Genomic DNA, 143,865 nt, shown 5'->3' on the forward strand with positions numbered 1-143,865 from the left:
ATTTTTTTAAGGTTTCATGGTGGACAAGAGCTTTCTCTTAATCACGATGGGTTTCCTCCTACAGGGAGTAGAAATGGTTGGAAGGACTAATGACGCGTCAATGATCACAACTTGTCGTTAAATAGAATATACATGAAAAGCAAATAACAAAAACCTTTAAACAGAAAAATACACATAATAGAAGCCATCGACATGAACATACACTATCAGGTTGATTTGCATTATTGTGCCATTATTACCTCAAAGATTATAGATATCAAGTCTTATTGTAAGTATACTAATCAACATTGGGACTCTACTGGTTTCCTATAAAAGCAAACCTCATCATTACACCTTTATTACACTGCTGTTCGTATATCGTTTTCACAGTTGCCTATAAAATAAAAATCCAAATTAATTTTGCAAAACTTTTGAGGATGGATGTGACTTAAAGGCTACATTCAACATATTAAGCAAGATGTTTAAAACAGATATAGCAACAAATTACCACCAAAAAAGAAGTCAATTTCAATGAAACATGTCAAATCAAATTTTATTTCTTTCCTCCAAGTCCATCTCGCTTGTCAAGTCCAATTAGCAATTTGGAGGTGTGACAGGAAGTCTTAAGTCTTGCTTACTTTTAGAATAAAAAGATTTAGTAGTACCAAAGGCAAAGATTATATATTCTAAAAGGCTAAAGTGATGTACAGATACAAAACAATCAATCCATAATTTCTTACCAGCCCATGTTCATATTCAAGTAGACACTGAACCAGAACAGCTAAATATAATCAGGTAATGTTTTAATCAACTTTTGGATCATCATAGAACATACTATCCGGGTCAAGTTAGGCAGGCACAAATGAAAAGGCATATATACGCACACTATGTTATTTATATATGAGCCACGTGCGAGATACATGTTAAGGCGTTGAGCTACACCATATCTCACCTGGATTGGTTTTAAGAAGCCATATGCCGATACTTGCCCTGACATCATCTTTAAAAAACCATATACAGTCCATATGGGGTGGCGCACTGGTGCAACCTGGAAACTAACAACAACCTGCTTTGTTGCATTTTTAAGAGTCAAAGATAAATGTTACCACTTTTGAGTAACATCTTGCAATTGCAAAAGGAAAGAAACCCATTTTGAGGCTTTAGCCAGTTAAGAGACTATCTACACACAGTAGACTTATAGAAAAGCTTTTTAGTAGGCACTAACATGCTCATATCCTAAAACCTCACTTTATCAAACCAGAAGTGTCCATATGCTTACGGGAAAATAACGCAGCAGTCACTCATGGCGGAGATTTTAACATTCCAATTTACCGTTTATTGCAGTTACTCATGTAATCGTGTTATTTGTACACCTTTTTCGCAAAAATGTCATGTCAACTCCGAAAACAACATATCTCAACGGAATAATACTCATAAGTCATAACTAACCAAAACCGACATGTTTCGCTCAAGTCAACACGTAAAAACGCATGGCGAATTTCGTTGACCAACTTCAGTGAATAGTACAATTTTTAAAATCAAATAAGCTTTTGCCAGATCTACGGGTAAGCAGGTGAATTCCACCAAAACACCTTTACACTTGCGTCTTCACTTTTAAACCCAACAAAAAAATGCATTTCCAGATAATAGCACGCACCACTGAAAGATCATGCATGTGCCTCACAGACTCAACATATTTGTGCTATACGTTGTTGTTGACATGTGAGACGAGTGGTTGATCTTTTGGTCAAGCGTACTGCAATGATTGGAGACGAGATTTTTGTTGTTTGGTTAGGAATTGAAAGACAGACACCATGACATGGGTGGTGAGACATGACTCTTGAAAGTGTGCGTATCTTGTAAAAGCGCCTAGCAAGGTATTAACTTAAAGTGATCAAAATCAAATGTGCCAAATAAAAAAAAAAGCTTAATAGGAACCTAGGCTAAACGGTTGGAATGTAACCTGTATTACGTATGATACGACATCCTAAATTGTCTTAAATATTCTAATAATAGTATCTTGTATATATTTGAATGAATTCGGTTTATTAAATAAAAAGTGAAAAAAAAATAATCCAGCCCAAACCATTTTGATTGTAATAAAAAGAATCCCCTTTTGAACCAAACCAAATTGGACATGTTACTAACCCACCTTTATGACATTTCTATGCCTTGATGGAATACACCAGGTAAGTTTAGAACTAAGCTTTAGAAAAGAGTAATGATAAATCGTCCTAAAATAACCTCCTAATAATCCTCCTAACAACAAAATCACTACTACACATGACAAAATCTAATGTCCACATGGCTGTTACTATTTGATAAATGGTAAAGAGGACTTAGATTCTTGGACTCCTTTTAATCAGTACTACCAACAAGGCAACAAGGGATTCCACCTGAATCTTTATAATAAAACTTGATAGAGGTATCCACTTTTTCACTTTTGCAACATCCTAAATCCTATGAAGTCATGTTTGAGTAGCTTCTAACTTACGTATTAGTAAATTAGTAAATGTGTATTGTGCTAAATTCAATAGTCTAGCCACTTTTGAAAAACAGACTACTAATGGTTTAAGTGAGAAGCTTCTTTTCAATAAAAAAGTAAATCACTAAGATTGACAAGTATTTGTGTTAAGATTTTCATTCTAGAGATATGGTTGGAAAGATGGTGGGGTAAAAGATGATCTTCTAAAAATCACTTTTTCTTTTACAAACTTTCAAAAAGAGAAACCACCTACCGCGCTATCCCCCACCCGCCCCGGTTCACGTTCCCACCAAGTCTCTTTTGTTCTTAGAAAAGCAGAAATGAACTACCGGTTCAGCCAACAACCTTTGTTGTAAATTTCTTCCTCCAGACCCTAAGTGAGGGTAACACTCTAAACAAGATAATCATTGTGTGGCAAAATAGGCAGAATGTACGGCTCAGACCCTTAGATAATGAGTCAAAAACGGGCTCAGTACAGTTCATATCTAAGTACAGTTCAAAACAGACCATGTCAGACTAAGTTGACCTACAAACACTTGTTTGAATTTTATTATGCTTTTTAATAAATACTAATTGTGTTATATATGAGTACGAAAATACTCTACGTCAATGAATAAAACAATTCCGGATGCATTGATGATAGACTTTTGGCAACTTCCAACTTATATGACGTATTCCCCTTATACTTACTTATTAGGTTTAAGTTATTCGACTCATTAGAGACCCAACACAACACAATTAGACCCATTTACAAGTATAAGGGACAATATTGACATTTCTAGTTATATCCCTCATCCCAAGGAGCGAGGACCCCGCTACAGTAGTAAGCCATCACACAGTAAGAGCTTAAGACATTGAGGAAGGCTGTAGCTTAATTCATTGATTAGAGTACTCCCTGTACACAATAGTTATATACTTATATCTGCAAAAAATGTCATCCTAACAATTTAAACCTTTGTATTAAGAACTTTAAATCCACGCTTTATAAGATATAATGTTAATCATATATAATATTTTAATAGCCATAATGATTTTTTTTTATGTTTTTTAGAACAGCTAGTCATAATGATTTTCCATTGGAATCAAGGGGACCGCAAAAGTCGGCTATAGTTTTTACTTTATTTACGATTTGGTATTTGGTTAATGAAAGATCTTTTCCTTTAACAATGCTCGCGGGTATCCTTAATCAATATAACATGCATTTTTTAATATGATAAAGATTGGAATAATCAGAAATTCAGAAAAGCCTTGGGGCACATAATCAAGAACAGTTTAAGGGGTAAATGATGAAGTATTCTATCTTGCTTGTGTACTTCATTTCAATCAACAAAAATTGGCCAAATAAGAGCCATAAACAGGATGAAAAAGGACTGGGTATATCTTACTTCCACCTCAGTGACTGCCTTATCCCAGTGTAGATGAGTCCTAATGATCGTCCAATCAAGCAAACCAAAAAGAAAGAGACAGCATCACTAACTTTGGCAACAAGCGTCCTTACAAAAGGCATTGTAATATCAGCCATTTCAAGGTATAGACTGAAGTAGTACCTCCTGCAGCATATAAATATTCATTACTGATGTTAGACTTTCACTGGTTGAGGTGCAGCTTACATGTACTAAGGTATCAAGTATCAACTGAGTACTATAAATGACTTGGACAGATTTGAGTCTGCTTGTTACTGACACTATTAAAGATAACGTTACAAAACCTAATTCATGCCTATAAGCATAGCAACTAACTATCCAAATCCACCAACTACGTTCGGCAGAAACCAGTAATACTGCATGGACCAAAAACTGACAGCTTTATGTCATTAACCTAACTGAATTTGGTAAACATATAGCATTTATTAGGTTCTGGTCTACATGTTTTCCTTTATAAGAATCCATATTTGTTTCAGATTACGTACGAAAATATTCAAAAAATTTTGGAAAGAGATAGGTAAACTGATGATTAAAAGTGCAAATATTTGGGGAAGTTCATGAGTTCAATTCCAATCAATACCTTCCACAATCAACACTAATACTATATAAGAAGCAGCAATTCGGTCTACTTTGTGTTAGAGAAGAATTTCAGAGAGAGGGAAATGTGAATTATCACACACAATATTCATTTCATATCTCCAAATGTAAAATACATCAGATATATATATATATATATATATCGACTAACTAGTTTGAGCTAGGCACAATTGACCCCCCCAACTAATAAAAGCTACATGAGACCCCCTATATTATTCAAAGTATTACCTACACCCCCTCTATTGATTTACTACGTAACACTTTGCGTATGAGCCAAACTCAGTTTTGTATTATTTTTAATTGGGTCAGAAAAGTAAAATCAGGAAAAGAAAAAAAAAGTTTAAAAGAAAAATGGGGCAAATGGGTGGAATAGACTGACAGTTGTGAGAGTGTTTCTAATGCATCACTTCTTTTATAGATTATTCTTGTGATGATATTGGCTAACCATATGTCACACATACATTATTATTGTGATACAGAAGCAATCTACAAGCATGTACTTGTGGATCCAGCTAACTTGTGTCGACCATACCAGTAAATTACCCAACTTAACCCCCCACCCCAAATAATGCATAAACCATAAAGTGCAACATTCATGAGAAGCTGGTAGGGAAAGAAAGATGTGTGTAACAGTAGAGCATACCACCCCACTAGGCCCCTTAATTCTTTGGTTCGCTTGACAGGTACACAAACATTGGTAATTACAGCAGCACTTAGAGGAGACTCCAAGCGTCTAGACTTCCCTACGCTAATATTCTTCAACCAACCAAACGTTTCAGACTTTTCCTTGCTAGATTCTGGAATAGGTCGACTCTGGAGTATACGAAGGTCAAATCGATCCTCATACATGGATGCAACCGTGTCCATATTCTGAACAAACCATTGGTTCAGTGAGATCTGGAAATAAATAAAGTTAGTTCCACATCATAGATGAATGACAAAAGCTACAGTGATTTCCCTTCGCACATTTTTTTCCAAATCATAAATGCCTTGTAGAAACTATGAAACTTGAAAAGACATTTGACATCCTACAACTGTTTTCTAGTTTATAATAACAAATCCTAGACAATGCCAATGCACTTCATAGGGAGAATAATCTAGCCTTTGTGGTGAGCTGAAATGTTTTGATAGTTTGCATTTGTACCTCATTACGTAATCTCTGAAGTGCTCGGGTCGACAAGGCGCACAAATTTAAACCCAGACTGTTCATTTCATTTGACATGTCACTGTCTACAGAAATTAGCTCCAAATAAACACTTGCAATCCCATCAGCCAATGTGATGACCAGATCTTCCAGCACAGAAACCCCCCGAGAAGCAAAGAAGTCATTATTATAACAACATTCCTGACTGTGATCGCAGAGACATGCTTTAGATGGCAATGATGTGATGTTTTATTAATCATAGTTACTCTAGTGAATAGCTAAAGAACATAGTATGTAATACTGACGTAATGTCTCAAGCTGTCACCTAACATACCTAAGAGAACCAAATCTAAGAATGTAAACTAGCTCGGTATATAGATCCTCCTTGCCCGATTTTTTAACGTTTTGTAGAACAGAGTCGTCTCCTTTTAATTTGTCAAACAGAGGAGGGAATTCCTGATTAATGGGAAAAACGTTGTTAGAAACTGACATCTGCGTCTTGTGTTTTCTTCTTGAACTAAAGAGCTTGAAAAAAAACTAGAGCATGCCATTTTAGTTTTGCATTCAAAATTTTGTTTATTTCCCTTGATGTACCTTAATGGGTCTCTTATTTCTCAACAAAAGCTCTTCTTTCAGCCAATCAGTGCATATAGACAAAGACGATCTCTGTAGGATTTCAGAAAAAACCTTCTGCAAATTTTTCAAGTCAGCAGTAGAAGTGCTCCTAGAGATATTGTTCACCTGTAATCAAGTTATTGAGCTTTTTAGTGATTATGATTTATGAGAAGAGAAAATGTGAATTATGTCGCAAATTTTATAAGGTAACAAGTTTTGATCAAGAATTTGACGTTGACTATAGTGTTACGGATCGAAACCATTGCAAGGTATGGGACTTGTCCCACATCGGTTGTATGAGAAACCAATGTGGGGTTTATATACCAAATGGGCTCTCTCACCCATTAGGCTAGTCTTTTGGGTTGTGTTCTCTCATTTGGTATGTAACAATGGTATCAGAGCCAACTCGGAGTGGTGGCCTATGGAGTGGTGGCTTGGACCCAAAAGGAAAAGGGTGCCAACCGTGACCAACATAGCCGTGACCAACGAGGACGTCGGTCTCTAAGGGGGGACGATTGTTACGGATCGAAACCATTGCAAGGTATGGGACTTGTCCCACATCGGTTGTATGGGAAACCAATGTGGGGTTTATATACCAAATGGGCTCTCTCACCCAAAAGACTAGCCTAATGGGTGAGAGAGCCCATTTGGTATATAAACCCCACATTGGTTTCCCATACAACCGATGTGGGACAAGTCCCATACCTTGCAATGGTTTCGATCTGTAACATATAGCCTTGTGCAATAGCATATTGAGTTTTGGTCATTGGGAGCACATCAATATATTGGCATCTAGAATATTAACCATCTTATAATCTTCCATCCACCGGAATAAGATTATCACATTATCTTTTCTTTTCTTTTCTTTTTCTGGTAGTCATGGTGTCCAACTGATCTGCAGGGTCCGAGTTCACCACCATACAAACTCAAACAGGGCCGACAAAGCTCTTCCAGAGGAAGTATGCCCACACAAGGTTTGAGCCTTAGACCTCTAATTTCCCAAACTTTAACACAACCTACCACTTTGACAATCCTGGATGGTTACCAATCATAATCTTCTAGCATCAAAATAATTAGACAATTGACTTATTGACCCTAAACTCTTAAATCTTACTTAGTCAATGTACATAGCCTGCTGACCTTTAAGGATACAATGTCCGGTCTTTGGTCAAATGGGTAGCCATTTAAATCATTTTAACCAGCCAAAATCACTGAAACCACTAGATTAAAATAAAAATCATCTTTGAGATAGGTGAGAGATGCTCAAAGTTTTGACCTTTGACTATCAGATAGAGAATATCAAGAATTCTCAGCTTATTTGTTGTAACTGGATGGCCATTTATCGAGTAAGCATTTTAATAAACAGAATAGAAGAAAGGAAGAAGGAAAAAAGATGTAATGTGACAGAGAAGGTGATATAATAGACTGGTAGAAGACAAAAGAAAAATAGGAAGAATGAAAAGAAAAAAAAAAACTACAAAACAAACCAACATTTATAAAAAGAGAGCCTGCCTCATTTTTAAGCCACTGAAAGGAAGCCCACATCAACCGAAATCTGGGACCCTCTGCAATCGCAAATAGACTTGAAGGTTGCTTAGCAGTTTGTCCCGATCCCGTAAATTCATTTTCAAGTTTGGTCCCGTTTTCAATAGCATTTATGGAATCACTAAGTTTGCGTTTCACGGTATCCCATGAGAACTCTAAGGTGGCCTCGTTTTCCTTTTCATTCTTCATGGCACTGAACTTTTTGAAAGGAGAGACAACAGAAATAATGTATATCAGAAATACCACTCGCATGGATAGGTAAAATTCATATCTTACTAGATAATACTTTTTTCCGTGTACCTTGCTTACCTACCAGAAACGGAATTTCCGTCAGAAGCCACATTGTCGCTCACTTTGTTGCTTCCAGAAACTGTAAAGGGCCCGTCAGCAGGTACAACTCCAGCCATGTGTGTAAGAAAAATACTTGCCATGAGAAGCACTTGATCAGTTACAGGAATCCATGCAGAAGAATCACCAGCTGTACTTATAAGAGTTCCCAAACAATAACACTTCATCCGTTTCACCTTCTGATAATCATTTGATTTTAAGTTTGTGAAGCAGAAGTCACCAGCCTTGTAGACGTGTTTTGTAGATCTACCCCAGCCAGCATAGCAGTTCCTATTGATAAATATTACTCATAAGTATCTAAAAAAATCGAGAAAACGTCATATGGGTGTTGAGTTGTGTAGACTGGTTGTTGCCAAAATCGTCTAACCGCTGCCAGGAAACAGGAGTCCAAGGATATCCGTCTCAGGTATAGACCCACACCCACCCTTTGCCCACATAATATATAACCTGTGTAATGTCCTAATATGTATGGGCTGTGGACTATGTCAATCACAAAGATCAGCTGAACCACATTAAATCATTAATCGTGCCTGTTTTTCTACACTAGCTTATATCCTGTGTGTTTCTCAAGCTTTTGTAAAATCACATATCTATAAATTATAACTTCATGTGTGTCAGTTCCTAACATCGGGAAACTTAGCCTAATTTGACATATAGTGGTTCCATTCGTTGTTATAAAGTTGTCGTGTGTCTATTACTTTCCGAAAACGACAATGTTAAGTCAGCATAAACACATTTTAAAGATCTAAAACATCGTAAACTCGCAATATGTGCAAATAATTGTTGTATATAATGTAGTAATGAAAGTTTAAGTAAAGCGTGAAACCTGCGATTTTGAGGACATAAGCTAAGCTCAGTGATCGAATTGCCATGGACCGGAAACTTAATAAACGGCCGAACAGCAACGTATTCGGCCATCCGGCTGCTTTCCTGCCACAAAAAATAACAAACACCAAAATATTTATAATAAATACAAATAATGACTGAAATTTTGTCAACTGTGAACTGAAATTGGATGTAAAAATGTAAGATGTGTAGAGTCAGTAATGTATATATGCAATGTGATTACCAGGTGAAATGAGAGGATGTGCGCCAAATGTGTATGAATATGAGCCCTAGTATAAATTGGGAAAATTGATAAGTGTAGGAGGAGGACGGTCAAAATGAGGAGGATTGGATATGTGCGAACCTGGCTGTTGCTTTTTGAGTTTTTGGGAAGCCCAACTTTCTCTCTCCACGACTCCACATGTTTTTACTGCTCTCTCCCTCTCAATAAACCAAATATCACATGTTTTATATCTTTTTACGGCAAATACCCAAACGATTATTAACAAATTGTTTTTCTGTTTTAATAATATATATAAACTCAGTCTATTTATTATTTATGATGTTAATTATTAATTGAAACCAAAAATTTTATTTACAAAAACGAAATATTTTTCATTAACACCTTTGATTAACAACCATCATGAAATTTGTCATTAAAAATGATCACCCAAAATCTAAGAAAAAAAGTATTGTAGTTGAATAACAATAACAATAAAGCAAAGAAAAGATAAATCTTACTGTAATTAAGTTGTGCCACAACTAATAAATTAAGAAAAATAAAAAAGACATGCAATAGAACACATGAAATATAACAAATCGGTTAACTTGCATATTGAAAGTGGTGAATAACAAAATTAAAGAAAAAACCTAAGAATTTTATATAATTGTGTCGATGGGCATTAGGAAGCATATTTGTATAGAAATAAACAATATATTTACCACAAGTAATGTGTATATTTTTGGAAAAATATTTTTTATAAATAAACAATATATTTACCACAAGTAATGTGTGTATTTTTGGAAAAAAATCAAAAAAAAAATTTAATATTTTTTATAAATATATATAAATGAAAATATAAATAAATATATTGTAAAAAAATATGGGGATGCCACCTAGGATAAATCCTATGTGGCAATATTTAAGGGTAGCTTTATAATAAGGAGGATGTCTTAGAATGCTTAGATAATTACTGTTTTAATTAAATTAGATAGATATATAGATAATATATATATATATAAATTTAAAATATATGTATAATTATATTATATTATTTAATGAAAATCTATTAGTGTGAAAAAAATATGGAGGTGCCACATAGGATAAATCCTATGTGGCATGTTTAGAGATAATTTTAATTTGAGGTGAATGACTTTTAAAAAGTCAGGATAACTATTGTTTTATTATGTATATTGATATATAATATATAATGTATAATATAATAAACATAAATGGGAGAGACATTAAAAGTCTTCGGTCTTTCCAAGTAAGAGTAGCAAGCTTAGCTCTTGATTTGATCTAAAGAAAACTTAACGCTTGGACCTCGTTGAACACACCAGTCCTATTCGCTGTCTTTCGAATAGTAACCGATTCCTTGACAGCCAAACGGTCCAAATGGTCGTAAAAATAACACCATGTATAAGTTTACGCCAACGTGTTGTCCCTCTCTAAACACTGTGGGCTTCCAACAAATCTCGAACCCTAAGTGGAAAGTTGGGTGGAAAACGAAACCAGTGGGCAATATCATGCCAGATCCCTTGTGTAAAAATACATGAAACAAACAGATGGTCTGAAGTCTCATCAAACTTGTTCTATTTTCAAAACGTTCAGGTCCTTTGGTGCATCTTTTGAGTGGTTGTGCTATTGGGTTTGATAATTTGATCCATTAAGTTGTGATTTTTATACGTGACACATTTACATTTAATATGAACTCGACCTTTTAGTCTGTTGTAACACAAGAAGTTTTTTTTTTTTTTTAAATAATGGGTCTCTAATTACCCATGAGGAAACCCGTTACCCCACAGTTAATAAATAAATGGGGGCCTGTCGGGTCCGGGTATGGGACGGAGATTTTTAATCGGGACCGGGTTCGGGATTATCTAAACCCGACCCGTTGTCATCCCTACTCCCTTCATAAGGCTTTGGCCTATTGTATGGTTAGAGTTCTCAATCTTTTCTTCTTTGATCTGTTCATTATTTACTTAACTAATGATAGGCTAAAATATCTATATTTACATAATAAAGTATAATACAATTAATATTTATACATTGGATAACACTAGTAATGTGAGGGTTCATATTTAGTCTTCTTGTGAAACTTTACAACCACGTTAAAGATGAGTAATCATGTTAATTATATAAGCAAAAGCTTATAAGTCTAAATTGGGGATGATGATCGCTCAAAACTTCAAGACTCGTTCGTTCCGCTCAACTATATTCACAAGTTTAGGAGTTGGAAATAAGCCTTGCATGTGTAACATCCCGAACTTTCTAGTTAACGGTTGACTTTACTCGTTAAGTCAAAATTCCGTGTCTATTAAGTCTTTAGATGATTCAATGCGTCTATATGTTTAATATGCTTTAAATGCAAGGCTTTAATGCCTTAATGATTGATGTGTATAAGTGTTTAAAGGTATATTTAAATGCCTTTAGAGGTTCTTAAAGTGTTTAATGTGTTGTAAGTGTTCCCTATAGGTGTTTTGAGCTTAATATGAGTCGTTTGAAAGCTTATGGACTACTTTTGACATAGGGTTAAACTCAAAAACGGGTTAAGGGTCTTGTAACCTATCATTTGACTCATAACACAGAGATTATACTCTTCCTTTGAAGCCCTAGCTGTCCCCTTGGTTCCATAGCATTCTATTTTTCGATTTCATCGTCGTTTGGGTGATTCGATGGTGTTTTGATCAAGTTTTGCATCCCCTTTTCTATCTCCAGGTAATTGATGTTAGCCACATTGATTTTATGCATAATAAGTCCTTTCAACCCATTGATTTCTGGTTTTAGGGTTTGGGTTGGATTCAATTACGTTTATAATCGATTTTAGGGCATTACGGGTTTTAAATCGATTGTATAAAGTTGGTATATGATTCAAGGATTAATTGGTGTTTTCAATGAGTGATTTTGGTCTTATTTTAAGTGTATTTGATGTTCATAAGACCTGGAGTTGTGTTAAAGTCGTTTGGGATGTGTTTGGTTAGGTTTTGGAGTTGTTTTTCACGTCTGGTCGTCGTAACTCCCGTTACGGTTGTGTAACTCCCGTTAGCTGGGTAATTGCGATAACACCTCCACGGTAACTCCCGTTACAAATATTCGTAACTCCTGTTAGGGACTGATTTATGTTAACATTTTTAAACGACCATAACTTTTGAACCGTAACTCCGTTTTTGACAAATAAGCTATCCACGGAATCGTGAGAGAGTCTACTTTCTAATGTTAATGTTTTTTAAAGTTGAGGATGATGTCAAGTTTACAGAAAAGTTAATTTAGTTAGTGATTTCCATGTTCCGTCGAGATATGTAAGCTTTAAAGTATTAAACGAACCTCCGATGCATCAAGTCTTGTCATGGGTGATATTTATAGGTATCTAGGCTTGAGTCATGACCATAAATAGTGGGTAATTGATAGCTTATTATGTCGTTTAATGATTATAGGTAGTCGAGAATACTTGCAAAGCTCGATAACTTACGTTATCATTTGTTGTGTGCTTCTACGAGGTAAGATACACTACTTTGACACGCTGAGGGTTCAACAAAAACATAGTTTTTATATAATAACTTCCCCTAATGATATCTTGGTTGCTTATGGGTATTCGGGATTATACGGGAGGTGATATGGGCTATGTATATGCATATTGAAGCCTGAAATGCTACCCCAAAGATATGTGACGTTATGATATTATATGAAATGTTTTGAGTTATTATGAAATGATATATGATATGAGATGATAAATGATATGCAATGTTGTAATGATATACGATATGCAATGGTATATGATGATGTACGTGATGTAACAATGTATGCGATGTAATGATATGCTATGAAATGTTATGTAACATCTTGAGATGAATTGAAATGTGTTATATGTTGATGATATGTGAAATGTGCATGATTACATGGCTCGATCATCTAGTTCACTAGACTTATTAAGTTGCCATGACACGTGCACGTTTAAGGGCCCAAACGTAAAAGATGATATGTGATGATGTTTAGGTAACGTGGACACCTAAACTATATGTGATGAAAACCGAGCTCGTATATGATATGAAAGGGTTAAGCTTAACCCGTACTTGCCCTTGCCCGGTGAGTGCGTATATGGTTGCTTGGGTGGCTCCTTGCAACGTAATTACGTGGTTTGAGGATCTTCGGGTGGAGTGATTACCCACCAATGTCTTTGAACATACGGACTACTCCTGGATTGGCTTGCCATTCCTTAACGACACTGATGGACCGCTGAAAAGCTTATCCATCCAGTCGGGTGTGAGGTTCCATGTTAGGTCTTATGACCGCCTACACACAAACTTACACCTTATATGTGATGAGTGACTTATGTCATGCCTAATGTAAGTGCCTTATGTCACACTATACGATGATGCTTATATGTTATATGTAAAGTAAAAGATGATTATGCACAGTTAGGTGATTCAACCTATGATGATGATGTTTGATGCGGTGATATGTTATGGATGATGTGATGCATTGATATGATATGTGCCTTGATGTAATTATGACTTTTATGTAATGTTTTAAATGGACAAATGTATTATAAACTTTGTGTTATCTTACTTAGCTAATTCGTTAGCTAACACTTGCTCTTTTAAAATGTGTTGTTCCCTCAGGTCCAACATTAGTGAGCAGGTAGATGTGAGAAGACGTGAGGCATGGGTAGATGATCTTGAAGTTGGCTATAGTTTACCCATAGTGGCTGCTCGCTTTAGACATCTGCCTTACGTTTAGATAAAAAAAGAATTGTATTGATAATGTAGTCGGTTGTTTGATGTTGGGCAACCGATGGGTTTCCATTTAGACTTATTTTTATGATATGGCTAGTAACACCATTTATGAATAAACCAAACAGATTTTGCTGGTTTGGACTTTTAAAGTTTACTTCCGCTTTCTTTTAACGCCGTTAGGCAAAAGTTTTTGGAAATCCATGTTTTTAAACGACTAGTGTTACAGCATGTCTACATTTGTTTAAGTCCATTTTATGCCCAATAAATAAAATATAATAATAGATATGGGTAGGAATTGTCAGGTCTAAGAATGACATTTTGACAAAGAGTTTAACTAAAGATTCAACTTTTTCCACGTAAAGTATATACATTTGTGTTAAACTCAACATTGTCATACTTTTGTCCTCATAATATTTAGGGCACGTACAAACATTTATACTTAACAATTGTCGTATTTATTGTCCAATATATCAAAGACTTTAATTTTGTTTATCATTATCAAATTTAATTCGTTCTTGAATAATTGTTATAAAAAATCTAATCCACATATAAACAAATTAATCGTGTAGTTTTTTTATTGTTATATACGACACTTAATAAACTTTGTTACAAACAAATAATAATAATAATAATAATAATAATAATAATAATAATAGTTTTTATGAAAGTTACAAGTGACAATTTCCACACAAAATCTGATAATATGACACCACATTAAACAATGTTTGTATAATTTAAAATATTCATGTTATTTTACTGTCATGATAAAAATTTATGTCTTAGAAGGTTTAAATGTTTGTATAATTTAAAATTTCTTTTCAGCCAAATTCAAGGAACCCCTGACTTCCAGGTAGAGCTGGCATATCGTGTCCAACATGACACGATAAGACACGAACATGATAGGGTTAAACACGAACACGACACGATAGCTAATCGTGTCAGTTTTTCCAAACACGAACACGACACGATTTTTAACAGGTTACACGATAAGGGACTTGTTAAGAGACCTGTTAAGGGACTTGTTAAAAGTTACACGATAAGGGACCTGTTAAGGGACCTGATAACGTATCTTATTGTGTTTTAACGTGTCTTATCGTGTCTTAAGGTGTCCTTAACGTGTCTTTAACGGGTCTTTAACGTGTCTTAACATGTCCGTATATATACTACTTATCTTATCGTGTCTTATCGTGTTTTAACAGGTCCGGACCTGTTAAGACACGAAACACGTTAAGGCCAAACACAAAACACGAAAAAACCAGGTCGTGTGTGTCGTGCTAACAGGTCCGTGTCGGAACTTGCCTGCTCTACTTCTAGGCCAACTCTTACTTGTCATCATCTTTCTCGGTTAACTATAGATGAGGCCTATTCATTGATCCAGCCCTTTGACAAAGCTGAGATCAGGTTGGCACTTTGGGATTGCGAGGTGGATAAAGCCCTGGGCCCGGATGGGTTTAATTTTACTTTTCTAAAACGTTGCTGGTCATGGCTTGAAAATGATTTATATTGCGTTTTTCATGAGTTCCACCGCACAGGAAAATTATCACCAGGTTGTACCTCTTTATTCATTTCGCTTATTTCTAAGGTGAAGGACCCGATGAACCTTTCCCAGTTCCAACCAATGAATCTATTTGGGATGTCTTAATAAAATTGTCTCAAAAGTTCTGGCTTTGAGGTTAAAACGGGTTATTCAATCTGTTATCTCCAATGAGCAGTCGGCGTATCTCTCCAAAAGGAAGTCGGCGTATCTCTCCAAAAGGAATATTGTGGACGGACCACTCGTTTTAAATGAATTGATCTCATGGCTGAAAAAGTCCAAAAGGAAAGGGGTGGTGTTCAAAGTAGATCTAGAGGTTGTACCTCGTCTTTCTTGACTCTATAATGTCACCCAAACCCAGACCAACAAAGTCGAGTTTCGGGTTTTCCCATCAGATACGGGTTTTCCCTTAAAAGGGAGTGTTTTTTCGATGCCCACATAATAATTGGTAAAATAAGCTTTTGAACAAAATCATCATCAACTTTTTGAACAAAAGCATTTTCATATCAAGTAATAAATTAAAATTTAGAAAAAACTTTGCATTAGAGGAAATAGCTTTTTATAAGTTAAAGTTAGTAAATTAGTGAGAGTTAAAGTTAGTAAATTAGTGAGATGAGAAATTAAAAAAACTTTAAAAGGCTTTTTGGAAGCCCTAATATTACATATGTATATAAAATCTTCTAACAACCTAACAGGTGTAAATAATATTACTATAAAGCAATATAGATGATATACACCAAATACAAAGGAGTTGTTAAAATGTAAGATGAAATTATTAATCCAATAATATTACATAAGAGGGAAAAATACGTTAAGAAAAATAAATCGGAAAATTTTAAGCTTGCTCATACAACAACATCTTAAACATAGAACAAAAGATTTTTAAATTAGTTATGAAAAATGGACGTTGTCTATCAAGGTAAAACCTATTTTATTATTTAGTTATGTTAAAGTACGGTTTTACAACATTTATTTATTCGGGTAGACAGTTTTAATATGATGATGTTGAATATATGTTGATATGATATTTGTACTTTGGGTTTTTATAACATTCAAATAATTAAGACTCTTGAAGTCACTTTTTCTTTTGAACGACATTCTGTTCTACTCCTATTGTTAAATTACACGTATATCTGGAAACTAGGACTCTAAAAAAACCCCATATTAATCCACCCTCACAAATGTGCAAAGTGGGACTCGAACCCAGGTGGATCATCTCAAGGTCAAAGACTTTAACAATGGGGCACCAACCCCAAGTCACTTATCTTAGGGTTGCTTATCCTATTCATAGTTCAAATCTTCGGAGGAAATATATTCGAATTTTCATGTTAATTTCATCCTTGGGATTTAACTCATCTTTACTCTTTTATAAAGCAAAAGCCTATTTTTATTTTTAGAAAGTTCTGTCTTTGAATTACCGAAATTGCCCTTGGACATTTTATGCTTTTAATGAATTAATTTACACTTCAACCCTTATCTTTTAAAAATATTTTCACTCTAACCTTTACATCAACCTACAATCCTATACGATTTGACACCGCCACCACCACTAATAATACCATCACCGACACCACAAAACTGCCGTCCCCGCTAACACCGCCGCATTGCGCGGGTACTATGCTCGTTTGAGTTACTTAGACGTTTGAAGTTTATAAAAAGAAATGTAAATGCATAAATACAATTGTTCGTTACTACAAGATAAAGAGAAAAATATGAGTGAAGAAAACACATGGGGTGGTGGCGCAGTTGGCTAGCGCGTAGGTCTCATAGCTTTCTGAGTAATCCTGAGGTCGAGAGTTCGAGCTTCTCTCACCCCACCAATCCTTTTTCTCTTACTTACACTCTTTTTGTCAACTTTCTCACCAATAAACCCTACATACAATATTCTCTCTCATACGAGTATTTTGCTTTCTTATTTTCTTTCTCCAAAACCCTAACTTCCCCAAATTCGCCATTCCTCATGGGCAAGCAAAGCAAAAGTAAGCATCTTTTTTTTTTTCTTTTCTACATACTCAATAAATTTTCTATATAACGATTGATAATTATTTTTAGCTTTAAAATACAATATGTATTTTATTATAATCATTAGTATTCTTATTTCGATGCTACTTAATTTGGATATGCAGAGAGTAAGAACAAGAGAGTGACACTGAAACATAAAACTAAAGTACTTAAGAAAATTAAATTGCACCATATAAAGAAAGCCAAAGAGGCTAGGAAGGTTGTTGTGAACAAAAAACCCAAACTTGACAAAGATGCGCCTATCGATAATGACCAGCCGTTGAGTGAAGAGGAGCTCAAGGCTCTCGAGGCTAAACGCGCCAAGGCCCGTGAAACGTTTGAGCAGAAAAAGGCTGCCACGAAAGAAATGGTATGGAAAAGTATTAATTTTGAGTCAACATTGTTGGTTGTTGTTCATGTATATATTTATATTTTTGTTTGGTAGTATATATGTTTTAATGAAGTAATTGATGTACTTTGATGTGGTATCTAGACCGTTGATGTATGTGATTTGTGTTGATTTTCACAAAAAGGTATGGAAAGGTTGAGAAACCCGTAACTCCATGTACCCTTTGGGCACCGAGGACCAAAAGTTCTCATAGTGGCCCCGCAAAGCATTTGCAGAGGGGGAATAGATGCTAGTTGATCTAAGACCAACCAGCATGATTCTTGTTGATTTAAATGCTACTGCTAGAGACTTACTTACACATTTGATGTCTGTTCAGGTTAGAAAGAGGAAATTGGGGGAATTGGATGATGATGACGACAATGATGATATCACGAATCTGTCTGAGCAAGTTTTTGCTAAACAGAAGGCTTTTGGAGAGGATAATGTTGATGGTGATGATTTTACAGTGATGAGTAAGACACGGGGTAAGTTAACATATACATATTCTGAATATAATCATTTGCTTTGTTGTTGAAAAAACAAGGATTTTGTTAGAAGTTTTCTAAAAGTGGCGTTGACTGCACAGACAATTCAGAGAGGTCTTTTTACAAGGAGTTGGCGAAAGTTATTGAAACATCTGATGTTATCTTGGAAGTGCTTGATGCTCGGGATCCAATTGGTACCCGTTGTGGTGATATGGAGAAGATGGTTATGAGAGCTGGTCCAGAAAAGCATCTTGTTTTGCTCTTAAATAAAATTGGTAATATATACATTTATATAATATAATTTTCTGCTTTTGGAAGTAGAAACTTCACCAGTTCTTAACTTCTTATTTGGTATGTAACTGGAAAAAATGATTCAAGAGGTAGTTGTGTTACATTACTAATTGCATGTAAAAGTTAGCTGTTAAAGCCTAAAACTCTGGATCTATGTAGCTAAGTAGTCAAGGACGAAATTTCGGTGTTTCGGTCAAGGACCGAAATTTGAAAATTTTTGAAATTTCGGTGGGATTTCGGGTATTTTTTTATTATGCAATATCTATACGATAATTAATACTTACTACTTAGTCTAGATATGAAAAGTCAAGCTTGAAAATGTCAACATTTGATAGATTAGTGATAATACTTGCAAAAATTAGTGTTTCTTACTTTCTTATGTATGTTGTTTATAAGTTTGAACCAAATTTTTTTTTAATAAAAAGTAAAAAACTGAAAGCTGGTATACCACCAAAATTTGGACCGAAATTTGACCGATTTCGGTTAATTTCATTGAAAATCTAGGTACCGAAATTTGGACGGAAATCTGTACCGGTATACCAGTGGAGGACCGAAAACCGAAATACCACTGGTATAAATTTCGGTATTGAGATTTTCGTTGAAAAATACCGAAATCGTTCAAATTTCGATCCAAATTTCGGTGGTATACCAGTTTTCTAGGTTTTTTTTTTACTATGTATTAAAACTTTTTTTTTTTTTGTCCAAACTCAAAAACAACACAAGAAACATTAATTTTTACAAGTACTAACACTAATCTATCAAATATTGACACTTTTAAGTTCGACTTTTGATATATAGATCCAGTAAGAAGTATTAGTTATTATATATTTATAGATATAGCATAATAATAATAATATGCCGAAATTCCATCGAAATTTCGAAAATTTCAAATTTTGGTTTTAGCGGTGTGATTCGGTCCTTAACTACTCCGCCCTGGATAGAACTCTGTATACAGTGAAAAAATGTAATGTATAGTGTAAATATAAAACTTAGATGTTAGATCTGATATATTCCTGGTCTACAAAATTTGTCTATGGGAGTAGGAAATATGTCCACTGACTTTATAAATTACTATCTATAACTATTACTAATTTGAGTTTGGATATCAGATTTGGTTCCTCGTGAAGCTGCTGAAAAGTGGCTCAAATATCTTAGAGAGGAGTTGCCAGCGGTTGCTTTTAAGTGTAGTACTCAAGAGCAGAGGTCTAATCTAGGGTGGAAGTCCTCCAAGACTGCAAAGAAGACGAGCAATCTTTTGCAAACAAGTGACTGTCTCGGAGCCGAAACTCTTATTAAGTTGCTTAAAAATTATTCAAGAAGTCATGAGGTATCTCTAGCTATATTTCAATATTTTAATTCTTTTTCTTATATCACAATAAATGGTATTTGAATCCAATATGAGTAATCCATATCAGCTTTAAAAGCATGCTGGCTTGCGTATGAATATGTTTGTAACCAAAAGCATTTGATATCTTGATATATTAATGTGTCATTACTATTAATTTTAATACGAAGAATACGATGGTGTAAAATCAAGGATTTATATTCAGTTTAGTAGAGCATGTTTCAGCTAATCAAACTTAAGATATATACATAGATAATCACACTAATTTTTAACACGGGTTTATTCACCACTTTTCGTCTATCTCTCGATAAATAATTTAAGTATGCTGACTGAATATTTGACTCGAATTCAATTCTTGTGACACCCTTTGTTCTTTTTATTCAGACAAGCTTTTGTGCATTCTTGATCTAGATTGCTTAATCTGGCTTATCATATCACTAATTTTACTTAACATTGTGCTGTTTTGTTCAGCTTAAAAGATCGATTACTGTGGGCGTAGTAGGCCTGCCGAATGTAGGCAAGAGCAGTCTTATTAATAGTTTGAAAAGATCTCATGTTGCCAATGTTGGTGCTACTCCGGGGCTGACAAGAACCATGCAAGAAGTTCAGTTAGATAAAAATGTTAAACTGTTGGATTGCCCTGGTGTTGTGATGCTAAAATCTGGAGATAATGATGCTGCTGTTGCACTTAGAAATTGTAAAAGAATTGAGAAGCTGGAGGATCCAGTTGGCCCAGGTATCTAACTTTATATACGCGTGTTTTACGTAGAAGATTATTATAATATGTATGGGATTTTCTGCAAAATTATAGCAACGAGAACCTACCGATAACAATAAAATACGAAGTTGGGTAATATCTATGTTTATCAGGTCTGTATTGGAAAAGTATTCAGGACTTTTGATGACACTAATTCGTTCTTGTGACACTAGTTTTTTGCATATTATTCAATGCTATGCTATAAACAAAGTATAGAATTCATATTTAATCTGTTAAATATAATAACTATATTTGTATCTCTATTTGAATGGTTTATTGGGGATTGCAGTGAAGGAGATTCTCAAGTTATGCCCTGCACAAATGTTGATAACACTATACAAAATTCCTAGCTTCGATTCGGTTGATGACTTTCTTTTTAAGGTAGCTACCCTTAGAGGTAAGCTCAAAAAGGGAGGTATCGTTGACATCAATGCTGCTGCTAGGATCGTATTGCATGATTGGAATGAAGGTTCGTATCAGCAATTAGCATACTATATTTCTTTAATTCCGCTGTACACATAAAGAAGGTGGACATTAAAGGTGGAAATTGAAACCCGTTTCCTTATGAATGTGCGTATCTGTGTTATGCCTTATTGCTAATCAATCAAACAGAAATAATTAAAGGATTGCTTAAAACTTACCGGTTAAATTGGTTAAAAAGTCGTGATAGTGTATTTTTAGGCATAGTCGCCTAGTCAGTCGCATAGAACCTCTTAAGTTATAATAATCTAACAAGGGTAAATTCCCTTTTACCCAAAAAACCCTCTTAGTTAATTATTATCATTGTTGTTGTTGTTGTTGTTGTTCTTATTATTATTATTATTGCTAATTTTTATATTTAATTAAAATTTTTGGACAAAAAGTGTTTAGGATTGACCCAACTCTACCTATAACAAATAGTTTCCTGTTTTGACACAAACCCAGTTGCGCCCACCCGTCTCTTTTACTACCTATATTTTTAACCATATCAAGGTAAAAAACTAAAGCAATAGAAAGTAGTAAGTAGAAGATTTTTCAATTAACGAATTAGGCTCAATCAGGCTCTAAATTCGCCAATGACAAGTATGCTCATCTGCAGCCATCTTTTGCAGGTAAAATTCCATATTACACAATGCCTCCAATTAGGAACGAAGGAGAGGTCATGGAGGCAAGTATCGTTTCTGAACTTGGGAAGGAGTTCAATGTGGACGAAGTATATGGTACCGATACTTCAATTATTGGCAGCCTAAAATCTGTTGACGATTTTAACTCTGTTACAGTCACGCTCGATAACCGTGTTGCCTTTGATGAGACAATGTTCGAGGTTTGTTATTTATTACACAATTTGATAGTGATATAATAATTTCTGTGTAGCATGGTTTTTCATTGCAAACAAGAGGTGGCAATTTTGACTAAGTGGTTCAGATTTGTGTCATGTTATATCTTTAATGGGTCAAATGGGTTAAGATAGTGGGTTTAATTAAAGAGTTAAGCGGGCAGAAGGTCTTCATAGGTGTATTCAAATGTATAGAACCTCCTAAGATGCTATATTAGCAAGTGTTAGGTTATTTCTTTGATGGCACAGGCTTTAAACTTTAAAGAGTATTCAACCTATTATTTATAAATAAAATCCAAAAAAACTGTTTGTGAGTCACCCCAACCCGAACTTTTTTGACCCGCACTACATGCCTTACCAATTTGATAATTTGACCTTTTACCTGCCCTACCCAATTTGCCACCTCTTGTGCAATCATTGATTTGTGTGTAACTATAGCATCTTTACACTTTGACTACTAAATGGCCCCCGCTTTTTAAGTTTTTTTCTCTGCCTTTTGTTTTGTTTGTGGTCTGTGTTGCCAAGCTAATGGTTTTCTTTGAAATGGAAATGGCATAACAGTTTTTTTAGAAGTCAATCAGTGATTTAATGTCATTTATCATCTGTATTGTTTTTAAGTTTTTGTAACACCATATTACTCAGTAGAATTAGTTATTATTGCGGGCTTTTCAAAAATATAGCAATTGTTGTTGACACTCTCTTTGGTAGTTACCAACAACTTTTGAATTGTTGAGTTCTATTGCTTTGGAAATCGACTTCTTAACTACATAAACTCTCATTTCTACAGAATGATAAACAACCACAAAACCCAAAACCGGTAGAAAGTATCAACAACAGAGACGAAGATGAAGCCATGGCAGAAGATGATGTTTCAGGTGAGGCTAAGATCAAGAATTCAAGTATAAGACAGAATGAAAAGTTATATGCTGCCGAAGGTGTATTAAATACGAAGTTAAGGAAAGCAGAGAAGAAGAGAAGGAAAAAGGCAAACAAATTAGCTTCCATGGACGAAGTTCAGTCCATGGATGGTGATTATGACTCCAAGGCTGATAATGATAATATTAAGAACGATTCAGCTATGGACGATGCGGAGGGAGACGATGATAATTCATTTAAAGATGTTATGAACAACAGATTTGCGTTGATCGGTGAGGCCGAGTAAAATTTTGCAATCCCCCCCCCCCCCCTTTTTTTTTTTCATTTTTAATATCTGGTTCACGCCAACAGTTTTGAGATGTTTTACATGTTTAGCTGTTTTGCTATTATCAAATATGATACGAGTATAATTTATTACTTTGTACCAATATGAGATAATCACGATTCACGAAAGTGGCAAAACCACTCCCACTTGATTGATAGCTCTAAATAAGTGAATTCCGGTCTCTAAATCTTCACAAAAGAAATGCGACATAGCTTTAACAATAAAACAGTAGCTATGCAAAAGTTTATAAACTATAAAATAATACGAGTAAGCATTTTAAAGTATATAAACCAGAATAGAACTTGATCATAAGTTTAAAACTTTATATGAAGGTCCAACCGCCTCAAATTGTCAAATTTACATCACTATTTATACATGCATATTATTTATGGCTGGAAAGTTTAGTAAGAGCTAAATCCGAGCTTTTATAAGCTTAAGGCGCCTTAAGCTTGAGTCTGATGGGACAAGCTTGTCTTTTAGCTCAAAGCTCGAATCTGATGGGACAAGCTTGTGGGGCTCAGCTCAAAGTAAGCTTGAGTTGCTCACGTAGGTCGACTTGATTGTTATTTGGCTTTATTTGTTTGTTGAGAACACTTATTTATGGGGTTTTATTGTTTACATTGACTTAAAAGGCTATTATTTTTCGTTCTAGTTTTTGTCAGAAGAAGTGGAAGTATTGTGTGATGTAGTCCTTCAGAGTACTGTACATTGTAGAGTGAAGAAGGATGTGCGGTCCTTTATATTTTATTGTTTTGTCGATCAAATTTCCTCTTTTTTAAGATGTCATAGAATCAAATTTATGTTACTTTATGTCGTTGCTTTAATCCTACTTTGTGATTATGATCCTTAGAGTCACGGCTTCTATTACAAGATGATAAATTAACATAGGTTACGTGTACGTGGACAATTAATGATGTTGATTTTGTGCTCCCGATCACTTATCTTCTCAGATATCTTTGCACATTTTGGTAGCTATTTTTTAATTTTTTTTTGTTAATGGATTATTATCACACATATCATTTTCGCCTTTCTAGAGTTTAAAGTGATTTTTGCTACACGAAATCAGTTCTTTCTAGTTACCATAATTGCTTCTTTCATTTTGGCAAAAATGGCCATAAATCTTGTAAGTATGACAAAAGAACCATCATTGTGTGTGTGTTTAAAATCAACCCATTCTTACAAAAAGTGGTTCCTAGTTTTCTTTTTCTTCATATATTAACAAAAATAATAAATTACGGTTTCACAATAGATGTCAAATATGTTAGTCTAAAAAGTCTTTCATTTGGATTTTCAAGTGAATTAGTAGTGTTTACACAATGTGGTTTGGTCGATGATGGATCAAACTGGTGGGCGATCTTTGGTCTACATTGAAAAATGGATGAATAATATATAAAGATAAATAAATATTTTAATTTTCAACATCATACTAATTTTAAAAGACCCCATTGTTAAAGGTCGTGTATCATGCCCGGTCTAACTCTATCTAATCTGAATTCTTTCTAGAAAGGTAGAAACTCAATTCAAGCAATATAATAGTTGGTCAACTTGACCTATTATTTGTTATGTTGGTACATTCAGCCACCAAATGATAGCAGCCTTTTTTTCAATTATATTTTAATGTTTCAACTTAACTCTTAAATTATGTTGGATTTTCACCCATCAAATGATAGCGATATTCTAATATTTAAATTTCGTTTGCAAGCTAACTTTTACATGTTCAAGTTCATTAATATATCACCGTCTAATATTTGATGTTATCTGTTAAATATGAATTTTACCAAGAATTAACTTTTAGATAGTATCATCTTAAACCCGTAGAAGACGGTATTGAGAGTTACTTACTTACTTTTATAGTATCATCTTAAACATAAAAATAAAATATTTAGATAATTATCAATTATCCTTAAATTCCTTAATCATTAAGGACAAAGCGTGATTTTCTTTCTGTCTTGAATTTTGGAGAAAAAAATATTCCATCTTTCAACAATTAATTTTTTTTTTTGCAAAAATAATGTATATTATTATAAGTGGCAAACTAACAAGATACTATTTGCGCGAAGAATACAATTACAAGACTAGTCAAGAATAATTACACAAGTCAACTAGACTCAAGAATTTTTTTGAAACATTAACTACGAGTACCATACACGAGAAAAATTCTCAACCAACGAAGGCCAAACTATCGGTTTTCACTTTGTAGTGTTTTTATGTAGTCCCAACCATGCCTCGAGGACTCGACTCGACCCGACCTGTAAAGACAAATGAACTCCAAAAACGACCTCATCTAATAAACATAGGTTTTACTCTCCATACACTCCAATCAAAGTGATGTTTCAACAATATTTTAGTATTACTTATTATGTATTTTCCTCATTGTTTTTAACTTGAGTATACTATACGTATAATTATTTCGAGCTCGACTTGATCAAAACCCAAATTGATTTCGAGTTTGTACAACTCACGAAAAGTTGTAAACCTCATCACTGTTTACCTTAAAAAACGCAAAAAAATAAAAATAAAAAATAAAAATGAATGTGGATGTGAAAATTCAAAACACGGACACCGCGTGGCATTTCCGTAATTTCCCGGAATCTACTCAACCACAGCGTCAACAAAAACCCCCCTTCTTTTTCTTTCATCCAAATCCAATTTTTTTTCCCCACTTTCTCTCTCTAAAACCCCCCCTTCAAATCTCTCTCTCATTAACATTCTCACCGTCACGCACCCTCCGTTCCATTAAATCTCAACAACACGCGCCGCCGCCGCCGTAGTGTTTTACAGTGACCGGAAAACGAAATCATTAGCTAACAATGGGACAACAGTCGTTGATCTACAGTTTTGTAGCTAGAGGAACTGTGGTTTTAGCTGAATATACGGAATTCACCGGTAATTTCACTTTAATTGCTGGTCAATGTCTCCAGAAGCTTCCGGCGACTAACAACAAGTTCACGTACAACTGCGATGGCCATACGTTTAACTACCTTGTTGAAGAAGGATTCAGTGAGTCCGATCTGATCTATTTTTATCATCATTTATGATTCAATATATATACATATATTTGTATATGTATATTTCATTATGTTATTCTTATACGTACTTATATTTTGTTACTTGATGCCTAGTTAAATTTACATCTATGCTTATGTATGTGTTATATATGTATGTGTGTGTGTGTGTGATTTTGCGTGTTTATATATATATATATATATATATATATATATATATATATATATATATTTACACACGTGCTGGATCTCATTTTAATTTTTTAAAGTGATCATGCTAGTTGGAAATAATAATATAATGAGCTGGAAACTTAGTTTATTTGATTGTTTATATCATTATATATGTTGTCATATAGTATATCGATGCTGTTTTGGATACCTATATATTCTTACCGGATCAATAGGTTTTATAAATGACCTCCAAGGTGGCCTTGTGGTTCTCATCCTGAACCTCTCTACAAGAGGTCTTAGGTTCGAATCACGTTAGGTACAAAACTAGAGGTGGACAAGGACAGGTTCGGAAATAGGTCATGTACAAGTGAGTAAAAAAGATTCGCCTTCCCCGGGTAACCTGAATGGGGAAAACTTGCTCCGTTCAACAGTTTATTGATAGGTTTAGTTAGTGATTTATGTATATCGATGCTTATATGTGCTTGTTTTGAATTGTGTTTCATGATTATTTTTGTAGACTATGATGATCCTGTTGGTTTAATTTGATCGTTGCTATAAAAATTATATAACTAATGGCAATGAGTATTTAACTAGTGTTACGGATTAAGTTTGGATCTTAGGTGCATGTGTGGCAGTTACTTCGGTTAAACTCTGAATCTGAATCTAGCACGTACATAGTTTCTTAGCTAGCTAGCTTTAAATGTAAGGTTTCATAGCATGTGCTCCCTGAAGATATTAATTGTGAATCATAATGTCTAGATTTGGTTAATCTTAGAGGTAAAGGTTAACACTTGTCTTTATTTGCAGACAATGAAACTTAAGCCTAAAGATAAACATTAATATTGGCCGGATAGTATTTTGTTTCATCCATGATAGTCTGAGGAAGTGGGCCCCTCGTCTTTAATATTTATGGTAAATGTCATTTGAGCAGAGAAATGATACTTAGGCCCGAAGATAGACCTTTTAATAGAATAGGCCGACACTATCTGTCATTCATGATAGTACGAGGCAGTGAGCCCTCTTTTCTAGAGTTTATAGATAGATGACTAGTATCATTTGATCTATCTTTAGGAACTATCTTGTTTGTTTTTAAACATTTGAGCTTTATCTGTTGTAAGAAATTACAGCTTTCTAACTTTTAGTTCCCTGTACGCTGTGAAAGTGATGCTATATTTTTTTCAAAGCATTTTCATTTGCAGGCAATGCCAATTAGCCAAATGCTGTTATGTAATTTATTTGTAAGGTATATGATGTATAACATCTAGAAGATATTTGTACTGCTGTAACTTACTATCTTGTATTGGCAATAAGTTTCTGAATTTTGAGTTGGCTAGTGTTTGTTTTTAATGATGATTGTTTTAGTGTTCTAGAACATTTTTTTTTTAATAACGGCTAATACCTTATTTGACACTTCCTTAATGACTTTTTCTGTGTGTAATAGTCATGCTGTAACCTGTGTGATTATAAATGTATAAAACAGCCATTTGTCGGCTTCAAAGCTTCATATTAACAGAGCTGTTATGAGACATATGTAATTGCTTATTGATAAGTGCATCGTTATTGTAGTTTGAGCCTATATGTATTGGAAATTGATGTACTTGTTCAGTAAGTGAGCTATTTTTGATAGTTTGATAGCTTAACAATATAAGTATATAGATATGGTGGAAGTGTGGATCCTTATATCTTGTTATTTTTTTAAGTTATTTGCAGTCACATTCAATAGTAAATGGCTTTATCATATAGTTCAAAAGCATTATATATGGTGGAAGTGTGGATCCTTATATCTTGTTATTTTTTTAAGTTATTTGCAGTCACATTCAATAGTAAATGGCTTTATCATATAGTTCAAAAGCATTATATACTGTTATTCCTTGTGCATATATAAACCTGTAAGTGTTAACCACTTGATGCCTGGTTTAGTGGAATCACTTGACTAAGAGTATGTGCTTGAGGGATGAGAGCATTGGATATATCAGACTTCAGATATATTTGAATGGGTCTTATGTCATGGGCATGTTTATTTGAAGAGCAAGTGATGTATCTTTCTTGTTTTACTTACATATCTGGGATCTGCACTTTTGAAGTTTTAATTAACCTTGCAGCTAATTTCTTTGGACATACATTATCTCTTCTTTGTGTTCGTTGTTTGACTTATGTTCTAAGATTCGAGCAATCTTCTTGATTCTCTCCATCTCAATTTAACTAACATCATCTTCTCTGTGTATGAAGCATACTGTGTTGTTGCGGTTGAATCCGTTGGTAGACAGATTCCCATTGCTTTTCTTGAGCGCATCAAGGAGGACTTTACCAAGAAATATGGTGGTGGGAAAGCTGCAACAGCTACTGCCAACAGTCTCAACAAAGAATTTGGGTATACTTGTACTCCCATTTTGCATTTTCTTTTACATACGTATAGTATTAGACTTTTAGTTATATTTACTCTTTTTTTTATATTATCAGCTCCAAGCTGAAGGAACAGATGCAGTATTGTGTGGATCATCCAGAAGAGATCAGTAAGCTTTCAAAGGTGAAAGCTCAGGTTTCAGAAGTCAAAGGGGTCATGATGGAAAACATTGAGAAGGTAAGGCTTGATAGTTACATCTGTCAAATGATTTGAAACGCACATTCCTTTATGCACTTGGCATGTCAAATTTATATAGGACATGAAGTTGTTGTACCATTTTGTAAGTTATTGTTTGAGTATGTATTGTAGGTTCTTGATCGTGGCGAGAAGATTGAGATTCTGGTGAATAAAACAGAGAACCTTCGCGATCAGGTTAGCCGTTAGTATATTCATACTTGTTTCTCTAAAAATGAAGAAATCCACATGCTTGTGCTTATAGCATAGACACTCATTTTTCCCAAAAGTTGTTGTCCGTATAAAGCAATAAGTTTCATTTTTTTAAAAAAAGTGATGTACTTAAAGATTATCTTTACACCAAGAATATCTATCTATAAATGGAATTGCATGTTTATCTAAATATGAAGAAAAATCACATGGTTGCACATGCGAACACGCTTTCCCCTCAAATTGTGCATACAGTAATAATCTAAAGCAGTGACTTTCAACTTATAGATGCATATTTTCTTTTTTAACACTTCTTCTACCAAAATCTTGTTTGAGACCGATGTACCATTTAAAATACATCCGTGTCTAATTTATTTCTCTAAGGCAAGGCAACTCATAATCTGTACTTGTATATCTTGTCTTTAAAATAAACTGCACTTTTTTATAGATTAGGTACAAAAGATCCATTTGTTAGAACCTGTATGCATTTTTTTTCCCTTTTTCTTTTAGGATGTCATGTTGCATAAATGAAAAATGAATTATTTTCAAGTTCTCTTTCTTTGTCAAGTTTGAAAGGGAGGTGATATTAATGCATTCTTTTTTGATATATATCTACCACTGTATACAACATATATATAACAGATAGTACAAGTTAGTATTACATGATTGTGGTGGAAATATCAAAATACATGGTACGAATATCACTTCCCATTTTTAAAATAGCTCTTTCCAATTAGGTGGTAGTTGGTGGGATGAAATATGTATTATTTGTGTCATGATCAGTTTAAACACATCTGTAGTTTGAAGAATGCAACTTAACACAAACAAGTAAATCACAAAACTCAACACGATAAACACAACAAACACTGTTCCAATTTGAGTCGGATGACATCTAATATAGAACATAAGCTGTAAAAAGAGTGAAACTCGTTTGCTTTGTGTGATAGTAATGCGGGAACGCATTGGATTAAGATGGTTTTGATGGTATGTTGCAGGCACAAGATTTTAGGACACAGGGGACTCAGATGAGAAGGAAGATGTGGTTGCAAAATATGAAGATAAAGTTGATCGTCCTGGGAATCATTATCGCCTTGATTCTGATCATAGTTCTATCTGTTTGTGGCGGCTTCAACTGTGGCAAGTGATGCTTGTTCATGAATTAGAAAACACTGTTCCTACGATGATTGGTTATTTCATTATATTTTTTTCTTTACTAATATATTTCTTCTTTTTGTCTGGATGGAATTTTTCATGAATTATAATATTTTGAGATGTTTGTATAGCTTGTAGCTGTATGTACTTTTTGGTATACATATCAGGAACACTTTTGAATTTTGATTGCTGTTTGGTCAAATTGCATTTTTTCTTTGCTGAGAATAGTTGTGGTCTTGTGGATAGTGTGCGTATGCAAGTTAGTGGTATCATTGTTAGTTCCAAGTTTTGTCTATATATGCACAAAAGTAATCTTTTTGCTCATTCTTGATGACTCTAACTTTATGATATTAAATGAAGAGTGATTTAGGATTAATACATGTAAGTATGTAACTTTGACCTTAAACAAAGTGGCTTCTGAAAATACACAATCTGTGTTCAAGTTCAATTGTTCAAAGCAGCATTATGTTAGGTGATGTGTGTCCCTTTGTTACAAAACCAAAAGTAGATTTGTTGAATAGTGTGAGCATGAGCTACTTTGATAAAATTGAACAACTCATTATATTGCATTCGTCAAATCAATAAAGCAAAATCTTTAACCGTTTAACACTAGAAACTTTAAAGCATTTTCACACACACAGCTGCTGATGGCATTATTAAAGCCAGTTTTACAATCTTGTAGTCAACGGCTTTCACTGCCAACGCCAAGACCACCAATATGACAAAACAAATAGCTGGGTGGGTGTACAAATGTAATGTTGTGACTACTATGATACATCAATTTCGATGTTGTCTATCAACCTCACCTTCCCAAACCATGCAGCAACACATATAACTACCCCACTCTTAATCTGTTCAACTGATTCTAGACTTTCTTGATCCACAATCTGCACTCCAAACACGAAAGATAACTCCATGATTCATCAAATGCCATCAGTCCAACATAACCACAAGAAGCATAGAATTACACTGAACAAAGTACTGTGTGCAGCTTCTTAAGCAAATTAAGAGATAAGCAGGGCCTTACAATATCAAGTAAATGCATAAAGACATCATATTAAACTTAAAAGAACATGATCAAAATAAATTAAGGGTTTCATACTACACTGTTTTGGTACAATTAAATTTTTTGCATGACAACTTTTTCATGGCCGACAAGAAAAATATACCTTGATGTTAAGAAAAAGTGAAAAACTGATTGAGAAACATCTAGTAATCTAATAAATGAACTGATTGAGAATTTGTAAAGTATTCAGTTTGACAACTAAAATGTACTTAAAGGAGTTAGGCACATATAATATCTTGGTCGTATCCTTATGCCCTAAGCAACTAATACCGATGGGGATTGTTAATACATCAATCCATGAAACTTAGTGTCAATTCATAGGTTTATTTTGTGTTTACAAAATTTAGATGCATTGGTTTTATCACATGAAGGTACTCTCAATGTCTCACCTCAACATAATCAATTTTGCCACCTGCTGCTTCTATACTTTCAATCACTGATCTTCTCAATTCACTGCAAATACTTTTGCCATTTTTGGCAGCCAATTTGGCTTCGAATAAAGACCTGCTTATTGACAATGCCTGCAATGTTTCGAAGAAATTCGTTTAACAATTCATAAATCACATTACAAGTTTAAATGATTATACAACCACAATACAAACTAGTGCAAAATACAACAAACTAATTAGAGATATTTGTAAACAAATATGGTTCTTTAAGGAAAGATCAACCTATAAAACTTTATTCAATTACTGTAATTGTTTTTTTGTTGGAAATAAACTTTCATTCTTGTAAATAAGACAGAAGACGTGACCATTTGAAAGAATTGGCATCCTTGGGCAAATCTGGAATAGTTATGCGAAGAAAGAACCATCATGCTACACAAATCTTTTTTCCAAAACTGAACATTCTTACATAGTGTGGCGTTTCTTTTACATACTAAAGTTATTTTTGGTTCTAATGAATAAGCCAGATATGACAGTTCAATGAGTCTTTAAATCGGCCTTTCCAGTCGACAACAATAAATTTGGTACCTAGTTATCTCCAGTTTCATGCTTCATTTCTCATGTAGCGTCAACTAGCTAGGGCCTACCGGTCCTATTCATTCAGGAACCATCTATAGTCTTGCACTCATTTATAGAAATTTTATTCTGATCAAGTGAGTTTCATTTCATCTTTTTTGTAGAATCCAATATAAGGACCCATCTTTCAATTTCTTATGGGGACCAGATAATAGAAATATTATACGACTGAAAATGAATTGGACCCACAAACCTGTTCCCTCTCTTGTGGTGAAAGATGCACGTTGCGAGAGCTCATTGCCAAGCCATCTTCATCTCGCATCAACTCGGAACCAATCACTTTAACACCAAAATCAAGATCTCGAACCTACTAGCACATTGTTCATAATGAGATCACTTTTTTGGTCATATATCCATCCATAACAACGATCAGATTTGTCTAATCAAATTGAGGCATGACTTCTAAAATCATCTTCATACCATGGTTGACATCACACACATATAAGTGATCAACTTTTTCGGAATCATATCCTATTGTTTTTTGCAAATAAATAACTGTTCTCCAAATAAATGAATCAGAAAGGAAAATTTGGATCAGAGCATGTATATGAGAAAGTCACTCACACTGAAACCTCATATCTAACAACAAGTTATCGCATAATATAATCATAATTCACAACAATTTGAGCTTCAAACAAACGAAAATCAGAAAGAAATTCAATAAGTTAGTAGTCCACCCACACTCAACAACACATTTCTAAACACAATCTAAACCAAAGTATCAACATAATTAACAACCAAACCTTCAAACATACAATGATACAAATAAGGAAATCAAAAAACCCGAAAACTAACTTACCATTCGTTGAATAACTCGCCACTGCTGGTAATCTTTCTTCCCAAAAATCGCAACATCAGGTTCAACAATATTAAACAACTTAGCAACAATAGTAGCCACACCTCTAAAAAACACAGGCCTACTCATCCCACACATACCCTTTTCAAGAGTTTCAACTCTAATCCAAGTTTCATGCTTTACACCTTCACCTTCCAAAAAAGACACAATCTTTCCATCTTTTTCACTATTTTTAACCACCCCTTTTTCACTTTCACCATAATCATACAAATTTCTTGGACTAAAAACAACATCAACACCACCAAATGACTTCAATTTTTCGATATCGCCTAAAATATCAGATGGGTATGTTGAAAGATCTTCAGTTTGTGAAAACTGACCTGGGTTTACATAGATTGAGACTACTATGTGTTGTGTGTGTTTTTGGGCTTGTTTGATTAAAGAAAGATGGCCTTGATGAAGATAGCCCATTGTTGGTACAAACCCAATTGTTTTTCCTTGTGATCTTATGTTTCTTGACCAATTTCTCATTTCTTGTTTGTTTGTTATGATTTGTGGTTCTTGGTTTGACATTTTGTTGATTAGGGAATTAGGGATTTGGTGTCAGATGATAATGGCGGCGGTGACAATGTGAGGGAAGTTAAATTCGGTTGAAAATGGCGGGCGGTGTGATATTCATTTGATGTTTGATGGGTTCGGATTTTGTTACAAGTTCATTCCCTTTCTTTTTTCTTTTCACTAGCCCGGTGTCCGCACATTACGGCGGTTTTATGGTGATCGCATATGAAACATGAAAGAAAAACAAAAAAAAAGACACCGATGGGGATTTGATTCTGGCGTCGGCGGCATCAGAAAGACACCGGTGAGTTTTTTGTTTGCGTGGATATGTATTTCTAGGATGTGTGGTTTTTTTTTTTGCGTGAAAGGGTAAGTTTGAAACTTTAAAAATAAAGTAGGGATATTTTGGGAACAAAATTAATGCCTGAATTTCTTAAACTCAGTCATTTTTATAAGGAAATATGGGATTATAGATATGCACAATTTTTGGTTTTCTCCTATGGTGTACTTTTTTTTTTTTTTTTTTCATATGCACAATTTTTGGTGTTCTCCTATGTTGTACAGTAATAAAATAAAACTCTTATGTTTGAAATAGGAGGATTTGAACAAAAAATTATCAGTTCGTGGGATAGATTCAAAAATTGACGAGTATTTAAACAGCTTTGAGTTTCCGATAACATAAAATTTTTATTCAAAATTTACAACCACATTTGACATTCTTGTGAACATTAATATATCACAAAAATTGTTAACATATCTTTACCAAAGTCGTATAAACTTACTAGCCTTGTACCCGTAAGATGCAGTGAGACATTAGAAAAAAACGTTGGTTAAGTAGTGGTACCGTGTTATTACGTGAATGTATGATTCAACTCAAGTGTTTCTTAGTCCGGCTGAAAGTGCAAACCGCCGTTGTAATTTTAGAGCGAGCTTTTTTTTTATGTTGTGTAACACCCGTCATTTTAAAAACCTGGATTTCAAAAACTTTGTCAAACGGCGTTTAAAAAGTAGCGGAAAAGGATCACTTTAAAACTGCTCCATCCGTAACCGGATGATACCTTTATAAAATGGTGTTACTGACGTGCATCATCAAAACAATATAATGAAATCCAAATTATGGCACCAACATAAATGCCATCATTAATACGTGTTCATAAATCATGAACGAAAGTAGCCAAGACATAAGGCTAAAAGGGGAAGTCTAAGCATTCAACAAACTATGTTAGTCTTCTTTATTGCATCTACCAATCTAACCGAGCTAATCCTTTCCTAGCTCAAACCTGCTTATCCTGAAGGACACAACATTTTCATAAAAGCAAGTGTTAGCTAATAAAATTAGCTAAGTAAGATACACACATTTAAATAAAACGTTCTTCATTTTACTTTCATAAAACTTCGTCATATCTTACTTATCAAAACATGATCATATTACACTTCATTCACAACTATCATAGATCAACCCATACTTCCCTTTTCCCACATTGCATCACATTTCATTTCATATCAACATATACATCATATTATCATATACCCACATCTTAATGAGTATCTTATATCATATCAACATAGACTTACCACTTAAACGTAACTTCATATCATATCTTGGCATATCACGCATAAACTTGTCACACGTATTCATATTAGCACATATTCTCACGTCACATGGTGGTCTCACAAAGTAAAGCACATATACTTCTTCCACACATATCTTATTATCATCTTAATCAGCTTAAACGACTTCATCTTACGTCGTACATATCACACATAAACATATCGCACATATATGCATAGCACATGTAGGACATATACTCCTAATTGTGCCTATGCATCGTTCTTATCACACGTCTCAACACATCTTATTAAATCCCACGTCACCTTGTAATCCCACGTCTTAAATTACATGTACATCTTTCTCACATATTCACATATCTATCTTAATCGACTTATCACACGTCTCAACACATCTTATTAAATCCCACGTCACCTTGTAATCCCACGTCTTAAATTACATGTACATCTTTCTCACATATTCATATATCTATCTTAATCGACTTATTCTCACGTCTTACATCTTTACATATTACGCACTAGCTTTACAACTAGCATGATTTCCCATGTCTTACGCACTAGCATTACAACTAGCACGATTTCCCACGTCTTACGCACTAGCATTACATCTAGCACGATTTCTCACGTCTTACGCACTAGCATTACAACTAGTACGGGTTAAGCTTAACACTTCCCACGTCAATCTCACGTATTTAGCTATAGCATTTCCCCCGTATTTATCTTTCTTACTTTTACGAACTAACACTAAGGCTAGAACGATTTTCCACATTTCACACTTTACTTTAACATTAGGTATATTCATTACCTATGTAATCCCACATCTACTTTAACGTTTAACCCCACTAACGTGCACAACTCATAGCAATTCCCACGTGTATCTAGTGAACTAGACATGTCATACTTAAGTCCCACATACAAACCATCACATATAAACATTAAGGCATATCAACGACATTATCAACAATACATATCTTAAACATATCATAGCAACGTCATTATAAGCATCATACTTCATATGCACATATATACTTCTACTTTAAACGTCATCATATCAACATAAATCATTTCAACATGCATATATTACCACATAACCTCCCGCATAACCCGGAAAACCCAACACACATAAGATAATCCGATTAAGAGGTTATTTATAGAAAACCACATTTTGTTGTGCCTCCAGCGTGACAAAGTTATGTATCTTACCTCGTTGAAGAGCGCAATAAATGATAACGTAAGTTATCGAGCTTTGCATGTATTCCGACTACCTATAACCATTAAGCGACATAATTAGCTAATGAAATATCCACTTACTTATGGTCATAACTCAGGTATAGATACCTATAAATATGACCCATGACAAAACTTGATGCATCGGAGGTTCGATTAATGCTTTAGAGCTTACATAACTCGACGAAACTCGACATTCATTCACTAAACTAACCTTTCTAAAAACTTGACATCATCATCATCTTTTAAAATAACTATCATTAGAAAGTAGACTCTCTCACGATTCCGTGGATAGCTTATTTGTCAAAAACAGAGTTACGGTTCAAAAGTTATGGTCGTTTAGAAATGTTAACAAAATCAATCCCTAACGGGAGTTATGAATATTTGTAACGAGAGTTACAGTGGAGGTGTTATCGCAATTACCCAGCTAACGGGAGTTACACAACCGTAACGGGAGTCACGACGACCAGACGTGAAAAACAAGTCCAAAACCTAACCAAACACATCCCAAACGACTTTAACACATCTCCAGGTCTTATGGACATCAAATACACTTAAAATAAGACCTTAATGACTCATTGAAAACACCAATTGATCCCTGAATCAATTGCATAAATGAATCCCTCTTTTTGATCATCAAAACGACCCGAAACCACAACGTTTGATTCAAAAACACGAGTGAACACACATGGATCTAATTAAACACCTGGGATTCACTTATTTACATATAAACAACATTATTAAACATTAAAGTTTGCATCTTGACATAGTTAATCAACTCTATTAATGATTTTTCTCACGAAAACGCCATTTTTAACCGAAAACATCAACTTCCAACAACCCCAACCCTCATGGTCGAATCTACAGGGACAAAACCTACTTTAAAACTTAATCAACAATCAATTGATGATATCATACCTGTAGGGTTAATCAACGGATTGAAAACCAAGCAAAAACCCTTCCGAAATCCCCCGAAATCGACGATAACTTGAAGATTTAACTTAGTTTTTGTGTGAAATACTTTTCTAGGGTTTTGATATGTTTCTCCAGCCTTTAGGTCGTCCAATAGGACATATATATACTGGGGAAACTTTAAAAACTTTACATCTAGGCCCTCGTACTTCGTTAAAACTCGTTTCGGCCTTTTACGACTCGTTTAACGCAACCGTGAACACTTAACAACTCTTATATCTTACCGGGAACACTAATTGACTTCATAAAGCATTATCAACATTAATTTCATTACTTTAAATCACTTTAACACATATCTCATGTTAATCATTTAATTAACATAAGCACATATAAAGCACATAGTTTTCAATGGTCGCTGACGGAAAGTTAACGGTCAACGTCAAAAAGTTTTTTTCATTTTTGGTTTCTTCAAGTAGGTTCAACGCATTTAGACTACAATAACGAACTATATCAACACAACAATTGAAGCCCCCTAGAGCGGTCAGCGCCATGTGACATCTGTCACCAAAACTGGTAATTTATTATAGTCTCTAACTTACATTCCAAATTTCTTGACTAGTCAATATGCCTATATAGTATAACAAGCATAGAAATGTGGTGATCATTTCCAATATGGGATTTCTATTACTTGAATTTCAATAGTTTAGGATTGAGATATTTGATCTTCCTAAATGTAGATGACTATAACTATCCCCGTAATTTCTAGACTTGTAGTTGTTAGTCATATTTATTTCTAGACATTGATAAATTAGTATACGCTATTTAGTAGTGAACGAAATCAATAATTATAAAAATAATATATAATTAGTATAAATAGTAAGATGGTAATAGTAATAGTAAAATATCATATGTTTAGTAAAAAATTTTAGTCATATATATATTACAACAATTTATGGTGAACAAGGAATTTTAATTCCATTAGAATTCTTATGATGCATTAAGTCTAATCATAAACTAACTAAAACACTTATCTCCATATATATATATATATATATATATATATATATATATATATAATAACTATACCCTAAACAAAACAAAAAATAAAAAATAAAAAAAATATACAAACTCTTTGATTTCTCCTGCCGTCGAACAACACCAACAAAGCTCCATCACAAAACACAAAAGAATCTTGATCACTTTGTCAAAGAATTTTGGTGAGTTTAAATCATTTGCATTATTATTATAAAGATCTCCTATATAAGTTTATAGTTTAGATTCTTATAGATTATATTTTCTTTATTATTTTGTAAGGTACCTTAAGAAGATCATCAATCTTGGGGTAAAATCACTTGTCTTCTCTTTTCATATATATTAGTCTTTTTAATTATTAATATATATATAAGCATATATTTTTTTATTTTTTTATTAATTTTTATTTATAAGTAACCTATTTGATGAGTATATATTATGGCAAATTTATAATAATGAATGAAAGGGTTTTTTAGGGTTAAATCAAAAGCTTGAAGTATAAATCATATTAATGTTAAAAGTTTAAGTATTTAATGAAGCATAATAATTAATGTAATAAAAGAAATCCAATTATGAAGGCATGAAAATCATAATAACAGATTTAATTAGGTGTTGGAAAGATTTGAAAGTTTATATATAAATATTAGTTGTAGTAGTCTTTAAAACAGTAAGTTTGGGTTATTTCAGAATCTGGACAGATTCGTTTTGTTAACTTTGAAAGGTCGTATCTTGGTCATGGGAGATGGTTAAGTCACGTTTTTGGTGTCTAAAATTAAGTTCAGGAAGTCTACCTTCTGGTGGAAGCGGTTTCGTGTCAAAATATGAAGTTTAAGGTTGTCAAACGAATTTTATAACAAAACTGCGCAAAGCTGAGTTTTCCGAACAGATTTTGGTCGACTTCAAATAGTCATATCTTGGTCGATTTTATGAACTGGACAATTATTTTTCTCCAGAAATTTTTTTGAGATGTTAACATTGTACAGTAAAAAAATTGGATTTTTTTGAATCTTCAAAGGCCCTTAACTTTTATAAAACTTTTCTGTGTGCGAACAGTGATTTTTCTGACTAGTCTGTAATCATTGAATTTTTAAAAATAGTTAACGTGCCAAATAAATTATGTAAAAATTCATGTAAGTATATAACACTCTAAGGTAACAGTAGTTAAGATTTGGAATCTTGAATCATTCGTTTCATCCTAATAAAAAATAGATAAAATTACCAAAAATTTCAGTTAATATGAACTTGTAGAATTTAATCTTAAATCAGTAAAACAAATATTATATATTAAGTTATGTGACTTGTAACTTAATAATATATGACAAATCAGTTTTGAATATTTTGAAAGTAGCCATATGTGTATTTCATCAAATACGGGTTATAATGGACGGTTCTTGACCATGTCCATAATTGTAACTTGTTCATATTTATATGTTGTGTAGATTCTAGCGACCTTGTTGGATTTGCATAACTACTTGCTTGTTGAGGTGAGTTTCGTGGCCCCTTTTTATTTTATTTCTTTGGGGGAAAATGATACTCAAAACACTTTTTATTTCTTTACTAGCTGTGCCAAAACTAGTTTGTTTATTGGACATATACGTGTACTTATGAAATGTGTATGTTAGCTTGCTTGTGTTGATTTCTATGATGCAATAGATGTCTGTTGATATCTATTGAAGACTATTGGATAACTATCGACCAACTTTATACTCCAGCTGGTAGTTGTTGGTATTTAATGTGTGATTGAGTTGTTGGCAGGAGTGATGAGGATTTTGTTGTTGGATAACTATGATGGCATTGATCATTATTTAGTATGCTACTACATGTTTATATTTACGCTATTGTCCAAAACTTGATATATCATGCACAGCAAACTCATTTGTATTCCTTTAAACCTACGAACTCACCAACATTATGTTGACATTTTCGAGCATTCATTTTCAGGTAATAACAATGCTTAAGAAGATTGAGCTTATGGACTTTAGGAAGACCAATAAAGAGATCCTTCATGGACTCCTAGATTGCATGTGAAACGTTGAACGCTATTTGCAATTATTACTTCTTTGCTATTTGAGGCGTGCTGCCTAGACTTTCCGTTTATGGAATTTACATTTATTTGAATTCCATTTAGTATGACTCTATTATAAAGTCCATGTGCCATTGCTATATCTTTTAGTCATATCCTACGATTCCGCCTAAGGTGGGGTGTGACACGCCACGTGGCACGTGACACTGTTCATTGGCCTCGCCTTTAATGAGATTACAATTACAATATAATATATGACAATTATAAAACAAAAGTATGGATTGGTGGAGTGGTTTGTGTGCTAGGCTTTGGGGGTGGAGGTTGGCAGTTCGACCCCCCCCCCCCTAACACAATTCTTTTACTTTTTTTTTTGTTTTCTTATATTTTTGATTAATGCCAAGGCTAATGAATAGTGACTCTTTTGTCTTTTTCTTCATTCTTAATATAAATATAATATATGACAATTATAAAACAAAAGTATGGATTGGTGGAGTGGTTTGTGTGTTAGGCTTTGGGGGTGGAGGTTGGCAGTTTGAAACTCTCCCCTTCCCCCATAACACAATTCTTTTACTTTTTTTTTTTTATTTTCTTATATATTGAGGTTTTATAAAATTATCCCTTTGTTTTTATCCTATTTATTTTTCACCCCCTCTTTTTTTTTTCTCTTGCATTTTTTTGGTTTTTATCATTTCATGTTTTTTAAGTTTTATTATATATATTTCGTTTATATATTTTTGTGTTTTTGTAATGTTTTTACATTTAACAATTGCATCATATTTGTAACTTTTCATTTTGTGTTTTATATTTTCTTTTTTACTTTTTTAACCATTTCTTTTGTCTTTTCTATTTTTACCACTTGGTTTTCTTATATATTTTTTTTATGTTCTTTTTGTTTTTCTTTTGTTTATTGGTGCTTATTATATATTTTTTTCGTCTTTTTTGTATTTTTCCTATTATGTATCATTTCGGGTTTTTTGTCCTAACATTTGTTTTTCCATATACCTTTCTCACATTTGGCTTTTGTATTTTTTTCTTAAACTCGAAAATGTGGGATTCTAAAATATAATATGAACGCTAGCGTTTTCAATATTTCATATGTCATTAAACACACATTCTCACCATCAACTACATTTCTTACACGCCAAAGACATCCAGCTATGTGGCAAAACATGTCACTGTCGCCGCCCAACGGGCACGTATTGGTTTTTAGTTAAGCGGTTATGGATTCAATCTTAATAAACTACCTTAACGTAATTGTATTAGTAAACTAAACGTAATCGCAATAATTGAAGCGCGACCCAAATTTCCTAGTTCCGTATTAAATAGAAGAGACAACATTCCGCACATGAATAGTTTTCTATCCTCATAACTTCTAGTTTATAAAATTAACGTTTTGCATTCAATCGACTTTGATTCCATAAATTTAAACTCCATATAAAAACTAGCCCCAAACAAAACAAAACAAACCCAAACAATAACTTACGTTGGTATATATTTGAATATCTAGTATGCAGGGACAGAAGGAATGGGGTGACTAGGGGGTGTCTGGTCACCCCTAATAAGCCCAACAAGTATGATTTCCTAGTAGCCCAAAATCAAATATCCAGTCTAATATGTATATGGATCCCTGCCAACTCTCTATGATTTACATATAGTTTATTAACAATATGATACGAGTATATGATATAATAATATCCAGACTAAATTTTACCAAGTAAAATAAGATAAGGGTAAACGATAGCTAAACGTGGCATCAAGCGCATCATCACATGTTAAAACCAAAACTCAAATTCCATACGTGTCTTACATTCTCAAGCAAGTACTTTAATATTGTTGGTAAAAAAGTAATTCAATAATATTCTATTATCATCTTTTAACAATCTACCCTTTATTAAATTTGATTTAGTTTATCAATATAATCTTTTGATGCTGCTTTCATTAGTTTATGTGATCAAGATTTTCTTATATAATATACTTTAATTATTTAATTGAGTTTTTTTTATCAATAAATATAAAGTATACCATAGATATTTAGAAGTTACCAAATTAGGAGTATAAGTTCATAAGTAAATGCATCTAAAATAAAATTAAAGGCGCCAGAAAACAGAGATAAGCATATTTTTCAAAGTTACTAACCCGTTTCGATTCTGTCCAAATCTCGTTACCGGAAAATGGTATCGAATGAGAAATGGGAATGGTACGAGTACCAATTTTTGTGAGAATTTTGAGATCGCTACCAATGACACCGGGATCGCTACGGAAAGATACTAGTATCACGCTCAACCCTCTTAGAAAACTTTTCGGTCCCCACCAACTCAATTTCCTGGCTCCGCCCCTGCTAGTATGGATTGACCTCATTAGACTATTAGAGGGAAATCTATTACCTTCATTAGCACATTAAGCCGAAGCTTAATCACTATTATGAATCTGAAGTGAAATCTTGATCACTACATGTCCTTATAGTTTATGTGTGCTTTGTAGTTTGATCGTTGAGCTAATTAAAGGCATGCAATATCCACCCAGGTGGCCATGTCTTTACAAGTATTTCATATTGTGGCCACTTCATTTAATATGTCAATATTATTGACCAATTCTTTCATTGATCACAAGAAATAAATGAACAATATGTTAGTGACTACCGACTATCTCATATAAAACATGACTAAAAAAAGGATTTTTGCAATTGTATAACACATCTAGATCTCTCATTACATTACTAAGTATTTGTCGGTTACCATAGCCGAAATGGCTTGTTGATATGGCCATGTTTTGGTTGCAATTAGTATGTGCTTTTGCAATATGTGTGCTAGCTACACATGTTGTGGCCGATCACGAATTCACGATGATCATTATGTGTATGCTTCATCATTTCCACCAAGTTATGTTTACAAGTCACCAACAGTCCATCACTACTAATGAAATAACTGCCTTCTCCATACAGCCTTACTATTATAAGTTGCCACGCTCACCTTCTCAATCATCACCCCAAAATATGTCAATAAGTCACCACCACTTCGGTCAACTTCACCTCCTCCTTACATTTACAAAGTCCCCACCACCGTCATCACCTTCACTGCCTCCTCTTAATATATGTCTACAATTCACTTCCAGCGCCAGCGCCATCGCCATCCCCTCCTCTTAATATATGCCTCCTCTTAAAATATGTCTACTCACAAGTCTCCACCATTCCCATCTCAAATTCTCAATCACTGTCGCCACCATATGTATACAAATTCCTACCACTACCACCATCCTGGCATCCTTATAATAGCCAAGTACTAAATTAAAATGTTTGAACTATGTATACTTAACTTAAAACATATTTATGTTTGATCGAATGACGAATTGATTTATGACAGGAAAATGATAAGAATTAAATAGCCAAAAGAAACTGAATATTATCTATACTATCTATATACTATATTATAAAGCAGATTTTCTCTAGATTTTCAACATTGAACTTGAAATTTTCAATATTTGATTTTAAGTACTTTCCCAAAATGCCCCTCCTATCTATTTTATATTTATCTAAAATAACTATAATACCCTTTCTCTCTCTTCAAATCTCAACCAATCATCTTTTTTCTCTCTCCTCCATAAATCATTTATTCCTCCAATTCATTCAAAATCTTTTATCTCAAAAACCGTACATCGATAAATTATAAAAATTGTATGGGTGTTCTTAAAATCTCATGCTCTTTCATTAGAGATGTCATTCGATATACTTTCGACAAATTTTTAAATCCGAGGGCGAAGCCCGTACGGCTAAGGCATTTGACTATCATACTCTATGACATATCAACTCCTATAACCTATCATACTCTATGAACTATATATCACTCCACCATCTCACCGCCGCAACGCGCAGGTACTTGCTCTCGTTATAATAAATTACATTAAAGCTGTTGCGTGAGTAGCCATGCGTTATTGTGTAGTTGACGATCCTTTAAATAAACAAATGTTTTTACCAATTCATTTTTTTTTTGAAAAGTAAGTATTGCATTCACACTCACCCCAGCAAAACATCGGCGGTATTATCGTACAAGATTTTTACAAGAAGTTAAAATTACACCAATTACCCCAAGTAATACTTCTATGCTTCGATCTATTTTTTTTATCATAATAAACCTAACGATTTGATGTTTTGAATGACTTCCGTTGCATTAACCGAAATATTGTTGAAAATAATGTCATTCCTAGCCTTCCAAATCATCCAACAACTAATAATGATGATGCCTTTCAAAGCTTTTTTCTCGAGCTTGCTTTTACCAATTCATTTGATGCTTTAAACTTTAGTTTAAGAGATTTTTGACATTTTAAAGGTATGCATTCGAGAAGACTTTACTAGATATACTAAAACACATGCACGCACACACGCGCGCACACACACATAAAATGCCTATTAAAATGTATCAAAACATTATCAATTGTATAAAAAGAAATTTAACAAACACTACTTACGATGCATCGTGTATGTCCTTTTTCATTCCTTCCTTGAAAATCTTGGAAGTACACATACAAATAAAAGCCCAGCTAGCCAGGAAATCAATCAGCTGAGTCATTCACCCTAATTTTCCACACTAGTAAAAAATCTCTTAAAACTTGTCAACCGCCACCAGTCATGCGTCCATAGAAAGAGAACTCTTTGGATCTTTAATAGAAAACGCAAAAAACTTGCCACTTGGGTTGATTGGATTTGTAAGCCACATTCCACTTCTATGATTGTATGATTGTTTATATACGTCTAAAAACTTGCTAGCATTGATACAAAATACCGTTAAAGATGATGATGATAATAATAACTAATAATAATAATAAAGGGTTTAACTTCTTTTTTGAAACTTCATTTCGAGTTGCCTACAACCATTTACGCTAGATGTTAACCTAAAGGAATTTACTTCCAATGCTAAAACTATTTAAACATCAAAGAGATGTAGAAAGATTGAAATAACGCAGAGTTAAAACAAAAGCCCACGATTATGGGAAGCAACCGCATATATATATAGCAATAGAGGAAATGAACCAGCTGCAGTTTACTGTCTCTGTGGATCACCTCCATCCCTAGACCGGCCACCCATCCTTCCCATACCTCTTCCATTGAATCTGCCACCTCCACCACCCCTACTGCTGCCTCCTCTCACATACCCGTCTCCTGCTTGGTCATAAACATCAGCAAATTAACACGCATGGCACTATATTTGGAAAAAGGGTCAAAATAAGTACAGGACACATTAGGTAAAAATACTTGTACCAGCCAGGTTGGATTCGGTGACCCAAAATACTTATCTCATACATTTTTTAACAAACGATGTAGATATGTTCACAAAAGTAAGAATATATTTATGATAAATTGAATTAATAACCCATGATTTGGAAAGTATTATACAGTAAACAACTCTTCGGGCTTTTACCCCTCAAAAAAACGCACTTTGGGCAAAACTTTTGGCCCCTTTTCTTTTCCAAACCAAACCTTTGACCTGTTGGAGTCAAAACACTAAATGAATTGACCCATTAATTAGTCAATTGGTCAAAATACCACCTCTAAATGACACCATTGCAATAGCATATGCTTTATGTTGGTAAAATAAAGCATTTACATAATAAATATATAAAAAAGGGAAAAATGTGAAGATAGAAGACGATTCCTTTTTTAAAAACCTACCGCGATAGCCTGCATTTCCCCCACGAACACCACCTTGACCACGATTCGGATAACCATTGTTATCTGTTGAAAACAGAAGCATAGTGAAACCAGAGTTATACAACATCAAACTGCAAAAGTTTAAGTAATTTGATAGTTACCATAATCTCTACCACCTTGATAATTTCCATATTCAGCACCATCTTGATAGTTACCATACCCCCTGCCACCTCGATTGTTCCCATATCCCCTGCCACCTTGATAGTTACCATATCCACTGCCCCCATGATAGTTTCTCTGCCCATCTCCATGGTAGTTTCTCTGCCCACCGCCTTGATAGTTTCTCTGCCCACCACCTTGGTAGTTTCTGTACCCATCCCCTTGGTAGTTTCTGTTCCCATTCCCTTGATAGTTTCTGTATCCATCTCCTTGGTAGTTTCTGTACCCATCCCCTTGATTCCCATATCCACCCCTGTTCCAGCCACGGCCTCTCCCACCTTGAACATGACCCCTATTTCCATGATAATTTCCACCATATGGCTCTAAAAGACAGATAATACTATTAAATCAACAAGAAGCAAAAATAATAGAATCGGGCTTTTTACATAATAATATATTTGTGCTAGTGCACCTTCATTTACAGCATTGTATCCTTGTTGTGCCTGTCTGGGTTGTTGCTGTCGCTGATAGTTGTTGTACTGAGGTCTTGATCGTTCTACAAAGAGCGGAGGTTGGTACCTGAGCCATGAAGGATGCTTATATCAATAATAGTAGAGATTGGCACATTGTTGAACAAGTGAAAACAGTTTGCAAACGGTATTCATGTGGCCGCTGCGTTAGCGAGTCAAACACAAAGAATGGTTCAAATAACAGGTGAAATGGGTTCAAATTTAATCATCCAAAGAAGAACTTTAATGCATAAACCAACCCAATCATTCTATTTGCAGATAAAAGATTATTATTATTTAGTGAGACTTTTGTAATCACCTTTGAAATTGCCTTCAATAAATAAATGGACGGAATACTCCACGCACGGGCAAGCCGTCAAGATGGATTTTGACTAGCTTTTAAGTTTTAAAAACACAAAAAAGGTTGACCATCACCCAACCCAGCCACTTTGCAATCTCTAGCCAAAAAAGGAGGGCCAGGAAGCTCATCATCTTACATATTTCTGTTTAACTGATTAGTGATTAGAAGGGAGCCACTAACAAAATAAAATGAAACTCACCCTGGTGAATCCTTGTTTAGTTCCTTAGTTGACAAGGTAATTGATATCATTGATACTTGGCGAGTCATCTCCACACTGTAAAAGCAAAACATCATTAACAGCTATTTTTATACAGACATTACTGGACATGTAAAAGCCAAGCCATGATGTGTATAGAGAATTTAGCACTTACGGCAGAAGGCCCTCCTCAATAGGTTCCCATACATCAGTTATGCTTATTGAGCTGATCTGAGTATCTTGATGCAATCGAGGGATGTTTCTCTGTTTGAAATTAGAGTATATTACTACTTTGGCAAATGAAAAAGTAAGGAAGAGCTATAAGAATACCAAGTCAAGTATTTTGATTATCAAACCTTAATGATTTCGGCAATGGCTACTGTCTTGCTGATAGCTTGCCCCATTGCTTTCAAGACAATTTCTTTACCACGTCTCTCCTGTAACACTCACAGTTAGATTGTACTTGTAGCCGAGAAGACCCAAGCATGGTACTTACAGATGCACAAAGACAAAGTTTCATAAGAACTAAGCCGGATATACTAAATATGAGAGATGAGAAAGAGAAGTGTTACAGGTTAACCTCAAGTCAAACCGAAATCCTTTGTACCTTTATAAAAAAGAACTGTCCCTAGCAATGTAATGCAGGTTACCATAAACAATAACTCTAAACTAAGATCATGAATTCCAAATGCAAAGTAAACAAACAACAATCAAGAAAGCACTGGCTGCTAATCACGCACTTGTGATCATACACACAGTAGGATCTTTGATGATCAACTAGAAAGGTCAATACATGATACAATAAGATTTTGACATACATAATCAGTAAAGAGAAACGCTAAATCAAATCACAAAATGAAACAGCAAGTTAAGCATAAAATATATACATTTACATGTTATCGTAACACAAATAAGAATGTGTAAACGGATAAATCATAGATGGCTAAACAATAAGAAAGGTCGGCAAAAACATGACCCCAGTAAAAACCACAAACGGTAACTATTACTATATTACAAAATAAAGTCTTACCAGTTACCATACCAAACTACATTGCGCGAAAAAAGTTTGTTGCAGCAGTAGTAGTATTTAATGAGCATAGAGAGTGTTTGGAATTGCTTAACTTTTCAGCTTATTGTTTGTTTTTTTAAGCAGATAAGCAATAACAAACACTCTATCAGATACTGCTTATTTTACAAGGAATAAGCACTTTGTTATAAGCTGGTTTATTCTTTTCAGCAGGAAAAAACTTATAAATAAGCAATTTCAAACACCTCCATAATACAAACAAGAATAAAATGCATCATGTTCTAAAACTACACTTATAACCAAACAAAAAGACACACACACACACACACAAATATATACATATACATATACATACATACAACATACATACATATATATATATACAAGACTCGCAGAATCAAAACGGTTCACTGGCCCGAAACCACGGCGTCACAAGGACATGATGTGATAGACAATGTTTTCAACACTCAAATAACATTATCCTTACAATAAATCAAGCAATCGTTCATATACAGATCTAAACTAATAATAATATTAACAAATCAAACAAGAATACAAATATATATATAACAGTAACCTAAATCACATTACACATTACACAATCACATTACATATATATATATATATATATATATATATATTTTAAAAAACACAATAATGAAAAATGTATATAAAAAATAAAAATAATAACAGTTATATATATATATATATATATATAGAGAGAGAGAGAGAGAGAAAGGGAGACCTGAAGAAGAAGGGTGGTGGCGTAAGTGATGTAGTTACGAACAAGGCCTTGAGACGTGATTCTCATTTCGTTTTCATTCATCGCCATTTCTTCCTTTTTCTGCTCGACTTTCGTGTACCGATCCATCGCCTCCTTCTTCTTCAAAAACCCTAAATTGTTGTTGATATTGTTACTACAACTAAAACCTCTTTTATTTTCTGTTTTTATTATATAAGAGAAAAAAAAGGAGAAAGAAAGATGGACAGGCTAAAACCCAGTGGTTTTTTGCTTTGTTTATCTAAGTGAAAATTCGGGTCGGTTAGTATTTTATGCCCATTTTTACGGGGCTGACCCGATTTTTACTTGCTTTACGCGCCTCAGATGGGGAGTCAAGTCTACGTGGCGGTATCATTGGTTGGGATATAGAATGATGGTGGGACCCACTCAAATATTTGGTACCCTTCTCTAGGAGCAATGGAGAATTTATTTTATTTGAATATTGGAAAAAGTTTTGTTTCCATATCATAGGACAAGATACCATTTTTGGTTTATATTTTATTTTTATCACATGGTTTTACTTTATGTTTATTTTTTATTTTTTTTAAAAGACAAACCATTGGTAACGAGAAAAAATCTATGTTTGAACTCGAAATCTGTGTGATTATCTTCTATATTTCTTGTTAAATAATTGCATAATGTATATTAGTATCGGATTACTTTTGTGATGCTTATTATGAAACCACTTATTACGGTACTCAGAAGTCGGAATGCTAGAGAAAAAACATGATTATTGAGTTTTGCCCGTATGAACAACGTTTCGTGCAATTGGTGTCGGTGGGGTGGGGAAAAGCTGGGGCATTGGCTTACCAGATTAATCTCCACCTATTTCGACCGTTATGAGCGAACAATAGATATAAAAATATTACAACGATTACAAACTAATGGGTCCCTTTTTAACAGATTCAGACTTAACTTTTTTAAACAGATATTACCACATCCAACAGTTTGTACATATGTTTCAGCAAAAATAAATTCTTTCTACAATATCAAACTTTATCTTTTTATCTTCAATGTATTCCTTAACCGGCTTTATATAAGTTTCAAAATTTTGAGTTTTAAACAAACATTGCTACAACCAAATCTCAAATCTATTTACATAATACGCACACACATGTTGTAAATATGGATAGTAGGAAAATAACCCGCACCCCAAAACGCGGTAAGTCTTTTGGTTCCACGATCATCCGTTGTTTTTCAACCCAACCCCTCTCCCACCGCGGCAAATCAATCCAACCATGTGAATCAATTCAACCAGCTCCATTTGACTCGTCTAATGATTCGTATGCACCCGTATTCGAGGATGACTTCTTTGAGATGGATATCGGGCTTGCTTCATATGCGCACCAACCTCAACCCGGGTTTGCTTCATATGCGCAACCCGGATTTGTTTCATATGCGCATCAACCTCAGTGCGGGTTTGCTTCATATGCGCACCAACATCAAGGTGAGCAAGTGGGTTTCGAAATTCACGAAGAACAACAAGACGAAGATGAACCAATACCATAGACCCAAAAATTATCAAAAAGGGAAAAAGAGAAGTTCGCGGTTGGGGCAAAGACGAAGAAGCAGCGGATTTATGTTTCTGAAGATCCATATTGCGGGAACCAGCAACCGGGCCACTCATTTTGGAAACAAGTCGTATTTGCATATATTTACAAATTACAACTTCCATATCACATAAGTACGCGATACTTTTTATGTGAGACTCGAGTTATGTAACTTGCTTCTCTTATTTGCACTCTTGGGAGAATAGTTTCTGATGGTAAAATAGTGATGAGAAACATGTGAAGATCGGATATACAAATCTCCCCCATATCCCCTTAACCATTAAACTTGTTCATATAAAAAAGCCTCGAATGAAATTTTGCTTGAATACGTAAAAAACAAGTCAGTTTTCACGAACAATTTGTGTAAGAAAATGCTCATTACCTCATAACTGATTCTACTAAAGGGTGTTTGGTATAATGGGTGTTTGGTATAATGGAATGGAAAGGGGAGAAAGGAAATGGGAAAGACTTCCCTTGTTTGTTTGCGACGAATAAAAGGAATGAGAAAGGAGAAAGAGAAATCAATTCCACTCTCTACAAATTGTATAGAATGGAAAAAAAAAAATTTTATTTTTAAGATGTTATATGTAATAAATGTATTATTATTTAAAATTTTATTTTTTTATATATATTCATTCTCTGTGGGTACCAAACAACAAAATCCATTCTCTTTCCAAATACTCATTCTCTTTCTTACTATTTCCATTGTCTATTACATTTCCATTCTCTATAATTCTCTCCTACCAAACCACCCCAAGATCCTTGTTTACTTATCAAATTCCTTGATCATCAATGACCATTCAAAACCAAAAAACCAGCAAGAAGTGTAACATTTAAATCCAACCCAAATGCGTTACACTTGCTTATTTTCTACCCAGACTGTCTCATTCCCGATAATGACACACACAATGGACATACAAAATAGATTCAAAAAAACATCCTGAATTCCTGACAAAACCAAATGTAGCAAAATAATGAAGAATAAAACAGTACGATATTAAGAAATTACAAATGTTTCTAAGGTCTTTTTAGAATGGCATACAAAGGATAGTGGAGGTTTGAACTACAGCCAAATCCAAGATGGGTTTTAAAAAGTGCCCCATCCTTAACATATTAATTAGAGACATCTAACATTCGATATGATCACCGCAGTAAACTTAAGGTCAATCATTCTGGATCTGGAGAGCCACCAGGAACCAGCTGCATCAAGACAACAAAACAATGGTGGACTAAGAAGAGATTTTTAAAAAACAGAGAATTAACAGCTGATTTGTGTTGGTCCTGCAAGAGCTATGGAGATATAGTTTAACCAAGAAGCATGTATTCTAAATCTGGTGCTTGCTATAGGTGAAAAAATGGCGGCTTGTTAACATGTCAAAATAAGCCAGGCGATTGAATTGAGTTGCTAACATTTCTCTTTTCTTTTTTCAAGTTAAATTTTTAATAAACAATAGTTAAACACACTGCTTAATCTTCCTCACACCCACTTGACCCGTGACATTAAAATAAAGCCCAAATCAACCAATTTTCACTTAAACAGATACTTACAATTGCTATGTTATTTCCATTGAGCAAAATCTGGTCAAGCTTTGTAATCCGACGTCCCTCGGGTGTGATCTCACTGCAAACAAGAGACGCCATTGAGCATTAAAGTGACTAATGTATAATTTACACATAAAAAATGAGCAGCAGAAACAGGGGAGAGTGGAAAATTGGAAATAGTAAACTGTCCGCATATGGCATATGGGTCATTGCAAAGATCATTGTATCAGAGATTCAGCAGGATATCATGCACAAAACAGCATGATTCCATAACAAGAATTTGCTATTCAAACAGAAAAGTGCCGGCGACAAAATTGTAACTTAACTATATAAAAACTAACCACAAATCCACAATAAGGTTTCATGAATTAGTCCAAATATCCTACCAATCTTGGACTCACAATGCCTTAGTGAAGAGTAAAATATGACATTATGACTATAACCAATTCCATATCTAATGATAAGTAAGATAATTCAGCTTATATAAGGGCCTGCAAAATTAATAATAACCCATGATCCTGATATGCGATAAGCAATCAGAACCTATTTGATTAAATAGACTAGAAAATGTTGAAGTGTTTTCCTCCAGCTAGTTTATCACATGAACATACGCATTCATTAACTTTCTCTCTTTATTGATATTGAAGCAGTTTGGTTTCTTGACTTCTCCCATCACAGAAATTTGTTAAACAACAAAAAAGTGCCGGCAACAAATTGTCACTTTCACTTAACTATAAAAAGTAACCACAATATAGTAACTCTACTTCTAGCTTATTGCTTCACATATTGAGTAGCAGGACGATAAGAGTACAAGGACGAACAACTAAGGTTTCAGGAATTAGTCCAAAAATCCTACAAATCTTGGACTCACGATGCCCTAGTGAAGAGTACATATGACAATAATGACTATTACCAATTCCATATCTAGTTATAAGTAAAATATATCAGCTATATAAGGGCCTGCAAAACTAATAATAACCCCTGATCCTAATATGGGATAAAGCAATCAGAACCTATTTGATTAAATTGACTAGACAAACTTAAGGTGCTTTCCTCCAGCTAGTTTATCACATGAACATATGCATTCATTAAGTTTGCTCCCTTTATCAGTATAAAAGCAGTTTGTGAACAAAGGATAAAGAATTTAGGTTTCTTAGCTGATTAAGACAGGTGAAGGCTTTTATGTTCAGGTAGCTAAATTGCCATCTAAAACTTTGGAAAAAATAACTTTTAAAAACATATAAGTAACAAACCAATAATCAATTACGATGGTTTTGAGCATTGGAAGTCCGTTGATACTTCAAACATTACCAAAAGACTTAAAAGACCTCAATCATATTGTTACAAAGATTTCAGGTGCTGGCAAAAATACTCTCTCGTTTGAACGATAGACCATCATAGACAATTGTGAAGTTGTTTAAAACAGCTCTCTTTGATATAATTATAAATTACATATTATAAATATATGGCACATCACTATTTGGAATGAGCACATTCACCAGAAGAATAAACATTTAATCTGTTCTCAAAATGCCAAAAGTCAGTCACAGTGCAAAGAGAAGTTCGAATACAGCAAAAACTTCCATGTTTATTATAGGGTTAACAGCGAAAATGATTAAACCAATTTAACGAATACTTAACATAATCCAAACTGGCTTTCTAGTGATGTGATGCTTAGCGTCTTTGGTTAAAAGAAAATTCTGTCATGTAGCTAAGCAAAGAAGCTCGCAAGAAAGTTGAACGAAAGACTACCAAGGAAAATAAAGCATAAGTAACACTAATCATAAAAGCTACACCACCCACTCCCAACCCACCACCACCACCAGCCGAATATTTCCAGGCTCTACAGCCGGTAAAAACTTGAACTTTTTTAATTTATTTATAAAAAAACTAGACTACACAAAACTCTCCATCAACGCGACATTGCAGGAGCACTATACTACCTTATAATAATCCATAAATCACAAGTTAGAAAATTACATAACTCACCTATAGTGAAAAATGTGTATCACAACTATTGCTAAAACGTGAAACACCCCCCTCGGAAAAAAAAAGCCCTAATCTGAACAACTTTGGGTTATATTCATTCAACAATCTCTACCAATAATGTGTATGTATAAGCAATACATAAAACATATACATACACTTAGCTTATATTTAATGATAGTAATAAAGCATGAATAAACGAAAAAAGAGTAAAAGAGGGAGGAGAAATACTGACTATTCGGTGACGTCTTCAAGAACCATATTGACATAAACATCAAAACCTTTGAGGGTTCCAACAAGTTCCTTATCTCCTTTCATTATCACCCATATTTTTGACCCTATGCATCTATCTATCAGCTCTGCATCATCCAGTTTACATATATACATACAAATCAGATATAAAAAAATAAAAATAAAAATCTAAGTTATTGTGAGCTGTTTCTATTAATAATGATAATAATAATAATAAAAAATATAAATTAGGGTTTAGAAGTGAGAACGAATACCTGAGGGAAGAAGCTGTGAAGGATTGTTAGCCATTGATTTGCCTCTTCACTAGAATTGGAATACCCTTCTCTGCGTGTGTGTGTGTGTTTTGTGTGTGCGCGCAAATTAAGGGCTTTTTTTACAATCAGTGACTACAGTCCAAGTGCAAAATAAGGGCTTTTTCCCTAATGAGTCCAATTGCAAATTTTTTATTTTTTATTTTTTTTCCTCATTTTTTAATAATTACTACTTACATTATCCAGAGAAAATAAATATGTTTGGTTTCATGGTTGGTTTAAAAACAAACAACCTTTAACTTAGTTCTTTTAGTGGTTGGCATACCGTACGTGCAAGACTTCACTATTATATGGTTAGGTTTTTTTATGTCGTATACCGACTAAATGTTTAGAAAAAAAAAAAGTCGGGTTCGAGGCAGGTAATGTCAAACCCAAATGTAAACCCGATAAGGATAAGTGTTTTTCAAGAATAATTACCAAACTTGTCTGAATAACAAATAATACTATATGTGGAGACGGAGCCATAAGTTTTTCCGCGAGGGGGCAGTTTTAAAAATTGTTTGTCATACTTATAAAAGTCGTATTTGAGAATGTAAGAAAAAAATGACCCTCAAAAGAATTTCGTTTCCCACGCCGAATGTAACACTCATATTTAAAAATGTCAGCTTATTTTGAAAAAAAAAAGATCGCACGCGTCCGACAAGGTCTTGTTTAATGAAAACATATTCAATCATAATACAAGAAAGCCAAAAAATATATCTAATATTTAATAATTAGCTTGTATATACATCTTTCATACATGACTATTATCATTATTATAATTAGTTCTTTGTAATAAATATATATAATAGTTTGAAGGAAAATAATTTTTTCGCAAACGTCGACGTACTATACGTTTACATAATCAAACAAAAATAAACTTTTTCTTTAACCTTTCTTCATTCTTTCGATTAAAAACTAAAACAACTCAAGTTTTTTTATTCCGCTTATGAAGAGATTTATCTCAACATTAATGTTTCGATAACCTATGACTTTCAAAAAATAAGCTTATAACAACGGATGTAACATTTCTATGTATTTCCTATTTATTATTCCTTATTTTTAGAAAAACAAATTACAGATATAACATTTAAATTTTGAAAAAATACATTCTACCAAAATTGGAGCGGGGGCAGCTGACCCCACTGCCCCCATAGTAGCTCCGTCCATGACTATATGCTTTTGATGTTTTGAAAAATGGATGTACAAGTTGTGGAATATAGATACAAAATTAGTTGATATTAATGTGAAACATTGTATTTACAGAGGTGAAATATATATTCAAAATTAATCACTTATAAGTATATAGATATAGTTATGGATATCGGGTCGGATCGGGTCAAGGTAGACATACCCGAATCCCTGCCCCGAACCAGTTTGGATATTCTTGCCAAGTATCAGGTCGGGTTTTTTTTTCATCCCCAATTACCAGTTAAACACATGCAAAACATGTAATTAAGGACAACAAGGTCTTCTTTTAATTTCTTTCGTCTAAGACCACTCCCAAGTCCTAACATGGGTGTTATGGGTGTGTCTACTTTTTAATAGGTTTAACAAGCCAAATTAACGGTTGTTAAGTTTTAAACCAGACAGCGATTAGAGATGATTAATGAAAAATTTGTGCAAATCAAGGGACCATCCATGTAATTTAGGCTTAAGGAGAAAACTTCACAAATTACAAAAATAAATATGGTCAGCATCTCGTTGTCTAGGGTACGTACAAGGCTTCACCATTATACGGTGAGGTTATCCTGATGTCGCATACCGACTGAATGTTCGGGAAAAAAAATACATTTTTATATATCAAACTTGCCTTTAAATATTGATCAACTTTTTTTCCTATAATTTCTGAAACTTTTTTACTCCATCATGATCAAGACGTCCCTTCATCATCAAGAACACAATAAAACTATTATAATTAATGATCATATTTCCATACTAAGGATTAAAACTTTCTTCATCGCATTCATTTTTAAAAATACCAACAAAAATCAATGACCTATTCGACAACCAGCGTTTGATCATTCAATTCACTATCAACGTACAATGGGTACGTAATGTCATCATTCAATTTACATGCAGTGATTTTATCATGTCATTGTGATCTCTATCCATATGAAATGCTACGAAAATTGAGTTAATTCAATTCGATTCTACACAAAAGTTTAACGGGAAACATAAATTGAGGCATTTCTTATATATTCATGTTACATTTTCATTATTTGCATATACAAGTTTCATCATTACATATATATGTTATTGACGTGCTAACCATTTTGCTCCACAAACATACATATAGATAGTAAGATAGTTTGGGATCAAATGATTGTTTTCTTGGTTGTATTGCATGACCCCTTAAAATTTAAAGGCTATATTAGTTAAATTGAAAGGAGAATTAATATATGAAGGCATGAAACAGTCTCATCTTTTTTGTAACTGTTTAAATGCTAATAATCTATTACTTTAATGCTTTGCGACGAATTTTGAAATTTCTAGTATATAATCATTTTGTAAAAGTTCTTAGCATTGAACTATGATGAAATATGTACTGAAATGATTAGGATGTTACATGTGTTTTTTCCAGACAAAGCTGCCGATTGTTGCTCTACTCATCTTGTTGATGGAGATGGTTCTTTTAACGCAACCGGGCTTGAGAAGTTCATGAAGGAAGTAAAGCTTTCTGAATGCGGGCTTTCTTATGCAATTGTTTCCATCATGGGTCCACAAAGTAGTGGTATGTATCTATCTATAAGTGTATATAAGAGTGCATATTATAATTAAACATAAAACTCAAATTAAAAGACTTGCTTATGGGGACGTGATGGCACATGTTGCGTTATAGAAGTTTGTTTTTTGATGATTTTAATGGGACTTGATATTTTGAAAACAGGGAAGAGTACACTTCTAAATCATCTATTTCATACCAACTTTCAAGAAATGGATGCGTTTAAAGGAAGGTATGTATATATATATATATATACCATTTACTTATCAGCGTAGTTTTGTGTTACTGAAATAAGTTAAGGAATCGACTCAAGTTTATGCATATCAGGTCTCAGACTACCAGGGGTATTTGGATGGCTAGATGTACTGGCGTTGAACCGTTCACTATGGTGATGGATCTTGAGGGTACTGACGGAAGAGAACGTGGAGAGGTTGTAGATGAATACTTCTTTTTCATGTCTCGAACGCTAATAAAAAGGGGTTTTTTTATATTAATTACTTGTCAATTTTAGTTCAAGTACATCCATTGTCCTAAATTGGTTGAACTGGAACTGCAAGACTTGTATCTGATTTGTATCATTTTTCAGGATGATACCGCATTTGAAAAGCAAAGTGCCCTTTTTGCGCTTGCAGTATCAGACATAGTGCTAATTAACATGTAAGTGTTCTTCTAAGCAATACTAGTATACATGGTTTGCCCAAATACACTTGTCTCAAAGTCCTGTTTATGGCAATATATGTTATTAGGTGGTGTCATGATATCGGTCGCGAGCATGCTGCAAACAAACCTCTACTAAAAACAGTATTCCAGGTATATTGTGTATATATCCTCATATAACCTTTCTTATACTACATTGATTTCAAATGTCTTAAGTTATGATCCTTGTTTTAGGTCATGACTCGGTTATTTAGTCCACGTAAAACAACTTTGATTTTTGTCATACGTGACAAAACAAAAGTAAGTAGATTTATCGGCATTTCTTAAAGTTCCATAATAGCCTTAGATGAATAAGTTTACATAAACGAGGTCCTATTTATTTTTATTTTTTTCCTTAAGACGCCTTTGGAAGTTTTAGAGCCTGTCTTGAGGGAAGATATTCAGAAGGTAAAATTCTACATAGTTACACACATTTTTTATATCTGATATATATATTAATGTAAGTCTCAAGGTTGATTTTTACATCTTATAATGTTCATAGATATGGGATTCTGTTCCCAAGCCAGAAGCCCACAAGGAAACACCATTAAGTGCATTTTTTAATGTAAGTAGCGCTCGTTGTTCTCTTAATTATATATCCATAATAACTGTTTCTTAAGATCAAAGTGCTGTAAGCGTTTACTGATTATTATATTATCCAACCGATCAATGACCAGATTGAAGTTGTTGCTCTTTCTAGCTTTGAAGAGAAGGAAGAACAGTTCAAAGAGCAGGTAGATACCACCCCTATCAATGCTGAGTTAGGTTTTATCCATGATACTTAGCAGCATATGCTTTATGTTATAAGGTGATGTCTTTTAGTAGATTACTGACGATATCTATGGCATGCATTTTTCTAATTTTTTACTCTTTACTATGAAAGGTGGCCAAACTGAGGAATCGATTCCAACAATCTATCGCACCTGGGGGGCTTGCCGGTGACAGACAAGGAGTCGTTCCCGCTTCAGGGTTTTCTTTCAGTGCTGCACAGATCTGGAAAGTTATCAAGGAGAACCGAGATCTTGACCTGCCTGCTCATAAGGTACAACATTTTGCAAAATTGTTATTGTATATAGTTTCCATGGTCTTAGAGTTTGATCATGAAAAGATATATTTGTAGGTGATGGTAGCCACGGTACGGTGTGAAGAAATTGCTAATGAAAAGCACTCTGCCTTTGCAAAAAACAAGGTTTACTTTTTCATATCTAAGTAAGTCGTTTTGAAAATAGTTTTTTCCTAGATATGAAAATTTAAAGTGCCTATAACAGGACTGGTGTGAGTTGGAAGAAGTTGTAAAGTCTCAACTTATACCCGACTTTGGGAAAAAGATTAGTTTGCTACTTGACACTTGCTTTGCAGGGTATGCACATATATACTTCCGTAACGAATGTTATTAAGTGTATGCTTCTGCAAATTTACTCCTTTTTGGAATATATACAGTTATGATGACGAGGCTGCGTTTTTTGAGGAAGGAGTTAGGAATTCGAAGCGAAAACAGTTAGAAGAGAAATTGATGCAAGTAATGTCTCTGTGTTCAATGTTCAAAAAAAAATGTCTCTGTGTTCCTCTCAATGGACAAGCTTGTTAAAGCTTTTATCTTTTATTTTATTGCTAACTAGGGATATTGTTGTCACAAATTTTAATTCAAACAATGTCGGATTTGATAGATTAAAACTAGTTTTTTTTTTTTTTCATCACTTCGTCTCATTTTTTTTTTGTTATCTTATGTTTTTTGTTTTAGCTTGTTGAACCTGCCTACGAATCAACATTGCAACACATAAGGTCTGATACACTAGAAAAGTTCATAAGAGCATTTGAAGATGCGTTGAATAAAGGACAACGGTTTCAAGTAGCTGCACAAGATTGCACAAAATTATCAATGACTTCTTTTGATGAACAATCCAAAGGTATTTCTTCGAGCTGTTGATTCAGCTTGAACACCTATGTGTTACGAAACTCTTTATATTTAGTTGTAAGATCCATAATCGACAGAACATGTACATTTATGAAAATGTTATTGCTATGTTGAACTGCAGACAAGATGCTAATTGTATTGTTTAATATTAAACATTTATGTATTGTCACTTAATAAATCTTAAGGTGCCATCATCAAGCAAGCTGATTGGGACTCATCAAAAATAAGGACTAAAGTTTCTCAAGATATTGAGTCACATGTAGCTGATGTTCGTGCTGCCAAGATATCTGATATAACTACACAATCTGAGGTAATAGTAGTTTAAGATTTGGCATTTTGATATGCATTTATTTGGTAAACTACATCCTCTATTTTCATGTTTTTACATGAGATAAATACCAACTCTAAAAGTGGATATCTTGACCCACTTGATTTTAGGTGGAACAATTTGTGTTGTCATCCATCTGAAACAGGTAAAATGAGTAACATTTAGACAAAGTGTACTTTTTATGCAAAAGAGTCTTAAATAATTTAATCGAAAGGCGAGGATTATCATGCTATAGATATTGCTTTATAGGATAACTAACTCATTAAATATTCCTAAAATAGGGCAAAGTATGTTTACAAGTCAACCTAATGTGTTCTCAACAAATTTTGGCCCATTTTGACCATTACGCACCCCGCCCATGTTGCTACATCTAATCAATCTAATGAATCTTTCCGCAGTCAAAACTAAAGGAAGCATTATATGGACCTGTTGGAGCTATTCTAGAAGGGGCTGCTGATGACACTTGGCCCGCAATTAGGAAACTTCTTGCAAAAGAGACCAAGTCTGCTATCTCTGATGTCTCTTCCGCACTCTCTAGCTTTGAAATGGATGAAGACGCCAAGAAAAATTTGATTTCAAGATTGGAGAGTTATGCAATAGATGTAGTCGAAGGAAAAGCTAAAGAAGAAGCTAGTAAAGTTTTACATAACATGAAGGAGAGGTATTGAACTCGTAGTATTGTTGCAACATCAAAAATGATTTTGTACCTTTTGATAATCTAACTAACTATGCAAACAGGTTTACAACCATATTCAACCATGATAATGATCTGATGCCACGGGTCTGGACTGGAAAGGAAGATATTCGTACAATTAATAAAACTGCCCGCACTTCTGTAAGAATCATTGCATTGTATAATGCGTAGTTCTTTAAACAAAGTGGCAAGATAAGCATGCCTGTAACAAGGCAAAACCTGTGGAATAGAACAATCACTTTTAGTATTGGCTATGAGTCAATATGGTTTGGGTTGAGTCGAGTTGACCTTTACAAACTCGTTTGGTTATTTAAATTTACAATTCAGGAAGTTATATGCATTATTGGTAAACTTTGCACCAATTTCAACCCATTTGACGTGTTATCCCTTTGACAAAACTTTTCAGTTGATCTACTTGAGATAAAATATAACCCAAATCGACTCATTCATAAGTAAAAAGTTGTTCGAAAATGACACCTTTACTACTTTAATAATAGGGTCTTTTCCTATAAATTTGTTGCATGTTTTCTTACTTACCATGTATAATACCTGTCAGTCTCTAAAGCTGCTCGCTAAGCTAGTTGCGATACGTTTGGAGGATTATGCTGATAAAATAGAGGGTATACTACTCGTTTCTTTAGCAGAACCCAACAAAGGCCCAGATAAGAGCTCCAGTTCGCAAGACCCTTTGGCTACAAGCAAATGGGAAAAGGTATTATGGAACTTATGCACATATGTCGTGTGTGCATGAATTATGTGAATGTAAATCCCAATACGTACGTTGGTGGTTAATACGTTATCACACAGATTCCTGCAGAGAAGACACTGATAACTCCAGTTCAATGTAAATCTTTGTGGAGCCAATTTCAAAGGGAGACAGAGTATGCAGTTACTCAAGCTATTACTGCCCAGGTATGATTCTAAATTGTTCGTATTGAGGGTTGTTGTACATACTGGAAATCATATATGGTTTTTGGTTTATGTTAACATTGATCTCCGTTTTTATACCATTCCAATAATATACCAAACCCATAATGATTCCTGTCTGCAAAATGCTTTTCGTCTATGAGTATCAACTTAAAGTCATAATTTTAATATTTTTTCAGAAAGCAAACAAGCAAAATAGCAGTTGGTTACCACCTCCATGGGCTATTGCTGCCTTATTCGTGCTTGGATTCGATGAATTTATGACTCTTTTGAGGTTTGTTTAGTCTAATCATCTGTATACATAGCTACCTAATAATAAGTTTTAGTCATTGCTGCATTTGTTTTCAGGAATCCATTGTATCTGCTCTTTATCTTTATCGGCTTTCTACTATTAAAAGCCTTGTGGGTTCAACTAGATATAGCTTCTGAATTTCAACATGGCATGGTACGTTTTAGAATCCATCTTAACTGTTAATTATTTTGGTCCCCTTGAGGTGAGATGAAGATGTACATAAATAGTATGACTCATGGTTTTATATGATTTGTGTGTCTAGTTTCACGGGCTTCTCTCTTTAGCCACCAAGCTTATTCCAACAATCTTGAACCTTTTTAGAAAGTTGTCGGACCAGGGCCAACGAGCACCTGCAGTCGCCAATCGCCAAAGAAATTAGCAAAGATCAATGATTCAATGTCATATGGACTGGTATCGATTCTTTGTAATCATATATTTGGCGGGTTTAATGACTATGGTTCATCTCGTTTTAGTAATATTTTCAAGGAGTTGACACGAGTATAACATTCTTTTTGGTCTTTTAGGTGATTCTACTTTGTTGATCATGGGTATAACTTAGAAGGCACATTCCATTTTACTTGGTGAATCCACCTTTTTAGAGCCTGAAAAATGATCTTCCTTTTTGTATTTTGTTGTACATATTTGTATGATTTACTTTATGGAACAAGATGTAAAACCTTTGCTACACTTAAAAAGGTGATATAGGAATGCAATAGATACTCTTCAAACAATAGATGTTCGCACACTATAGATAATGTCAGCCTAGTAGTCATTTGGTAATGTAAAACCTTCCTATGAAGAACTTTAGATAAATCAACCAACAATTTTAAAATTATTAACATTTGTGTGCGACTGAAGACATTTTGAGCATATTAACTTTACTCAATCCGTTCGTTTCATCAAAATGAGATAGCTCAAGAACTATGTAATCTCTCAAGCTCAGAATAATACGTACAGGGGATCCAGGCTTTGAATGTAATCTCTTCTCTATGGCGAGAGGTCTTTTTCATATAAATGTATTTTGGGGAGGCCACGAAATTAACACATTTCATGTTTGTTGTGCTTGGGTCTTTTTGTTTGATGATCATTCACTTTTATATTCTACTTGCATCACATTCATAGGTTGCATTGAATATTGGCGATGACACCGAGTTCTTTGGTTTTAAATTGTGATCACATATGAGTTTTTATACTCAGATACGTTGAATCGTGATCACATATGATATTTCAAAACTCAAATATTTTTTGTTCACGTGAGTTTTTGATGATATGATCTAACTAGGATATCTTGTTATTATTTTCAAACTTTTCATTTTTGTTTTCATTTATATAAACTATACCTTATAAAATCATCAATATTTGTCTAACATATTTTACTTTTCTAACTTAACGTTTGATTTTATTTATTTATTTACTTAACTTTTGCGTTTGCCTTTATTTGAAAGCTTAATTTTGTTTTGTATGTATGGCGTGCTTCAATACAGTTTTTAAAAGTTGTGAAAGAAATAGTAATTATTAACAAGATGTTGAAGATCTTTTAGTTAAATGATATAAAAGTTAAATTAGAAAAAGAAAGAATTTCACAAGTTAAAAGGTAAAAAATATAATATATTTATTTAATAAACTAAATATTAATGAGATTTTACCTCTCATACAAAACTATAGAATGTAACTAGTTTATTTGATTTAGTAAGGCTTTTAGAAATCGATCTTGTTGGTCAATAATAGGGTTTTTTTTTTTTTTACTACTAAGATTAACATTTTAATTTCAATAGCAAAAGATTAATTAATTACATAATCCTTCGAATTTAGATGATGATATGGATTTTATTAATACAGGGAATAATTTTTTTTTCAAATCAAGTTTTTTTTCTTTCAAAATGATAATTTATTCATTATTATAAGTCCGTCAATATAGATATAATAATAGTATTTTATTCATTTTTTACATATAAATTTATTTGTGACAAAAAGAATTTATTTATTTAATTAAGATCGAGAAATTTTTTTTCCACACAAGCCTCTTTTTTTTTCCTTTTGCGGAAAATATATTTTAACTGCAAAAAAATTTATTAACAAAATTATATGTAAATTTTTGGTGGTAGAATTTAATTAAAATTAATTAGGATCCATATTTTTTTCCCTCCAAAATCAAGAGTTTATATTTATGTATTTTAATTTTAATTATAAGTCTGTAAATATAGATATAGTTATAGTTAACAAAAGTACATGTAGATCTATTTTTGATGGAAAAGATTTAATTACTTAATTTTAAATTTTATTAATTGTAAATAAATAAATAGATTAATAACATAAGCAATATTTAGTTACAAAAATATAAATGTTATAATAATTAGTGAATAAGTCGTTAAAATAATAGTAATATCTTATGTTAATATATTATACTATTACTATATATAATTATAACTATTATTATTATTAGTTATTTTTATAACATAAAACTAATTTAAAATTCTAATAAAATACAGTAATACAATGGTGATTTAAAAAAGGAACATATAAACACAATTATCGGAATTAAAAAAAAGTGGAATAATTTTTGAAGGACACACACAGTCCCTATCTGACTATCTGTCACCAAAAAGCGAGTTTTTATCAACTTTTTCAAAGATTTATTATTATTTATTAAGATCCAATTAGCCTTTATTAGTATCAAATTTCCATTACAATTCAAATATCACGAAATATATGTACTACGCATATATTCGCTCCAAATTTTTTTATATATCTATCTATCTAATACGAGTAATATAATAATTCACATCAATATCAATTTCATCTTTCGGAAGTAAATCATAAACCTGAAAAAAAGCTAGCCATTGCAATTATCAGGTAATAATCATTTACTTTCCATAATTAAGCTCAATTATGCTCCGATTTTTGTTTTAATTACTTCATTATATGTTTATTAGCGTAGTTAGTTATTATAAATTGCATGTTTTTACGTTTAATTGTTACGGTTATTATATGTTAAAGTTATCTAGTGATCAGTACTATTAGAGTATTATTTAGTGTTTAATTTATCGATATTAATGTAATATTGGTGGAATTAGGGTTTGTGAGCTTGTTTTAGCTGTTTAGATTTAATTATTTTTTTCTTATATATATTTTTGTTTGTTTGTACAGCGTGCCAGTAGATTCAGTGGATTTTCATAATTATTAGGTTCGGTGTTCGGTTTCGTTATCGTTAGTGTGCGGTCTGTTGAGTTTAGGTTTGGTTATGTGTGTTTGTGGTTGTGAATATTTTGCGTAAAGTGCGGTTTTAGGTGGTGGTTTAGTGATCGAAAGGGAGGATATATGTATTGTTAGGTGAATGCGTGTTAGTAGTGAAAAATTAGGGTGATCCTTAGGATATAGATACTGCCATGACCACGGAGGTTTCTTCCTCTTCTGGTCAATGGCACAAGCAGGAATCATGTTCGGTTTTGAAAGATGGGGTTGTTGTTGAGAAAAGTTTGATGAATAATGTGTCTGTAAGGACTGGTGAAGAGTTTTCGATGGAGTTTCTGCAGTGTGTTAGTGCAAGAAGTAACGGGTATCATAACGATAATGGTAAAGTCGTCAGTAATGGAATGTTATGTAATGGGACTAATGGCAACCATCATCTTGGTTATGAGGAGTTAGGTGCTATGCTTGGGTTGCAGAGGGTGGATTATGTGTGTGGTTCTAATATGATGAAGTGTATGTCTGCAAATGGATCGTTTTCTAGGCAGAGTGGTCCGTTAGTTGATGTTTTTGTCCCTGATTTGGCTCATAGAACTTCAGGATCAGGAGTTACAGAAGATTCTCAAAGGGGAAAGTTTAAGTTTATATGCAGTTCGGGTGGTAAAATCTTGCCTCGACCATGTGATGGAAAATTGAGATATGTGGGAGGGCAAACACGTCTTGTTTCGATACAGAAAAGTTTTTCATGGCTAGAGCTTGTGAAGCGAACTAATGAATATTGCAATGAGTCTTACATACTCAAGTACCAGCTTCCAGGAGAGGATTTTGATTCTCTTATATCTGTATCGTCTGATGAAGACCTTCACAATATGATAGAGGAGTATAATGGGTTAGGTATTATTGACGGTTCACAGCGACTCAGAATATATTTAATTCCTCTAATTGAATCTGAAACCACGTGTGCCATTGAAGCCAATGCTGATCAGCTGCAGATTCCAGATTATCAGTACATTGTTGCGGTCAATGGAATAGTCGATCACAATCTAACTAAAAACAACGATTCACGGTGTTTGACAAATGAAACGAACCTGTTGATACCGAGTATAGATGAAAATCCGAGCTTTCCTCAAAAGCAGTCTCCCTCTTTTGATTCTTTGCATGACGATTTTGGCCTCAACAGTTCCAATGGCACTCCAAAATACTCTGAACTTCTAAGTTCAACCATGTCTCCTGATAATATTTCTCTTGATTCCCTTGATCCGGTACCACAAATGAATATGATGAATGGTCACACAAAAGGGTATATTGATCCAACATATGGTGGTATTGAGATACCATCACTAAATGGCCGGGCGTATCATTCTTTGAATCTTACACCACAACCTGCTGATCCAGTGGATATATATTTGGGGTCTGATGCTAATGGGTTTCATCCTGGGATGCCACATGCATTTTCTGATCCACAGCTCCAAGAACGTGGCCGAAGCTCTTGTTTTGATTCTCATAATGGGAACACTTTACCACCTACCTTGAACGTTGCACCTCCACCAGCCTATGCACAGGTGGAATCCTCCGTTGTCTTGCAAGAGAAGTCTGCTGAAAAACATGAGAATGTCCATTCACAAGTTGTTATTGAGATACCAAGTGTGAAACAGCCTGCTTCTTACCATCAGACAGATCCTTTGAAGCGAGTACATGATCATGCAAATGGTGTAGATGAGAAGCTTAGAGTAGCAGAGGACGATCAAAGGATAAATGTTGGATTGCAAAACAGCTCAAGGGAAAACATACCGACTTTTTATCAAGTACAGAGCTTTTCTGACAATGACTCATCTGTAATTGCTAATGGTGACATCAATAAAGTATCAAAGGGCAATCATGATCAGAAGTGTGTTCTGCATAACCCACAAGTCTCAGACTACATCGTCTCTGAATCAGTCGCAACCAGTCTAAAGCCTGGTCCAGATGCAGTGATGCAGCAATATGTGAACAATCATTTAGAGAATCATCCAGCTGAGCCTGCTCTCAACAGCCAAAAAGTTGCTGAAAATCTGCAATATGTAATGACTGGGATAGAAAATGATGAACAAGGAAACATTAAGCCATGGGTTCATCATCCCGAAAAAACTTCTGCTGATTTACTTTCTGGCATCTATGATAACATATCATGTGACTCTGCTGTTGGGCTACCAAATTTGCATCTGAATGGAATAAATGACCAGAAGTCTATGTTAGTTAGCTCCAGCGAGTTGCAACTATCAGCAGGTCTTGATTTTGCAGGGGTAGAATCACCACTATGTTTTGGTCCTTCAACGCAGAATCCAATAACAGGTGCTGGTATTAGGAGAGAAGTTTCACTGATGGATGATGACTTCTTCAATTACACAGAACAAGAAATCAGTAGAATGGGGCTCGAAGAAAACTACAACAAGACTCAGAAGGGTGTCTCATCTGTAAAGGACAACTTGAAAAAGCAACTGGAATTGCCTGACCTATTGGGAGATGCAATTGATGTTCCAAGTTCTTCAAATATGTTAGATGCATTTGGCACTGAAGCTCCTCTTTCGATTGAAACAGAAGTTGGGAGTACTTGCTCAGATTCAAATGAAGAGGTATGTGGTTTACTTTGAGATATTAAGATCTGGTTTTTGAAGCCCTTTAATGTGCGGGTAAAGATTATTGTAAAATGAACAATCAATTAACTTTTTAGTAAATTACAACGAGACAAAAACTTTCTTGGTTCTAAATATTTGGCAAAGACTTGGACCTCTTATATATGTAGAAATTGTCTCCGATGAGATTTTAAAGGACGACCATTAGGTTGTTGAATCACCCAATACTGATAGGCTGAATACCAACCTTTATTTTGAGTCCACTTTTGCTACGCTTAGGAACTGCTTCTTGTAGAGGGATTTTAAGTTTCACCTAATTATATTATGTTCTAATTAAAGGTTGGTGTTGACCGAGACATATACTTTTTAAGCTCGAGGCAGCATGTGCAGCAGGGTACAATATGACATGATTCCTCTAATATACTATTGGTCATAAATCTTGTTAGATCCTTCACTGACATTGGCAGTAAATCCTAATCAGGGCAGCTGATGAAGTGAAATTAAGCCAGCATACTAAGAAAAGAAAAAAAGGTACAGGAGGGCACCGTGTCCCTGGAACCGCATTAGATCCCCATCATGACCTCCCCATAAGGTTTTTGATGCCGGTTACCTTAACTTTATACCCACATGATTTGGGGATCCTTACGGATCAAACCCGCATCACTCAACTTCACATCTGGGCTCTGCGTTGGTAACGGGTACCACACCATCCATTGATGGATTGGTTTAAGCCAACATACTAGGTCCACATGTAATCTCTCTTTTCGGTATATAGCTTAGTGCATGGACATATAAATGTCAACTAAACCTAATCAAGAAACTGTTAAAGAGCATCAAATAATTTTAGTTACAATAAGTATTCTCTTTCTCCGAAAGTTAACAGAACGTTACACTTCAGCACATAAATTTCAAAGTTGAACAAAGCAATTAACAGTTGGCAGTATCTTTTGCAGGATGTTGCTTCCAATAATGGAAGTAAGGATGTCACGTTCAGTAACACTTTAATAGTTGAAATGGAAGCTGATATGTATGGCCTCCAGGTACCTTACTGTCTTCTACACAAGTAAATTACCAACTTGTCCAGCCTTTTCCCCATTCTGGCCAATATATACACGTACATGGGAATAGTGGGTCATATTTCTGCTTAGTTATATATCCTTTCCAAACCTTTAATGTCTGCATTAGCAACAAGTTTTAATTTGAGCATACACCTGCAAATCTTTATATTATGTTTCGTGGCTCCATTATGTCGGTGGTAAAACTACAGTATTGTCGTTTGCTTTTTGCTGGTTGGGTTTACAAGTTATTCTCAACAATTTGTATGAACCAAATTTACAGATAATAAAAAATGCTGAGCTTGAAGAGCTAAGAGAGTTGGGTTGTGGTACCTATGGAACTGTTTATCATGGCAGATGGCGTGGATCAGATGTTGCTATCAAAAGAATCAAGAAAAGCTGCTTTGCTGGGAGAGCATCCGAGGAAGAACGGCTGGTTCTTCATCCTATCCTTCGCTTTTATGACTTCTTGCCCTCTGATAGTCACTTTTTTCACATAACTTCCTTTCTAGCCTATTAGGAGCACTAATTGGCTTCCATCTGTGCCAGACCAATGACTTTTGGAGCGAAGCACGCATCCTTTCTAATCTTCATCATCCAAATGTGGTTGCATTTTATGGAGTCGTACCAGATGGAGATGGAGGGACTTTAGCTACTGTCACTGAATTTATGACTAATGGATCACTTAGAAATGTCCTAATAAAAAAGGATAGGTGAATTTGACTCTACCTTTATTCTGATGATATCGTATTCTCCTTTGTGCCTTAAGTTAGGTTAATTCTTATGTGATGTGCAGGTTACTTGATCGACGTAGAAAGCTCATATTAGTCACGGATGCAGCTTTCGGAATGGAATACCTACATTCCAAAAATATTGTTCATTTTGATCTAAAATGTGACAACTTGTTGGTAAATATGCGTGATCCACAACGTCCTGTTTGCAAGGTAAATAAAACTAGCAAGTCAAGTTATCGGTACATATTTACAGTACTAATCTAAATGTTTTAACAAAATGATTAAGGTGTTGTTCGTTTTGATTATACTTTGGGCGACTTTCCCCGTTTGAAAAGTCAATAACCCAAAACGACCATCCACAATTACATTTCCTTAGCACCATGATGGATAGCAAGTCTTGCAGGTTGGTGACTTTGGACTGTCAAAGATCAAAAGAAATACTCTAGTCACAGGTGGCGTCAAAGGAACTTTACCTTGGATGGCACCAGAATTGTTAAATGGTAGTACCGTTCGAGTTTCTGAAAAGGTTAGAATGGTCTATCAGCATATGTCATGCAACCTTGTGACTGTTTCTGCTAGTTAATCACTCAATCATGGATGCCAACAGGTTGATGTGTTCTCTTTTGGTATTACCATGTGGGAGATCCTAACTGGTGAAGAACCGTATGCAAATATGCATTGTGGGGCAATCATAGGTAAGCTGTTTTCTCTACTCAACAGATTATTAATATCCATGAACTCTTGCTGAATCTTTTTAGCCCATGGTTTCAGTAGAGTTTTATTAAAGAGTTTTTATCTATTATCGATGCATTTGGAAGACGTTTAACCCATTTGTCCTGTTTTCTTTAACTTTATTTTTTTCTTTCATCCAGTTGAATAATGCATATCAAATCTCACATATTTGATTTATGTAAAAACAAGGATAATTGATAAGTAATCTTACCTTTGAAACTTTCAAGAAAGGACCTCTTGCAATTTTCATATACTTATTATATTTTACCACAACGATCACAGGAGGGATTGTGAATGATACTCTTCGGCCTAGTATACCAGAGCAGTGTGATCCTGAATGGAGGGAACTGATGGAGCAGTGCTGGTCCACGGACCCTGGCATTCGACCTTCATTTTCTGAAATCTCAAGTAGACTACGGACCATGTCCAAGACCCTCCAAGCAAATGGAGTAAAAAAAGGCTCACATGCCTAGTTCTCTACTCATCTTGTGTTTTTCGTGTTATGCCACATCATCTATATTGATATTTCATCAGGGGTAATTTTTGTTTCTGCATGCAAATGGTCATTTGTTCATTCTTTTTCAACTGAAAACGGCTTCATGTTAATAGTATCAAAGCGAATAGATAGCATTGCTTACACAAGTATCAGTTTGGTATATATATGATCGGCTTTTTCATTATCCCCTTTATTGCTTAAATGTCATTATACAGAGTCTTCTCATGTGTTACAAGCTGTACAAATATTTCAGATTTGTCAATTTGGTTGCTATGGAATGTAGCCATTCTTTTTGTGTACTGTTACCTTTCATGCTTGCATATATGCATGATCAATTATTCGCATGACCTTGCATATGTTCTTAGCTGTGAATGGGAAGTGCAGGTTAATGGTGATATGCAAGACGCAAAACACGTTAGATCTTTGTCGCCTAAATCGTATAGTGTGTTTTAGAGATACTTGCAAAGAAATTTAAGTTGACATCTGTATAACCGATTGTAGATACTGCTAAGGTTTGCTAGCAATTACTGAAGTTGGGAAACCAAAACTGAGCTATAAACAAATATACTAGCCTGACATGTAACCAAAACTGAATATGGAACTGTATATACAATATACGAGCCATAAGTGTAATGCATCAAACTCACATTGGCAAGCTTTGGTTCTAATCATAGCAAAAGGCGGTTTTGGTCCGAATCAAATTAGAATATACTTACTTTAATTCAACGTATTGGTTATTAGACTTAACCACCAAAGCAAATCAAGTTCAAAAGTTTAATTCAAATCAATTAGTCCTCTCGTATTGGTTATTTCTCTATCTTTTTTATGTTTGTCCTCTCGTTGTAATAAGATTAAGTTATTGTGGTCATTAACTCATCATGGCGCATTAGTCCTAAACACCTGATGTAATTTTTTTTAACTTCGGTGTCTTGCTGAAATTTCTGTTAATATATTTGATATTGATGTTCAAAAAAAGTTAATAAATCAAGTTCAAAGTTTAAGTCTAATCCATAATCGTTCAACTAAGACTATGTCCGTACCTTTTTGTTCTTAGGTTCTATGCACTCATGATTGAAAGGCACGTTTCATAGAACCGAGACATGTCATTAGAACATTGGAATTTAGATCAACAACGGAGCTATGTGGTGGCCAAAGGTGGCTGTGACAACTCACAATGTTCTTAAAACTCTTATTTCTAGTACTATTTTTTATGAATTTATTTAGTTTAAAGGTAATTGTCAATCCAACAAAATACACACTCAAAATCTCATACACTCAATTTTATCATTGTTAATATCGTGAACACTATTTGGCAACTCTAGAGAGAAAATCTTGGATCATGCATATGTGTCTAATTTCCATTAATAAAGAATTGGAAATATAGTAATTTCATGGTGTCACATATGTTTGCAAATTACTAAGTATATAGTTTTAAAGATGGGGTTGACATTTAAATCTACTTTTGATTACCAAAGTCCTTGGTTTTTTAGTTTTTTTTTATAATTACTTTCCCACTTAATGAAGTCTTTTGACCCTTGTCAAAAGTCTTATTTGGTGGAATATAATTTGGCAAAGTTTTATGGGTAGTGAAAATGAACCCAAATTCTTTGAAGGTTATGATGGGTTTGAACCCAACTTAATCTCACTTAACCATCCCTTTTGAACACTTGTTAAACAAAGTTAGTGCTCATTATTGATTATTTTTGAGAATTCAAACAACAATAATGTACCTTAGCCTGATGGTTAGCAGCAATCATCAGAGCATTGATCGTTTTATAATGATACAGGTATTCTATCTTTCATTTCGAGTGTTAATTTTGTTACGAGTCGTATCAATTTTTTATGAGGAGGAATCTAATCAAACTCGTATAGATGAATGCATTATTTTACTTTACTTTAAATCAGTTTCGAAGGTCAGTTGAATCGGCTACTTGAACCAATCTGACTAGTCAATGTGTATCATCATAAAAATATTGCTATTGAAATTGTACGTTCAACCAAGTGAACAATAATAATATTTAATTAAGTTTAAGAAGATCGATGAAATATGATTAAAATCTCAAGATTATCTCTAGAGAAGGTTTTGCTGTTAATAAAAAGAATTAAAATAGTTAAAAGAAAAAATCATACGGTCGTCATATCAATTCGGACTATGATGAAAAGCAAATCATACAATCGTCAGTCCTCCAATTAACATCAATGTAAGTTTTGGATTAAATCTCTTTGTACATATATGGATTGGAAACACCAACTACTTATACTTGATCTTAAGCATTGTTGTTCTACTAGATTTGATGCCTAAATCATGAACATTAGAATAATTAAAACTTTTTGGATTACCTCATAGCAAAATACGTGATACTAATGCATATTATATGATTGAATTAGTGCTTTTTGAAAATAATTTACCAAATTCAAGCAGAACATTTCATCATTGAAATTTTTACCATGTTCAAAACGTGGAACTCCCTTACAAGTTCTTATTATTATTATAATAGATTAAGTAACAGTATCAACAGTATCCAATTATAAATTACTTTATGTAAATATAAATAAATAAAAAAGTGTTTTTATAAATAAATTAAAGTTGACTAAAATGATTTTGAGACTTATGTAAATTTGGTAAACCAATGTGTTGAAGTTATGAAGTAGTACTAAATCCCATAGTTGAGTAAAAGTTAGTGGTTTGCCAACATGTTTGAATTGAAGTGCAATTTGTGAGCATGACTATGATCCTGCAATCAATCATAATAAGCAAAACCTACCCCAGACTTCCTTAATCTTAAATTTATTTATTTCTAGACTGACTAATACCACCAACTTTCTAAATTATATAGTCGATTTTGATAGCTCGTGTGGAATTTTTTGTTCTATATAGCTGAACTTATTAGAAGAAAAAAAGATAACTATATACGAGTAGTTATTATACTTTTATACTATGTGAATATATCTCTGCTCATCTTTTCTAGCAGAAAATTGTACTACTACTACTACTTCTAGAAAGAACTCAACAAAATGTGGTGTTTTAAAAATGACAACATAATTATATCATGCTATATTTTTGGTTTCTCACATCACGATCTTACTTTAAAAATACTACACTTTGTAAAAGTCTTTTTCAGTATGCATCCTCAACTAAAAAAACTAGAGTAAATTACATTTTTCGTCCCTAAAGTTAACATGTTTTTTACTTTTGATTCCTGAAGTGAAAAAAAATAAATTTTGACCTTAAAGTTGGCAAAACCTTGCAATCAAGGTCCTTACTCTCAACAGCGTTTATTTTTTGCCGTTAACGTACGCATGTGCTAAACATGTGAGGGCACTAATGTCATTTCACGTTACACCCGAGGGACGAAAAGTGAAAAACGTGCTAACTTGAGGGCCGAAAAATGAAAATTATACAAATGAATTTATTATTCCATTATTTCTTTTCCGATCATCTTCTCCGATCATTTATTCCGGTTGAATTTTCCGACTAGACATTTATTTTCCGATGGATTTTTCCGACCATCACAATAGGTCCGACCAATAACATTTTCGTCCACCTACTGACCATCTCCATTTCTAGCTAGCCATTGACCGCCGATAACTTTTTCCTCCATTCTTGTTCCGTTTCTCACCATTGATTAAAGATGTGCTTTTTTGTTTATTTTGATTCAAGATCTTTGTATGTTTATGACATTTTATAGATCTGATTTTGCACTCACCGAATATAAATGAAGTATATACTGAAAAAGCTTCGGTTTTTATATGTTGGTTTTTTCTATTCTGGCTATGGGGTTGCAGCGGCGGGTTTGGTGAGATAGGGTTGCTGCAGTGGCGGTTGGAGAAGCTACGGATATGTCTAGTCGGAAAATCCATTGGAGAAGATGATCATAAAAGAAAGAATGAAAGAATAAATTTATTTGTATGATATCATTTTTCGTTCCTTAAGTTGGCACGTTTTTCACATTTTGTCCCTCGGGTGTAACGTGAAATGACTTTAGTGCCCTCACGTGTTTAGCACGTGCGTACATTAACGGCCAAAAATAAATGCCGTAGAGAGGAAGGACCTCGATTGCAAATTTTTGCCAACTTTAAGGTCAAAATTGATATTTTTTCACTTCAGAGATCAAAAGTAAAAAAACGTGTCAACTGAGACGAAAAATGTAATTTACTCAAAAAAAACTATCGTATGTAAAGCATTTAGTCTAAATAAAGTGACAAAATAAAATAACGAGATTGACAAATAACGAATTCATATGCGAAGGCTTTTTCGTTCCTTCATTTTTTACTTTTCATGAGGTCGTCCCCTCAATTTAGTTTTGCTTTGAAAGTGTGTTTAATTGGACTGTACCATGGGACCTTTTAAAGTCATTTATACAACTCTAACTCCCCACACAATGATTGAAAGAAAGAAATAGTGAGCGTGTTTATATCAAATTGAGAAAAATATTACCCATTCATGGCTTTTTTGGGAATGAACAAAAACATCACGGAAGGAAAGCGGATAACAGGATCTCTTTTAATAAAAACTTTTATTTGATTTTTTAAAATATTTTTAGTAGTTAAAGCCCTGATATCATCTAGTTATCGTTTATTTTAAATGTAATTCTAGACTTTTTGTTGTGTGTCCTCTCGTGTTTTGCTAAAAAATAAAGAAAAATAATGTTATTATATCTTAATGTCTAGAAAAGAGTACATAAATACATTATAATCTTTTTAATAAAACATTTCTATGAATTATGATAAAGTCATTGTACGTATCTGGTTAACCATCAATATATCAATACATGTGAAAGTGAAACTATACAAGAATGAAATCTTCTAAAAGACTAAAAGCATTGTCAATGAACAATCTTAGCAAATTTTCCATTAGTTTATGCGTCTTGTTTGTAGTTTTAATAAATAGTTACTCGATAAATCGTATCTACATAGTATAATATTCTTTAAACCTACGTAGATACACAAACACTATATGATAACGAATTGTAAATGTATATTTAAAAACCACTAATAAATTAGCATTATTGAAATGTCAATTAATAGATAACGAATTTTAAATATATATTATTAAAAACTAATCTATATTTATACTATACGATCTAATAAAATAAACCACCTCTTTTTTTTCTTAAACTTTATACCTTTAAAAAACTAAAAATACCCTTATACTTTATTCACTAAATTAAATATTTCAATCTAATATATCTATAATACCCTTAATGAAATAATTTACATCAATTACATTTGCATTCACCACTATCGTTGCCCAATCATCGTTTCTACTATCGCCTCCATCACCGCATTGCGCGAGTACAAGTCTAGTTAACATTAATATAGATAAAGAATTTTTAATTAGTCAAGTAAACAAAATCTTCCAGTATAAGTTTTTAATAATGCTAATTAGTTTTTAATATTATACTAATTAGCTTTTACAGTAATAATCTTATTAATATTCTTCAAACCTATGTAAACACGAAATTACATATTAAGTTCAAATACATTAAAATTGCCTGAAAATCAGTATTGAAGAGTACACAAATGGCAAGTATCGATCGAAAATAGTAATAGCGAAGTACCCCGGCCTTGATCGCCGTCGGGATGGGTGTATGTGATTGAGTGAGAATGGGGTCCAGTAGTCTCTTTATTTTATAGAGATTTTGAGCTTCCACGTTAGTTAACTTATATAGTTTTTATTTATATCAATATATCATCTATCTATATCTATAATAATATAATATAACTAAAAGAGATGGTTGATGGTACACTTGACACCCCTAATCTCTTTCCTTTAGCCTAATACTCCCTCCTTATTAATTCTTTATTTTTTTTAATATTTATTTAATAAAAAATGACCGGTCATTAATAAAAAAATCTTTGTTATTATTATTATATATATACCACTTTAAAAAAACATTTAAATATTCTCAACCCTAAGAAAAAACTTACGGCAAAAAAAAACTACGATCGACGACTCACTAAAAAAAAGGTTTTTATTTATTTATATATTTTGTTCATATTTAACCTGAAGAAAATCAAAACGTTTGAAATGGTCTTTGTTAATGAATTGGTATGTATTTTTCAAATTATATACTCTACACTTTTTGTTTCTCTTTTTATTAAACTAAAGTTGGAAAAAAAAAGAAACTGGAATCAATATTTATATGGAGTTAATTTTGATGTATTTTTTCTTTAGCTTTTGTGATATTGGTCATAAACTGGAATCAATATTTATTAAATTGTGATATTGGTCATAAACTTTTTGTTTCTCTTTTTATTTAACTAAAGTTAGAGAAAAAAAAAAGGTAAACTGAAATCAATATTTATACGAAGTTAATTTTCATATGTTTTTCTTTAGTTATGTCTTATGTATAAAGTTTGGTTACCTATAGAATATTATGTAGTATTGTTTTTAATATCTAACATTTTATTAATATTAAATCCCGGGCCGACAAAGACACCTTAGCAATAAAAGAACAAGTATCTACTAATAAATTAAAACATGACTGTAGTATTATTTGATCGACACATGGCATCATATTTAAGCGACACGTGTCTTTTTAGTTTATATTAAAAAAAATCTTATTATAGATATAGATATCATATATCATATCATATATATATATATATATCTACCAATATACTAAAACAGGATTGTAGTATTCTTGAAACGACATGTGCCAAGATCCTCGATTGACATGTGTCTTTTTGATTTAATAATTTATATAATTTTTTAAATAGAATCGTAATACAATTATGTTTCTAATTATTATTAATTAAATTAGTGAATATTATTGATATGGAAACAATTTTTAATCTATACGATATCTACCACTAAATTAAAACAGGATTGTAACATTATTTATTCGACATGTGGCATTATAATTAAACGACACGTATCTTTTTAGTTAAAGTTAAATAATATATACCATAAATAAATAATTAATACAGTATATAATTTATTATATATCCACAATTTTAGATAACGAATAAATTAAAATTCTTATAATATTAGAACTATTTATCCACGTATCCTTATACACTTATAACTAAACTTACGTATTAATGTAAAACAATTAAACTTACCTATTATATAGAAGTCTTTTGGTTTTCCCTAGATCGGAATCAATTAACGAACAAAAAGAATCCAAACTAATAGTAGTAAATTAAGAAACCAAACAATTGGTCGACAAAACAAAACATATCAAACGGGTTTTTTTTCATGCTTTTCATTCGAATAAAAACACTATTAGTTATGTTTTCGACTTTTCGTTATCGTATAACCGGGCTAAGATAAAAGTGAATGTTTAGGTTTTAGTGATATTTTTTGAAAGGTAGGTTTAATCTATCTGTCTTTTTAAAATTGTTCTTAATTCAATCCACAAAGTTAAGGTAATCAAGACTATTTAATTATCATTTATGTCAATTAATTATATGTACGTTCATATTTAGTAAATCTGTAACTAGTAGATATATATATAATTACTCGTATTTAATTTAATTAGTAATCTTTATCTAATTGTTTACGGATATATAATTTATAGATACCTTATTTGACGTCTACATTATATATCAAAACAAATAGTTAATGAACATTGGAATTTTAAACCAACTCATATTGTATATCCGTATACTCTAACTTATGGCTTATTAATACAAAAAAAAAAAATATAACATTATTTGATTGATCATTTTTTCATTAATAAATTGTTTCTTTTTTCTTTCTCAAATTTTCAACTCCTATTATTTATATTACTTATAATAAGTTGTTAACATGAATACTTCAAAATTTGAGTTTACGATCCGAAATCACAAGGCTACTGTACAAGTTTGATTTTGATGTGATTCTAAAAATTTAAGGTAAATCCAAAACTTTAACTAAACATATATTATTTATCGTTACTGTTTATTATAATTTAACTTCGATCATCGGTTTATTTTAACAACAATTTATTTTGTATTCACGAATCATGTATGAGACATATTTGAATTTCGTTATGATACAATCTATATAGCTACTGTACATGGTACGAATATTAAAACTAGTCATTACAATAAAAGAGAAGGGCTCGTTCCTCAAAATGGTCGAGATAGATTTCCTATCACGAATTAAAATCCAAAAGTATAATAAAAATAATAATATTCTGGAAGACGTCATCACCACACGATTAATCTTTACTAGCCCGATGAGAACATACGTATAGAAGCATAAATTTTGTATTGTATTTAGTCATTATTTAAAAATATTTTTATACGTGAATATTATAATGTTTTGTTTTTCGGATAGTTATATAGCTATATTGATACTTTTGTAAATTAAACTTAAAATAATAGTGAATATATACTTTATGATTAATCGATTTATGAATATTGAATAATATAGATTTATTTTAAACAGAATTTATTTTAATACTTTAAGAAAAAGAGGTTAGGATTAACTAGTTGCAAAATAAGGGTATTAAAAACAAAATTTTTGTGGTGAAATATAGAAGTAAAAACCTAACTTTGGTTTTGTGAGGTTTCTTAAACTTTTAAAGTTTAAAAAACTATTCAAAAAATTACATATATTCCCTTTCATTGAGAGGTTGGTCGGAAGTTCAGATGCAATGGCATGATGAAAACTTAATCCCGTGAAAGTAAAACCACTATTAATGGATCAAAGTAGGGAAGAAATTAAGGTTACGCCAGTAATTATATATTCAAATCTAATTAAACACCAAGTTTATCTTTTGTCAAACTTAACTAGATCAATACCAAGTCGTTGACTGAGTTACAAACAATATACTTATATTTTCTTTTGAAAAACAAAGTAGATAAATAACTAAAACCCCGATTGTGATAATTCAAAATTCGAAATATGAGTAATATAGTTGTCAAGTTGTATATACCACAATTCGAAATTCGAAATATGAGATATAATTATTTTTCTAACTGATTAAATTTAGCATGTAGAAAAGATGTTTATGTGGAAATGTCAATTTTGTCTTTTGTAAATGTGATTGCATATATTTTGTTTTTGACTTTTGTAAATGTGATTGTCGACTTTTCTTTTTTATAAATATACTAGCTCAACAACCCGGGTTCAACCGGGCATTGTAATCAAAATTTTAAAACCAAAAAAATGTAAAAGAATATATGTAATTTTTCTTATCAATATATTATAACTTGATATGAAGATAGTGAATCGACTAACACAATGATACATAAAATAAGAGTACCTGTATGTTGCGTTAACAAAATATAAAAAGACATTTCATAATATTTTATAGAAAAAATTTAAGATTTATTTGTTTCAAATAAAAGATTAGGAATTTTAAATAAGCATTAAGTGAGATTTTTTTTTTGTCAAATATGAAATCATAAATGTAAGAAAAAACTTTTTAAAAAATGTGTGATCATGACACATCATAATCTTTCTAAAAAACAATTTATAAATATTAGTATCTCACTATAAAAGTGTGGACAAATGATGTGTTACAAAATAATTATCAATGTTCATACTAAAAAGTGTGAACTTTTAATTCTTGACAAAATTTTTAAATTGTTCACACTCATTAAAAATGTGAACAAATGCAGTATTGTTTGTAGTGCATATTTCATTAACAAAACATAAAAAATACATTTCATGATATTATATTAAAAAGAATTTACTTTGTTCGTAATAAGAGAATAAATTTGTAGACATCATAAATAAAATAAAATATTTTGAAGATATTTAATGGGCTATTTATCTTTAAAAAGATTATTAACTAAATATGACATCATAAATAGAATAAAAACATTTTAAAAAAATTTGTTGACATGACACATAATAATTGTTACTATAAAATAGTTTAAAAAACAATCTTTTTTTATTATATATAAAGATTTCTCTATTTTGTGTAAATAACAGAAATGTATGTAACTATTAATTTAACATGTATTTTTTAAAGTTAAGAATCATCGATGTTTACTAATGAATGTCTTCAATAAACAATCCGTATAATATTTCATAAGAGCTTTAAAGTTTGTTCAACACTTCTAGCAAGTCGTTCTTTTTCTTCTTAAGTGTTAGGTACAAAACAATATTTTAGGCAATATGTATGTTACTCGTATTTTTGTATATACTACAATTAATTGAATTTGAAGTACCTATTTATCATCTAATGTATACACCACCAACGGTAATCTAATGTATATACCACAGCGGACGATTCTAATTGACAGTGTAAACTTTAGCCGTATATAATTTTGAAATTGATATTGGAAGTTTGACTTTGACTTTGATTTTAGATGGTCAAGATTACTTTGGGTTTGATTTTCGATGGTCTAGATTACTTTATAAACTTGATTTTTTTATCTCAACTCTATCGACAATATATATATATATATATATATATATATGAGGAAAGTTAGTTTGAGAACCATTAAAAAAAAAAGAACGCGAGAACCAATCCTGACCATTGATTTTGATCTTGATGATATTTAATTTTCTCTCTCCTCATTTTTACCCAATTCATTCAAATGGTTTTATCTCACAAACCGTACATCGTTAAACGAAAAAAAAAGCATGGGTAGTCTTAAAATTTCGTGCTCTTTCATTAGAGATGCGACTTGATATACTTTTGACAAACTTTTAAATTTCGATTTTTTTTTTAATTTTTTTTTTAGCGATAACCTACACATGTGTAGGACGTCCTACACATGTGCAGGACATGTGTAGGGTATACATCATACACATCCTACACATGTGTAGGTATGTCCTACACATGTGCAGGTAAAAAAAAAATTCGAAAAAAAAAAAAAAATCGAAATTTAAAAGTTTGTCAAAAGTATATCAAGTCGCATCTCTAATGAAAGAGGAAGAAATTTTAAGACTACCCATGGTTTTTTTTTCGTCTAACGATGCACGGTTTGTGAGATAAAACGTTTTGAAAAATTTGGATGAAAGTGATGAGAGAAAAAAAAGAAGATGAGATGTGTGGCCCAGATTGGTTCTCGCGTTTTTTTTTTTTATGAACTTACCCCTATATATATATATATATATAATTATATCCTCATAGCCTTTTCCAATTCCGGAGATTCTAAATTTAATCCAATATCCCAATAATGGTCGACGTGTAGGGACGTATTAAATTTTTCATAGGCCCCGTATAATACATTACAAAAAGTTCTTTATGTACAAAGCTTATACATATATACACACACTACTATATAAGTATATACAACATCAACTATCCTCCGTTTTTTAAATTATATGTCTGATATACTTAAAATATTTTTTCACTATTCAACACACCTTACATAGTCTATCAAAAATACCTTGCTGAAATAATTTACATTTATCACTTAACTACTAAAATAATAAATTATCCATTTTTACATCAATTACCTTTCACCACTCTCTACCACCAGTCACAGTCGAAACCATTATCGCTGTCGTATCACGTGGACATGAACCTAGTATAAATTTATTTAACAAACAAATACTTTGAAAAAGTTGTATCCATCAAAACACTACGAAAATAGTTTTGAAAAACAATGCTAGCAAATGTTTTTATATAAATACCAGTGATGCAACGAAAGAATTGTAGTAGAGGCGAAATATGGGAGGTATGTGACGATTGATAGTGATAATGGATATATGATGTAATGCGTGAGAAAGATTGTTAAATGTTATTAAAAAACATTATAAGTAATATAATGAATGGAGGAAAGAATGTATAATATACAATAAAAGTGTTTTAGAGATTTTAAAGTTCTTAAAACTTGAAAATTGTAAGACAAAATGCTTTATATTATCTTATTATCTTCATGACTTCTCCCCACTTTCAATAAAATGTTGTTATCCTAAAAGTACCTTTTTAAGGTATAAAGATTTTTAATCAAACATTTACTCAAAATCCAAATCATAACCCACCATAAACCAAATGATATTGTAAGATAATTACATTATTTTCTCTAAATTAATTACCTAAACTATATGTTATTACTGACACTATCACTATCAGTCGTTCCCACCACCAATATTGTCGCATTGTACATTATCCATTTACTAAGATAATATAAATATATGAGTAAATTATACGGATGTATGTATTTGATTTTTTTTTTTTAGAGTTTCACTTGATCATACCCAAACTTGCATCATAATCATGGGTGTAAATGGTGTAATTTTTAAAAATTGATAATTTTTATAGTAACTCTGACGGACGATACATGCGGGTGTGGTCCCGAGTGAAAAAATATAGGTTTGAATATGATCTGAATGAAACTTCAAAAGTTTATATCAAAATTCAAAAGAATATTAATCTGATATATATGAGATACTATTTGTATAAGTTACTATAAATATATATTAATTAGTATATTCAAATTTGATCGAGTTCCTTAGGAAAATTTTAGAGCATGTATATTTGCTCACTATGCACAAATCCAAAGGCCAAAGCCATCTCTGCCGACAATCCAAATAATTTGGGTTTTAAATACATGGCAGTGCATGTTGTCCGAATTTCCGTTTAATGACGAGGGCACGAGGCTTAAATAGCGAAAACTGTCATATTTCATAGTTGGGCGAATCTTGAGGATACGTTAGTCATTCAACCGTACGTTGTATCATCTAAACATCCGAATTCACATATATCATTTTAAATTATTATTCATTTGTTCATAATCCGAGTAATTATTTAATAATAATATTAAAGGTGATGGGTGTGACTTGTGAGTTATAGCCAGCGTTGGCGGATGTGAATTAATTCTTTTTCTTTTTATGTAAAATGTAAATTATATGCAGTTTACATGCACTCTAAAGTGATTTTTCTGTATATATAGTCAAAATAAATATATCGATATTTTAATATCCACATTTACGCGACACATTTTATGTTCATATATTTTTATTTCGAAACACGGAGTCCACACGAAGCTCATACTTTTGTTATAACATGTGGTTTATTAGATATATTAGCCAGTAACAATAAACTGAAAATCATACAATGATACAAAGACATAAAGATGTATATCCGTTAACTTTCAAGCTTGAGTTTTTCGAAAATTGATATTACAGTTCCCATTGATACATACACGCACCAATTAAGTTAAAGCCACGTGTCTCTGTTAATTCTTTTCTAGTATTAGTATATATATATATATATATATCATTAGTCTTAATATATATCCATACGATATACGACAGTTATACAAATTGTATCATAAAAAAAATTCGAATATACATCATACATAATTGGTGAGTTTGAAATAAATTTTGATCAATGTAAACCGATGTCCGAAACTATATAATAAACAGTAATGATAAATATAATATATGTTTAGTTAAAGTTTTGGATTTACTTTAAAATTTTAAAATCACATCAAAATCGGAAATCGTAAGCATAGAAGATGACGGTAAATAGTTTTGTCATTTCTGATCGTAAACTCATTTTTTTTAAGTGTTCATATTATTAACTTATTATAAGTAATAGAATTTGAAGAATAGAGAAAGAAAAAGATACAACGTTATTAATGAGAAAAAATCAATCAAATAAGATTATAATGTGTTTTGTATTTATAAGTTAAGAGTTAGAGTTTAATTCTAAGTGTAATAAGAAAATTGAGTTTATTCTAAGTCTAATAAAGAAATTTTGAATCTATATACAATTGAAAAAAACCAATTTAATTAAATAGATAAATAAAAAGGACACATATCGATTAAAGATTACGTCACATATTGTTTCAAGAACATTTTAATTCTATTTTAGTTTACCGGTAGATGGGATCGATGGAAGATTTTCCACAAGCTAGCTAGTAGTATTTCGTAGCTTGGGGTCTCTTGTTTTGGGTCACTATCCAGTTTTGTATTCAAACTGCTCTAGCATATTAATGACAGTTTTTGTTTGTCTCTTAAAAAAAACCTTTTTAGAAAGTAGAAATATATACAACCGTATATAATTATATTAGATTAAATTATAGTTTTATCTATACATACAATCAAATTCAGATAAAAAAAATATTAAAATACTTATAATTATATATTTGGGTAATTTTATGTTTACAAACGTTTTACAAACAAATTTTTACGAACTCGACTTCCACTAATTAATTTATTTTGAAACTTTTTACTTTCAGTTAAATATGATATTTGACAGTTTAAAAAATTGTTTGTACCAAACTAAATTAAATAAATTTTCCAGATATGAAAGTCTAGATTTTGGTAAATAAAGATTTTTTTTAATGACAAAATTGGGTTAGACACTATGTCTCTTCACTTAACCAACTTCAATTTTAAAGGAAACTCATTTTTAGAGAAAACCAATAGCTCCATTATTGGAAACATTTTTCTCACAAAAAGTTTTGAACTCTCCATATACCAATACATGTATTCATGATTGGTTAAGTTAAATAATTTCTGATATTTTGGTAAAAAAAAATTCTGATTTTGGAGTTGAAATGTAAATTTAATTAATTATACTTATTATTTTGATAGAAAATTACTTTCGACTAAACCAAGCTTTTATTCATTAGTTACTTGTAAATTTAGGACGATGATGTTTATATTTTTATTTTTTTATTTAATATATTAAGATCATCAGGAGTATATGATATGATGCTTGATAATAAATGTAGATATATGATGATTTGATAAACTAATTTTCTATCAAAGTTACATATTTCTTGTCAGTTGGAGCATAAAATATATTCTTGTGGATTTGACAGAGACCGAAGTTTGACTTTGTGCGTGAGAAAATCAACCCATGACAAGTTAACAGTTCTACTTCACCTTAACCTTGGAGAAAATCCAGCATTTGTATCTTTAAACCTTTCAAACCAATTTTCATAACAACTTGCCAAAGACCAAAGTATTAAACTACTAATTACTAGCTAGCCGGTATATATTTTTAATTTAGATAAATTACATTTTTCATCCTTGAAGTTGGCAGCTTTTGCACTTTTCGTCTCTAACGTTTTTTATTACAATTTTAACCTTAAAGTTGGCAGAATTTTTCAATTGACGTCATTTGGGCAAATGGTGTTAAGTTTCAGCCGTTAAGTCCCACACGTGCAAAACACGTGAGAGACTGAAAGTGCAAAACGTGAAAAGTTCAGGGACGAAAACTAAAATTTACTTTATCAATTGTCATCATCTTCATCTTCTCCGGCTGAGTGACCAGAAAATTCACCGGAAAACTTAAAATGTCGATATCTCACTTGTTTCTTCGTATTAGACCACAAAACTACCACCAAACATCTTTAAATTAATTTTCGCATCAATCCTAACCAAAAGATTTCAGATTCAACACTTGTCGGAAAACTCAAAATGTATATCACCACACGTAATTGCTGAAAAAAGGTAAATATGTAATGCCTTTCCGTCAAGCTTTAACCAGGCAACAAGATACAGCATAAAACACAACTAAAAACTAATGAACCATATTCACCTTCTTGCTATATGTTCGTTCCTTTGAACATAAAGCTAGGTAGGCACGATGAAATCTTATAGTATCCATTACCAAGCTGAAAATTTAAACAAAAATTAATAGTGAACATAACAGCAATTAGTAAACAGCATTGACATGAAGTTGCAAAGTGACCATCTTAAATTACCTTGAAAATCTTAGAAGCATAACATACAAATCTATAATATTCTTTTACTCTTGATGTATATGTGCCTGCATGCAAGGAATAAAATTGGATACACATTACCAAAGACTTTATTGGAACATAAAACCTACTATTTGTAAGCAAGAATTTGACAAAGAAAACTCCCCTCACTTCACTAGTCACAAAAGAGGCATTTTATAGTTTTAGTGTATAGATAACGTATTTTATATGACTATTAATATCATTTTGAGTTTTTTAGCAAGTGTTGAATCTGAAATCTTTTGGTTAGGATTCGTGCGGAAATTAACTTTGAGAAGTTTGGTGGTGTTTTCGTGGTCTAATTCGAAGAAACGAGTGAGATATCGACATTTTAAGTTTTTGATGTGCAAAATCGAGCTTTAAATTTATAAACTAAAACTACCAAAGAACTCACTACTACGCACTCACGGGCAGTGGACCCGATCGTTTGTAATATAGTTAAGAGGTAAGTCTGAGTTCGTTCTCAGGGACTGTGAAATGATTAGTTGCTTGTTAAATGGTTTGGAAAACAGGTGTTGCTTCGAAATTCCCCTCTGACAATTAAATAAATTGATTTGCAAAATGATTGCATAAATTTAAAAGACAAGTTCAGACAATATAATTAAAAGTCATCCACCTTGACTTCCCTTGACTTCAAATGTGATTGCATTTGATGAAGAACAAATTCTCTAGAGTTTAAAAGATAATCGTGACAAGATTAAACTACTCACGTGGCACCACCAACCGTGAACAAATTATCGAATCACCTAACTACTAGTCGAATTACCCAAGCCGGTACCACCAAAACCGTGACAATTCTTCTAACAATCAGTTTTATTGACTATCAAGTTATCAATTGAACCTATGTGACAATAACGTGGTACCACCAACCGATATCAATCACGTTGACAAAATTAATCTTTTCTTAAAATGATATTCACTATCATACCATGAACAAAGTAACCGTGAGGTATTGGTCGGCTTTGACTTCGGCTGACTGCGGCGCAGTGGCTTGAGTGACCACCACTGCGGCGCAGTAGGAATCCACGGCCTCCTTTCATCTTCCCTTGACTGCGGCGCAGTCATTCTATTGCCCTCCCCACTGCGGCGCAGTAAGGATTTTTCCATTTATTTCCGTGGATCAGGACTGCGGCGCAGTGGGCTTGTGCATCCCCACTGCGGCGCAGTCCAGAGCTTGTACAGGACCAACTTGTTTCGGTCTCGATTACTTGCTAAGCTCTACCGCCTCGTCCATTCAAATCGACTTTCATTACCATAACGTATTTCCTGGCCAATAATCGACCGAAAATGTACCAAATGGACGGGTAACCTGTTTAGAGCCTGAAAACACTAACAAACACCATAAACGCGCCAAATGCATACAAAAACGACTTAAAACATATACTAAAATGGCCAATAATGATGTGGGTAATGGGTATAAATTAGTCACATCAGTTTTCCAGTGAATTTTCCGGCCACTCAGCCGGAGAAGATGATGACAATTAATAAAGTAAATTTCAGTTTTCGTCTATGAACTTTTCACGTTTTTCACTTTCAGTCACTCACGTGTTTTGCACGTGTGGGACTTAACGGCTTAAACTTAACACCGTTTGGCCAAAGGACGTCAATTGAAAAATTCAGCCAACTTTAAGGTTGAAATCGTAATAAAAAAACGTTAGGGACGAAAAGTGTAATTTACCCTTTTAATTTTGATCTTATCTTCAGTAATATTTTGTTGCAGAATTAATGAAACATAAATGTGATGTTTATTACGTACTATTTTTCCATATATATAGTTTAATTTACCCATTCAACGAATTATTATTATTTTTTTTGTTCTAAATGCATAAGTTGTTTTTCTTAGTTGGTATATAATAATTAATTAATAATCCAAACAAACGTACGTTTCGTGAATGACTTAATTGGAGTAAGTGAGAGAAAACCTAACCAGGGTTAATTAGAGGGATTTAACCAAACTCTGAATGAATAGCCCATTTATATATAGGACCCCTTTGTTGAGCTTATTCTTTGACCCGGCCTCCTCTCATTCTCTTCCCGGCCATTCTCTCCAAGCAATATAAATTCAGGAGGAAGAGAAAGTGACTTATATAAACTGATCGAGGCGCAGATCGAGAGACTAGCTAGCTAGCTTGTGCATTCATATCTAATCTAAATATACATAAACAACATCGTACAATGCCAGTCTCTATCACATTTTTCGTGTTCTGTTCATTCATAGCTTTTAGTATGGTTTTTGCTAATGCCGTGACCAGGTATAGTTATATACCCAATTAATGTACATATGTAGATATATTTAATTAGGAGTCCTTTAGTTTTTGTTGATGCAAGTTATTGAATGAGGCCGGTTTTGTGTGTTTAATTTATGTATAGTACGTGTTTAATTTCCAGTGAACAAGAGAAACAAGCAGCGTCGCAAAGCTTACTAGGCACCTCCACAATTATTGCGGCCGATAGGTACGTCGTTACTTATTTACATACAAGTATATCTATATCTAGCCTTTTGCATGTCATGAGATGATATATATAAAAATTACACATATATAATTAGCTTCATAGAAAATGGAATTCTTAATTAATTAATGAATCTGAATTGAATATGAGTTCAGTTCGAAATCCAGGTCATCAAGCAATGACGACGACGACATTGGCATAGAAAGGAATGATAACGGTAGTGTTGATGATCCAGAAATGGTGGCTTCCATGGTTGATATGTGAGTATATATATATATTCTTTTGGTTAGTTTATAGGTTCCCGGCCATGAATTGAAATTTGAACATGATCGATATGGTTCGCATATCATTTTTATAATAATCACATGACGTGCGTCATGCATTTTGCGGTATATATATGGCCCATATATATATAGTAGTCGATGGTATGCATGTATCACCTCACATTAATTACCATAAGTTAGATCGACAAGTAGAATTATGTACACTATATATAACGAGCTTTGAATACATAACCATTGGTTTAAGAAAAAAATGTTGTGGTCGTATTATATATATGGGTTAATTGTCAAAGGAAACCTGTGCAATAAAAATAAGTTTAAAAATGAATCACATGCTCCGTACTATCACCAAACTACATAACAGTAGTGCGTATTATTATGGCCTGTTTCAATTTATTGTATGTATTCCCTACCTTTTTTAAGTCCTTAAAAACTTAGCTTGTTGGATAGTTTCTCGCTTTCAATTCACTCACCTAGTACAGATTGGTTCTGTTCCTTTAGCTAAAACAATGTTCTAATAATTAATCTACCATTTGTCGGTTGGCTTTGTTACTCGACCGCTTGTTATTCTATAGCACGGTATATTATATGTATGAATATATACATATAAGTTCGTGTATTATTTGTACGTTTTGTATAATTTCTATTAATTATCCTAGTTGGATTTGTGCATTTTCCATTTGCTTACTTCACGTGACTAAGTAGGTGATTCACATACATGGCCCTGCTTTTAATAATTTCCATAGCAAGTCTAACTCGATTTAATCCCAATTTACATTAAAACTAAATATATACATACTCGTGCGATGTGATGGTGATAATGGTAGCTGCAACATGATGATGGCGGTGACTGACATCGGCAATGAGTAGTATAAGTTAATGTGTAAAAGAGTAGTATAGTTATATAAAAATTCAAAGGTAGATATCGTAAATTAATATCATTAACAGTACATTGGGTATTCAACAAGATTATAAATAATGCTAGTTATATTATTAAGAACATTTTTAGTATTTTAAAAATAGTAAATTTAAAATGAGGGTGGGGAATCTACTTTATATAAATAATAAAATAAAATATACATATTGCAAAAACATAGAGTAACTAATTAAAACTCATATATATTATGAGTTTTAGCAATAGTAATCATTTTTTTGGTTATAGTTGCTTTTTTATGTGCACATAAAAGCAAAAAGGTAGACATCACTATTGTCATTTGTCAATCTTACTTGCCAAATACATAGTTGTGGAAAATGGTTTTATTGGTACGAATTAAAAGTACCTAAATTGTGGTCACTTGCTACTAATGATAGATATGATAACATTATGGAATCAAGTTAATACCTCACAGCTTTTATAATAAATTGCAAATGCTTTCGGTTTCTTCTTTTTGCTGTATTTTATATTTTCCATACTTCTTGTTAACATTTTATTTTACTCCCATGCTTCATGCCTCACCCTAGTGATGAAACAAACAATCGAAACAAGAACTAAATAGTCATATGTTACGAGTTCCTAAAAGTATTCACCAATTTCATTATAAACTTTTTTAGAACGAAATGAGTATGTATCTATCTCTATTAGTACAACCAAACTTCCATCCAATCATCAATGACAAAATCATTATGTTAGCACATTGCTACAATTATTACAAATAATAGTAATTATTATAAGAAGGGTAAATTGATAACCTCTTCACATGTTGCCTTATTTACCCAAACAATCTCAAATCTTTCATGCATGTACATTAAATTTGATTGCAAAACGCCACACCCATCACCAGTTTGACCAGGCCCCACAAAATGGCCCAAGAAATAGCAGATCTGGTCTTGATCCACACCCCTGCAAACTCTCGTGGCAAATTAGAAACTAGGCCATGTCCACATTTAATGACCCTTTTCATTATATCTTTAATTAAACACTTCACTTCACTTCACCTCACCGTTCAATTATTTTTCATTTTTATTTATTTTTCTCATTTATTTCTCTGTCAACAAAATCATGTTTTTTCCGTATCAACCGTATGTTTACTTTCTAAACAACCCCATTTTGTATCTATTATTTTGTCTCCATCAACCGCCAGTATTGTTGACCATACTTTATAAATAAACTACACGTTAGTTAAAATCTTATTCGAACTAGAATTAAATGCCTTTTGATATCGATAGCTCTTAGAGCTATAGTTAGACTTGTTATTTACAGAATGTTACAAATTAATTATACAGTGGCATATTTATATTTAGTTAGTAGTTTCTTTTTTTTTTCTTCTCATTTTATGAGACACAAATTACTATAAATATGATAATCTTGTGTTTATTAACTATTCATATTCCATACTTGATGACCTTAATCAAAGCCTTAAAAGCTATGTGGTTAGCATAACTCATCTAGCAAATGAACATATAATGATGCATGCTAAGTTGGATCTATAGGTATATTGTAGTGTTTTTTTGAATTTTTCCTTGTTATATTAGTTTTTTTTTTGAACAGCAGAGCTTGTTATATTAGTATCTATAGTGAGGTCAATATAGTTGGGCAGTACTTAGCTTAGCTAATGACCGTATGAATACTGACAAAATCGAAAAGTTGTAATTCATTCCTGGGCAAAAATTTAAGTTGGGCTATAAACCTTAGATGTTCCATTTCAACTTTTGTAAAAATAAGCCCATTAATGTTACATTTTATTCATAACATTTCAAATGTCTAAATAAACTATTAAATCGAAACGTGCCAACGGGTCACAATTTGCATAACATATATTCGATTACTTATTATTTTTATATTATAAGTTTTCAAAAAAAAAAAAAAAAAAAAAAAGGGACTAAAATCAATTGCGGGTCGCACCAATATGGTCCTGAGTCCTGACCATACACATGAAAATGATCGGTTTTGACCCATAATTAGCATTCTGACATGTTTTAAAATGTTTGCAGGAGCATTCGAAATAGCACAGAGAGAAGAAAGCTAGGTTTCTTTTCATGTGGTACTGGAAACCCAATTGATGATTGTTGGCGGTGTGACCTCAGTTGGCAACGCCATCGCAAGAGACTTGCTGAATGTGCTATTGGTTTTGGACGAAACGCAATAGGTGGTCGTGATGGTAGGTACTACGTTGTAACCGACCCGAGTGATGATGATGCGGTTAACCCAAAACCAGGAACCCTAAGACACGCGGTAATCCAAGACAAACCTTTGTGGATTGTCTTCAAAAGAGACATGGTTATTACCTTAAAACAAGAACTCATCATGAACAGTTTCAAAACAATAGATGCTCGTGGAGTGAATGTTCATATCGCGAATGGGGCTTGCATTACCATCCAATATGTTACTAACATTATTATACATGGTTTGCATATTCATGACTGCAAGCCCACTGGCAATGCCATGGTCCGTAGCTCACCATCTCATTACGGATGGAGAACCATGGCAGATGGTGATGGTATATCGCTCTTTGGAGCTAGCCATGTTTGGATAGATCATAATACTCTATCTAGCTGTGCCGATGGCCTAATTGATGCCATTATGGGTTCAACTGCTATTACCATCTCTAATAATCTATTCACCAACCACAATGAGGTATAAAGCAAGCTTTAATCAATCTTCACCTTTCCTTGTTCCATATACTAGAATGGGCTTATTGCATTAATTTATTTTAAAGTTAAATTGCATCTATTATAATAACATTTCATATATATAAATAGAAGAAAAACAGACAACAAGTTGCGCTGCTTAGCTATATGCATAATTAGCACATTGATATAAAATAAAATACTGATTTATACTTTGGGGTTGCAGGTGATGTTACTCGGTCATAGTGACTCATACACACGAGACCAAGTTATGCAAGTAACGGTTGCATACAACCATTTCGGAGAGGGACTTGTTCAGAGAATGCCAAGGTACATGATTATAGTCTAAACCATGACGTCAGGAGTTAGGACCCAAATTAAATTCCTTGTAAAGGAAATGAGTTTACTTGTAACTGCAGGTGTAGGCATGGGTATTTCCATGTTGTAAATAATGACTACACACACTGGGAAATGTATGCTATTGGTGGGAGTGCAAACCCCACAATCAACAGCCAAGGAAACCGATTCGTTGCTCCTTCTAACCCTGAAGCCAAAGAGGTATTAGTCCATACCAAAAGCATGATCAAGTGTCCCGTCTATTTAAATGCAAGAAATATAAAATACCTGATATGAAATAACTGGTGTTATATAAACAGGTGACAAAGAGAGTGGTAACAGATGGGGGGTGGATGAGTTGGAATTGGAGATCAGATGGAGACCTAATGTTGAACGGGGCATATTTCAGACCATCGGGTGCAGGGGCTGGAGCTAGTTACGCAAAGGCTTCAAGCTTAAGTGCTCAACCATCTTCTGTAGTGCCCACTCTTACCTCAGGTGCCGGTGCACTTGTTTGCCGCCGGGGTAAGCAGTGTTAGTCAAAATCTCCAATTTGATACACAAAAAGGAAATAATCTTTTAGTTTTAAGTTAACTAGAGTTACAATTATTTGAATTGATGTATATTTCTCATATATCCGGTATAGACCGCCTTCTCTACACTAAAACTGCACCAACGCTGTAAATTTATGCAGTAGTACACACATATTCTCTTAATTTGCAAATGATCAATGCGAATTGAATATGATGGCATACTGTCTTAATTTGTAATGGTCAAAAGTGTACCAAGTGAAGGTTAACTAGAAGTTTCACTTTCATTGAGCTACATGTATAGTCGATTGTTGCAAGTTTCAAATTTCATTATACTTTATATGCATCGGCCAAGAGTGATGCTATGAGTTTATAAAGTCCAAACCCTGTGACCCTAGTTACGAAAAACTCATCCATGGCTACATTTTCTTAACCTTATGTTGCCGTTTGTGATAGGTGTTTCGATACCCATGGGTAGATGTGCAATTCCTTTGGTTGTAGCTAATGCAATCTAGTACCTCCTTGTCTAGTTCAAACAGGATTCCCTGACAGTAGAAAACCGTCACATATTAATTTATCAAACAAACAACATATAAACATGCAAATTAGGTCTAAAGCTCAATTGATATACTATAAGACCATTTGTAAAGGTAAGTGAAAGAGGTAGGTGAAAGGTAAAGGTGAAAAGGGTGAATGGTTAAGGGATGTAGGTGATGAGTGAAGGTGAATGGAGGAAAGTGATTATGATCACCTTTCTAAAAAGACAAAATGTGTGGTCCATTTTTACATATTGATTAAATGTATTGTGTTTTTAATTAAATAAAAGTAGGGACCAAATGATAGATGAATGGTTAAGTGAAAAAGTAGAAGGTGAAATAAATGAGAAGGTGATTCTGGGAAAAAGCGTAGGTGAAATAGTTAATGGACAAATTGTAATTTGAGTTCATGGCAAGCAAAAGTAAACCCTTTTAAATCATCACACATGGTAAAAAGGGTTGGTGATATCTCAAAATGAGTTTGAGTCAAAACGGGTTATCTTATAGCAAAAACGGGTAAGGTTGGGCCAACCCGCCAACATTTTTGTCCACTTATTTTTCTATATGTGAACATGGAGTATATTACTAAAAGTCCAACACAGAGTATCGTGAATATAGAGCCGCTTGAGCAATTGTCAGTACCTGAATAAACGTTATTGTTTTACATTTTGATCCACTATTAAAAAAAAATCAAACTTTATAATCCCATTTCTAGGAAACTACTCTAAACTTGAAATTTTTGTACATGATGGTATTTGGATATTAATTGCAACAAATGTCATACATGCATAAGAGTAAAATTTAAAAATTAACATTACATATCGTAAGAATAATGAGAATTTGGACAGCCAAAAGGAAGTCTCAATTAAGTACCATAGTTCTTATGCCTAATCAGCTCTTTGAAACAAAATCAGCTTCCGTTCACCACCATTGTAACTGTTGTCAATTTCTTCAAACTCCCTGTATCTCTTATTTCATCGATACTAAAATCAGATAGTCAACATATATACGATTTCACAAAAGAAACATCAAAATAGATATACAATCTGTACTTTAAATTAATAGAAACAAAAGTCCAAAAAGAATGTAGGCTTGTGTGGGCTTGTCCCACATCGGCTGTTAAACAAAACACAAGGCATGAAAGTCATTATAAAAAGCCAGCAACAGGGAATAAGAAACTCATGCAGCCATGTAGTGAGCACAAAGCGAACTATTCTTTCGCCTTTTACTAAAGAATACCGTGTGCTCGCTATCTCAAATGGCATACACCTATTTTTGGAGAGTCTCTTCTCAAGAAGAGCTCCAAACCAATTATTAGTTAAAACTTAAAAGTTTTACCTTCACTGCTTACATTTTCTTTTCTAAACAAACACTCAACTAGAAATTACCATATAGTATGGCTTGTATTCAGAACATGTCAAATGCTCCCCTTCTTGCTATCAAATGACTCGCTGTATTAGTTTTTTGTCTTCATTCGATTCATTTTTATTAACTTCAAACAACTCGATATTCAAAACGTTTTCTATGCTTATAAGAGTTTTTGAGCAACTAGACAGTTATACTAAACATGTAAAATTGTAAGCTAGCATTAGAGAAATGAATATGTTTGTGTGCTCTCCATTCATCAATATGAATGTAAGACTTTTATCAACGTTGTTTCTTTCTGATGTAGAAATGACTAATTTTAAAGAAATTGTGAAGTTTGTATTTTACTGGGTTGAAGTTTTGGTTATGCTAAAACCAAATAATCAGTCAAACCGTATCTTACTGAAAACCTAAAATTTAGATTTAGAATTTTGGAATCTCAGTTTACAGAATTTCATTACCAAATATATTGTGTATTTAGTTTCACAAACAAGGTCCTAAAAAGAGAATGTAAGTTTGTGGTTCGTCCCACATTGGCTGCTGACAAAAACAGAAAGGATGATAGATGTTATAAAAAGCGCTAGCAGCAGAAAATTGAAAGATATGCAGCCATGTGGTGAGCACAAAGCGAACTATTCTTTCGCCTTTTACTAAAGAATACCGTGTGCTCGCCACATTTAAGTGGCATACGCCTATTTTTGGAGAGTCATCTTTTTTGAAGGGCTCCAACCAATGTATTAGTTTTGAAGTTTTGATTGGAGATTAGATGCGTTTTCTCTTTTCACTTGCGAAAAAACTTTAAATAAGCTAGTGAATGGCTTTTTATAATAGAGAAACTCATATGGTACACTCATGGGCCATTCATGAACAAAACATTTGATATAAGTTTTGTAGACAACCTAAGATTAAAAAGTGAGCTTGTAATCGGCGCATTGATTTGTCATCGAACATAAAAATAAATAAAAAAAGTTACATGTATATATAATGAAGTTTTTGGACAAATTCAAGTTTAAGAATCAAATAAAAACACCTAAGTATGAAACAAATAGATCTAATCTTTAGAGATTTTGCGTTTGGCAACATCAATATTTTCTTTTACGGCATCAGCAGCATCGTCGGCCTTTTCAGACACATTTTCTTTCACTTTCTGGGCAGCGTCTTTAGCAGCCTTCCATGCATCTTGTGCCTTTTGTTTCGCCTTTTCAGCCATGTTCTCTGCTGTTCCTGCGACTTTCCCAGCGGCGTCCTTCGATTCGTTTGCCATCTTATATTAGAAAATATCACAAAATAGAAATAAGGATAACCCTGTTAGTAGGCCATCTACTTATATGTCATTTTATTTTATGGTATATAGTAATAGGATCAAATGGAAGGGGGAAAAAAATATAACATAGACTAGCAGATTAAATTTTTGTAGTTTTAAATTACTTACATTTTCTGTTTGAGAAGCAAGATGTTCTTTTATGTGGCTACCGGCTTTCTTCATCTCCTCAACGGTACGTTTAGCTGCATCTGATGGTGGTATAGATGCTGCGGAACGCACCTTTTTAGAAAATTCATACAATCAATTAATAAATTCACAATGCTATCCCTAAATAAATACACAAATCAATTCGCGTAATCAATACATATATGGAGCCTGTACATATATGTATTCTATTTCAAATATATGCATATGTATGTATAATATACCTGTACATGTTTTCGGGGAGTTTGGAGAAAGACCCTGGAACAGAACGGGCCACGGGCACATAAGGTTCGGGTTGTATGGGCCATTGCAAGGCTGGTGGTTAGTGCATTTCCTACCATTGTTGTGATTTGTATATATTTACCATCGATCTCATGTGTATGTTGAAATTTAAAGACATTTTTCTCATATTTTCTAGGTTAAATTTGTACGGATCTACTCGAGTTTAGGAGGTAAAGAGAGAGTATTTACCGAACAATTGTAAATTTTTTTGTATATGTGAGGTGTGCTCACTATTTAAAATGCATTCTAATATTCTTTGATGGCATATATCCATAAATTTCTTATAGAGAATTTTTTTTTTTTTTTAGTATAATTATAACTTTTGAAAATGAGTTTTCTATGAGTATATAAATCCCTTTCACCTCGGATTATGGTGTTACAGTTGTTGTTAATTGGTTTAGTAATATTCGCAATATTACTAAACCAGAAAGGAATAAGTTTTCGTTAAAGATAACTTTGGTCATTTCAAAAGCAACAACAACAATGGTACTCAATCTCGGTGAGTGCCGGGGTTTGAGAGAGATGTGACGTAGACAGCCTTACCCCTACTCAGGGGTGGAGCTAGTAGGGGGACTGGGGAGTGCTTAGCCCCCACCAACCATTCATGTTTTCTATGCAAGACTAGCTTATAGCCAACTAATACAAATGTTTTTTTTGAAGCAAGTCATCCTCAATCTATAAATATGTGATTTTTAGCCATGACAGTTCAAGTACATTAAACCTTTACATTTGGTTCATAAAAGTAAACCATCGCAATAAAATTCTATTTTACTAACATTTTATTAAATGATTATGTCTTTCACATTATATTGTATACAACGATCGGAAAAAAATACGGTTGAGCCCCCCTCAACATGAAATTCTGGCTCCGCCTCTGCCCCTCCCTACCCAATGGTAGAGAGGCTGCTTCCTAAGGACCTCCGACCTAGGGTATTTCCCTTGAAAAAATAGTCCCAACGGCTAGTCAGAGCAAGGCCGAAAGAGAAGCAAGGCTCTCGATCTTAGATCTAGAGAGAAGCCGGAGAGTGTCTTAACTGCTCTCTAGAGAGAGAGAGGAATCGGTGAAAAGCACTTGTGCATAAATAATGGTATAATTAAATTGTTAAAATGAATGAATAATTTAAAACTTTGGATACTATACATACCATAAGAAAGGTTTGAAAGTTTAATGCATCCTCAAATGTCTCTAGTAGTCTAGTGCAAGTATAAATTATTATTCATAATAATGGGACAATTCGTTTCGTTTAACAATTAGTCATAAGTTTTCTAGATATCTTAATACGAAGATACAATGGAACCTACAAAAACAAAAGTCTCAAACATATCTTGTGAAATAGACTGTTCGAGATCTATCGGTATTTGGTGGATATAAATCAATGTCTCTCATTGATGAATTGAAGATTGAAGTTTTTTGGTAGGTCTACATCATGTGGTTAATGTAAAAGGCTTGATAATAGAAAATGATTCTCTTTAGCCAGCGGTCCCCTGACATTCAATAAGTTCTCCACCAACCAAATATTTACACTCCATGTCAGATTCATATATTTATACCAAAGTAAGTATCCGTGCGTTGCGGCAGTAAGATGGTAGGTAATAGGTCATAGCTTGTGATAGTCAAATGCCTTAACCGTACGGGCTCCACCCCCGGATTTAAAAATTCGTTGAAAGTATGTTGAATGATGTACATATCTAATGAAAGAACATGAAATTTTAAAAACACCCATATATTTTTTTAAAATTTATGGATTTACGGTTTTTGAGATAAAATATTTTGAATAAATTAGAAAAATTTATAGAGGAGAGAGAAAAATAAGTGGTTGAAATTTAAGGAGGGAGAAATAAAATGAGTAGTTAAGATTTATTGTAAAGTTATTATGAATAAGTGATAGAGATATTTTGGGGTTTTCACTTATGTAAAGTTGAAAAAATAGAGGAACAAATACTTTATAATGTAGGATAGAAGTAGAGATGTATGCGAATCATGATCCGTTCAAAATAAAATGGTGTGCGGAGATGATAATGTTAATTTTAGGCTGAAATTAATTAGTTAACTATTATTATTATTATAATTATTATATTTTTGCTTTGTAAACTGTAACTATTTGTAAGACATAATTATTTTATCGATATCAAGTGTACGTCACTATATATTTTGTAATAATAAAAATATTATTATAACTTTACACACTTTACTTTTTTTCCACATATATAATTGTGAATTGGTGATGTTTAATTAATTTTTTCACACTTTACAAATATACAAACTTTATATACGTACACGGTATACTTTTAATTATAATAAAGAAAAAAAATTAAAATTTTTTAAAGATGTGAACAAATTAAATGACATGACACTGTAGTGATAAAATTTACCAACTTATTGTCTACTTAATAGCATTGCATGTGGGGATGCCAGATAACATTTTCTTTCCTTGAAGATTCTGAGGGCGTAATTGCGGTCTGCATTTATTTGTTAGCAAGTTTGACCAACTTCACTTTCCTTTTAATCGCACACAAGGCTTTTTTTAGCCAATCAAATCACTTTTATATATACTTCCATATATATTAAGACAAATCTAGTTTTCTCTTGATTTGAAATTGCAACTACATGCAATGTTATACCTTGATGGATCTGATCAAGTAGAACGTTTTCAAAAGTGGATAAAGATCGAAAAAAAGAGCATATCACTCATTGTACATTAGAAGTATATATTATTTGTAAGTATCAGATATTCAAATTTGACTTCAAAAACCAGAAATGAACGAATTAGATGGAGGTTGTGTTTATATCCATCTAAAAGTGAGGATTGGCGGGAACATTTTAGGTGTTTTTTACACCGGCCAGTACAAATTAATACTAGCTTTGACAAATCCCTCTGTACGTATCTGATCAGCTGGATAGAGGCCAGGTTTGAACCTAAAATCATTATCCACCCAAACTCATCGATCACTCCAACAGGCCATGACCATGTGCAAGCTGGCAGTACTTAGCTCGTGCCCAATGGTAACTATATACGGAAGAGATATGATGAATGTGATGGGATTCTGAACACCAGCATGTGGAATTTTTAAATGGATCTATCGATCAGTAACAATGAAGTTAGATGGTCGATCATTCACACCACTCCATCGTGCTGCACAGTCAGCTTTAATTATTTACCTCTCACGTGTTGGACCTGAGATAGTCCGGCATGGACTACTGGCAATGCCGGCTTAAGGGTTTTTTTTTTGACCTTAAGCGAGATTAATTTTGAGGGCCCACTTTGTTCATTAGCATATAAATCAAACAATAAAAGGTAGCTCACGTATATTGTTGAACTGATAGTAATAAAAATATGTTAATGTTGATACAAAACCCATTAAGTGTATTATTGGAATGCAAAATATATATTGTTACCTAAGTTAAAAATCCAAACACTAAGCCTAGCTAGCTACTATACAACTATATATATTGAGGCCCTTGAATTTCAAGGGCCCAAACGATGGCTTAGTCCACATATTATGTTGAGGCGCTCCTAACTACTGGTCGGGGTATTCAGAAATACACCTTTTGGGTCCTTCCCGTTAATATCTAAGAACACATTTAATTTTAACTAGAAAATTGTAACATGAGAATCTAAAATTCGATTTTGATTTAGACTCTTTATTTTTGACTTTTTATCGTCTAAAGACAACAACAATAATAACAACGAGACACAATCCCTGCTCGGGGTAATGACACCCGGCCAAGGCAAAAGTTAGAAGATGAAGGCATGGCCATGATTGATAGTCCACCACGAAAGTTAAAAAACGAATGTATGATAGTCCGATCCATTGAATAAAAAGAAGGTCAAGAAAAGTCAAAAAGCCAACTAAAATCATAATGTGAAGTCACGAAATTGCAATGCTTACTTTAAAATCACAATACTGTTTACGAAATCGAAATGATATATTGAAATGGATCGCAATACTATTTCGGAATCACAAGTCAAAATAGCAATATATCCATTTCAAAACAGCATATCGATTTTTCAAAATTGTATGAAATTTTGGTTTTCGCTTGGCGATTTTGTTTCACATAATGGTCATCTTGATTTTTGTCACTAAAGTGATTATGGAATGTACAACGTTGGAGACTACGATGATGTTTTTTTTTAATGAACAGAAGAGACAAGTTTAATGGGAGTTGATTAATTACGAGGAGGAGATATGACTAACTGCCAATTAATCGAAGTCTTTAGTTAATTAAATTAAACTAATTAACGTAGTTTACCCGTAATAAACAGGCCATAAAAATCCAATAGCATGGGAACAAAAAGTTTAAGGATTATAAGATAATTAGAGTTATAAATTATTTAAATTAGGTTACTAGCTTTGATTGTGACCAGTCGTAATTTTTAGTAGGTTATTTATGAAATATTGATATAAATTTTCACCCTGCAAGGTGACCAGAAATTTTCTGCCAAAATTAAAATTCCATTTACTATCCCCAACTGTTACATACTCACAAGTTTACTAATTTTCCCTTTAAATAGACTCTCTTCATTTTTCATATTCTTGCATCAACTTCTACCTAGTCTTTTAATTTAGGTAAAATCGAACAAAAACAAAATAATAAAGATAAAAAAAAAAATGGCAAGATTGTGTTTTATGTTCTTAGCGACTCTAGCAGTAGTGGTTTATACAACTACTGCTAGAGACGTTCCAAAACAAAACAAAGATAGTAGTACTGTTGGTCTTACAGACCAAAAGAACGTTTATACTTTTGGTGGAACCGGAGGGTTCAATGGTATTGGAAACAATGGTCTACCCATGGGAGGAATGGGAACCGGAGTTGGTGTAGGTGGTGATTTTGGCGGAGCAAATGGAGTCGGAGGTGTAGGTATGGGGTATCAATATGGTGGACCGGGTGGGCCGGCTGGTGGTGTAGGAACTTTTGGAGGTCTTGGAAATGGTTTTGGTGGATTACCAACTCTTGGTGGTGGAGGACTTGGTGGTGGTGGTCCTGGTGTTGGTGGTGTGTTTCCTATCGGTGGTGGCAGCGGTATGGGTGGCTTTCCTATAGGTGGTGGTGGTGGTGCCGGTGGTGTACTTCCTCATCCTTGAAGCTAGGTTGTTACCGTGGTCACTAGGTAGTCGCTTAATTTTCTATTTGAGTTTGTTTACTATTGAAGTACTAAATTAATAGGTCGATTTGTGTAAGGTGGTGTGTGTGTTTGTGTTAGTAGCTACATCATATATTTTCTGTTCTATGAATATTATGTTATGTTCGCGTCATATCATGTTTGTATTGCTAGAGTATTTAAGATTATAAATATTTCCATTTCCGATTTACATCTTTGTATCGACGAATTAGAAGATATATATGGCAATCGTTTCTAAAAACAACGATTATTAGTGAATATTGGTACTACTGTCACTGCAGCAAGCAAAGGATTTCTGGTCCGCAAGTTGTTTGCATATATCATGGAAACTCCACACCATTTTAGTCGAAAATTTTTTTGAAACAGTGATCTAAGGAGGGTGTTTTGTCAAACAAGTTTTCGAATTTTTTTTTTTATAGAAACGAGTAAACCGGCTTTTGAAATACCGGGTTCAAAAAAGTTGGGTCGAAACCGGCTTTTCAAAAACCGGCTTCAAAAAAGAAACTTTGAAACCGGCTTTTCAAAAGCCGGGTTCAAATTTTGCAGGTGATGTGACAAGGGAGTTGACCGCTACAGTAGTCCATTGCACGTATTTCGAAACCGGTTTTTTAAATACCGGTTTCGAATCCACTATATATATAATTCAAAGTTGATTTTGAAAACACGTGATTCTCTAAAATCTGGTTATGTCATATGTGTACCAAAAGAATGAAGATGGATTATATAGGATATTAGGATGCATAAATTTGACTAATACTCTAGTCAGTGGTTCTCCAACATAAAATTTTAAGGTGTATAAAAAATCAACTGAAACAACTCGATTGACCTTCAATCCTTGTGTTCTTAAAAGGCTAAATCAAACGACCTGTTTTCATCTGCATTCAAATAAGAATACCAACATCAAGCCGAAATGGGTTATATTGTCAAGCCCAATGATTTCAACAGATTTTTTGCACATAGGGGAAAACCAACCATGACTAAGCCAATGTATCCATTAGGCCTTACCCAACCCATACCATTTTCTCACTTCTTTCTCATGGCCACATCAGTGCCACATCATCTCTTTCTCATTTTATCATCTAGAAAATATTATTGCCAACTATATACTTCTTTCTCACATTTTTCTCAAATAATTTATTATTATATAAAACATAAGAAAAAAATAAAGTTCAGTGTTTCCTTCTTTTAATTGGTTGAAAATGATTATAACCCCACCTCCATCTTAACTCTTCTCTTTCTCATGTTTTCTCATGAGAAAATTGCTAGCCATTTTCTTGAGAAAATCATGGAGGAAATTACACTACCAACCTTATTCTCAGAAAACAAGTGAGAAAATTTTGAGAAAAAGGTGCGTTGGGTAAGGCCTTAGTAACATACTGACATACCCTTCACATGTCTCCAAAACCATTCTATCACAAATACCACTTCCTTTATAACCCAATTTACTTTAAAAAGCATATTGATGCATTCCAATTATAATTATGCCCTGCTTCAACGTTTTTAATAGACAAGCAAATTTCCATACCCAGACCACTGTAAGTAACGACTCCCCAAGTTATCATCAATTTATAACCTATATCAATTGATAAGTAATTTGTTACAAATGCAAGTGAACCCGAATAATATATATATATATATAGTGGATTCGAAACCGGTATTTGAAAAACCGGTTTCGAAATACGTGCAATGGACTACTGTAGCGGTCAACTCCCTTGTCACATCACCTGCAAAACTCTGAACCCGGCTTTTGAAAAGCCGGTTTCAAAGTCTTCTTTTTGAAGTCGGTTTTTGAAAAGCCGGTTTCGACCCAACTTTTTTGAACCCGGTATTTCAAAAGCCGGTTTACCCGTTTCTATAAAAAAAAATTTTTCGAAAACTTGTTTGACAAAACACCCTCCCCAAATCACTGTTTCAAATTTTTTTTCCATTTTAGTCATTATCACGAACGTAAAATACTTCTACTTTAAAGTAAACAGCAGAAAATCATCGTGGCTCCACAAGTGTAGCATATGTATAGATGCAGTAGATATATGGTATTATTAATAATAAACGTTTTTTTTTTTTTTTCCCCCTCAAGGGTCCGCCTCGTGTTGTGATAGAAATATATCATGATTCCAAAGGTATTATCTTCACGTTACACCAACATATATAGTCTAGTTAACAGACCGAGGATGGAAATAAAGGAGATCAATAAAATTGTTGTACACAAATTTTGGTGCAAATAAATTAAATGGGCCGGCCATTACTATGAGACAGACCAAGCCCTTTATTAGGGGGAGGGAGCCGAAGGATAGTTGGTGGCGAGATGGCGGCGAGCTTCAGCTGCAACGGACGCGAGATGGCAGCGAGCTGGGTGGGGCGAGCTCTGAACTCGCTGCGAGTTGGAGAAGACAGGGGGAGGACCAATGGTGTAAATCTGGACGCTCCAAGGACTAAAAGTGACAAGTCTGGAAAAGTTTTTTATTTTTTGAATATCTATATATATATATGGCCGAATGTATAATACCAAAAACACAACCAAACTCCATATTTACCCTATATTTCTCAATTCAAACACAAATATTAACATATTTTTATCATATGAATCCATTATCTTCATCATCATCGTCGTCCAAAAAGATTTCTTCGGCTTCGGAATTTTCAATTCCTTTGTCGTTTCCGAATTTATCCACGGGTAGTAGCCGACCTTTTTTGCAAAGTGTTCTTGACGCGGTTGAAGACAACACGACAAGCTCAACGGAAACCCGCGCCTACATCAAGCGGTTTCGGGAACGAGCTCACGAAATGCTTATGCGTGACTACTTTGTTGAAAACCCAAAGTTTGGCCCGGTTTGGTTTCGTGAAAGATTTCGAATGAGTCAAAGGTTGTTTTTAAAGATTGTTACTGATATTGAGCAACGTTTCGTTTACTTTCAAGAGCGTGTAGATCGGTTGGGCAGAAAGATTTTAGCTGCCATACAAAAATGCACATCCGCGGTGGAACAACTTAGAACGGGCAACCCTCCGGATAACTTTGATGACTACATGTGCATGGCAGCGAGAACTTCTCGCGAAAGCCTTGATCATTTTTGCAGCGCGGTCATTGAGTTATATCGTGACGAGTACTTACGTAGGCCAACTAGTCATGATGTTTCCCGGTTGTACGAAGCACATGAACGGAGAAACAAGATTTGGGGAATGCTAGGAAGATTCCTCCAGGGTCGCTCAACGATATCAATGTCTTGAATCAATCGAGTTTGTATATGAGGGAGCGAAATTCAACGACTCCTGACTCGTCTTTTACCATAAACGACAGGCGTTACAAACGAGGATATTATCTTACCAATGAAATCTATCCTAGGTGGGCGACTCATGTCAAGGCAATGCCATATCCGACTGAAACATATGACAAGAAGTTCAAGAAAGTTCAAGAATCGGCAAGAAATGATGTAGAGCGAGCGTTTGGTGTTTTGAAAGGAAAATGTGGGATTTTGAGTCGGCCAATGCGAGCGATGACGGTCGACAAGATTACTAACATCGTGCATGCGTGTATTATATTGCACAACATGATTATAAAGGATGATGGAAAGGTAATATCATCGGTTCGTATTGTGGATAGGGGAGTTCTAGTGGTTTATAACCACGATGCAGTGGATGAGATAGAAGATGAAGAAGTTCATCATCGTCTTCGATATGATTTTACAGAGCACGTTGGGAGGCTAAATTTATCCCATCTCGACGACTCAACCAATACTGATTACTGATTTATTTATGTAGTTTTTTTTATTCGTAATAAAATGTATGTGTTTTTATTTTATTTTATGTTTTGTATTTTTAAATTTTTAATCGCTAAATGAAATGTATGTGTTTTCTTTATATATTTAGTTAGTTATATTTAAAAGGGTTAATTATGTAAAGTTTATAAATGTTAAGGATAAATTATTAAAATGTGAAGAAAAAGTTAGAATTGATGTTTGCCACTAAAAAAAAGTTGAAAAAGGTTAAAGGATTAAAATGAGATAGAGTAATTTAATTGAATAGTTGAATGGAGATGGAAAGATTGAACCTTTTGCTCTCTCCCCTTAAAATGGTTCTATCCGTCCTTATTCCACAGTCTCTAATAAATGAACCAGATATAATGATTTTAATTGGTTGCTATTTTTATGGATTTTATAAAATAATCAATCAACAATTTACCAAGACAATTTTTCTAGACTCGTAAGTTAAACAATGTTTCAAACGGTTAAAGTAGCACACTGTCAGCCACTAGTGTAACTCCATATCGCATGTAATTGAAGTTTTAATTTTTCAATTTGATTTACATCATATACGAGTATTTTTTTTTCATTAAAAAATAATAATCCAGCATTGCGCATTTTTTAGGTACTGTTTTAATTTTAGACATAAACAAACTCTGAAGCTAACATTTTTTCATATATTTTCAAACGAGAATAAACGACATTGGGGACATAAATGAGATATATGGTATAGTATACATATATGTGGCGCACATATCTAAGCACGGGGTGTTTGGTATGATGAAATGAAAATGGGAGAAAGAGAATGTGAAAGACTTTCCTTTTTTGTTTGCAATGAAAAAAGAGAATGAGAAAGGTGAATCAATTTCATTCTCCCTATTTTCAATAAATTGTAGAGAATAAGTGAGAATGAATTTTTTTTTTAAAGATGTTATATGTAATAAATGTACTATTATTTAAAAAATTATTTTTTTATATATTCATTCTCTGTTGGTACCAAACAACAGAATCCATTCTTTTTTCAAATACTCATTCTCTTTCTCACTATTTCCATTCTCTATTACATTTTCATTCTTTATGATTCTCTCCTACCAAACACCCCTGGATTAGATTTTTGGATTAGATTAGTTTAGATGTGTTGCTCATAGTTGTTTTTCTCAAAAGATACTTTAAAATTTTAGAAATATATTGGTTTCAAGACATGGCCACAAATTCCATTTTCTGAGTCCAATATATTGTAGGGCCTTAAGGCCTAGTATATTGAGAAAGAACTAATACTGAACTAACAGCCCAATAGAAATAAAGGCCCGTACGTAATAAGAGAATGGTCATATGGCCAAAATATCCGGTTCCAAAAAAACCAGTTCCGATAAAGCGGAATATGGAACCGAAAAAAACCAGTTCTTCAAGAACCGATCAGTTTTGGACCAGTTCCACTTTTGGATCCAAACCAGTACTACTTTTGGATAAAAAATTCAGTTCCTTCTCGGTTCCAAACGGTCCGAACCGAAAAAAACATGGTCAAACGTTGACCAAAAATCGGTTCCGAACCAGTTCCGATTCCTGAAGAACCGGTTTCAGTCAACGTTGACTGGAATTGCTTCCATCGGTTCCAATCCAATGCCCACGTCTACTCGTATCCTAGTAGGGTAGAAAAAGAAAAAGTGATTGAATAAAATTAAGGAATGCAATTGCAAGGAAAAAAACGACTCATGAGGTAAGATCAATTTAATTTCTACCCTTGAAGTACCCTTTCCATGCGAATAAATCATAAATGATGTAAATATATCAATGAATGGGGATATTCAATCAATGTTAGTTTTCTTGATGACACTTCCATGTAAAGTATACTTTATGGATTTATCTTTCGATTTTATGGAACAATACAAAATTAATATTTAGCTTGGCCACAACTAGAATTTGTGTTACTATCTTTTTATTATTAACATAACCCTTTAACAAAAAAATCTTTCAATGAAACATAAAGGGGAAAAAAAAAGTTGGCATCATCACCTGATGCTTGATTGCATCCTTCTCCTAATTTTTATCCCTTTTTATTTTTACCATTATTTTAAGGAAAGTATGAAATAAGTCAATTTGTCTCTTACTAGCTTGATCATATTATCATGTTAAGTTTGATGGGGCCGGACATAAAATTAGTTGATATTTCATACGAGTAATTCAGAATCCAGATCAGCCCAAGAGAAAAAGTAGCACATGCATTAAAAGTATGTAATATTTATTTCAATTAAAAAAAATTAGACATACTATATATATATATATATATATATATGTATGTAGTTAAAAGGTGTAAAATGACATGAACGAAACTTCATAAACATATAAAAGAAATGTTATCTCACACAACACACGCCCACTAAATTTGGTATAAGGGTGTGATAAGATAAAATATGTTTATCTTTAATTGTAATATTTGTTATTTGTTATATGGTGGGATGCCCTTATGTGAGACTTATAGTTTCGGTAGGTAAACTACTAAACTTAGAGACTGAAGTTCACCTTGAGCGAAACTAAATTGTACCAAATTAAAGTATAACTTGATCAACGTTATTGTTTTTCTTCACCAGTAATCTTTGTTGGGCTTTGAGAAGCCATGAGAGTATGAGATCGACCCATAAGACCATGCATAAATCCATCGTCCTCTTCTATAAAACCTGAAAGCGCCTAATAAATTCGAGTCGCATTCGAAGTGAAACACAAATATGATCTCGTAACTAATGCAACATCGATAATATTTTACATGTGGATTGAATATATAGTTTAGGTTAAATCGAGTTTGACAAAAAAATTTGTACGGATGGGAGATTTTTTAGAGTTTGTGGTGTTTATAGGAATTTGTTTGAAAGGATTTGTAAAACAAGGAAGTCCGGTTGTACAAATCACACTAAGTCCGGTGTTATCAACATGTGAGTCAACACCGGACTTTCTTGTTTTACAAATCCTTTCAAACAAATTCCTATAAACACCACAAACTCTAGAAAATCTCCCATCCATACAAAATCTTCCGTTTGACAAGGTTATATATAGAGTTTCAACTTTAAACTGACAAAAACCAACTGGGTTATTTAGATCAAACAGTTGGAATTCTTGTTTTTGAAGACAGACATCAGTGGTTCAATACTCATGCTTAATAGACTAGAGGTGCTTTTTTGCATTTGGTAAAACTTGAACGTGGCCTCCCTACTTTTGGTAAAGAAAAGGCGGTTTACATCTCAACCTCGGCACACACAATCAAAAACGGTATTCATACCCAAAACTCATAGAAAGACAACTTTAATTTGACGTTATTTTTCAAACTTTAAATTGCCAAACCGATCAGGCCAAATCGTTGGGTGATTTGATCGTTTTGGTTGCATATACTCTATGTAATATGTAATCATCAAAATCAGTTTGACCTAAAATTAAGTTCAGGTTAAACAAGTCAACGAGACTGTGAATGGTCTTAGCTAGCTACAAGAACTTAATTTTGAACAAGACAAGTTTAATTGCAATAACTTGATTGATACCGAAAATAATTTAGTGACTAATTAGATTTTAGACCCGTGTCCAACACTATACATTTAAGTTATAAAGGCTTATAACTTTGAAGATATACGGTTCTAAGCGTTATATTTTGCAAGTTGTAATACAATAATCATAGGTTCGTCACTGTCATTATTAGCCGAGACATATTGATGTAATTGTTTATCGTAGTCATTCCACAAGGCACATGTTATAATAATTTCTCTATTATAGAATATTTTGAAACCAGTTGTACTCATAATGTTATCTACTACTCCTCTATAATGATTATTCACCCCCTATTTTAAGAAAAGGTTAGAAAATAGTTAGATGAGAAATTACTAGATTGCCCTTAATAAACAACCCTTAAGAAAAGAGTTATTAGATATTACCAAAACTACCCTTAATGAATTAATTTACACTTTAAATCCTTAATTATCTTCTAAAATATCACTATCACCATTGTATCAACTTACACGGTTAGACCACTCGACACCAAATATCGATGTCATCGATCACCAGCCGTCACCGACACCACTAAACCACTGTCGCCGTCACCGCCGCCGCATTGCGCGGGTATAATGCTAGTATTATTATGAAAGATAATTAAGAATTACTGTAAAATATAAACATACTTGTGATCATGTACTTGACATTCAATTATATGTTAATCATGATGCGGGCTCATAACACTCTTGATAACAATTAAATAACAATTAGAATTATTTTTAAAATTCTTTGATAATAATTAGGACTTTTGATTTGAGAGACAACTGTAACTTTAAACATTAATATGCAAAGCTAATATATAAAAAAGAAAAGAAAATTATGTACCTTTTTTATTGAGAGAAAATGGATCTTAAATAGAGTTCATATTGATTTGGATTTAGTAATCAAATAACACTCTGTTGTAAATCGTGTTTTGTTATGTGATCATCTCATGTTCTGTGATTTTTATTGTGTTTAGGATAATGATGATGTATACCGTCTCTGTTATTATGTTTGAAAAATGTATCTAGAGTTCAAATTGTGTTTATACTAAATATTAAACTAAATATTAATAATTACGAGTATAATTTATAAAAATCTAATCTAATATTTGTTAATAAGTCATTAGGTTTTGAAATAATATTTTGTATATAATATTTCATATGTTGAAATTTATTTAATTAATTAAATAATTATAAATTTTAAAAAGTTCTCTCAAGTTCATGGCTAAAGTTAAAAAAAAAATTAAGTATTCATGGCTAAAAAATGTAAATTATTGATGAAAAACAAAAAAGTGTAAATTAATGAGATTTTTTTTACAAATTAATATAAATACTGATATAATAATATATTTGGATAATGATTATTATGATTTTTAATTTGTTGTTCATCTAAATATGAGATAAGCGAGAATCATTTTAATAAAATTGAGCAATTTGATTGGTTAATAACTTAATTGTCTTATAATATATATTATAATTAAGATAAGATTAAGATTTAATAATATAGGAAAATATGTAATTTGATAACTTGTCTCAAAACCGGACCTTCTTTACAATCTTCTTTTTATTCCGAGAAGCGATATACTACATGCAAGATAATGATGTGCATTCGTGTGTGTCCTAGCTGTGTGCTAAGCCAAAAATAAGATGTGCCAATTTCTCTCCCGTAAAAAACAAGTCATTTGTATTCTGATTCACATCACCTTTTTGGCGAGACTTAGAGGCAGAAGACCAGAAGTTCACCTACAAGTATTCTTTCCGCACCACACACGTACATATCATTGATTCACACGGCTAATAATACCCTTTTTATTTAGTAACCACTGCTAATTAGTAATACCCACAAAATCTCAATGTTTTTTGAAGAGTTTAAAATAGAGAAAACTTCTTTTTTTTTTTTAACTTAAAATACAATAATAATGATCACAATCTATTTTTTTTTTAGGCCACTAGGTGAATTGTGATAATTGAGCTTCTATTTAGTTGAGCAACAATGATTATCACATAATTACTCTTAAATCTGATAACTATTATACACATTGTAAAGGTTTAAGAAAGTGCCTACAAGATAAAAGAAAAGGGTGATAAAGTCCTTTGGATGATCAAGAGATGAATAATATAATAGATGGTTTGTCTCTTTGTGACTTTGTTCCGTAAAAGTAGATTGCATTGTCCTTTGGAAATTTGGTCAATGGAGATATCGTTTTAAAATCAGATAGATTTTCGTGGGTGTTAAAAAAAACTAAAATATATTTTTGTTGAATATAATAGAGTGATGATAAACAAAATCAAAAGAAGTTGAATGATTATGACATACCACTGCAACTGAAAGTCGCTTTCTCGCTTCTTTTTTTTCTTTTTTTCTTTCTGTTACGTCTACCCGTCAATTTCTAGTGTAAATATATTGAATTTAAAAGGGATTATGACACGAAAGTGTAAGAAACTATCCCATTTTGTTTATTTTATGTAGTGTATTATACATTTGTCTATATCATGTAAGAAACTTATTATTTTGGTCAAAAGCATGTATACCACCGGTTTCAACCGGTTTCTGATCCGGGCGAGTCAATCCAGTCGCAACAACCACCTGATTTCAACGAGTTTCAAAAGCAAGCTTCATTGATGACGACGTGTACACTATTATGGAAAGAATTATCAGATCATTTTATATCACTTGCGGAAACCTTGATGAAGATATCAGATATTATCAAATCCAAAATCCAAACAAGCTGTTGTTGGTATAGAAGCTGTCGTCACTTAAAAAGTCAGTAAAGACGGCGGCTGTAATGATGATAATAATGAGGAAGATGAAGAAAAGTTGAAAAGGCTGTATGATTCGCAGAGAGAGAAACGAATGAGAGTAGGTTTTTTAGATATATATATATATATATATATTTGTCCATGTATATATATAATTCTTCCTTTGACAACCACCGCCATCAACTACCCCACTTTTTCCGGCCAACTGTTTTACTGTAGCAACCCCTCACCACTGTTCCCTTCACAACCACCTCGTTTTTCCGATCAGCTCTTCTTTCTCCAACCATCAAAAATCCATGCATCGATCTGCTCACATTACGGATCCAATTTTTGGCTTTGTTTTAAGATCTTCAATAATATGTGCGTGTTTATGATTTCATATTCGATTTGTCCGAGTATATATATATACGAGACCGGATTGTTATGAAAGTTGAATTAAATAAATGTGTAGGTTTTGATTTCTATTTCAGATATTGAGTTTTGATTTATTGAATACTTTGAATGGTAAGATATGAGATTTTGATTATATATATAATTTATATAGATATAGATACATGTATAGATATAGTACAGATATCTGCTAATATATTTAGTCAATACCATGTCAGACTTTTTTAAAGAAAAGTGGAATTAGTAACCGATTAAGTTTGAAACTGGTAATCGCTTACATGCTTTTGACCAAAATAGTAAGTTTCTTACATAACATAGACAAATGTATAGTACGTTACATAACATAGACAAATGTATAGTACACTACATAACATAGACAAAATGAAATAGTTTCTTACACTTTAGTGTCATAATCCCAATTTAAAAATAAGGAGTCCTAAAATTCAATTATTACTTGTTGTAAAAAGTGAATGTCCCTGCTCTAAATTAATCTTACAGCAGTATTTTTGGTTTGCAAATGAACATCGATCTATCATTAACATGAACGTTTACCATTGAATGATAACGGTAACAATTTACAACGCATCTAATTCTAAAACTTTTGTAATTAAGGAAAAAGTTGGGGTCGCCGAATAATGAATGGATCGTAAGTCTCCATATAATAGAGACGTATGGAGTAAAGGGGAATCATGGTTTGTAAATATCGAGTTGTGAACTACAGACATAGACACATTGAGAAAAGGTTTTGATTGGCACATCCTATCCTCAGGTTTTTAAAAGACAAACCAATATACTCGTATATAGTTTACTTGGTGATAATAACCTTTAAACAATACTTGCACAATGCACCACGTCTACTGTTATACAAATGAAATTTTTTAATTGCGTACATTGTGCATAAATAACAGTACCAAATTTCCTTTATAGTTACTACGTACATAAACATGTTATTCCTTCACGTATAATCTTCATCAGTAGAAACAGATCGAGTTCTTTTTACAATAAATCTAGAGTACCAGACAAACATCCAATATGGAGATCAATTTAGACCATGATCCAAGTATCTTTACCGGAAGACCTCGAGATCAGCTTCCCATTTTCTTTACACATGAACGCCCAACTAGGTGATCTGAGTACCATTTCGTATTCATGTTAGGTTTTCATTTTTTAAATGAAGCTCGCGTTTGTGTACCAAATTCCAATTTGGTCTATAGCTAGGTGAAAAATTTATTTATGAAAAGTTGTTACTCATTACTAGCTTATTCTAGGGACGTCATATCTCCGTTTTTGGCATATACACGACTGCCTTTTACATTCTGGTTTTTTTATTATATAATTTTGTAAGGAAAAAAAGTCATCTGTCAATATATTACGGATTTACGGGGGCCAATCAAATTATGAGAACACCCTTAAAATGAAAACACGGTGTGAACACTTAAAACTTCATTATCACTATTTAAGTGTTTAACAACACATTGATTGATTGATGTGTCAAAATCAAGAACACTCATATTTTTGTTCTTTTTTGCATCTATCTTGGATACATAATCATAAAAATAAATGCACAAAATAAAAAATGTAATTTCTTTTACGAATTAATGTGTTATTAAATACTAAATAATGATAATTAGTTATACACTATGTTAGTTTCATGTATTTTAAATACATCAAAATGATGTTTTTAAGTGCTCTCATCATGTTTTATTTTTAGGGTGTTTTCACTTGAAAACCAACAATATATTATGAGTAGTTAATTCGTAACAATTGAATTAATTATATAAATTAATATAAACTTCTAACAAGTCCCGGATAGTTTGAATGATGTCACTTGATTCAATGAAAGTTAGGCAAAATGATTTGATTAAAATATATATACTCGTTATTGAAGCATATTTTTAATTAATCTAAAATTCAGTTATATCGCTAAAAATTATTGTGTAGCAAAACAGTTGGTAATAGTTTATCTATTACAAAGAAAAACGTTGAGAACTAAACTACTCGCTCGAGGGCCGACCTCAATGTTATAGTGTGATGATTGAGCCCAAGTCTTAGTAAAGTTGAACCTCATACGTACGTCTAGTAAAGGATATCACAATGCCCACTCATTAGGTTTTTTTTAGAGAGGTGATATTAGTACCATTAATAAAGTTACAACACAATACGATGTTTATGGTATATCGATAAAGTTTTATGGTATTGTTATAAAAAAAAATTTTAACGACAGAAGAACTCTTAATACTTTTTTGAAGTGGTGTAGCGTACATCTCGAGTTCAAATTATAGTAACACCCCAATGAGTTTCTTTCTCATGTCTTGGATGAGTATAACATTGTTAAAATCTATTTTTCAAATGTCTTTGTCAAGATTTGAAGTCTTACCCCTAGAAAGAAACTCCTTACAACAAAATCACTAGTCAATAACTAATTCTTATAACATCCATAATACACAACTAATTAATCAATAGTCTGGCACCATTTCACCCAATAAATAAAAATCAACAAACAAATTCAGTTGATTTTCACTCGTGTTATAAGAATAATGAGTTAGCACTAGTGATGTACGTTGGCGCTAACAAAGCAATTAATAATGAGCGGACGATGAGTCCTTATGAAAGTGTTGGATTTGGGTGCACTCTAATCGCTTATAACTTCTATTTTCCTCAACATGTGAAATTAAACGAGACTTTGATGATGATGATGATGATGTATCTTTTAATTTTGTTGTTTGCGTTTTGTGTATTTCGTCAGGCTTCAAGATGACTCGAGAATGTTACAACATGTGTATGCTGGGACTTTTTTCGTCGTGTATGTATCATTGTTGGGATTTATTCAGGTGAAGGCTCAAAAGCAAAACTACTCTCCATTTGAGACTCATGGTTTCTTTGTACTCATCTCACTTCTTGCAGTGCCCGTTGCAATAATTACTTTGGGGGCTCTAATTTATACAAATAATTCGTCCCAAAATACAAACAAGAAAAACGTATATCAAGGGGTTTTCAAAATCCTAAGTTTCATCTTAGCATTGTCGGCTTAATAGTAGTCAAGGGGTAAGTGGTTGCTTTAGGCCCCCACTTCTCTTGGGCTTCAATTCTATATTTTATTAAATGGACTTAATATTATGGATATTAATTTGGGCTAGTTCTATTATTAGAAAAAAGAATAGTATACAGCTAAAGTAGAAAAGAAGTGTCATTGTCTTTTCACAGTAGTCAGATATCTTTTTCTTTTTGTCTTTTACTTTCTTTGTATGGTAACGTACGAACTAAGCCTCCAAAATAAATCCCGTTTAAGGCCTCAAAAATTCTTGAACCCAATCCTAGAGGCATTGTGTGGTCTATAATTGAAGTAGAATAGATTAACGTTCAAAATAATAAAAAATAAATAACTAAAGAGCATTTTATTAATTAATTCATTTGTGTTTGAGAAACTCCAATGATATTAAACCGTTTCCAGCAAAAGTCGGCAAAACCAAAACCATTCCAGTATTCCACAAATCCACACTCTCCCCCTTAAGAGGGGAATAGCCGAATTGGCGAATAGCTAAATGCCTAAATGGATGAATTTACATGGGCCACCCTGAGCCCATGTAACTATTAGTTTTTATTGGCCCACTCTTTAAGTTTACATCCCCATTAGGCCATTAGTCCTTGAGAATATGTAAACTTTCACGGTAACGATATTAGTCGATATATAGCACACTACAAAGATTACACATGCAGTAACTTAGTTACATACTGAAATATGTATGCAAACTTTCAACGAAACATTTTCCAGTAATTAATTAACTTATTAAATTATTTGTTAAATTTGTATCTTTTAGTTCGACCCCTCATCTACCTACTACAACGCATTTCACAAATCTATCACGTATTGTTGTTAGCATGGATTAATTAGTTTAATCAATCGCATGGTTTACATCGTTGTTACAACTTAGTGAATTTACTTATGTACCGATGTACGTATCTTGGTTGTGTTAGACTCACAAGCTAGTCACAATGGCTTAATGAAACGAAATTTTTATTCGAGGTTTCATAAATTTAATTAGGACCATCGTAAAGATATGTATGCTTTCTCTTAACTTGAAATCAATTTTTTGAAACATCTCATTATGCAAAATCCTCAACAAAATATATATAATCAATTTATTCAATTATTTTTTTCAAATTGCATATATAATATATAAACTGAATATTATAATATAATAATAATAATATATAAAAATAAAATGTAGCTAAGTGGTGTACGTATATTAAAGAGAAAATTACATTTTTGGTCCCTCAATTTGATAAGATTCACAGTTTGTGCCTTTAAGTGAATTAATTACAAACAACCCCTAAAGTTGGTCTTTTTTTTCATTTTACATTCCACGACCTAACGGAGTTAAAGTTTGGCCGTTAACCCTTACACGTACCAAACACATGAGGGCATTTCTGTCATTTTTACCTGTAAGACCAAAAGTGAAAAAATATACAACTTCATGAACCAAAAACGTAAAAAATCTTGATCTGGGAAAGTGAACTTTTATATTACCCATGTGCTTTCCAACTTTCATCTTCTTCTTTTTTCATCATCCTCATTCATCACAGAAACCAAAATTTACATCTCAAAATTTACACCCCCAAACTCAAAATTTACAACTCTCATCTTCTTCTTCCTTTATTATCCTCATTCATCCCAAAACCCAAAATTTATATCTGATCTTAATAAAACTCATTTACAACAACTATAATCCTACAATTTCTAACAAACATCAACTATATAAATATGTATCTATTATATATAATTGATGTTTGTTAGAATTTGTAGGATTGTAGTTGTAAATGAGTTTTATCAAGATTGGATGTAAATTTTAGGTTTTGGGATGAATGAAGATGATAAAGGACGAACAAGATGGGACTTGGAAATGACATGAGTAATACAAAAGTTCATTTTTCGAAATCAAGATTTTTTTCATTTTTGGTCCCTCAAGTTGTATATTTTTTCACTTTTGGTCTTAAATGTAAAAATGACAGAAATACCCTCACGTGTTTGGTACATGTAAGGGTTAACGGCCAAAATTTAACTTCGTTAGGTCGCAGAGTGTAAAATGAAAAAAAGACCAACTTTAGGGGTTTTTTTTGTAATTAATTCACTTAAGGGCAAAAACTGTGAATCTTGTCAAGTTGAGGGACAAAAAATGTAAATTTCTCTATATTAAAATAAGCTAAAAATAAAAGTAATAGGAAAATCAAAAACATATATACCAGCTAGCTCGCTATACCACGCCGGCGATTTGGCGGGTGAATTATCAATAGAATTTCACTTTTCAAAATTTTTTTAAAAAAAAGTTATACCATGCCGCGGGAAATCGAGAATTGATAGCGGCATGCATCATAAATTCATAGCCTCATAGGTGGTGAAGTATAATATTGCATTTGTTCACATTTTTAGGTGAGTGTGAACAAATTAAAAATTTTGTCACGCTTTTTAGTATGTAGAAATATATTGAATTAAAAGTGTATGGAAATTTCTCCACACCAAAAAGTGTATAAATAAAAGTTTACACTTTTTGTAGTATTTCTACACACTTTTTAGTGTGGAGAAATTTTCACACATTTTTAATTCAATATATTTCTACACTCTAAAAAACATGACAAAATTTTTAATTTTTACACACTCACCTAAAAATGTGAACAAATGTAATATGATTTGTAATGCTTAACTAATTAAGATATACCTTTAATAGTTAAAGTAGGCATAAACCTGACCGCCATTGATATTCCTGACACATGAAACCTCAGGAAACCTCTAGCCTATTTAACTCCACAATCCGGGGAAAACCCATCACCCTGTCCATCTTTAGGTTCAACAACAAATTAAAGGTAAACTTGGTGTTTGTTAAGATTTGAATATGAGTTTCTCTAAGCAAACCGTCATCGCAACTCTATGGCATAATTCTTCTATGATAGAGTTGGCATGTGGTGAAGTATTTCATGTCGAAACAACTATATGCTCGTTACCACAACTTTAAAAACTAGTTTTTTAAAAGTAATTGGAGCTTAAAAATTAGATTTCAAACATTTTGTACCTAATTAGAAAACAAAAAGATTAATGAATGATAATAGTAACAATTTACAGCTCATTTAAACAAGATAGAAAGTGAAGGCCCGTTGACGACCAAAGGTACCAAAGTCAACATAAAGTAGCTAGTAGTGAAAGGATCAGAGGAATCATGCATCACCATTAGACATTAGGTCACACTACTGGATTTGATAAAGACAGATATATTTTAGGATATCAAAAATATATATAGGGAGTTATTGATTTACAAAGTATGTGTACACTAGGCCTCACTGCTGGTACAGATAAAAAAAAGAAGTATGCATGCAACAAGTCACATAAGATCTGATATCTAAAATCTAGCTAGCACAAGTGGCACAACATCGCCTTTATGCTTTAAAAAATAAAAAGGCAAACAAGCTAGCTAGACAACTTTTTACTAAATTAATATAATAAGTTAATCACCATTATTAGCAATAGGAAATGCTTTAACTCATATCTCAAGTCAAATAAAACATCGCCACTTAGATTAAAAACTTTCTTTTTTGTTCTATCCTTGATTATTGTATTATTAACGGTTTAATTAATAAAGTAAAGTCTAAAAAATATTAATTTGGTGGATCACTCACATCTATCTTTTCATCAGTAAGCTTGTTAACGTTAGTTTCGTTTCGACTATAACTTTAAGGGATTATATATGACAGTGGAGTGTAGTGACCTTTCAAATTGGCTATTTGATGTAAGTACCTTTCATTTTTGTTCTTTTAATGTATCGGTTAACATGTTGTACCGGTAGCCGGTAACAATGTTAGTTTTACTTTGGGATTATGGCACTAGAGTGTAACCAACTATGACTGAATGATTATGTTATGCAGTGATCTTTAAAACTGGCTATCTGATGTAAGAACCTCTCATTTTTGTACTTTTCATGTACCGGTTGACATGTTGTACGGTCATGGTTACGGTTGTGGGTTATGAACTCTGACGAAATGGATGGTCAATGGTGGATGGTCTTAGATTCTGACAAGGTTGTAGTAGGTGGTCTCTGTCTCCTTTTTCCTTTTTTCTTCCATTCAAGAGGTGCGGTCATCTCTTCACCGTCTCCAAGTCCGGACACGTGTCACCGCTGATTGCCACCAATAAAATAAACAAATGTCAACCGCCACCTAGAAAACCACGGTCATCATTCTCTGTCAAAATCCCCCCTTTTACCCCATTGTAAACCAAAGTTGTTGGATCTTGATTGTGGTGGGGATGGGATGGCCGGATCTTTATGGTTAACGATAACGGGGTGATCATAACACAATCCGATTTGGGGATTAGGGTTTGAGTATGATTATTATTGAATCGTGTTGATTTGTGCATTTATCTATATCTAGTGTTGATTTGTGTTTGGGATTGAAGTTAAACATTTAGTTACAATTTCACATTTGCTCTCCGAAAAAATTGTTGTTACCGAAGATAGTGCCGGAAGTTAGCCGGTGAAGATGACTAGAGTATAAAGTCATTAGAGTAACCCGGTAGGATACATCGAGTGAACAAAATAGAGAGGTTCTTACATCAATTTTAACACTTTCGTAGGTAGCTACATTACATGACCATTCACTCATAGTTGGTTACACTCCGATGCCTTAATCTCTATTCTTTCTTACATCCAATGTGGCATTACCGGTTACAAATAGGATGTTACCCGGTAGGATACTTTAAATTAACAAAAATGGAAGTTACTTACATCAGATAGCCAATTTGAAAGGTCACTACATTACATAACCATTGAGTCATAGTTGGTTACATTCCGGTGCCATAATCCCTAACTTTAATTACTATATTTCTATTTTCAACTGTAAATTATTTTTGATTTATATAAAGATTAGGGGTGTAAACGAGCCGAGCCGAGTCCAAGCTTAGCAGTGCTCGAGCTCGAGTTTGTTGTACATCTTAGGAGGTCGACCTCATCAGGCTCGTTCGAACTTTATTATTTAAAATCGAACTCGACTCGAGATCGGCTCGTTTGTAAAAATACAAAATGAGTTCGGCTTGGCTCGAGGTCAAGGTCGATAAGTTATTAAAACTAAGCTCGATTATCACAATCTAGCTCGTTTAGACCCGTGAGCTTAATCGAGTTATGAGTTCGAAGTTTAAGCTCAGACTAGATTAATAAACCGGTCAATCGTCAAACACACATTCAATTCGAACTCGTTTAGACTCGGCTCAAAATGAACTTTTTACGAATTGTATTCATAGTTCACAAGGAGGATGACTCATTTGCACCCTAATATCCATAATTTAGTCTAATTATAATGGATAGTGATAAATGTACAACACATTTTTGGTAAATCACGTACAAATGTACATATTATATTGCACAATATATAACTATATAAAACATGCATAATTGTGAAAAACTAAACATTGTTTTGAATTTATTGCTTCCCATCATCAATTTACAAACATTTCATTTGAAAATGATTTGGTATAACTTAAATATAGTTAAATTTAATTCGATTCGAAACCAAATTATTGGATTTGGTTTGGTTTATTCCTGGTTACTTAAGTTTGATTTGGCTTATGAATATAGCTTCTAAAATTGTTAAATTGAAGAAAGAAAAAAAAACGAACCAAGAAAACAAAGAAACCATAAATTGAATATTTGAACATCTATAGATTAACCCATCATATGCCTATCTATATTCTACAGATGGTGATGAATATACGACTACTGTTTTATCATATAAAACTTTATACAAAAAAAATATTCTATTAAATATAACAAAATAAATATTTCACCAATAAAGCCCTCAAAGAAGATGCAATATAAAGCTGGCATCCTTCTTTGTTGTCTCTCCACCACTTCACTTCACTATAGTTAAATATACCTTGACCTAAAAAGGATGCCTTGAATCGGTTCAAAAAGGTAGAAAGAGGTCGTACTATGACGTGTAACTTTTGATAGAAAACCGTCTTTCTCAACCACGATTGGCTGATTCCAAGGGGAAAGGGCCCATGAGAAAAAAGCAGAGTGTGGAAGTAAGTAATGGTGGCTAGACACCAGACCATAACAAGTTAGTAGTTACTATTCCTTTAAATTAACAACCTTCAAAGTAAGTTCTGAAAATAGACTTACCAAATTACAAAATGCATCATTTGTGCTATTTTTTATTTTTTTTTTAGTTTCTTCGTACTTGTAAATATATTTTTGTACACATAAATTGTAGAGATTAAAAAATGCGAAAATACTATAAAAAGTCATAGCATTTTTTGCAATTAATACTCATACGTGAGTGAAGTGTGTTGTGTGTAGTAATCTTATGTTTCTATACATATCAATCTTATGTTTATGTTTGCATCATTAAATATACAATTCCATTTTGAAAAATCACGAATGAACAGATGATTTCTACTCTCAAATTTGAAGAATTACGTTGGGCCTATATAGGATACAGAATACAAGATTAAGAATTCTAATTGGCGCCTCTAAAAATTAGATATAGCACAAATTTTGTACAATATCTATATATGCATCATCCATCGCGGCTTCAATTATATTCTTCTACACTAAGTTAAAAAGTCAAAAGCAAAAACTTGTAGTCGTGAGCATATAACAATATTTTATTATATAATGAGTAAATTACACTTTTCGTCCCTGAAGTTGGCACGTTTTGCACTTTTCATCTTTAAAGTAAAAAATTACAACTTTGACCTTATAGTTGGCAAAATTTTGCAATTGATGTCCTTTGGCCACACGGCGTTAAAAAAATGGCCGTTAACGAGCGCTTGTGCCAAGCACGTGAAGGCACATCCGTCATTTCACGTTACACCGAGGGACGAAAAGTAAAAAATGAAACTACTTGAGTGACGAAAAATGAAAATCATGCAAATAAATACTTTTTTTTTTCCTTACTCTAAGTCAATCATCGTCATCTTCATCATTTATACATATATTTATACATATATATATATATATATACAAATTCACATACATATAATTATATTTATATGTATATCTATCTGTCTCTATTTGGTCCACTTTACAACTCAAGAAAACAATATATGGCAGTATGGTACCACACATTTCATTAACATCCTCACTGAGATACACGTCATCTCGGATTTTTCAAAAAAATAAAAATCATCACAACCTTATATATCAACAGAAAAACGAGCAGGTGACTACCTTTGAATTTGTGATTTCTTTTTCATCAACAATCGTCTCAAGAGGATAGCAAGCAATACGAGCAAAAGGAAGTTGGGTTTTGATGGGTTTTGTTAGAAACCAATAATAACCAAGAAAGACTACCATTGGAGGAATGTGGTGGCTCGCGGTGACCTGCTAGTGGCCGGATGTCGGAGTGGTTGCGGCGGCGTGACATGGTGTTACTGTTCAAATATAAATTCTGCTATGATTTTCAGTTACTAAATTGATTTTACAGGTGGATTCTTGTTGAATTATATGATTTCAAGTTCAATTTGAGTGTTTAATCGAGTTTTCAGTTCACAATTTTCATTAATTGTTCATATCTTATCTCTTCAATTTCTTCATAGTTTTGTCTCAAATCAATCTGGAAATCACAAGGTTTTATTCGCGATAGAACTATGAGCATGTTGATGTGATGATTTCTTCATTTCGTTGAGTTTGGTCGGCAGTTCGTTTTCCGACGAGATTTTGAGTTTTCTGACAAGTGTTGAATCTGAAATCTTTTGGTTAGGATTCGTGCGGAAATATATTTGAAAATTTTGGTGGTGGTTTCGTGGTCTTATTCGAAGAAACGAGTGAGATATCGATATTTTAAGTTTTTTGGTGAATTTTCCGGCCACTGTAACCGTTTTCCAGCTGGAGAAAATGAAGTAGATGATAATAGATAAATTAAATTTCATTTTTCGTCCCTGAACATGTCACATTTTGCACTTTTAGTCCCTCAAGTTAATAGGTGAAAAAACATTAATGCCCTCACGTGTTTTGCACGTGTGGACGTTAACGGCCATTTTTTAATGACGTGTAGCCAAAGGACGTCAATTGAAAATTTCTGCCAAATTTAAGGTCAATATTGTAATTTTTCACTTTAAGATGAAAAGTGCAAAACGTGCTAACTTCGGGGACAAAAAGTGTAATTTACTCTTATATAGTTGTACACAACAAGGACAAAGACATGATATCACCACAAATAATATTACATTTGTTCATACTTTTAGTTAGCGTAACAAAAAAGTTATCACGTTTTTATGTTTGTAAAAATATTAAAACTAAAAGTGTGTATAAATTAATCCACACTAACTAAAAGTGTGACAAAAGTTTTTAATTTATTCACACTAACTAAAACTGTGGACAAATGCAACAATATTTGTAGTGTATGTAATACCAGTAGTATATGGACATCCTCTAAAGTTAAAAGCAACTTTATAGGTGAAGTTGATGATTTTGACTTTTAGCTTAAAATTAAAGGTTAAGATTTAAATATTTACTATTAAATTTTGACCCTTCGATTTTAGCTAAAAGTCGAGAATCCCTTGACTTTAGCTATGAACTTACTTTGAACTTTAGAGAATCTCAACCCGTAGTATATATATATATATATGAAGTTACTTTGAACTTCAGAGAATCTCAACCCGTAGTATATATATATATGTGTGTGTGTGTTGTGTGTTCCCAGTTCCACATATATACTAACTGGAAACAGGGTACTCTGCTTTAACTCAATAGGCAAACTTAATATGGAGAACGTAGACCATGATCCAAGTGTCCTTACCGCAAGAGATCGAGATGATCAGCTTCCAGTTTTCATGACACATGAACGCCCAACTAGGTGACTCTACCATTTCCTTTTCTGTTTAAACTTTTAATTAGTTGTCTACTTGTCTCCGCATCAATCAAATGCCTCAAATAACAATGATAACCGTTTATATATAGGTTTTTGATGGACATTTGATATAGTTTCTATAGTCAACTTAGATTTATATAAATACTATAGTAATAGTTATAGTTTCCCTCATAGAAAAGTTACAACATGATAGTTGTCAAACGGGCAACAAGTTGCGCCACCACCTTTTTCTAAATAGCAAATTCTATCTTACTGAAAACAAACCCTTGGTCCCTGGCGGTCAAGAAATTGCTACGAACCAGTTTTTAGTGTGATTTTAATTGCTTTGCTCTTGGTAAATTGTTTTAAAAAGTAAAAACTTATTCCTCAATGGGAGTTGATCGTAGGTATTTTTCTAGTTTAGCCAACGTGCTTAATCTCATATGTAAGAATACGACATTAGTTTACATTAAAGTGAATCAAGACTTTGATGACGATATCTCTTTTGATTTTGTTGTTCATATTTTGAGTATTTTGTCAGATTTCACGAGAATTCAAAAATGTTACGACATGTGTATGCTGGGATCTTTTTCGTCATGTATGTAGCATTGATTGGATTCATTCAAGTGAAGTCTCAAGAGCAAAACTACTCCCCTTTTGAAACTCATGGTTTCTTTATAATTATCTCACTCACTGCATTGCCCTTTGCAATAATAACTTCAGGGATTCTGTTTTTTACAAATGATGATCGATTAAAATATACCGACGGGGAAAATATACACTACAAGCTCCTAAAAGTTGTATTCCTCTTTTCAACTATTCTTGCGCCTCTCTCCCTTATTCAGGTCTTGTTCATTCCATCCGAGCTTAACTGGATTGGATATTTGATTATATGTACCTTTTTTTCGGCCATGATTGCATATAGCTTTTGTGGTTATGCAAGTTTACCCGAGAAGAAACATGTATCCAACTTTGAAGCTCATCAAATGGTCTAGAGGCCGGGGCAAGACCAGTATTGTATTTGACAGGAAATGGGTTGCGATTAATACAATCCCTGATCATGTACAAATTGTGTAGTATCATTAATTAGTACAATGTAAATATATGATGCAATTGCTTTCTTTGTAAATATATTTGTGGTCATTGTTACTTGTATGTAAATGTAAATTACATTACCATATATATGCCATCGGTTGTAAGGTTTTTATTAGGTTTGTTTCTTACTAGAAAGGAACCCGCGTGTTGCAGCGGTACTTCTTACAAACTTATGGTTAAGTGTGACGGTACCGTGTTGTTAGGTGAATATACGAATTAACTCATGGCTTTTATATAGTAGGGAACACACTAATATGAATAAACATGATTGCACCTATTAATGAAATTAAGAGAATATACCGTTATATAGATTAATACATGTAAAAAGAAATCATACGTTTACATATGTGGAGAGATTTTTAAGATAATGAGTATTATATTGTGCAAGCTTTAGAATCTAGAACCTGGAGGACAGTAGGCGGTGGTATTCATCAGTATCAGCAAGCTAATAAATAGGTTGAAATTAAAATGTACTTCACAAATGAAAAGAATTGATCAAAAACTTCAAGGATACAATGCTAAAACAGTCACGATAATTATAGACAACACTACATATCAAACCTGTTGCAGAAATTCTAGAAGATCCATGTTGGTTAAATTAACATCCAAAATAATAAAATAATGAAGATATTTTACCAATAAAATCAGCACAACTTGTTTTCATTGTAAATTACAAACAGGGAAGGGTCATTATATTTGTACGCCAGAACGCAAAAAGATCATTTAATTAAGATGAACATATATAATAGGCAATGCATTCAGAACCGGACTGGACACTAAACTGGCTCAGTGAGCGGTTCATATGGTCCAACCGGTTGTACTGGACTGGACCGAATAACGGGTCTTCCTTTTAAAATTAATACATATACATTCAAAAAATAAGCTATATAGGGTAGTTCAAGTTTTAACAACAAAATCCAATGTGTTGCAAGCGGAAGGGCCACAGCCTTTCATGCACGTGGTCAGGAGTTCGATTCTTAGCAGCTGCTACCGCTTTAATTAGTTTTTGCATTAACAAAAAAATCTAATTCTTTCATGAGCGTAATTCTTGCTTGAGCGAACCGGACCATTACAAATAAACCGAACCCAACCCATTGACGATCCAACCGGATAGTGAAAGAAAGAGAAGGAACGGGGCAGGAAGATTAAAGTGAGGGGGAATTTTGTAAGGGTATTTTAGTCCAATTCAATAGATGGGTATATAAAGATATATTAAGATGAGAACTAATTTAGTCTTATCAGGTTCTTAATTAAGGGAGTCTAGTTCCCTTTATAAAGGAGTATAGATATATTTAAACTAGTTTTCAAGCCGAGGACGGATAGTCCTGTAATTGTTGAATAAAAAAGATAATGAAATTCTGTTAGGTAAATGATAATCAAATGTGAAATATATGTATATGTAAAATATTTAATTTATATGACTGAATTGATAAGATATCAAAAAAACTGTTGTTGATGGGGTAATCTCAATCTGTGCAACTATCTAACCTTAACTTCATATAATCGTTATCATCTTCATATAAATAATTATATATAATCAATTCTTATATATATATATTAGTTAGCCGAATTCAAGAGAGTGGGTCGTCTAATATCACAAAAGAAAAATACATGAATAGATAGATTTGTGTTATAAAATCCACATAACAATAAGTGAATTGATTCATTACTTTGATAATAGTAAAGAAAAAAAATTAAAAAAATAAACACCAATAACTTTGTGGAGCAAAATCAGAATGACAACATCTACATTTACATATATTACGTCCCTCGTAAATATACTTTTTAAAATATATCAGATGAAATAATAAATAAATTGTAATTGTATATTTGATATAATCTTTACCTATTTAATCAAATCTATTTATCTATTTAAATTAAATAAATATATACAAAAAAGTATGGAGATGCTACATAGGATAAATCCTACGTGACAATGTTTTAAGATAGGTTTAAGATTGAGGAGGGCTTTAGAAGGCTAGGTTTCCTACTCTTTTAATATATATATATATATATATATATATATCAAAGATAAATATCAAAATAACAAATAAAAAAACAGGTGAAAAATAATTGTTTGAACCTAAAATAATTGGCTCAGTGACTAACAAGATTAAGGCACAATCACTATGACTCCTGATAAATCAGTGTGAACGTAACAAACTCTTAACGAGTCTAAGGTGACAGTGATTGTGTGATGAATTTGATATGATTGATTCTTGATTGACTATAAGTATTGAATGCGATTGAATTGAATGTGTCTTGAATGTGTTCCTGACAAAGTATTTATATATGAATAATCAGGAGGGTGACAAACCTCTTTCTAAGATTCACCCACAGTAAATATCACTTTTGTAGTAATAATGTAACGTGTACGTATTTGTAAACCTGTTCATTTATAAATGTGCCCATATATATCAAGTAAGATATAATGTATAAGAATTGCAAGGGAATTGGGCTAGGCCCATGTGTTAGAAAGGCTTAACAGCCATTTTAGTCTTATGATGGTGTATTCGAGCAACACATATATTTAAGGAAGCATTGCTTTGTTATCTCTAGGGCATTGTCATATCTCGAGTCTACTGCATCTCGAGCAAGGCAAACATCAGGCCCATATAGGGCTGCCTACTGTTATCTCGAGCCCCTCCTTTCCTTGTTACATCTCGAGCCCCTCCTTTCCTTGTTACATCTCGAGCATCATATCTCGAGCATATCTAATTTCTGTAAGTCCATCCCTTAATTTAAAACTAAATATATACCCTATATATTAGCTCGAGCAAGCATATCTCGAGCTTCTTGTTTACTCGAGCCAGGTTATTTGTTTCTTGTATCTCGAGCCTCCTTCCTTTGTCATATCTCGAGTCTATCTAATATACGTGGATCCTTTTTATTAGAAACTGAATATATATATATATATATATTCCAGGTACTCGAGCCCTTTAATTAGATACTAAATATACATATATATACTCGATCTTGAGCAAGCCTTCAGACCTCGAGCATTATATTGCAATTAGTGTATGTCATATCTCATACCTACCTTTGCATCTCGAGCCTCTTTGTCTTGGGTTATTTGATAATTGCTTTTATCCAATGGTTTTAACATTATGCTTAATCTCGTGAATATCTATACACGATCAATAACAAAACATGCAAAAAAAACAAATGTAAAAGAATAAACCCTTTTATAATAGAAGAATAAGTCATAAACAAACTACAATTAACAACAAACTAAATAAAAGAGATGAAAAATAACAATAACATTGCAATTAATCAAATAATAAACAAACACAAACAAAATACCCAAAATAAAATTAAAGTGGGATAAAAAAAGCCGTATGTTTTTTTTTTTATTAAAAAATTTCTTAAAATTGATTTGTTTATTAAAGATAGAAAAGAGAAGAATATTACGAATAAAAATGATTAATAAAATTTTAGGTTGTATATACATAATAATTTATTTGGAGGGTTTTAAGAATATTATATATCTTTAAATTTTAAAAAAGTTTATTTTGAGAAAAAGATTTATGATAAAGTTTTAAATAATAATTATCTATTAAATAAGAAAAATTTTTTTTTAAAATCTTAAAAAAAGAGAGAGCTAGGAGGGAATTAAAATATAGATATAGATTTTGTATTTATAAGGTTATTATTTGTTTTCATTTAATTATTAAAATTGTCATTAGTTAATTATCTTGTATATTTGACACGAATTAAAGCTAGTTAACAAATGATAGAACCAGACATAAACATAGGTAAGTAATATGCTCATTAAAATTAGAAGAATAGTTATACAACTAAACTATGAATTAACACATACATTATATAAAATTGGAAATATTTCGATTAAAGAAATAATCGTCCTATATTGCATTCAAAATTTTAAGTTTAATATAAATACTAGCTAATCAACCCGGGTTAATGAACTAATGACGGGGTTATCTTGCAAATATTTCACTCGCATAAAGAAAAGATGATCGCCTTACAGATGTGTAAGGATACTCCATTTACCATCATTGACTTGTATCGTAGCTGAAAGTGGTAAGGATATAGATAAACATGGAGGAGTGTACAAAATAAGAAGACAATATAAGGTTACACCTGCTGGTTAACAAAGCATACGTCATAGTTTACTTGTAATGCATAACAGGACTTGAACTTCGAGCAAAACAATGAAAATAGGAACAGTAGACAAACAACCAAACCGAACCCTAAGAAATATAAAACAGTGCAAAAAAACACTTGACATTAAAACATGAAAACATGGTGGCTGTTTTTATCATCTCCATCCTCTTCAACCACTTGCTTTTAGTGTAAACTCGAGATGGTACTTTTTATTGGTTTAACATTGGTGGCATTTTCACCCTACCTGTCACATCATCCTGTGTTCGTGGAATACCAAGGAACTTGTTAAATATAGGTACGATAGCTTACAAGGTTAAATATGAGGTTCAATGCACAACATTTGACATAGAGTAAACAATAACTTGATGTTAAGGCCAATAAAATGGCAACTCGTTATAAACTTGGAGATCCACATTTGATGGGACAGCCTAAAATAGGTGAACAAAATGAGTTAGCATAATTGAAATCAAGTAAATGAGCCAACTTAAAAGGTTTTTTATTTTAATTTATTACTTTATTAACATTTGCCCTTTTAAGGATAGCCTCGATAACACTATCCTCATCGGAGAACTTATTCATTATGTATACATCATGGTCTCGAAATTGTAATTTGAAAAGTTGATTTTCCAAGCAAAACTCTTACCAACAAAAATACCGGTTGTTGTATCTTAATATAGGATAGTAACTACATTTAGGAAAGAAACTATGAATTACCTGGTACATTCGAAGTGGATGACCCATTATGAAATATTCGCAGAGGTCGAGATATTGCTCGCGAAGAAGGAGAATATAATTGTAGGGAAAAAAGAATTGACAAATACAGTTTGATGTATATGGGGCGGGTTGCATGAAATGAACATCTGCCTATATGGATGAGGATCCATAAAGGATATTTGGATCAATATTCTCTAAAGGTAAAATACATCTTCTATTCACCGAACGGTGATGTAGCTTGGAAGGTAGTATTTGTGGTTTAAAATATGCTTAAGCTCGCTAAATGTGGCCTACGTCCAGGAAAAGAGTTACATGGTCTCCTTTTTTCGGATAAAATAATCCTACGGTCCAATCTTGCTTGATTTTTACAAAAGTAAAGGATCCCTTGCTGGAGGTTTTCACATTTGCTGAAATAAAAAAAAAAGAGGGAAGAAATGGTGATTATATTTGATTTTTTGAGATTTAAAATTGCACATGGTGTATGGAAATGGAAATGAAATGTGTTAATTATAAATCAATCATTGTGATTCAATCTATAATTCAATGTTATGTAAATGTATTTATAGTTAAGATGTCGATTACATGTTTCTAATATTGGTATTTGTTTCCATGTACATTTATATAAAATTTAGTAATTTACTCAATTTAAAGTAAACAGATTACACGTATTGTAGTAAATTATCATTCATTATATATATAAAAATAAAATATGACACTATAATTGTAGATGCGTACCCCTTACAGTAATGTTGTAAAGTGTATAGTAGTTACAATTATCCAAGGATCACCAAGGCAGAGTTCACTTGCTCGAAGCTCCCTAATCATTCCATCCGGAGAGACCATAACCAATGAGCCTTGTAAACAAAATATAGAGTTACATTGATTGAAATGAACATAAACATGGAATCCATGCTTTAAGCCAACAATGGTCAGTTTGAGTTTTGTAAACGTGATTGTGTCCAAGTCTGGCCATCCTTACGATCAACACAAAGGTAAAAGATATTAAGAAAACCAGATGTAAGACATAAGCAGTTTGACTTCTAGAGTCAAACCATATGATGTGAAAGGTTAAACCAATTATGCAGATAACACTTGATTTGATCTCAATCATTTCTAGTATCGGGCTGGTAATATAGAACAACTTAAAACTGGTTGTGCAAGGATTAAAAAACGTGAGCAGAAATACTGCACTGGTTCAGTAGCAAAGCCCCGCGACCAGCAAATACTGGCGATTTAATAAATCACCAAAAACTCTACGACTATTATCACAAACCACAATCCAAACTTGGTAAAAAACTTGAGCGTGACTTAACTGTGTAATAAAAAATAAAGAGTTGAACTATGGTTTCACATATCACAAAGCCATCTTAAGATACTGCAATAGTTTTTGTTTATATTGAGAACCAAATATTATATAAACTTGAAGCATAAGGCCAAGAGCGATGGTGAACATCAGATCATCTTTCTTTATCAGCAATGTATACCAAAAAAGTAAATTAGTAGTCTTCGTATTTATCAATTCAACTTACAAACCATATAAATTTTAGTAGCTTATTAGCATACATCAAATTCCAATATTTCTCTTATTAATTTAATTCGGAAGTGTACTTTCATATGGATGGTTGAGGAAACTTGCGTATCATATTTTCAACCCTATATTTACAAAGGGATAACTTTGTTTCAAAACCTAGATGCGACATCAGCAAGCATATAAGAGAAGAGATAATACATCAAATCAAATATGTTATTGTTAAACATACAATCAAAAGAAAATGGGATACCTTACTAGAGTCCAAAGATGGTGTAAGCGTGTAACTAAAATCGAAATTAAATTTGTTTTATTGTTATTATTTTTTTTATTTGGTTGATCATAGTGAAGATTTAGGGCATGGAGGTTTGATTGGAATATAATTTCAGAAGATGAGATGATTATGCTTTTGATATATGGTTGAAGAAAATGACATGGGGATAAACAAATATGTTGTTGATCATTTTGGAGAACATCCATGGCAGGAGAAGATGTAAAATAAGGTAGAAGATAAGAAGAATTGAGAATAAACTCCGAGGAAACAAAATTGGGTAAAATAAGATAAATACGTCGTCATTGCTTCTAGAAAGTTGTGTAGGAAAGGGGTTGGGGTTTGCCACGTCATAATTTTTAAATTTTTTTTTCTAGAAGCTTTTTTATAAATAAAAGAGATTGGGTTTAAAATTTTGTTTGGTGTCAATGTAATAAATAATGATGTATAGTGTAAAGTATACGGGATGCTTTACTGCTTTAGTAGTGAGATGGTGGGCTTAACACCAGTTTCTTGGGCCTTGAAGTGTTCAGTACCAAATGGGTCGCTTAAATCACATTGTAGAATTAAAAAAGCTACTGGACCAGCTTCATCGTTAAGCCCGTAGTAGTCGAAGTTAGACCTTTTCTCATTGTTCATATTTTTAAATCATCATATACCCATGTCGTTGCATATTGTATCACTACTCATCTACCGGTCTTATTGCTGGCTATTTTATTCTGTTAAACCGCTCATGCACATGAGAGTATTTTAGTTTTCTTACATCTAGTACACCCTCTCTGTTCCTTCATCTTCTTTTTCGGATGCAATTTGATGAGTGTTTTTTAAATCCAACCATCAAATAATCATTCAATTCTATATCTCATTATATTAATGGTTTTCGGTACGGAACCGTACCGAAACCGAATAATACCGACACCGAAAACATCCTAAAGTGAGAACCGAATACCGTACCGATTACATAAATACGGTACCGGTTCGGTACCGGTACCAGTACCGGTATTTCGGTTTTTTCCCAATTAGTACCGAATTTTCATGAGCATTTCGGGTTTGACGGGGTAACTACATGCAAACCATCATAATTTAATCTGATGTAACTATGTAAGTTTGTTATTTACATAAATTCATTTATGTATGGAGAATGTAATTTAATCGATTAACAATGGTAAGAAAGTATGTTATCTTGTTCGATCAGAGCATATATTTGCATTTTAGTGTACACTGTTGTAAGTCTTTAAATTAATTAGGTTCTTGTAATTTGCGATCCGTGTGTATATTTTGTGTAAATATATGATGTGCTGGAGGATAACAATACCTACGGTAAAAGTTTCAATCAAAATACAGAAATAGAGATGCATAGTGGTATATAACAAATATATATACCATGCTTTTAAAAAATTGGTATCTATGTTCGGTTTACCGGTACCGAACCGTATAGTACCGAAACCGAAATCGTCCAAAATCAATAACCGATACCGAAACCGAATCCTCGTCGGTACCGATTTTCGGTACCGGTTCGGTTTCGGTTTTTTGGGATTTTCGCTCATGCCTATTATATTTCTATAAACCAAATAAGCATTCACATAACAAAATCGCACAACAACAAAATGCAAGATATTTCATTAACAGATACAATAATCAAAAATCCAAATTAAAAATACAAACTTTGAAATTAACATTAAAAAAAGAACCTTTGAAATTAAATTCAATATTAACTGTGTTAACAAAGAGAAATGATTCCCTCAAGTTAAACAAAATACACCAAGTAGCCCAGATATCAAATTTAATACCTACTACTACTATTCTTTACATTTCTTTTTAATCCTGATAGCACGATGCCTAGGTATCTCTCTCCCTCTTTCTATATGCATATACATCACCAAATTTTGGTGTTTATTTTTATTTTTCAATTTTGTGGGGAAAAAGAAAGAAAGAAAGATAGTTTAAAATATTAAAAATAGTTTTTGGAAATTTAGATTATTTACTTTGTCAAATGGGTAGTCACCAATCAGCCCAGATTTTTAGCATTTTCCCAAACGGGAAACCGGTATCCAAAATTCCAAACAGTGGCCTAAAGTTAGCAGCCACATAATGTTGGATCAGGGATTCGCTGAGGGACTCAGCGAGCGGCTCATTCAGCGAGCTGTCAGCGAGCTCATATATCTGCAAGCATAATCTATCTTCAAAGTCTAAAGGATATGTTCAATGACTCATCGTCCAGTATTTGTAAGTCAAATATGAGCAGGAATTTGAAGAATAGAAGAATGGTCCCAAGGACACGTGTTGAAAGATCAAGATGAAGACATGTGACCTTGTACTACTTCGGTGCAATGAAGTTTCTCTTTCATACCGCTTTTGGAAAGAAACAAGATGAAGGAAAGAGACCTCTGCAGATCTGAATGATCCACTAATAGATAGTTGACAACCTTCATGTGTCAACATCTACTAGTGTAGTCATGTGATTCCTTATCTGCCTATAAAAGGAATCACTTGACCTAGCCACTAAACTGGTTGGTGTGTTCCACAGTTTTACTTTATTCTTTCTAAGTTATTTGTTAAGTTTTTGTGTGTTCAAAAACTTAACATATTTTTCTGTTTATTGTTTATTGTTATTGTTGTTGTCAAACAACCATCCATGTTTTCATCGTTTAGTATGAAATACATATAACTAAAAAAAGTGCTTTACATCTCATCTCTATTCTTGTTATTTAGTATCTACATTACAAGTTATTTATAAAACACAAGTAGTGCATTCGAGGACCATCAAGTGGTATCAGAGCCACCGTTCCTAAATTATTGGAACAAGATCTGTTTGCCTCTTGTGCTTACATTATTTTTTTTCCTTAAATTAAATCTTGATTTTTTTTTAAAAGATGTCGTCTGTACCCACTTTGGTTAACACGCGTGACTTTGGTTACGTCTCTATTCCTCCAAAGTTTGAGCCAAAAGACTTTGGCTCATGGAAGGAATGAATGTTACTACACATAGTGGGTGTAGAACCATATCTTATGACCATCTTAAATGAAGGTCCTTACATTCCTACGTATGTTCAAAGGACACCAGGTGCCACACCTGATGCTCCTGAAATTGTGACAGATCTGGTTAAGCCTGAAGTCCAGTGGACTGAAGAAGAGCGAAAGCTCGTCAATCTTGACTCAAGATTGAAAAACATGATCATCACCACCCTTCCTACTGAGGTGATGAAACTAGTCATTAAATTCCCCACTTCAAAAGAAGTTTGGGAAAGACTAGTGAGCACTTATGAAGGGTCAGCTGACTTGATTAAAACCAAGAAAATTGACCTCAAACGTGCTTATGAAAATTTCTTTTCTCTTCCTGATGAAAGTCTCGAGGGCACATATACCCGATTCAAGGGGTTGCTCAATGACATGACAAATGTTGGCATTACCCATGACAATTTTGAGGTATGCCATAAGTTCATCGATTCTCTTCCTCTCAAATGGCAGAATCTTAGACAAATCCTCCGTACCACCAAAAAGATTCAAGAACTGGATCTTGAGGAGTTGTTTGGCACTCTTCAATTTGAAGAGAAAGCCCTGGCTCAAAACATTAGAGCCTCTGCAGAATCTAGGAGACATGCTAGCTCCTCTTCTGCAACCAACACCTCTACAAACCCTTTATCTGACCCTCTTGCTCTCATCTCTACTGAGCCCATCTATCCCAATGATGGTGCCAGCACCTTCTCTCTTCAAGCATCCTTTCAAGCTCTTGTTGAAGAGCTTGATGATGAAGAGAAACAAGAAATGTTCAGTGATTTTGTTGAATTTGCCTTAATCGCTGGAAAGAAGTACTCCAGGAAATGGAACAACCGTAAGTCGGTTGCTCCATATAAGCCTCCTGTGGATAAATCCCAGGAAGAATGCTGGAAATGTGGCAGAAAAGGCCACTATCAAAAGGAGTGCAGGGTTTCTATCCCAACTCCTGCTGCTCCAAAATCTAACTCATCTAAATCTGCTGATGAATACAGGAACAAGTATTATCAGCTCAAAGCCAAAATGGCTGAAACTGAAGAAGCCAAAATACCAAGCAAAGGTCTGGTCGCTGAAGAGCATGATTGGGCTGATTCAGATGACTCCGATGATGAGGAGTATGTTGACACCATGTGTCTCATGGCTCTGACTGATAGTGATGCGCTGACAAAAGACCAAGTCTCAACAAGTCAGTGGGTCAATGTCACTGTCAAAAAGGTACATACTCTTCTTTCATCTGCTGATGAGGACAAAACCAAAATTCTTGAATCCCTGTCATGTGATCTTCAGTTCGTAGAATCTCTGCGTGCTGAAGCTCACTCAAAACTCTTTTCAGTAAGTTCTGAATTGAGTGAAAAATCTGATAAACTCAACAAACTAAAGAATGTTCATGTTGAACTTCAGTCACATGAGTTGCTGACTCAAAAACTTCAGCTTGAGAATGAAAAACTTAAGCTTGAAGTCCTCAATCTCAAGAAGATTGTAACCTCTTGGTCAAAAGCTTCTAAGTTTCATCATCAATGTCTTAAAGAACAAGTCCCTGCACAAGTTCAGGCAGTGATAGGTTGAGATTTTGAATCTGTTGCCTGTATCACTGACATGTTTAAAGATGATGTGAAACCTGAAATCTCAATTCCTCCATCTGGTATTACTTCTTCTAAGGAAATGAAAAAGTGGTATTTCGTTAAAGGAAATGATTACCACACTGAAATGGACGCTGGATCCTCCACATCTCTCTCCAGCGACCCTTCAAATTCCTCTGAAGCTAAAGTTGTTAGCTCATCCTCATCCTCTAATAGCATGTTTTCCCATTTGCCTATTGTTGGCATGATGCCACACGAAGGCAAAATTCAATATTCTCCAAATGAAACATTTCATGGAGACATTTCAAGTAATGGGTACAAGTCCATTGCTCCTCAGCCACTTACCTTGAATAGGTCTGAGACTTTCAAAAGAAGTAACGTTGCTGCTCCCTATGACTATAGCACGCCTCAGCGAGCTGATCATATTAAACAGCAACCTCAGTCTATCTCATCTAATTCTTTTCCTTCTAAAGTCTTAAGTGCTGAGGAATCTCAGCATGAACGCCTCATGGAAAGACGTGTAAGGTTTGAAGATGCTAGGTTTCATCATGAAGGCTCATCTTAAGCCAAACCGGTTGTCCATCTGCAGGCCTCTCATTCTTCTCCACCTCGATCAATTCTGAGACATCCAACTCCTCAAAGAGGTAAAATGCCTCAGTCTGTCAATAGACCAACCACTCCTCAGCAAGGAAATGTTCCTCAGCAACAAGTAAGGAGTGTGACACCACAAAGGGGACACTTGCCACATCAGCAAGTGAGATCCTCCACTCCCAATAGAGGACAGTTGTCCTCCTAGAAGATACAATCTTCTATTCCTATTGGGGAATATCTCCCTCACAGGCAAGGGAGGTCTTCTACTCCAAATCGATCTTCTAGGTCCACCACTCCCAGTAGAGTTCTTCAATCTAGGACTTCCTCTTCACAAACTAATCTAAAACAAGCTTGGAGTGTGTTAAGAGGCTCACAAGTGGCCTCCTCTTCCACTCCTCGTCTAGATGACCCCACTGGAAAATCTCTCTTGGGTCCCCCTCCTCTCTCAAAGAATTCTCGCAAGCAAAAATCAAAGCTTAAGTCCAAGGCAAAGACCAAGGCTTCAACCTCTTCAGACCCTAAAATTGTTGAACTTGCTCAACAAGTCAATGACTTGTCCTCTCAACTCAAGGAATTCCTTCTTAGCAATCAACAAAGCAACTCCTCAAACAGGAAATGCTATCTCTGTGGCATGAGAGGACATATTGCAACAGATTGCTGTAATTCAAGAGATGCCCCTGAAGTGGTTGTGCAAACAAATGCTCACACTTCAGCCTGTGCCTCTCTAACTGACCCTGTCTCATCTTCCATGATTAGTGAGAGTCCTCTTAATGAATCTTTCTTCATTGACACTGGGTCTGTCACTAATTCTATGGGGACTCATCAAACTAATCTTGCTAACTATATTGCCTCTCAATGCATTGAGATTCCTCATTCTCAGAATGTCATCTCCAATTCGTGGGGACGACCAGCAATGTTGGTTGAGTTCAGTGCTCCCAACGTTGTTAGCAACTCAGTGGTGCTTCAAGAAAGTGGGAATAACATGATGCCCAGTGATGAGAATGATAGAACTCACATGCTTCCTGACTTAGGAAACCATTTCACTCTTGAGGAAACTTTTTCCGCTGAGTCATCCTCCACCACTGATGCACCCATCATTAATTCTACTGACACTCCTGTCGGTGAGTTTGAAAGTGGACCAAACTAAAGCCTTATGTCTTATCCTTGCAGGGTTCACTGGGAAAAGGTGTGTGGTATTTGGACAGTGGATGTTCAAAACACATGACTGGCCCAAAGACCTTGCTGGATAACTATGTAGAGGCTGCTGGCCCTACTGTAGTGTTTGGTGATAATTCTACCGGACAAACTGAAGGTTATGGTTTCCTCTCAAATGGGTTAATCAAATTCTCCAAAGTTGCCTATGTGAATGGATTAAAACACAATCTTATAAGTATTAGTCAACTTTGTGACGCTGACTACAAAGTCATTCTTGATAAACATCAAGGGATTGTTGTAAATATCAACAAGGAAGTCGTATTGGTTGCTCCAAGAAAACGAGATGTATATCTCGTTGACTTCACTCCTATCAAAACTGATAGTAAGACTTGTTTCTTTGCTAAGTCAGCTGCTGAACTAAATTGGTTATGGCACAAGCGCATGTCGCATGTGAACTTCAAAACCATAAATTCACTAGCTAAGAAAAACTTGGTTCGTGGTCTTCCTCATCTCTCCTTTGAAAAGGACAGACTTTGTAGTGCTTGTGAAAAAGGTAAAGGATATAGAACTTCCTTTAAAACCAAGCAAGCCAACTCTGTCAAAGGATGCTTTCATCTCCTTCACATGGACCTTTTTGGTCCAGTAAATGTCCAAAGTCTAAGAGGTAGCAAATACACCTTAGTTATCGTGGATAAATATTCACGATACACTTGGACTATCTTCCTTCACTCCAAGAGTGATGCTGCTGAAGAGATTATAAATTTTATTAAGAAAATGGAAAATCTCAACGGTATAAGGGTTAAAGAACTCAGAAGTGATCATGGAACTGAGTTTCGAAATCACACTCTTAAATCTTTTTGTGAAGATCAAGGGATCTCACAAAATTTCTCATCTGTCAGAACTCCTGAGCAAAATGGTGTCGCTGAAAGAAGGAATAGAACCCTTATCGAAGTTGCTAGAACAATGCTCAGTGAGTCCTCTCTCCCAAACAAATTTTGGGCTGAGGCTGTTAACACGGCTTGTCACACCCAGAATCGCTGTCTAATTGTCAAAAGACATAATAAGACAGCTTATGAAGTCCTAAGAGGTAAGAAACCTCAAGTCAAATACTTTCATGTGTTTGGATGCCCTGTATTCATTTTGAATAATAGGGATCACCTAGGTAAGTTTGATCCCAAAGCTGATGATGGTTATTTTGTAGGATACTCATCTATTAGCAAGGCATTTAGGCTATTCAATGTTCGTCTTCAAAAAGTGGATGAATCCATTCATGTCACTTTTGATGAAAGTTCATCTGCTTTAAAAGACATACAATCCTCCTCATATGAAGAAGTTTTCAGTGAGTTCACTAATCCCTCCAATGAGGAAGCTGACTCATTTTCCGATGCACCTTGTACCTTACCTGAATGTCTTCAGCAGACATCTCTTGATACATCAGTGTGTACTGATGAGGAACAAGTTGTTGCTCATGTTTACTCAATTGAGCCAGTTGAACCTATTTTGAGATCAATCCAGGCATCCTCAGCCAACGATAGATCGTTGACTAAGGATGTTCATGCTGATGATCTCGCTGATGATGAGTTTCATGATGCCTCAGCAAATGCTGAGGACATGGAGTCTGCTGATGACTCCAACATCAATGATAACTCAACTCAGTCAAATAACTCAACTGATCATCCTGCTGCTGAACCCACTGTCACTATTGACCTTTCTTCATACAATCCTCTTCCTTCTGTCCCTATCTCCCCATCCTCTGCTGATACTCAACTAGGTTCTTCAAGTGTTCCTTCACTTAGGTGGACAGCTAGTCACCCCGCTCACCAAGTCATTGGTGATCCTTAGCAGGGTATTGTCACTCGATCAGCGACAAGAAACACATGTCTTTATGTAAACTTCTTGTCAATGATCACTCCCAAAAATATTGGTGAGGCAATAGCTGATCCCTCTTGGGTTGCTGCCATGCAAGAGGAACTAACTCAATTTCAACGACAGCACGTCTGGTTTTTAGTTCCTTTACCACATGGTAAGGAACCTATTGGTACCAAATGGGTATATAGAAATAAAATGGACGAAGACGGTGTTGTAATACGCAACAAGGCTAGGCTGGTTGCACAAGGTTATCTTCAAGAAGAAGGAGTCGACTTTGATGAAACCTTTGCTCCAGTGGCCAGATTAGAAGCTATACGCTTATTTTTGGCACATGCTGCTTATCGTGACTTCAAGGTCTATCAAATGGATGTTAAGAGTGCCTTCCTAAATGGAAAACTCGATGAAGAAGTCTATGTCGAGCAGCCACCTGGTTTTGAAGATCCAGCCAAGCCACATCATGTCTATCGTCTTAATAAGGCCTTATATGGTCTTAAACAAGCCCCTAGGGCTTGGTACGACACCCTCTCAGAATTTCTCCTCTCAAACAACTTTCAGCGAGGATCCATTGACAGCACTCTTTTCATCTTTCGAAAAGGTGCTCATATACTATATGTCCAAATTTATGTTGATGACATTATCTTTGGATCCTCAAGCACTAAACTATGCAAAAAGTTTAGCTCCCTTATGTCATCTCATTTTGAAATGAGTATGATGGGAGAATTAACCTTCTTTCTTGGTTTGCAAATACGTCAGCTCGCTGATGGTATTTTTATGAACTAGGAAAAGTATATTCGAGACATGTTGGCTAAGTTTGATATGTCTGATATTTCTCCAAAGCCAACTCCCATGTCTCCTCCCAATAATCTCCATGCTGATCCTGATGGTAAGCATGTGAACCCCACTCACTATCGTGGGATGATTGGCTCGCTAATGTATCTTACAGCGAGTCGTCCTGATATCATGTTTGCTACTTGCTTATGTGCAAGGTATCAAGCATCTCCTAAAGAATCTCATCTTCTTGCTGTTAAGCGAATCTTCAAATACCTGAAGGGTACCATGACCTTAGGTCTTTGGTATCCCAAGGAGTCCAATTTTGACCTTGTTACTTACTCTGATTCTGACTATGCTGGCTGCATGTTAGATCGTAGGAGTACCAATGGAGGATGTCAACTGTTGGGGGGGAGGTTAACTAGTTGGTCTAGTAAGAAACAACATACAGTGTCCATCTCCACTGCTGAAGCAGAATATGTGTCGGCAGCGAGTTGCTGTGCACAAGTCCTCTGGATGAAACACCAACTCGCTGACTATGATTTAGACTACACTAAGATTCCCATTATGTGTGACAACACAAGTGCAATAGCTATCACACATAATCCTGTTCAACATTCCAAAACCAAACACATAGACATTAGGTATCATTTCATACGTGACCATGTCATGAAAGGGGATGTTGAAATTTATTTCATCCCCACTAATGATCAACTCGCTGACATCTTCACAAAACCCTTAGATGAAAAGAGATTTAAAGATCTTGTCAGCAGGTTGCGGATGTTGAATGGCGACTCAGCTATCTAACTTACATGTCATGTGTAAGCTTAATTGGAGTCAGCAAGTTTAAGTTTATCTTACTTGCAATAAGCAAAATAAAGGCGATGGAAAGCCAAAAGTTTCCATCTAGTCCAATAGCAAACGGTTATTGGTAAAGACCTCTAAAATCCGTTGATCCCTGTTGCTTTGGGAAAAAGCAAAATAAAGGCAATGGAAAGCCAAAAGTTTCCATCTAGTCCAATAGCAAACGGTTATTGGTAAAGACTTCTAAAATCCGTTGATCCCTGTTGCTTTGGGAATAAGAAAAATAAAGGCAATGGAAAGCCAAAAGTTTCCATCTAGTCCAATAGCAAACAGTTATTGGTAAAGACTTCTAAAATCTGTTGATCCCTGTTGCTTTGGGAATAAGCAAAATAAAGGCAATGGAAAGCCAAAAGTTTCCATCTAGTCCAATAGCAAACGGTTATTGGTAAAGACTCCTAAAATCCGTTGATGGCTGACAATTTGCCAAAAATTGTATCTCAGCGACCATATGTGTGTCATATGCTCGCTGATATCTAATATAAAATATGTCCTTATCGATACGTTCGCTGAGACATGTTCTATTTAAATAAAATAAAACATATTAAATAAAACATAGGACTGGATCTGAAACTCACTATTTCGGATGTAACTATGTTGACAACGTGGCAGTCTTTTGTGCCACATATTATACACCTTTACAAAAAATTTACCCACTTGTTTTACTCAAGTACATCATCTGTCCACTTGAGACTGTGACTATGCCTCTGTTGGTCTGTTTCTGTCAGACGCCTACGGCGCATACTCAAGTATTTTTTAAATATCTTTTTTTTCTTTTTCAAAACGTTACTCACAAAGGGTTTTATATATATAAATATGTATAGGGTTACAGTTGTTAAGCGACTGTAGATGTTAAAAATGAGGAGAGAGAAAAACTCCCTTTTGTCCTTTCGTTTCTGACCAATCACATTCCTTCACCACACCCTATATATACAACCTCATACCCATACTTTCTTTTTCATGCTTTCTTTCAACTATTCATTCTCCTTAAAATCTCTCAAAAATTATTCATCTTCTCTAAATCTTGATCTTTACTTCCTCCGTTCTTTGCATCTTCTTATCTCACTACTAAAATCAAAATGGCTTCATCTTCTGAAACTCCATCTGCTTCCGCCGCCACTCTGAAATCTTATCTAAACTCCACTTCTTTCTCTCCATCCTTCAACATTGTAAAATCTTCTAAGATCTCTTTCTCTACTTCGGAGATGGTTGTTAAGCCGAACAACCATCTCGGCTCGTCTGACGTACCGAAAGGTACTAAAGGATATAAGCCTATATTGGATTTTATCCATGCTTCCCCTGCCAGCCC

The 143,865-nt window shown here is 33.4% G+C and overlaps 14 protein-coding genes and 3 non-coding genes across 20 annotated transcripts; 12 read left to right on the top strand and 5 right to left on the bottom strand.

Annotated features, from left to right (window-relative positions):
* Positions 1 to 3,690: 3,690 nt before the first annotated feature.
* LOC122592572 lies at positions 3,691 to 9,299 on the bottom strand. The gene is made up of 9 exons (XM_043764831.1): positions 9,207 to 9,299; positions 8,964 to 9,067; positions 8,099 to 8,407; positions 7,757 to 7,982; positions 6,224 to 6,370; positions 5,964 to 6,085; positions 5,630 to 5,834; positions 5,129 to 5,382; positions 3,691 to 4,014 (listed from the first exon to the last, which is right to left on the bottom strand). The coding sequence occupies exons 2-9, from the start codon at positions 9,053 to 9,055 to the stop codon at positions 3,846 to 3,848; spliced, it is 1,524 nt and encodes a 507-aa protein (XP_043620766.1). The 5' UTR covers positions 9,056 to 9,067; positions 9,207 to 9,299; the 3' UTR covers positions 3,691 to 3,845.
* A 7,881-nt stretch (positions 9,300 to 17,180) lies between these two features.
* Positions 17,181 to 17,266, top strand: TRNAM-CAU. Its single transcript is given in 2 exon segments — positions 17,181 to 17,218; positions 17,231 to 17,266. It is a non-coding gene; the product is annotated as a tRNA-Met (tRNA).
* An 85-nt stretch (positions 17,267 to 17,351) lies between these two features.
* Positions 17,352 to 23,212, top strand: LOC122592897 (guanine nucleotide-binding protein-like NSN1). Its single transcript, XM_043765222.1, has 9 exons — positions 17,352 to 17,428; positions 17,576 to 17,820; positions 18,176 to 18,323; positions 18,425 to 18,598; positions 19,724 to 19,941; positions 20,431 to 20,695; positions 21,006 to 21,185; positions 21,808 to 22,019; positions 22,819 to 23,212. The coding sequence occupies exons 1-9, from the start codon at positions 17,410 to 17,412 to the stop codon at positions 23,191 to 23,193; spliced, it is 1,836 nt and encodes a 611-aa protein (XP_043621157.1). The 5' UTR covers positions 17,352 to 17,409; the 3' UTR covers positions 23,194 to 23,212.
* A 2,667-nt stretch (positions 23,213 to 25,879) lies between these two features.
* LOC122593799 (vesicle-associated membrane protein 722) lies at positions 25,880 to 30,528 on the top strand. The gene is made up of 5 exons (XM_043766250.1): positions 25,880 to 26,232; positions 28,638 to 28,779; positions 28,869 to 28,989; positions 29,122 to 29,184; positions 30,192 to 30,528. The coding sequence occupies exons 1-5, from the start codon at positions 26,043 to 26,045 to the stop codon at positions 30,339 to 30,341; spliced, it is 666 nt and encodes a 221-aa protein (XP_043622185.1). The 5' UTR covers positions 25,880 to 26,042; the 3' UTR covers positions 30,342 to 30,528.
* Positions 30,529 to 30,930: 402 nt separating this feature from the next.
* Positions 30,931 to 33,917, bottom strand: LOC122593003 (pantoate--beta-alanine ligase). Its single transcript, XM_043765335.1, has 4 exons — positions 33,236 to 33,917; positions 32,630 to 32,743; positions 31,804 to 31,935; positions 30,931 to 31,235 (listed from the first exon to the last, which is right to left on the bottom strand). The coding sequence occupies exons 1-4, from the start codon at positions 33,803 to 33,805 to the stop codon at positions 31,116 to 31,118; spliced, it is 936 nt and encodes a 311-aa protein (XP_043621270.1). The 5' UTR covers positions 33,806 to 33,917; the 3' UTR covers positions 30,931 to 31,115.
* Positions 33,918 to 45,330: 11,413 nt separating this feature from the next.
* Positions 45,331 to 49,452, bottom strand: LOC122593945 (protein FAM98A). Of its 2 annotated transcripts, none has more exons than XM_043766417.1 (8): positions 49,192 to 49,452; positions 47,776 to 47,856; positions 47,595 to 47,683; positions 47,423 to 47,497; positions 46,826 to 46,932; positions 46,371 to 46,736; positions 46,216 to 46,278; positions 45,331 to 45,705 (listed from the first exon to the last, which is right to left on the bottom strand). In XM_043766417.1, the coding sequence occupies exons 1-8, from the start codon at positions 49,315 to 49,317 to the stop codon at positions 45,587 to 45,589; spliced, it is 1,026 nt and encodes a 341-aa protein (XP_043622352.1). In that variant the 5' UTR covers positions 49,318 to 49,452; the 3' UTR covers positions 45,331 to 45,586. The 2 variants fall into 2 exon arrangements, with proteins under 2 accessions (XP_043622352.1, XP_043622351.1); XM_043766416.1 differs by having other exon boundaries at positions 46,356 to 46,736.
* Positions 49,453 to 51,703: 2,251 nt separating this feature from the next.
* On the bottom strand, positions 51,704 to 54,945 carry LOC122593825 (sm-like protein LSM5). Its single transcript, XM_043766276.1, has 4 exons — positions 54,812 to 54,945; positions 54,541 to 54,664; positions 52,326 to 52,398; positions 51,704 to 51,977 (listed from the first exon to the last, which is right to left on the bottom strand). The coding sequence occupies exons 1-4, from the start codon at positions 54,843 to 54,845 to the stop codon at positions 51,945 to 51,947; spliced, it is 264 nt and encodes an 87-aa protein (XP_043622211.1). The 5' UTR covers positions 54,846 to 54,945; the 3' UTR covers positions 51,704 to 51,944.
* A 1,915-nt stretch (positions 54,946 to 56,860) lies between these two features.
* LOC122593952 (protein ROOT HAIR DEFECTIVE 3-like) lies at positions 56,861 to 63,018 on the top strand. Its single transcript, XM_043766426.1, has 24 exons — positions 56,861 to 56,897; positions 57,432 to 57,581; positions 57,738 to 57,804; positions 57,900 to 58,002; positions 58,159 to 58,229; positions 58,319 to 58,382; positions 58,464 to 58,529; positions 58,629 to 58,676; positions 58,771 to 58,833; positions 58,946 to 59,002; positions 59,152 to 59,310; positions 59,389 to 59,457; positions 59,537 to 59,628; positions 59,709 to 59,787; positions 60,010 to 60,175; positions 60,369 to 60,493; positions 60,910 to 61,172; positions 61,250 to 61,346; positions 61,762 to 61,917; positions 62,013 to 62,117; positions 62,312 to 62,406; positions 62,481 to 62,577; positions 62,687 to 62,835; positions 62,949 to 63,018. Exons 1-23 carry the CDS (start codon positions 56,894 to 56,896, stop codon positions 62,801 to 62,803), a joined length of 2,313 nt encoding a protein of 770 aa, XP_043622361.1. The 5' UTR covers positions 56,861 to 56,893; the 3' UTR covers positions 62,804 to 62,835; positions 62,949 to 63,018.
* Positions 63,019 to 65,149: 2,131 nt separating this feature from the next.
* Positions 65,150 to 71,425, top strand: LOC122594040. The gene is made up of 9 exons (XM_043766522.1): positions 65,150 to 65,277; positions 65,572 to 68,222; positions 69,176 to 69,262; positions 69,561 to 69,713; positions 69,827 to 69,990; positions 70,074 to 70,221; positions 70,415 to 70,537; positions 70,619 to 70,706; positions 71,026 to 71,425. The coding sequence occupies exons 2-9, from the start codon at positions 65,811 to 65,813 to the stop codon at positions 71,214 to 71,216; spliced, it is 3,366 nt and encodes a 1,121-aa protein (XP_043622457.1). The 5' UTR covers positions 65,150 to 65,277; positions 65,572 to 65,810; the 3' UTR covers positions 71,217 to 71,425.
* Positions 71,426 to 88,947: 17,522 nt separating this feature from the next.
* On the top strand, positions 88,948 to 94,296 carry LOC122592377 (probable pectate lyase 8). Of its 3 annotated transcripts, none has more exons than XM_043764589.1 (7): positions 88,948 to 89,088; positions 89,207 to 89,290; positions 89,443 to 89,547; positions 92,500 to 93,142; positions 93,362 to 93,465; positions 93,555 to 93,693; positions 93,792 to 94,296. In XM_043764589.1, exons 1-7 carry the CDS (start codon positions 89,012 to 89,014, stop codon positions 94,008 to 94,010), a joined length of 1,371 nt encoding a protein of 456 aa, XP_043620524.1. In that variant the 5' UTR covers positions 88,948 to 89,011; the 3' UTR covers positions 94,011 to 94,296. The 3 variants fall into 3 exon arrangements, with proteins under 3 accessions (XP_043620524.1, XP_043620525.1, XP_043620526.1); XM_043764590.1 differs by having other exon boundaries at positions 89,455 to 89,547; XM_043764591.1 differs by having other exon boundaries at positions 89,225 to 89,290.
* Positions 94,297 to 95,722: 1,426 nt separating this feature from the next.
* LOC122594721 lies at positions 95,723 to 95,839 on the top strand. Its single transcript, XR_006323083.1, has one exon. It is a non-coding gene; the product is annotated as a U5 spliceosomal RNA (small nuclear RNA).
* A 670-nt stretch (positions 95,840 to 96,509) lies between these two features.
* On the top strand, positions 96,510 to 96,627 carry LOC122594723. The gene has a single exon (XR_006323085.1). It is a non-coding gene; the product is annotated as a U5 spliceosomal RNA (small nuclear RNA).
* Positions 96,628 to 96,917: 290 nt separating this feature from the next.
* Positions 96,918 to 97,711, bottom strand: LOC122592067 (protein DR_1172-like). Its single transcript, XM_043764277.1, has 3 exons — positions 97,595 to 97,711; positions 97,335 to 97,445; positions 96,918 to 97,166 (listed from the first exon to the last, which is right to left on the bottom strand). The coding sequence occupies exons 1-3, from the start codon at positions 97,709 to 97,711 to the stop codon at positions 96,954 to 96,956; spliced, it is 441 nt and encodes a 146-aa protein (XP_043620212.1). The 3' UTR covers positions 96,918 to 96,953.
* Positions 97,712 to 102,189: 4,478 nt separating this feature from the next.
* Positions 102,190 to 102,965, top strand: LOC122594294 (acanthoscurrin-1-like). The gene has a single exon (XM_043766771.1). It carries the CDS (start codon positions 102,264 to 102,266, stop codon positions 102,735 to 102,737), a length of 474 nt encoding a protein of 157 aa, XP_043622706.1. The 5' UTR covers positions 102,190 to 102,263; the 3' UTR covers positions 102,738 to 102,965.
* A 2,594-nt stretch (positions 102,966 to 105,559) lies between these two features.
* Positions 105,560 to 106,000, top strand: LOC122592068. Its single transcript, XM_043764278.1, has one exon. It carries the CDS (start codon positions 105,560 to 105,562, stop codon positions 105,998 to 106,000), a length of 441 nt encoding a protein of 146 aa, XP_043620213.1.
* Positions 106,001 to 106,017: 17 nt separating this feature from the next.
* On the top strand, positions 106,018 to 106,518 carry LOC122592069. The gene has a single exon (XM_043764279.1). It carries the CDS (start codon positions 106,018 to 106,020, stop codon positions 106,516 to 106,518), a length of 501 nt encoding a protein of 166 aa, XP_043620214.1.
* A 30,237-nt stretch (positions 106,519 to 136,755) lies between these two features.
* Positions 136,756 to 139,050, top strand: LOC122592070 (A-agglutinin anchorage subunit-like). The gene is made up of 4 exons (XM_043764280.1): positions 136,756 to 136,885; positions 137,339 to 137,531; positions 137,667 to 137,837; positions 138,153 to 139,050. Exons 1-4 carry the CDS (start codon positions 136,756 to 136,758, stop codon positions 139,048 to 139,050), a joined length of 1,392 nt encoding a protein of 463 aa, XP_043620215.1.
* The last annotated feature ends 4,815 nt before the right edge of the window (positions 139,051 to 143,865 follow it).

This window comes from Erigeron canadensis, chromosome 3 (genome assembly GCF_010389155.1).
Source record: "Erigeron canadensis isolate Cc75 chromosome 3, C_canadensis_v1, whole genome shotgun sequence".
NCBI lineage: Eukaryota > Viridiplantae > Streptophyta > Magnoliopsida > Asterales > Asteraceae > Erigeron > Erigeron canadensis.

What these genes read in the sequence shown, in the direction of transcription:
- LOC122592572 (XM_043764831.1), bottom strand. Translation starts at nt 9,055, where the DNA reads ATGGCCGAATACGTTGCTGTTCGGCCGTTTATTAAGTTTCCGGTCCAT. An exon ending in TTATGTCCTCAAAATCGCAG is followed by an intron (nt 8,408 to 8,963) that starts GTTTCACGCTTT and finishes ATTTATCAATAG; the next exon opens with GAACTGCTATGCTGGCTGGG. An exon ending in TTCAGAGATTACGTAATGAG is followed by an intron (nt 5,383 to 5,629) that starts GTACAAATGCAA and finishes ATTTATTTCCAG; the next exon opens with ATCTCACTGAACCAATGGTT.
- LOC122592897 (XM_043765222.1), top strand. An exon ending in AGTGATGAGTAAGACACGGG is followed by an intron (nt 18,324 to 18,424) that starts GTAAGTTAACAT and finishes TTGACTGCACAG; the next exon opens with ACAATTCAGAGAGGTCTTTT. An exon ending in ATTATTCAAGAAGTCATGAG is followed by an intron (nt 19,942 to 20,430) that starts GTATCTCTAGCT and finishes TGTTTTGTTCAG; the next exon opens with CTTAAAAGATCGATTACTGT.
- LOC122593799 (XM_043766250.1), top strand. Translation starts at nt 26,043, where the DNA reads ATGGGACAACAGTCGTTGATCTACAGTTTTGTAGCTAGAGGAACTGTG. An exon ending in CCTTGTTGAAGAAGGATTCA is followed by an intron (nt 26,233 to 28,637) that starts GTGAGTCCGATC and finishes CTGTGTATGAAG; the next exon opens with CATACTGTGTTGTTGCGGTT. An exon ending in TGATGGAAAACATTGAGAAG is followed by an intron (nt 28,990 to 29,121) that starts GTAAGGCTTGAT and finishes TATGTATTGTAG; the next exon opens with GTTCTTGATCGTGGCGAGAA.
- LOC122593003 (XM_043765335.1), bottom strand. Translation starts at nt 33,805, where the DNA reads ATGTCAAACCAAGAACCACAAATCATAACAAACAAACAAGAAATGAGA. An exon ending in GGCGAGTTATTCAACGAATG is followed by an intron (nt 32,744 to 33,235) that starts GTAAGTTAGTTT and finishes ATGTGCTAGTAG; the next exon opens with GTTCGAGATCTTGATTTTGG. An exon ending in GCAAAATTGATTATGTTGAG is followed by an intron (nt 31,236 to 31,803) that starts GTGAGACATTGA and finishes TTTGGAGTGCAG; the next exon opens with ATTGTGGATCAAGAAAGTCT.
- LOC122593945 (XM_043766416.1), bottom strand. Translation starts at nt 49,317, where the DNA reads ATGGATCGGTACACGAAAGTCGAGCAGAAAAAGGAAGAAATGGCGATG. An exon ending in TCAAGGTGGTAGAGATTATG is followed by an intron (nt 46,279 to 46,355) that starts GTAACTATCAAA and finishes TGTTTTCAACAG; the next exon opens with ATAACAATGGTTATCCGAAT. An exon ending in GGGAAATGCAGGCTATCGCG is followed by an intron (nt 45,706 to 46,215) that starts GTAGGTTTTTAA and finishes ATGACCAAGCAG; the next exon opens with GAGACGGGTATGTGAGAGGA.
- LOC122593825 (XM_043766276.1), bottom strand. Translation starts at nt 54,845, where the DNA reads ATGGCTAACAATCCTTCACAGCTTCTTCCCTCAG. An exon ending in TTCACAGCTTCTTCCCTCAG is followed by an intron (nt 54,665 to 54,811) that starts GTATTCGTTCTC and finishes TGGATGATGCAG; the next exon opens with AGCTGATAGATAGATGCATA. An exon ending in ATGGAAATAACATAGCAATT is followed by an intron (nt 51,978 to 52,325) that starts GTAAGTATCTGT and finishes GTCTTGATGCAG; the next exon opens with CTGGTTCCTGGTGGCTCTCC.
- LOC122593952 (XM_043766426.1), top strand. An exon ending in ATGGATGCGTTTAAAGGAAG is followed by an intron (nt 57,805 to 57,899) that starts GTATGTATATAT and finishes TATGCATATCAG; the next exon opens with GTCTCAGACTACCAGGGGTA. An exon ending in CTTGACACTTGCTTTGCAGG is followed by an intron (nt 59,629 to 59,708) that starts GTATGCACATAT and finishes GAATATATACAG; the next exon opens with TTATGATGACGAGGCTGCGT.
- LOC122594040 (XM_043766522.1), top strand. Translation starts at nt 65,811, where the DNA reads ATGACCACGGAGGTTTCTTCCTCTTCTGGTCAATGGCACAAGCAGGAA. An exon ending in GTCCTAATAAAAAAGGATAG is followed by an intron (nt 69,991 to 70,073) that starts GTGAATTTGACT and finishes TGTGATGTGCAG; the next exon opens with GTTACTTGATCGACGTAGAA. An exon ending in GCATTGTGGGGCAATCATAG is followed by an intron (nt 70,707 to 71,025) that starts GTAAGCTGTTTT and finishes CAACGATCACAG; the next exon opens with GAGGGATTGTGAATGATACT.
- LOC122592377 (XM_043764589.1), top strand. Translation starts at nt 89,012, where the DNA reads ATGCCAGTCTCTATCACATTTTTCGTGTTCTGTTCATTCATAGCTTTT. An exon ending in CTTGTTCAGAGAATGCCAAG is followed by an intron (nt 93,466 to 93,554) that starts GTACATGATTAT and finishes TTGTAACTGCAG; the next exon opens with GTGTAGGCATGGGTATTTCC. An exon ending in CTAACCCTGAAGCCAAAGAG is followed by an intron (nt 93,694 to 93,791) that starts GTATTAGTCCAT and finishes TTATATAAACAG; the next exon opens with GTGACAAAGAGAGTGGTAAC.
- LOC122592067 (XM_043764277.1), bottom strand. Translation starts at nt 97,711, where the DNA reads ATGGTAGGAAATGCACTAACCACCAGCCTTGCAATGGCCCATACAACC. An exon ending in CTCCCCGAAAACATGTACAG is followed by an intron (nt 97,446 to 97,594) that starts GTATATTATACA and finishes TTTTCTAAAAAG; the next exon opens with GTGCGTTCCGCAGCATCTAT. An exon ending in TTGCTTCTCAAACAGAAAAT is followed by an intron (nt 97,167 to 97,334) that starts GTAAGTAATTTA and finishes TTCTAATATAAG; the next exon opens with ATGGCAAACGAATCGAAGGA.
- LOC122594294 (XM_043766771.1), top strand. Translation starts at nt 102,264, where the DNA reads ATGGCAAGATTGTGTTTTATGTTCTTAGCGACTCTAGCAGTAGTGGTT.
- LOC122592068 (XM_043764278.1), top strand. Translation starts at nt 105,560, where the DNA reads ATGCTTATGCGTGACTACTTTGTTGAAAACCCAAAGTTTGGCCCGGTT.
- LOC122592069 (XM_043764279.1), top strand. Translation starts at nt 106,018, where the DNA reads ATGAGGGAGCGAAATTCAACGACTCCTGACTCGTCTTTTACCATAAAC.
- LOC122592070 (XM_043764280.1), top strand. Translation starts at nt 136,756, where the DNA reads ATGGCTGAAACTGAAGAAGCCAAAATACCAAGCAAAGGTCTGGTCGCT. An exon ending in TCCTCATCCTCTAATAGCAT is followed by an intron (nt 137,532 to 137,666) that starts GTTTTCCCATTT and finishes TACCTTGAATAG; the next exon opens with GTCTGAGACTTTCAAAAGAA. An exon ending in CTCATGGAAAGACGTGTAAG is followed by an intron (nt 137,838 to 138,152) that starts GTTTGAAGATGC and finishes TCTCCCTCACAG; the next exon opens with GCAAGGGAGGTCTTCTACTC.